Raw genomic sequence first — 141572 nt, forward strand, 5'->3', positions numbered from 1 at the left:
ACTTCCTAATTAGGAGGCAAAGGACCAGACCCTTACCTAGGGAGACACCCCTAAGTGTAAGATTCTCCGCCAGGATTTCCCAGTTAAAATAATTGGGGTACCTCTTACTACATAAGTAGAAAGTGGGAAAGGCGCTATAAATATATAGATTATTTAAAGGATTACGGAGGCTACTAAAAAACTAGTCCTAGGGATTACTATAACCAGAATCGCATAGCTATATAAAAAAGAGCGTATAATATATATAGGGGAGATACCGGGGCCTTAAAGGATTAAAACACGTAGTACCCTAATAATTAACCTACTAACCTAAGAAATGTAGGCTATAGTAGCCTATAAAGGAGTAGTTATAGATAGCCTCTAGTATAAAGCCCAACTATACCACTACGTGGTAGAAGTTTAACGATACTTTAGATACTAATAGTAGGGGTACACCTAAAGTGGATACGGGAAGGACGTAAGGTGCGGGATATGCGCTAATATATACAACACTAAGGACTACCATAAGGACAAGGAAGACAGATATATAAACTATGGAAAAGGACATAGAGTATAGTAGAAGACGGCGTATAAAACCTACTAGGTGTACCTAGAAGCTACTATAATAAGACGTATTAAACTATACTGGAATACAGCTACGGTATGGGGAAACGCTTATAAGGAGAAGGAGATAAGCAGGGCAAATAACATAAATAACGGAACCTAGTTAATCGCATAGCAAAAGAGATCTAGGTTACCTACCCTAATAGGAGTACCCTTTACCCAACTAGCAGCAAAACGGGCCATAGGACGCCTATAAAGCAGTACTAACGCTGCCAAAGACCCGTCCTAGCAGAGAATCCTAATTATAACGATCCTAAATAGGACGCCCCAGATATAAAGGGAAGGCGCTAGTAAGTTACTAGACCAATTACCACTATAAAATTAATAATAATAGTTTAATATAACTACGGACACTTAAACTATAAAGCTACGCGCCCTTTATTTAATAGTCTAGACCTAGAGGAATACCAGATAATTATAATATAGGAACTAGCATTTAATAAGCAAACCCAAAAAACGTACTAACTAAAAGGATACTACCTCCTATATAAACCAGACCCAGCTACCCGCATATGCTTCCTAATTAGCAAACATATTAATATATAGGCGTAGAGCTACCGCTCTATTAGCCCTAATATAGCTAAACTATAAATAGCTACAGAGAGGGGCTAAATTAGTATAATTAATGTCTACAACCTAAGTAATAATAGACCCCAGATAACTATGTAGGGCCTACTCTAATAAACCATTAACTTAGCAGAAGGCGAGATAATAGTCCTAGGGGACTTTAACACATACTATACGGCATAGGGAGGACTATAGGCTATAGTGGAAGCATAAGTGACTTACTTACTTAACGAACTAGCAATACAAGATATTATCTTAACTACCTTAACTGGTAAACCTATATAGAAAAGAGGAACCTAAAAGAGCACAATCGATCTTATATTTATACAAGAAGCGCTCGCAGATTAACTAGAATTCTACAGACCAGAAGATATATAGGCACTAACCGCAGACTATATACCCATACGGATAGCTCTTAACATCGCTATCCTAGCGCCATAAACTCACCAGAGATACACCATCAAAAAACTTAATTAGGAAAAATACTCCTAGAAAATTAATAATAGACTAGCAGTAACCCCTAAAGCAATGCTAGAGGACATCTAAAGGACTATAAGTAACTATCTAAAGAAATACTACCTAAAGGCTAGGCCTAATAAATATACTCAGCGTAAGTGGTTACTAGAGGCAGCATAGCTACTTATAGGCTTAAGGAGGGCAAGACAACAGTATAGCGCAATAGGCGAGGCCTACCACTAACAGAGCTACAAGGCCCTAAAGAATAGGCTTAAGAAGACAATGTGGAAGGAAAGTAAAAATAGCTGGCATTAATTCCTAGAGGAAATTACCTTAGATATTGCCAAACTATATAACTAAGGCCTTTAGCGCATATTAAAGTAAAGTAGGAGAGTAGTTAGTAAAACGCTAAAAGACCCCTACCTACCTATACTCTATAGGATAGAATAGGATTAATATATAAACGATAATAGGGAAAAAACGAAAATACTAGTAGAGAGGTTCTTCCCTAGCGTAGTTTAAGCGGACCTATAAAACACTAGTAGTTAAGAAGACCCTATACCTCTAGAGATAAGCTAGATAGTTATAATAAAGGAGATAAAGGACGCTATATAGAAGCTCCCTAATAGGAAAGTAATAGGACTAGATAGGATCCCAAATAAGGCAATTAAAGCTGCATTAAAAGCTTTAATAATACCACTAGCTAATATTGCAACTATCTACCTATACAAAGGCAAGCTACTAGAATGCTATAAAGCAATAACTATAGTTGTCCTATAAAAGGCAAATAAAAAGGACTACTCTCTACTAGGAAGCTACTAACTAACCGCCTTTAAAAACACGCTAGGAAAGCTCCTAGAAAAAATAGTCGTAAAGCGTATATAAAAAGCCGCAGAAGTATATAAGCTACTACTATAGACATAAATAGGCGCAAGGAAGAAGCAATTAACCCTATTAGCTATCTCCCTAATTACTTCTAGCGTCTAGGCAGCGTGGTAAGCTAAGCCAGGCTGTGTAGTATCTATACTAAGCCTAGATATAAGCGGAGCCTTTAACCACGTATTATATAAAAGGCTCCTATAGATCCTAAGAAAGAAGGGCCTCCTAGAATAAATAATTAAGTTTACCCAATCCTTCTTAATAGGGCGTAATACTAAAATAGTATTTAAGGGATATAAAAGTAAAACAATACTAATACGCACAGGAATTCTATAGGGATCACCCCTATCGCTAATCCTGTTCCTATTCTTTATATCTAAGCTACTAAAGACATTTAATAACAACTAGGAAATAGTAGCCCTAGGCTTTATAAATAATATAAACCTTATTATATAGGGAAACATAGTAGTAGAAAACTATACTAGGCTAAATCAGGCATATAATAGGTATATCGCATAGGCAAAACAACATAGTGCTAAATTTGCACTAGATAAATACTAGCTTATCTATTTTATAAGGAAAAGGAGGGTAAATAACGACCTAGCGTTAATGGTAAGTATTTAGGGATGCGAAGTAAAGCCGGAAGCTATACTTAAGGTCCTAGGGGTTTAAGTAGACACTAAACTAAACTAGAATGCATACATTATAAAGGCGACTACTAGGGGTACAGCAGCATTTATAGTAGTATCACGAATTACAGCCTTAACCTGGGGACCATTATTTAGACATACACAACTACTATACACGGTAGTAGTAAGACCAATAATGCTATATGGAGCCCAGATCTGGGGCCTTAAACTAAACGGCAAGCTAATAGCAAAAAGCTCCCTAGCGCCACTAGAAAAACTATAGAACTAATGCCTATGTAGAATTACAGGAGCCTATAAGCGGATACTACGTGCCGCAATAGAATGCAAAGTAGTAGTGCTACTACTTAATATCTATATAGACACAACTGCTATGTAAAGAGCAGCCACAGTATAAGAACACTTAGTAGAGAAAGATATATACTAAGTATTAGAACGTATACGCGAAGCAAGGCCTTACTAAAGAGGAGTAAGGTCCTACTAGAGGTATAACGCGCCCAAGTATATAAGCTAGGAGGCCCTACGCCTATAAGCAGTAGAAAGAGAATAAGAAATATAGGAGCTACTATAACACTAAGCAGAGACCCAGCGCCACGCCAGTAGAGCACCGCTACGGTAATAGAGGATAGGAGGCCACCAATATAGGTGGAGATCGACTATATATATCGCAAGATAGGTAGATATAGAGTAGAAGCAACGCTAGAAGAAGGCGGCGAAGACACAGAGAGCAGCCACGTGGAATACCCTATAGACGATACTAACTCTCCCCCTATATAAAGGACAGACGAAGGCAGAATATATGGCTGGCTTTCTACTATAGATAGAGGTAATAGGGCTAAACGCATAGCTAGTAAGCATCTATATCCTATAAACTACACTACACTATACATACGGATGGCCCACATAATTAGTACGCTATATGCTACTCTTTTATAACTACCATACAGCTAAAGACCAGCTATTCGCTAGGGCGGGTATAAATAATATTACCTAAATGCTCTTTACTAGTAGAGGCCTATATATAACGGCAAAATGGCTAATAAGCTAAGGAGTTCTTTAGCAATTCTAGATAGCATATAAGATCCAATAGGAGGACACCGGAGGATACACCCCCTTCTAGCCCCTTAGGGACTAGACACCCCCGCCTAGTTAAAGGCGATATATAGGCGAACTACCTAACCCTCCTACTATCCCCTAGATCTTCTAAGATACCCTAAAAGCATAGTACAAAAGGTAAACAAACTATAAAGATATATAGGCTAGGCGAAGGTAAAGCGCGTAAGACTAGCTAAAAGGATATACCTAGGTTTTCCCCTAATTAGGGATTTTTCCTATATAGAAGGTAGAAGCCTGTATAGACCTAGAATAGGGACCGAATTAGGTAATAAATAGAATTAATAATATATTATAGAACTCTTATATAAATTACTAGTAAAATCTATATTTTACCCTAAAATCTTAGGCAGAGCTATACTGGTATAAAAAATCTACTACTTATCCTCCTTTAAATCCTTAATACTACCGGAAATTTAAGTAACTCGCGAAGTCCTTTAGTTCTTAATATCTTAATATACCTATTTAGCAATCGCCTCTAGTACTCCCTTATTAATTATTATATTAACTAGCGTCTTACCTTCTTTATTTGGCTTCTACTCCCTAATAATCCTTAAGTCCTACCGCTTTTTATAAGTAACTTAGTAGGCAGTTTTAAGACTACTCTCCTACTCTAGGTCTTCTTGTACTAAGAGCTTCTACTAGTTAAAATACTCTTATAAATTAGCTACGCGATTTAGGCCTTGCGGATAAGGTAGAGGAGCTATAGGTAATAATCTTATAGTTAGGTCTTGCCCTAACGGGGGTATAGCTAAACGCCTATATTGCTTGCTAGTTAGATTAATATAGAATTAATTAATAACGCTAGGAGTATTTAATATAGGCAATTTAGTAAAGGCAAGTTAAGACTTCTTACTACCTCTCTTTTTCTAACCTTAAAGCTTTTTAAATAGCTTACTATAAGGTGTGCGAATAATAGCTAAACTATCCTTAATAGCCCGCGCCTACTCCTTAAGGTCCTCCTACGTTAGCTTATAATTAACTTAGTAATAAATTTAATACTAAAAAAAGCCTAGGTATTTCTTTTTATACTTTTACTCCTTATATAGCTCTAGCTTAAGCTTAGTAGTCTTTAGGCGGAAGTTTAGAGGATAAGTAATATTACTAACCTTATGCTGTTCGGATTGCGGTATACTTAAAGGCGTATCCTATAAGGAGATAGTGGCTGCTAGCTATAATAACTGCGCGGCTATTATAGAACGATTAGTAGAGCGAGCGGTAGATCTAGCTTAATTGTTTACCTTAATATATATAAAGCTAACTTTAACTAAAAGCTACTTAGTAGAGCCGTTAATATTCTGGTGCTTCTTTGCTAAGCTTATAAGTTTACTATTAATTAAGCTTTAGCTAGCTTCCTAACTAGGATTAATCTTAAATATTACTTAAGTCTTATTCTTCTCTATATATAAAACCGACGTATTATACGACTTTTATATAACGCGGCGGCTAGAAAGCTGCTGCTTAATAGCCTTATTAATTATAGGTAGTATATTACCACTATATACGAGCGAGAGGCTTAGGTAAGAGTTAGTAAAAGTATATATAACTATATTCTAAGTCCAGACGCCCTTTTTAAGCCTAGCTGATAATAAGAGACAATAGTCCTTAAAATCGGACTCTACACCTATATGTGGTGAGGCCTACGAACCTACTAGTCTTCGGACTCAGTAAAGCTAACGCAGAGACGTTACACAGCTGTGGGTAGGAGGTCGTGGTGGTAGTCGAAATGTTATAGGGGGTAGTGAAAAGTTTTTACATGGGATAGTGAGATCTCGAAAACCACTACTAACGGTACCCCCTTTATAGTAGATAACTGCTACACCCCTATTTAACCCTATGTAATCCTCGCGGATATAAGATAGAATTTAACGTCCCTTGACCCCTAATTGAAAGTATTAATGACCTTATATTAATGAACGAATGCGCGATAAATAAACGAACAAACAAGCAAATATACGGCCCCTTCTAACCCCTAAGGCGATCGCCCGCGGAGCATACAGTTACTCGCCGTTTTTTACTGCTATAATACTACCGTAGCCTAAATTGCGACCTACGGTTTTCCTTAGTCTCCTTTTAACGGAGTAGTAACCCTTAAAGAGGGCCTAGCTGGGGCCTAAGTATAAAAGATACCCAAATACAACATAATATATCCCGCTGTTAGTATTACAGTAGTTAAAACAGATAAATCCCCCTTACGCCTTTAATGGCTCTAGGGGGGGGGAGGCAAGGCGTATATAGTAATAGTTAATAAGAGATAGTATATAGGGGACGGTTAAGATATAGGAGAAACAATAAGTATACGGCAATCGATTGGCAAGGCCTAGCTAGGACGTAGTGAACCCTAGCTTTGGATAAGCTAGAGAAGAAAGTAGTAGTTCCTAAGGAGTTTGAACATCTAAGGAGGATAGGACGTAGCTATAGGCCCGCAGGGCCGCTGCTATGGACGGATATGGCAAATCGGGGTTTTTTATCCTACTGAGGTAGCTCATAGGGTTTTTCCTCCCCTAACCCAACTGTAGGGTTTTCTTCCTATAAATACACAAGTTTTCCCCTATAATAGAGTAGTCTACATAGGCTATAAGGATCCGTATTAGACGTTAATTAAAGAACTACTACTAATAAGAGACGATAGTTAAAGAAGATACCCCTACCGTTTGGCTTTACCTACTCTAATTTATGCTTAAATTAAAGCCTTAGTAGTAGCTCCTCCTCTTTACTTTCCGCCGTTAAATTTTTAGATATTAGCTTAAATACTTATAAAGGAAGTATAGGGGGTCTCCGTAATTAACGCGGGGTTTATATATAGTGGCTAATATTATCTAGATTAAGCTCTAGGTGGAGGTATAGTAACTAATAGTTTTATTACTAACTTAAAGGACGATAGAAATCTATATTTAAAAGCTATATAAGACGCGGTAGCTGCGGAGGAACCCTTATTATATTACAATCCTGCGATTAATAAAAGCGTTAAACCTCCTTATAATCTGCCTCCTCCGCTACCTTAGGATTATTTAATATTTCCTTAAGTTCGCTGTTAGTAAAAGCAGCTGCCTACCGTAATAGCCTATTAAACGCCGTTAGTAGAGAGAAGTTAAGCTACATGCTAATCTGGCTACTAAATGTAGGCGGCAGGGTTACGACCGTACTTATACTTAAGCTCTGTATAAGGGTAGGTGGCGACAGTCAAGGCCTTTAAAGGGGTGGACGAGAAGGACTTCCAACGGCGGCAGCGGTAGTACGTTTGGAGCTTATATTAACGAGAGGAAGGCTATATTACACTAAGATCTAGAGCAAATATCACGATATTGGTAAGGAAGAGAAGTTGCGAATAGCTTCAAAGTGCAAGGAGGCCCTCCTCCTAGCGGCCACTACATCTAATTCTGCTAGCTCTACATACTAATTTAGGCGAGTCTTAAACGAAATTAGATGCCATCGCTGCTACGCACACGGGGGGGGGGACACCGAACCTCCTGGTCTCTGTAACAGCTTTATATTTTAATAAAAATCTAATCGATTATAGAGGAGACTAGCCTAATTTGACTTATTGGCTTATTGGGTTAAATAAGTGTTGTTAAGGAGTCAAATATAATAATAATAATTCATTACTTAACGTCCGATTTAGATCCCTATTGGGCCCATACGGACTACTCCTTATTTACATATGGGGAGAAAACTCTATTTAAGAAAAATAAGAAAACCCCGTGATCCATCTCCCCGCCTTTTAGGACTTGCCTACTTAACGCCTATAAGTCGCCTATAGTGCTCTACTACCTTACTATTTAACCTCCTTAGGAACCACTGCTGCCGTAATAAGCCTACGGACGCGCTAGTATTATAAACTATTACTCTACTACTGTAGAGTTACTAGGGGGCACCTACTACTTGCCCCCTTGCCTTCTATTACCATTTTCCTTATAACCTGGAACTAATTTAGCATATTTTAACTAATAAGCCACTAGGTAACCGCCTTAAGGCCTTTTTATATTAAGAGCAGTATATTATAGTTTTTTGTGCCAGCTGCTAAAAGTATTATTTCTTAATTAGTGCGTAGGGGGCATAGCAGTATTACGTGTTTTAGTGTTTATCTTACCCAGCCATATTTATATCTTAGGCTACCTACTAGAACACCTACCTAGTAAAGCCAATCTTTTAGTCCTATTATTCCTATTCTTAAGAGTGTTACTATTATATTTTCTACCTTTATTAGGCCTTCTTAGAGCCCTTAGGTATTTACCCCCTATAGCGTTAACTATACTATAGCTTGGGTTCGTCTTGCCTAAGTTAGCCTCTATACCTTTAACTCCTATTTACCTCTCTAGCGTTGGTCCAACCAGTATTATATTGCGGTAGATAGTTTCCCGGCGTTCTTACGTATTCTACTTTAGCTCCTTTCTCTATCTTGCTATCTTTACTGACCTCTTGCGCGTCTCCCTTCCTCCTCTATATGGGCCTGGGCCCTAAAGCGGCACTATTTTTCTTCTGCTTTTTTTACCTATTTCTCTAATATCTCTTCCCTACTTTAGGGTTATTAGTTTATTCTCCTACGGGGCACCCTAGGGTCCCTCTATAGTTTACTTAGGCGTGTCTTAATATACTTTATAACATTAGAGTTGCGTTTATTTTGCGTCCTTTATATTGCAGCGGCTTTAATATATAACTGTAGGGGGGGAATATTAGATTCCTTCTCAAGCAGTGCTGTGGCCGTTCGCTTGTACCCGCCTGTGATACTCCGGAGGCAGGCTGTCTGGACCTTTTGAAGTGGTTTAAGGAGTGATTTAGGGGGGCCCTTCTCAGTTTCTCTAATGGCCCAAATACTGGATCTATATGTCATGGTTGGCCGGACGACTGCTGTATATAGTAGGCGTGACCTCTGGAAGCATGGACCCCATGTGGAATTGACAATCCTGGATAAAGCGATGAACTGTGCTTGGCCTTTACGGGCCGCTTGCGCCGCATGTGCGCTCCACCGGAGCTTAGGAGGAGTCAAATATACAGGTGAAAGTGTCTCTCATACAAAATTGCGAAAATTGAAGTCGAGCCTCGCACCATAGGCCCTCAGACGGCAGGATAAGCCTGCGTTACTAATCAAAAATCATAAAAAACGCAGTGCGCGGGCCAGCCGTCTGAGTCGCTTACTGAGATAACTTCCTTCATGCGTTCCTTTTTCTTCATTCTGTTCTTTTTTCTTCATTCTGTTCTTTTTTCTTCATTCTGTTCTTTTTTCTTCATTCTGTTCTTTTTCGATATCAAGTCACATGATCACCGAGCTGGCCATTGTGCGGTCATCCAGGCACCAAGCTCGTCGATGCAATATCCTTAGGGTTGCTGTGTGAAGTCGTCGTTGCTGTTCACTGAGACGGCTGAACTGGGTCCTTGCGAAAATTCGTGGAAAATCTGGCCTCGAGATGGTGAGGAAGAGGTCATTGGCTGTCCATCAGAAACCGGCATGATGCGGAATCCGCCTTGTCTTAGTGGTGTGATTTTCTAGGCAACAGCATCTATTTCTGGGGCGAAAGGAAGAATTACGGCTCAGCACTGACGCGGGGCGGGCCACCATGTGTGTATGAAAGCACCTGAAAACATGTACTCGACCTCACCATATTCACCTTATTGGCTCAATTCTCATGTCTTAAAGCTTTGACTGTCAGCTTGCTGCGCGTCGTATGTATGCCGAAAGCGAAGGAGCTGTGGCATTCTATAATTGGCTGGAGGGGGGTTTTACGGCTCAGCTTTCTCCACAATGATGCATTACAGTTCCTCAAAGGACTCTAGAAAACTCTGGGGAGAGTGTGAAAACATGTATCTCATTGGCTGACTCGGATGCGCTGCCCCAATTCCTCACTGCTGCGGCCATTTTGCCTCCGCCTCACTTCTGTTTGCCCTGCATGCATTTATTCTATCAAAGCGTTCGAAGAGTAAGGCTGTGCTCTCGTCTCTTCTCTTCTTACTGGCTGTAAGAGGGTGTTTACGGCTCAGCATGCGGATACTGGGGGGCAATGTACTTATATTGAAAATCGTCGAAAACCTGGGGACGGGTGTAGCATAAGGAATTTATTGGTTGAACAACAATACTGGAAGTTCTTTGTTGTTGGCGGAGGGCTCTCATTCTGAAGGAGTCGGGGTTTTCACTTCCTTCTTTCAGGATTTTTGGTTCATGTAATTTTCTTTTTTTCACGTCTTGTGCGAGAACTTCTCATTTACATCTTCCCTGAAAACTTTTCATGCAATAAGTCAGAGGCATCTCAAAGATGGGTGACGGCTCAGCACGAGGATGGGGGAGCACGAGGATGGAGGGACACGATTTCTCTCACCAACTTTTCGCGAGACTAGGTACGGGCTGGGCTGCCCGTTGAGGATGTTATTGGGATACGTCTGGTCGGCTGGTCAAGACAGCCGTTGCGGCTCATGTGATCCTTCGCTTCATTTTCCCCGCAGGACTCAAGGATAGAGTGAGCGCCCTTCACTTTCCGCCAGAGAGAGCATTTTGTACTTGTGATCGCCCGGTCGCCCCATTTGTAAGAGGTTCACAATGGGGTGACCGTGGGTCCCGGAGACCGTGCACCACTCGTCCTTGTATGTCTGATTGGTTGGTCTTGATAGCTGTTGCGGCTCATCAGACCCTTCGCAGCTGTTTTCTGCAGAACTCAGATAACGAGCAAGGGCTTTACACCCTGCCAGACGGCCATCTCTCAATTTTGAACACCTCCTGGACCTAAGGCGGGTTGATTAACTATGTGATGGCCTTAAGACCCAGCCCTAATCGACCGCCGCCTTGCTGCGGCCAACTGAAGTTCCATACTATTGGCTAGATAAGAGGGGGCTGAGCAATTTATTCACGCCGCAAACTATGGGAATCGTTTGCACCAGAAAGGTGTTATTGGCTCTGGATGATTCAGCTCGTAGACTAGTCCGGCCCCTTGCTCAACCCCGCTGTCGAATTCTCGAAATCTGTGTGTTGCACGAAGTTGTACACCTTGTTCTAAGATAGAAGTTCTACTGCACCGGTGAAAGTCTTTTTGCTGGAGGTAGTGAGCGTGAGCTGCTGAGCGAAAGCGATTCCTCGATTTCTCAGCAGACTTGACACGTAAACTCAATGGTCACAAGATCGTTTCGTCACCACTTTTCTATTATCAGCGAAGTGAAGCGGCCAAAAAGAAAAGCAGATGCTATTAGAATCAGCCTTGAAGATTTGAGGCCGGCGGTGATTTTGAGTGACTCTCCAGGCTTGAAGACAAACCAAGAAGACTAGGTTTTATCAGTCAAGACAGGAAAAGGACGATGCTTGTGTAGTAAGCTTACAGATTTACTGTCGATGAGTAAATTTTCCGAAGTTAGACCAATTGCCGCGTCAGTTGCGGTCCTAAATCATCTGCTTCACGACGTTTGGCCCTCGGTTGTTTCCAAAGAACCCAGGCTGTTATGACCGTGCCCGAAAAGCCAGCAGTGAAGACAATATAGACCCAGAAGTTGGAAGCTACGGTCAACTTGTTTTGATCTTGGGAGTAGACAAAGAAGTTTGAACCAAATAATGTCTGCGGCGAGGTTAGCTACAGGTTCATAACTTGTCATCGTTTTGACGTACCGCCATAAAGGTTGCGGGTAGGAATATGGCGGACACTAAAGCGATAATCTTCATAGACTTTGTGTCGCGTGTCGCCTGTTGGGTGAGCCTCTTGACAAGCTTATTCTCCTCGATTCCTTGCTCGGTAAGCTTCTGCATCTCGAAATTCATTATCTTTCCTGCTTCTGTCGCTCGAATCTCGAGAATGTTTTGCACCTAGTGATACTTTGTTAAACAGACCTAGTAGACTGAAAGAAGACTCACTAGCTGACCGATTCCAGTAGATCGCTCTAAAAGGTTGCTGATTCTGTCTGAGCTTGTCTGCTGGTCATATATGAATTTTTCGAGCTTATTGCTAATATGAGAAGAGCCAATAAGCAGACTCGCCGATTGCTGTCTCTGTAATTTCTCTAGTGAATCTCTCATCTGGTGACCAAGTCGAACGTTGAGACTGAGGATGTGCCGCAATCTTTGTAGTTTGTCTGTCAGTATTTGCAACTTCCGAATATCTGAGTAGTCCGCTTCTACATCTCCTTCGAACTGCGGGCCTTTGATATTGGTATAGAACCCTCTATCGACCTAATACACTTAGTATCTCTACGAAGCCGAGGCGTACACCGGTAGACTTACCAACAATGAGAAATCTTCTTCGAGATAAGACAAATAGTCCCTCCAGTCGTCAGATACGCACAATAGAATCACTGGATGCAGTTGGAATTGTTGCCCTGGTGCTGTATCGTTACTGTTCCCGAAAGCGCGTCGCAACCGATCTTGAAGTGGGGCGGGCGCCTGTAAGATCACCCAACTATTTGTCTGGCTTCCAGAAGAAAGTTGTTGATACACTCCTACTTCTCTGATTGAGAAAGGATCCTTAGGGGATCTTCGGCCGTGTCGGGACACATATTTTATGTTGTAACCAATGCCTACCGGATTAGATCATAATTCATGGATGACAAAAATGGGAGCATACTATAATCAAAGCCTGGGCTCATCAATCCAGGACCTTGCTGGTTGGAGTAATTGATAAAAAATCCGTTGAAGCTCTCTTCGACCGGGCGAACCTTCTCACAGAACAAGTAAACTATAGCGAGGAAATCCGGGTGCACCTCGAGGTAGGTACACAGTTTTCGGAAGTGCTCTTCGCATATCTGAAGACGGCTCCATGTATAGCTTTGATCGAGGAAACTACAAGGTATTCAGCTGCTGGTTGCTCGGCTAGACCACTGAGCCTACAATATCGATGTATCCTGCGAGCGCCGGAAAACTGCGCTCAAGTCCTCTGTCGTCTGTATCCGGACCAATTCAACCTCTCGCAAGCCGTCTAATCAGACATTAGCAGCCGTTGGGAGTCGGAAAAAGGAATAACAACCTTGCCCAGGAGTATTGAGCTCCAGAAATCTGAAGTTTGAGGCCTCCTTATCAACAAAGAGATCTTTCGCGAGCCGACTGATCCGATCGTCAACTCGTGAAGCATCAACATCGTGCGATGAAAGGTGAAGGTTCCGAGGATAATTTTCCCATCCCGCATATGAATCGATTTTGAAATCAGACATCTTTTCTCCTACAAACTGGCCTCACAATGAGGTCAAGCGCAATTAAGGACTTGCTATCGGGCATTTACCGGAATTGTGGGCATTTTGGGCAACGATGGGGCGCAGTTGCGAGTGTTCCACCTGCGCACGGTAATCTGCCTCGCTGGCGCCATGCGCACATGATACAGTTGACAATCAACAAGAAGTTTGGAATTCAAGAGGCTGTGTAGATACTTGGAGTTCGAATTTAGAAGATAGAAGAAATATAGTAGGCATCCATGGCGTCCCTATTTTGCCTCACTCGACAATCTATTCCTCCGCTGCAAGTCTCATCTAATGATCTGTGCTTTACGGAATTCAAATCGCTTGTCTGAACTGTCTCTGAATCTCCACAAGCTCATCCTATTGTTGTTAAAGTCCATCGATTAGCGATCCTGTTGTGTATATTCATCATCAGTATCTGGGTTGATGGACTTACCCGAGTCAATTCGCGTGGGACTTGGACTTTCCATTTCTCTCCTTCATCCGGCAGCTGTTTTTTGTGTCAATAACGGCCAAAAATGCTTCGTAATTCTGGCTGCTTACGACAATCTCAAAGTTTCCATCCTTGAACAATCTCTCAAGGTATGATTTCAAAATACCATGGTCTACAGTGTATCGACCTTCAATGACCTGGACAATCATTGTGCCTTGATCCGCCGAGGATTGATTGAAAGGTTGTTGTTGTGGCTATGTTGTTGGGTGGAAATAACCAAAGAGAGTCTGCGCAACTGGAGAGCTGGGATCGTCAGTTTCAAATTATGTATTCGACCAGCTGCGCCTCTTTGGGGCTGTGCTCAATCGTCTGGAGAGGCGTGCATCTTCGGATAAGTTTTCGAACTCCATTGGTGCGGCTCCTCTCCAAAGCTCTCATGCCACTTTATGAACGCTACAGAAGCTCAAGACACAAATGCGGCTGAAAGACTCCTCAAAATCCGTCAATCATGGAAGGACAACAACTCCAAGCAAACGATATCACGATACTTGACTACAACCCTGACTTCATGACAGATTTCGGCGATATTTCTTTCGATACTACCAGCAGTTCCCAAAAGCGTCCCTGGCCTTTCGGGATCGATGATCCGCAATCTTCAGCTGACAACCCTTCTTCGCCCTCGACTACAAAACCTGCTGAAGCATTGCACTTGCTAGGATCAGTAAGTCATCGTATTGCCACACTCTAACACCTGTGATTGCTCACTATCTCTCGATCGTCAATGTAAAAGCACAGCTGCGATCCTCGAACGACAGAGCTCCTCGCCCTGACCAATTCTACTCAACTGGTCATTATATCCTCTTCGATGTCTCGCTCGTGGGTGATTACTTCGAGCTGCTGTACTCAGGCCAGAAATTTGCACGCCTGAACAAAAACTTCTGCAGTGAAGTTCGGCGACTTACGCTTTTCGGTGTGAAATTCCAGGCTTATCTGTCCAAATCTGACTGGGAGTCTCTCTTTCCAATACAGAGCAATCATCGAACTGGTCCTGCGGTACCTTTCGACGTTGAGGTTAATGTGTATAGTTTTAAACATCATGCTGATCAAATTGGTGACATTCTGTCCCAGACCGGGGTCTTTCTACAGGATCCCGCCTATGGTTTAGACGAGGTGCCATATCATAATCCTCAGCTCCTTGAAATCCGAGGGGTCGAAGAAAGACAAGAGGCTTTGGGTACCGTTGCAGACGAGTCCGCGTTGAATCCAATCAGTTTTGGCTCGGCGATGGAGCAGGAAAAAACAGGCCCAGAGCGCCAAAGAAACACAACTGACCTAGTAGATTCTATCCTTGATTCTCTGTCACACAACAGCATTCTGCAAGAGATCAGCACTGATCAGAACCGCATCAAAGCTAAGCTTTTACCGTAGGCACACGGTATTCATGGGTGTCATTCTTGCACGCTAATAGCCTTTTCAGACATCAAATGAAAGCAATTGACTTCATTCGACAAAGGGAGTGTAGTGAAATGCCAGCTCTACTGAGTCTTTGGAAGGAGCACAAGGCTGTGGGCGAAGAGATCTGGTAATATATTCCTTGCTTGGTTTTGAAGACAACTGAGGGTAAATAGCTTTCGGCATGTCTTGACGGCAGCAAAACGACCCCGACGTGAGGAGGCCAAAGAGGCCAAAGGCGGTATTATTGCAGACGATATGGGACTAGGGAAGACACTGGTAGTCTTATCCGCCATTGCAAGCTCTATGAAGAATGCCACAGATTTCGTGTCCAATTATGCTAAAGACCTGCCAACTTCATCGAAGTGTCAGCATGCGTCTCGGGCAACCTTAATATTGGCGCCTTCTACCCGTAAATAACCACCCACAACCAGAAACATTACCTCCAATGGCGCTAATTGTATGCAGTTTTGATTGATAGCTGGATCACCGAAATCCGAACGTGAGTCATTCAACACCCAAAGATTGGATTTGTTGTACCAGATCAGTTAACAGATGCAGACACACATATACCGGTGGTATCACATTTCACAAGCATCTAGGTTCCGAGCGCCACAAAGAAAAAGAGATGAAGCGTCACTTTGAAAGTGACGTAGTATTCACCACATTCGCAACAATCGCACAGGACCTCATGCGCGGAACCTCTCCACTTGCGAATATTCATTATTTCCGCATTGTTCTTGACGAGGGTGAAAATTTTTCTTCACTCAATAGCCCTCCTATTATTAATGAAAACATGTAGCCCACGAAATCCGCAATCGTTCCACCAAGCAATTTCAAGCCGTTGATAGACTCACTGCACAACATCGTTGGTGCCTTACGGGAACCCCTATTCAAAACAGCCTTGAAGATCTGGGAGCTCTGATCTCATTTCTCAAGGTCCCAATTCTAGACAAGCCTCAGACATTCCGCACCTATATCATCGCCCCTACGACTTTGAAAACAAAATCAAGGTATCAAAATCTGCAGACGCTTCTTCAAACCGTTTGTCTCCGAAGAACAAAAGATATCTTAGGATTACCGAATACTGTTGCGGAAAAAAGGGTCCTACGGCTTTCAGACCGTGAGCGAGTCGAATACGATGAACTCTTCCTGCGTTTCAGGGAATATGTTCAAATGGCTGTCAGTGGTCGCAGGTCCAAAGTGTCCGCTACTGTTCTTCATTCGATCCACGAACTGAGATTATTCTGCAACAATGGACCAAGAAAGGCTGCCATGGGAATCCCGGAGTCTGACGATGAGTTATTCTCACTCCTCCAGCTGCGCGATATGAATCTTTGCGCCCACTGTTCTGTGCCCATCTTCTCTATCGATGAGGCTAGTGGGGGGATGTTCATGGCCAATTGTAAACACTTAGTTTGCCACGGCTGTCATTCCCAATGCTACACATCAAGAAAAGGTTGTCTGCTTTGTTACGGGGGTCATGCGCCAGTACGACCATCTGAGGATAGTATGTTAGCTTTGCATCTAGAAAGCACATACAGTGAGAAACCTGCTGCGGAGTTTCCAACGAAGCTTTTAGCACTTCGGAGAGACCTCCAGAATGATATGGAGAGTAAGTGGTAAGTGCACTGAATCCATCAGTTTTTCTTTTCTGTGGCTGACACAGTGGCAGTATTGTCTTTTCATCATGGAAGAAGACTTTAGACCTTGCAGCAGTCTTATTGAATTCCACCGGTCTACGCTACGACTTCATACATGGTGGTTTGGCTTTGAAAAAAAGACTCAAGGTGCTTGAGGAATTCCGGTCTCCGACAGGACCCAATATACTTCTCATGACGTTAGGCACAGGCGCAGTAGGGTAAGCGTTATGTTTTTCAATTTCCTCACAATTTTCAATGCTAAAGCTACACCATTACCAGTCTAAATCTCGCTGTCGCAACTCGTATATACATTCTCGAGCCACAATGGAATCCCTTTATCGAACTGCAGGCAATGGCCAGAGCGCAACGATTGGGCCAAACGAAGCAGGTTACTGCTGTCCGATACATCATGGAAAACACAATTGAATCTGTACTTCTTCTCCACTTCCTCCCCTGTTCACACACCTTGAGTCTAATGCAGCAGCAGAGTAATGTGCTAAACAAGCAAATGAAAAAAGCAGCTCTGGCCGGGGACGGCTTTGGGAGAGAGAAATTCCAGGAGTCGCTAGTAAGTTGGGAGCCCCGATCAGACTCCATGTTAACTCCCCTAATCAATCATTACAGCAATACTTTGGTTTTGGCACTCGGCCAGTCGATACTCTTGGGGAGATGATGGAAGTCTGAAGAAGTGCTTGTATCAATGGTTGCAAATAATAGTAGAAAAGTAATATATAGAATTGCTTGATAGACCCGCCAAACAGTTTTTCCAAAGTCAGATAATATGCAATTACTTCCCATTTGAAAATCGACGAGCTGCTCCAATGCATCATTGTCATTGAGACCCAGTACAACATGAACCGTGCATATGCGTAATTTCGAGCCTGGCGCGAAGCGAGTTGCTCGGACAGCCACCTTCGCGTCCCACCTCGGTTTTCAATTTAACAACAATCACCATCAATCACCTCATCAATAGCCTTGTCCTTGCCGGATATCTCTCATTTGCTTCGCACAGCCTGGATTCCGTTGTACAGAGCACTGCAGTCTGCGAAGCGCTTCGGCGATGAGCAAGGTCCCCACACGGGCGCATTCTGCAGAAAGCCTGATGCTGCTGCGCCGTGCACCATGGGAGCAGGAGCATGGAGCGATAAATTACCGCTCCGCCACGCGTCTTGATTTTCTGCTTAAACGGTATAGTTGCTGGAGGATTTGATTCGAGGCTGTGAAGAGGCCTCGTTCACTACCACGAGGCGATGATTGAATTGAGCAAGCATCTCCATCAAAATATCCGTTTGGCCACGTTCGTTCTTTGATCAAGACATCGGCGCAATGGAAACCGAAGTCACAGAAACACCACCCTGCAAGTTGGCCGAACGATATTTGGAGAACAATGAGATCGAACCTGTCAGCGACCTGCTCCCAAGAGCAAGTGCTCGTTGGTACATACCGAGGAGGTGCATCGAAGCTCTTTTTGCCGACAAAGTGGCTGGAATAAAGCTGGAAGCAATCTTTCTATGTCCTTGTCGTGGATGCGTACAAGATGGCGGCCCACTTAGTGATCGCTCAACACACTTCAACGAGCTCAGAGAAAAAGAACTGAGGACCGACTATGCAGCTATCTTTGCTTTACTCATCTATGTACAGCGACCAGCATTGATTCGTGTTTTTCAACAGCATGGGTTGAAACTGCACGGGACTGAATACTTGCAGGAGGGGGATTTTGATCGGCTGAAGGAAAAGATCCATGGTCGGTCACGAAAGGAGAACATTGCTGATCTTGCCTCACTCAAGAAGAGAGTGTTGAGAAATCAATATAGCTTTCTGGTGAGAACGCTGAAGCCATACTCTGACATCAAAGTAATACCCGCGAAAGAGCTACTCCCAATCAAGGAGAATGAAACACCCAAGGGAAAAGGCTCTTTTGCAGAAGTCCGCTGCTTTGAGTTTCAGGATGAAGATTATTGTTCTCAGGAGTTCGGCCAGGCAAGTCTTCCCATGATGTCAAAATACGAGAGACTGATAGTAAAGTTCTAGATTACTAAATTTGCACGCAAAATTTTCGAGAATGGCGAGGCTAGTTCATCAGCGAAAGAGTGGTACAACCTACAGGGTCTCTCAAAAGCGACCAACCATCAACACCTCATGCCTGCGTTAGGTGCGTATTGGCATGGAGACATATTTTTCATTCTTCAGGAGGAGGCGGATATGTCCCTCCACGACTATCTCAGCAAAGGACAGGGTGTCATTTACAAATCCAGCGATCTGTGGAGACAGGTGCAAGGTCTTGCGGAGGGCATAAACACACTGCATAATCTATACCAAGGAACCAAGATAGCTTACCACCAAGATCTAAAACCCGCAAACATTCTCATTGTCAGAGGGATTATGAAAATCGCGGACTTCGGATTGCTTGAGTTCAAACCAGTCTTACTGGACGAGACTGGGTCTACCGGCGTCGTCAGTTCCCACAACACTGGCTACTACACTCCTCCGCGGCAAGGCCAGTATACTCGAAAAGACGATATCTGGTCACTTGCATGCATAATCTCTGAGCTTGCTACTGCAGATATCCAAGGCCGAGACGAAATCCCCAAGTACAGAGAAGCTCGTACCGCGGATGGACGGCATGGGAGGGACACGCCCGCCTTTTTCCTCGGAACGCATGTCAAGAATCAAGTCCTTGACAGACACGGACGATTGCAGCGCATGATACAGACACAGGAGCCTACTGGTCAGGACGATATGACAAGCGTGTTTCAAAGGAAATTCTATACTGCTGCTTTCTTCGCTCTTTTAAACAGCATGTTCCGCCATGGCGATAGCTCCGGGAGCCTCTTAGCAGTGCCAGGTCAAGCGTTGATACCCGATGCGGGTAGAGTGGCAGAAGCACTGGAGGCTCTTCGGAAAGAGGCAATGCCCGTTCCTTCGCTCAACGTCCAAGGTGAAACTACCGGCTCGTCTTCACAAAGAGATGTGGGAAACACCGAGGGCCTGGTTATATCCATGGACAACATTTTGTCAAAATTTCAAAGCAGCCTGAGCCGAAAAGAGGAAGAAAGATTTGGACAGGTCAATCTTGCCAACATGAAACAATTTCTTATTAATCTACAAGCCAAGCAGCGCTCAGAGCGACGTCAACAAGGACTGAAGCGACTAGGCCCTTTTCTCGAGGCTTTTGAACAATTTGGGGAACTTCTTGGAAAGTTTTGTGTGCCTGACACGTTTATGGCGTTCATTTGGGTAGGAATTCGAACTCACTTAGGTCAAGGCTCATTGCTGATGTTTTCCTCAAGGGGCCTGTCAAATATATGCTTGAGGTTCGCTGATCATACATAATAGCAACACCGAGTACTGACTGTTTTACGCAGTTAACAAAGGACCACCAAGAAGCGCTCAACGAAATCGTTGATATGTACGAGAAGATTGGGCGACAACAGCCCCTTTATCCTCAATACGACGAGCTCCTTCGCACCCAACCAGATATAACGCAAATTGTCTCTGCTGGGTATTCCGACATCATTCAGGTGCACGCGCTTGCTCTGCAAATTTTCAAACAGCGTTGTGAGTTTTGCACCTTATAGGACGGTCAAATTTTGTACTGATAGGATGCAGGCTGGAAAGACATATTATCAACCTCCTGGCCGAGGCGCAAGTTTCAAATTTCTAGACACATCTCCAGCATGGCGTCTCGCCTCGATCTCATTGTACATGGAGGCAATTTCGAACAGATTCACACAGCTCAAAGCCAATCCACTCTCGAATACGAACCAAACCCTATCGAGATAGATGACGAGGACTTGAAGCGAAGGCAAACCGTCTACACCTGGCTGAAACCTATCGACATGGAGAATGAGCAATACCACTTAAAGAGCATTCGAAATCGGTGCTCTCCCGGCGCGATGCCAGGCCGCTGGCTTTTAGACCATATGACGTTCAAAGAGTGGTTCGACCCGCAGTTTACGACGCTACCCACTTTGCTGTGGCTCCATGGTCACCCTGGGGCTGGTAAGTGTATCCTTACAGACCACATAGTGTTAAGCGCTCCAGTATACTAAAAATCGCCACAGGGAAAAGTGTCCTTGCGTCCTTGGTAGTAGAGGAAGCCCAGAACCTGTCACCCACACCGATTGTTTTGTTTTTCTACTTCAAACAAGGTGATGATGATCGGGATACTTTCGCATCCATGGCTCGCACATTCCTGGCACAGCTTCTCAAACAAGACACCGGAATTCTTGATTACATGCACAACAGGTGTTGCAAAAGCGGAGAGCCTTTCCTGAATTCTCGATCGCTCATTGAAGAACTTCTGCCCTTTGCGCTGAGTAATTGCAATTCGGCTTATATCATTTTAGATGGATTAGATGAATGCGCCTCTAGAGACGAACGAAAGACCATCGTGGGATTTTTCCGCAAAATCATCGAAAACCATGATAGTGATCAGGATGCAGATCGCCTTCGTTGCATGTTCGTTAGTCGTAAAGACAGTGCACGGAAAGACTTCACCGGCCTGGCCGACATTGTCGTGGACTTGGAGAAGAACGAGGACGATATTGATGCTTTCTGCCAATTTCGGTCTCAAGAGCTGGGCGAGATTCTAAAAATTCCTGAGGATAAATTGAAAGAAATCGCGAGTGTCGTCTCTGCGTTTGCTCATGGTAAGCACGATTCGAAAGCCAGCGCCATTTTGGATGAAGAAAGCTGATGTTATTATGTCTCTACTAGGTATGTTCCTTGTCGCTGAACTCGTATGGATCAATTTGTGTGGCCAAACCTCGATTGACGGCTTGGAATTCGAATTGGCCTCGCTTCCCACAGACCTCGACAAGCTAGACGAAGCGTATGTGTCTTTAAGATCAATTTATTATTTTTGGCTCACCTTGTCCTAGGTATAAAAGGATCATGCGGACCATTTTGAACAAACCCGTCAAAGCACAACGTGAAGAAGCTAAAATGCTTTTGGGTTGGCTCATTTATGCCAAGCGACCGTTGAAGCTTCATGAGGTACAAACAATGAAGTCTATCAACTTAGCAAAAAGAGAAGTCGAGTTTGAAAGGCGGCACTTCCAAGTGAAGCCTGAAGAACTCTGTGAATCTTTGGTCAGCGTTCGACCTGATGGATCGGTTGAGTTGGTGCATTTAACTGCCAAGGTGTACGCTACCCTGGTCAGATAATGAGGTTTCGTAAAGACTAACTCGATAAACATAGCTACCTACTGAATAGTAAAGACCTCGATGGTACGGCAAAGGAATTAGGATTAGCAACTTTCTGCGTCGACTATCTTAATCTTCCAATTTTTAACAGCCCATTTTCAACCCACCCAGTCCTAGATGGAAGCTATGGATTTATGGAATACGCTGTTCTCAATTGGGTGCGTCACTTGGAAGCGGGGATGTCGTCCGAACCTGGCCCTGATAAATCGACGCGAGGTTTCCTTGAGTCTTTCGAGGGGCTTCTCGAAAGCCATTGGAGAACGCCAACCATTGAACCAAAGATCTCTAAGCGCACGCGAGACAGGTTGCAAATCTTTCAAACTTCACCACGGCACAAACATATCCAGCAAGCTGTCGCTTCAACGCAAGAGCAGATCAAACGCTTTGGGGACATGCGGCCCGGCGAATATGCTCTTGATCTGTCAGAAATTGTGGCTGGTGTCCGAGTTCAGATAGAATCCGTTGTTCTTAACGGCGCGGACCGGTCGACGGGCGAGAAGGTCGAATCATTGGACGACGAATTAGAACGAAAATACGGCACAAATCTTTTCAAGTGCCCAAGATTCAGCTGCAAGTACTTTACGCAAGGCTTCGCCTCTAAAGAGGAACGCGAAGGTCATGTTCAAAGACACGAAAGACCATTCCGGTGCACCGATATACACTGTACTGGCTTCATTGGCTTCGCAAAGGAAGAGCAGCTGACGAGGCACCTCAAAGAGACTCATCCCGATCCCACGAATCAGGACTCCTTCCCGACCGAGGATGAGATTACTGAAAGCCAGAGGGAATACGTGCCTGAGACAGCCGTCGAATTCGAAGAAACCCCACCTCCCATTGCCGAAGTCCCAGATGCAGACTCAGATGCCAACGCCGAATCAGAATCAGAATCAGAATCAGAGTCAGACAAAGTCACCCAGCCCGCACAGTCCTCCAGACCCGCGAAACGCACAAAGACGCAAACGGAATTCAAGTGCTCTCATTGTGACAAAACCTTCACCAAACGTTGGAACCGGGATTCACACTTGAAGACGCATGGGGTTGGCGAACCGTTGACTTGCCACATTTGTGGTACGCCTTGTGCCAGACAAAGTGATCTCACAAGACATATGAAAAAGCACGACAGAGTCAAAGCTTTCAGCTGCGGAGGAGTATTGAGGAATGGTCAACGCTGGGGATGTGGGCAGAGTTTCCTGAGAGCTGATATTTTGAGCAATCACCACAAATCGAAAAAGGGGAAGAAGTGTATTGCCCCTCGCGAGGAAGAAGAGCAGGCACAAGCTGCGGCGTATGAGATGCCGATTGTTTAGGCACTCATCAGCGCATCGAAGGACGTAACATTGTAGTGATGAGTCCCTCAGGCAGTCTTTTCCCAGAACTGAGTTTTCTACTCCTTAACACTTCTTCTAACTGCGGCTTCCACAAAGGCTCGGGGTTTGCAGGCCGCGTTGTCAGAAATGGCTCAACAATGCCTTTGCCATCAGCCGTCTCAAGCCTCTCTGATGTTGAGATAGCTAGAGCCTTGCAAAATCGTCCAACTGTATTAGCAAGCTGAGTGTGGCAATCAGAAGACAATGTATTCCAAGCCTGGTTCAGGGTCCTTCCTTTTATTGTTTTCAGAATGAGAAACGAGCGACTCCATTGAGTATCTACCCACGAGTAGATAACATTCGGTGTAGGGAGTGACGAGACTCTGTTGACGAAGCGAATTGTGTCGCTTTCCAATTGCATCTCGGGTCGCCACGCTTCGACTTTGATAAACATTCCTCCAATGTTCCAAACCGCCGCAGAGGTGCCTGCGTGATGAAAAAGACCGTTCTGCAAGTTCCCACATTGTCTTGGTGTGGTGGAAGTGCCGTCGGTTTCAGGTAAAGTTCGAAGACAATACAATTTTCCATCATCGTCTCTCCAGCTCTTTAAAGCATCCTTCGGCTCCTCAGAGACAACTTCACAGACTACTGCGTAGCCGAGCAACCAGCGGTCCTGACCTATTTGGACTATGGAGTCTTCAATAGGAGGGTTCATAAAACTTCAAGAAGTCAGCCTCAAATCTCAAGAGCGGATGCTCCATATTTCGCTTTGCTGGTTAGGAATGGAAAGTACATATTGTACGTGGCCGCGAAGTAGGAGCAATCTTCTAAGTCGTTTCTAATAAAAGGGCTAAAGCTTTTGTAGTTGTTCTTTGGTAAATGCTTCTCGTTTGAATCTAATGCTATAGTCTAGTTATGGGCGTGATCCGTAAAAGTGGATGGCGTTGTTCTAGCTGGCATTAGTAGTCTCTTAAAAAATCTTAAGATGCTAAGCACCACGGACTACCAGAATTTCGACAGAAGGAATAATTAGCTGCGCGATGTTGCGGATTACTCTAGTCTTGTTTCTACCTTTAATTAAGTCCAAAGTATCCTCGAAGACATCGTCTTCGAAGAGTGAATCTTTCGGTGGCGACTATAGCGACTTTAGAAGCTTTTGACAGAGCTCTTTGCTCTCAGCACTAATGCCTCGTTTATATTTCCCCATGAAGTTACCGCGTTTACTGAGTTGACTTTCGTAACGAGGATGTTGGTATAGAGCACTTTTCTATTCCCGTGGTAACTAGTCGTTCGGGACCAGTGCTCCTAACGACTCAATCCGACCCCCGATTGGGCCATTTCGAAGCGGATTGAGCCAATTTCGGGATTAAATTAAGGACAATGGTAGATCGACACCCCCTAATTGATATTCGCACACCCCCCAATTGATACTCGCACACCCCCCTTGATTTGGCTTAGCTCCCACCACATCTAGTTAGAACGTCACGTGTGTTTGGCTCGTATGCATCTGCACTGGTGCGCAACTGTCGCGCGCCCATACCCAAAACATTACCTCTTTACTATGGCTCTCAACCCAACCCCCCACAAGGTGTACGACTTCCCAGAGCTTGCAATCGATGATATTAACGAGTTTGCAAAAGGGCAAGGCTATGCGGTTACTAAATTCTGATCTAAAACCGATAAGCAGATACCACCTACGCGTGGTCGTGGGCGCGGGCGGGCGCGGGCGCGGGCGCGGGCGCGGGTGTGGGCGTATTCGCGGAGGCAGCTCAGACACCAAATAGAGGTAGCAGCACTCAAATTGGTTCAAGCCAGGCCTCACANGCCACTGCGCAATCTAATCNATCGACTCAGGAGCAAGTACGTAGTAGTATAGGTAGTGAGTACGGTGGTGAGTATGGTGGAAGTTAAGATACTACTGCAAGTGCATTGCTGAGTGTTGGCGGCAATATTCAACGGGCTTACAGAGGTCGGGGGACCTTGCCCTTCCAGCAGGACTTCGCTGAGGGGTCCTTTGGTGCATTCCGACTTTGATTTGAACTCTATTACTTGTTCTACAATTAAAATTAAGACTTGATTGAGGTGGCGCAGTCGTAAAAGTTACATTTTGAAAGTTTGATTTTCGCGACGAGATGCATACGAGCCAAACACACGTGACGTTCTAACTAGATGTGGTGGGAGCTAAGCCAAATCAAGGGGGGTGTGCGAGTATCAATTGGGGGGTGTGCGAATATCAATTAGGGGGTGTCGATCTACCATTGTCCTAAATTAAATTGATTGATTGCGATTGAACGGCTTAATTGGATTGGGAATTGCTGCAATCTTAGGCTCACATAAAGAAAGACAAATTTTAAAAAAAATTTAAGATTTTATTAAGCCGTCGTAGAGTTGTACGGCTACGAGTTGTTAACTTTATTAAGAAAAGTGAGTTTGCATTGAGCTGGTGTTTTGCATTGAGCTAGTCACGACCAAGAGCAGAGCTCTTGGTCGGTGCGACAAGTAGTAGGCGGTAAGTTAATTTTCCTAATTAGGAAGGTATAAATTTAGATATTAGCGACCTCTATAGGTCTAGCACTTATAGTTTAAGACCTTATAGTATGATTTTATAATAAACTGTCTCCGTTTTAATAACTATAACTACGACTATAGTTAAATCCCCTTTATACGATCTGGGGTATATAATAATAACCTCTACATTGCGATCTATACCCTTTAATTAAGCCTTTTTTGGTGTAATATTACGATAATCTAACTTTTAGCAATATTGTTAAGCACCTACTACTAATATTGGTATAACTAGTAAAGAATTTGTACGGAAGAGGGCCCTATTTAGCCCATAAGGTAGACATCCTAAGCCTTTTTAGTTATTAAGCTCCTTTTTTTCCCTACTTATTTACCTAATACCTAACTCTTAATATAATAATACTATTAGTATTACGATACGCTTAGCTCAATAAACGGTATCGTATTAAAGAGATTTTACTATACTACTACTACTAGCGTTTATAGATAGGTTAGGGATAGCTACTAGATAGTAGCTAATAGTAATAGGGATTCTATAAAGAGGTAACTCCTAATAGATAGATAATAGAGAGTAAAAAGATAGAAATAAATTACAAGTAGGATAGGGATAAGCGTTAGGATTTCTTCATTTCTACCATTTTTTTACTACCTAGTAGTTGCTAGTAACTTGGTACTTTACTAGAGAACTGTAAACCCCTAGTCTAGGGGTTTATAAACCACTAAGACGTAGCTACTAATACATGTTAAGCTGCCTAGGAAAGATTTATGTATATAGAACTATAGCGCCATAGCCTAGAGATTGTATGCACAGTATTATACGTAGTACAATACAACGGATATAAAAAAATAAAAATAAAAAAGTGCTTATACTCAAGGACGAACATATCGTGGCTGAGACGGCTACAACGAACTTTGTACTCTTGTATATACTGGTGGGTATTTATTTCGCGCCCTCTGAAAATTGCCTCCAATACTCTGGTTCGTAGCCATCTACATTTTGCGTGAATTTCCCTTCAGCCTTAACCCATCCCTTGATTCCACCCTCGAGTGTCAGGGATTGGATCGAATCGTCGCCTTTTTCGGTGATGTAGTCTGCGAACCAACCTGCACAGCGCGGCCCTCGTCCATTAGAGGCTCCTGACACCAATGTCTTCAGCACATGAGCGTGTTGTGAAGCTTTTCTTTTAGTTTTGACGTATTCCTGATGAGCAAAACGCGGATTCTCCTCGAAGAACTAGCATTCCTGCCCCGCCTCTTATCTATCCTAATGCAAACTTACCACAGTAGAAGGCTACCTTTTTCACCCCCGCTCTCTTGCAAAGATCGTATAATACTCCTTTGTTCACGTAGAAGCTATGCGCGGGCAGGTTGAGGCTGCCTTTGATGATGCCTCCCTCGTAATCCGTCCGCCGCACATCAACCAAGAGCAGCTCTGGAGAGAGCAAGTTGGAGAGCACTTCGTCGCGAGAGATGAGCGGGGCGGTGTGCTGCGGGGTGGGGAATGAAGCATGCCAAGGTGGTGGACTGGCAGCAGCAGAAGCGTCCTGGGCCATTTCGCGGGGCAGACAGATTGCCTTTAAATATATCAGGCCTGTTGTATTGCGGAAGCCTGAGGTTATACGAAGGGGTGATGTAGGGGCACAAGGGGCACAGGGGTAGGAGGAAAAGATGGATGCGAGGATGGGGTTCCTGCATACAGGTCGAACGAATCGGCAAAGACCGGCTCGTCTGTTTGACGCCACGATGACCGAACGCAGGGTAGGGAGGCGGTGCAGAGGAGGCGTGGGAGGCCACCTTTCATTCACCAGTCTGACACGATAATCGCATAAACGGACACTGTTCGTGATTACAATTACAATAGCAGGCTGATTCTTGCATACATTCAAATATGGCCGTCCGCTGCGACTAATATTTCACCCTCACTTTCGTCTTGGCGCAACTTGTTCTTTTCATTTACTATTCTTTAACGCGCCATCCATGTCCTCTGCGCTCTGTCATCCTTAATGAAATCTGGCTTGTTTGAAGCTGGCCTTTTTACCCGCCCTAGTACATAAACCATTCAACCGCTTTGTCTGTACGTGCAGTCTCGAGAGCCCCCAAACCATGAACTGCCTTGAACGGACCGTTTACTGACACTGGAAGCATCTCAAAGGTTACCCTGGACCTGCAACCATGCGAACAGCAACCCAAGCCTTCTACCTAGCAGTATTCTCACTGCTAGGTTCATCGCACGCTGCATCGTATGCCCGTGAAGCTACCAAATCCAAACCGTTACCTCCGAACGTTTGCGAAGTAAGCAATTCATCCGCGTGCGAAGCGCCCACGGAGCCACAGAATCCTAAACATACCATACAGTTTGAGCCTGGGGCGATAGTCTCCGATGCGTGTGCTTCATATTCTACTCTCGAAGGCCTTAACAATGCGATACATCCTTATCTCCACTCCATTACCCAGAACACCGACTTTTTCTCCCACTACCGCCTCAACCTGTACAATAAGAAATGTCCGTTTTGGTCAGATGAGAATGGCATGTGCGGCAACATTGCATGCGCCGTAAATACCCTGGATAACGAAGAGGATATACCCTTAGTGTGGCGGGCGCATGAACTAGGAAAACTAGAAGGACCCACCGCACAGCATCCCGGAAAGAAGTTACAAGAGGAAAGAAGGTCGCGGCCACTTCAGGGTGAACTGGGGGATGATGTGGGCGAGAGCTGTGTAGTTGAATACGACGACGAATGCGACCACCGGGATTACTGCGTCCCTGACGACGAGAGCGCCACGGCTAAGGGAGATTATGTTAGTCTTGTGGACAATCCCGAACGATTTACGGGATACACGGGAGTGGGATCGCAGCAGGTCTGGGAAGCCATTTATCGCGAAAATTGTTTCTCCAAGCCTTCGAAAAATGGTAAAAGCACTACAGGAAGTTCAACCCCTGGAGGCTTTGGTGGCCTGCAACAAAACCAAGCCGCTAATGAGCTCCGCAACGCCATGCGAGAACAAGGTCTCCAACAAGGCGTGAAATCCGCGATCGCCCAAGGTAGTGCTACTGCGCGAGTTGACCCAGTTGAGTTTGACGACGAGTGCCTCGAGAAGCGTGTCTTTTACCGCGTCATTAGCGGCATGCATGCCTCGATATCTACCCATCTCTGCTGGGATTACCTTAACCAGACCACTGGAGAATGGGCCCCAAATCTGTCCTGCTATGAAAATCGTCTTCACAAATTCCCGGACCGAATCTCGAATATTTACTTTAACTATGCTCTAATCATGCGCGCGGTTGGTAAGATAAAACAGCACATCAAGGATTACGAATTCTGCTCAGCCGACCCAGAGCAAGATATGCGCACTAAAAACATGGTATTGAGACTCGCCTCTGCCATTCCGTCTGGGCCAGAAATCTTCGATGAGAGCGTTATGTTTCGGGAACCCGGCAACGGCTTAACTCTTAAAGAGGACTTCCGCAACCGCTTCCGTAACGTTTCCAGGATCATGGATTGCGTAGGGTGTGATAAATGTCGACTTTGGGGGAAGCTGCAAACCGCAGGTTACGGTACAGCTCTCAAAGTTTTGTTTGAGTTCGACGAGAAGGACTCGAGCCGGGATCCACCTCTAAGAAGGACAGAGCTTGTGGCTCTTCTGAATACAATGGATCGCCTAAGTCACAGTCTGATCGCCATCAAGGAATTTAGGCGCATGATCGATGAGAGGGATGGCATGAAAAGCGCTAGTCCTGTCAAAGAAGCGGAAGCTGTCAAGACAAAGCTTCTCCTTGAAGAGGAAGAGGATGACGGGTACCCTGATTTTACGAGGTCAAACAGAGAAGGCTTGACAGTCATGGAGGAGTTCTGGGAAGAACTGAGTTTAGTCACCCAAGCATTCATTTACGTATTCAAAAGCTGGCTGGAATTTCCTGGCTTGTTGTAAGTCCCATATCCAAACCCAAAGCGTATTGGATGAATAGTGCTAATCTTGCGCTTTCTGCAGATTGAAAATCGTCATCGTCGAATCAAGCCGTCTCTGGGACTATTGGCTCGGGCTACCCATGCGGCCAAGGAGTTGGGAGATTCGATGGCCAAGGAAGGACGAGCTTTGATTGTTAAAAAAAATGAATGAATTGTATATTATCCTGACTGTTCTTTGCTCAGGGCATTCTGAGCTGCATAGCTGCCGGCGCACTTAGGGCTGTAGACTTAACATTTTCTGCAAGGAGGGAGTTCTGGTTAAGGCTGAGATAGGTTGGCGTTTTAGGAGCTTTGGCTTCCGTGGTCGAACTTATGATAGATATTTGCATCAACATACTGCAGAACGCAACTTGTACCTAGTCACGCAGAGCATTCACGGCTGACTTTCTAAGCAACTTGCTCACTTGCTGCTACGATGTACTGCGCTATAGATTAAATCTTCCACACAAATCCGATTTCTTGAAATACGATTCTTCCATTTTGGCATTGGCCAGGGTNCATGTCTTGCAAACGTACTGTAGCAAAGTAATTTCGTACTTACCCCGCTGTCGTCATCTCCCCAAAAGGATCACGATATCGCCGTTTGTGTTAGCAAGCAGCCAAGATTGCATAAATCAGCAATATCATCCCCAGGGTTTTGAGTTGCTTCAATTCTCCCATTTTAGGCCGACTTTTAGCCCTTCTCAAGCTTTATTAGACTACAATCACCAGCAATCATGGCTCTAGCACCTAAATTCGCCGGCCAAAAGCTCGCCGCCGCGAACGTCTCACCAAAAGCAGTGCACACTCTCGAGCTCTGTACGTACCTCCCTTGACCCAACTCGACCTCAATTGGCTGACGAAAGGGAATATAGACCTCGACTATGTCTGTCCCGTACGTTCTCTCGCCCTACCTCATCCCTACCCCGTCCCTACCAGGCCAAACCCAGCTAACCCCCCGACTCCAGTTCTCCAAGAAAATGTTCAACACCATCTTCACCACCCTCAAGCCGACCCTAACCTCCCCGCCCTACGCCGACCGCCTCGTGACCATCTTCCGGCAGCAGATCCAACCCTGGCACCCGTCATCGACGCTGGTGCACGAAGCCGGGGCCGCCGTGCTTCGGCTGGCGCCGGACAAGTTCCTGGACTTCAGCAGGGAGCTGTTCGAGCAGCAGACGGCGTACTTCGACGTCAACGTCGTCAACGAGACGCGCAACGCGACGTATGCGCGACTCGCCAAGCTCGCCGCCCGAGTCGGCGTCGACGAGAAGGCCGTCTTCCAGCTGCTGGTCATCTCGGATAAGCCGGGCCCGGACGGCGCCCTGAATACGGGGAACGAGGTTACGAATGATGTTAAGTTGATGGTTAAGGCGAATCGCCTCGTGGGCGTGCATGTTACGCCGACGGTGCTGTTTAATGGGATTATGGAGAATAGCATTAGTAGTAGCTGGACTAAAGAACAGTGGGAGGAGTGGTTGAGTAAGAATGTTGTTTGAATGGTAGGTTGTGGAATTGGCGGGGTGGAGGGGGGAAGGCTTTTGATTTGTGGGGATTGCATGAGAGGGGGATGTTGAAGAGATCCGGTGTTCGAGAGGATGCTGCAGTGATTGCAACATTAAAGGTCTGGAGATAAGAATAATGATATAAATTAGCATCGGATGCTCCTAAATGTTCTAGACAGAATGGAGATGTACTAGATCACTCTTTGAGAGAACACTACTTAGAATATAAAAATATAAATGAAACTCGGCTATTACCATGGCGGTTTTGCAGCATAGACACTGAAGGCTTTCATATCACAATTTGGACAATCATCTTTTCATTTAACATGCATAACAGTTATCAAAGACATCATTATATAAGGCCAAGCATCTCTCCATGCCTAAGCTCAATCACTCTAGAGACAACTTGAGAAGCCATGAAGTATTGGTATAGTAGGAAGAAAGAAAAGTCACTGCCCGCATAAGCTACACTATCCTTCCTCACAGACCCTACGCAGAAATGCTGGAGCAAAGATGAAATGGTTATGTCACAGTTCAAAAGTAAAAAGCCCATCAAATCCGCGATTCCCTTGTCCAGCCACCTCCTCTAACGCCCGAGCCAAGTCAGAGCAGAGCAGAACAGCAAGATTAGATGTACGAAGCGGCACGAAAGAGCAAAATCGAATAGTTATCGCTTACGAATCGGTCATCTCCTCGTCTTCTCCCTCCATCTCAACAGCCCTTGGTAGATCGACATCCTTCCTAAAGGCCTGCTTGCGCGCATCGACGTCGTCGCGGCTAACACCGCGCATCCAAGCGTTGTTCATAACTAACTTCTCCTGCGCAAGTCCGCTCCTTGCCTCCCATAAGGCCTCCATCTCCCTCCGTCCTTCTTCGCCGCCAATCCTTATTGCTTCGGACAGAACAGTATAATCGACTCCACCATCGCCTTTATTCTCAAACTCTATCCTATAATCCCTCGCACGAATGATAAATTGTAGCTTCTCCATGCTACGGAGAGTGTCGTAGAGTGCGCCGTACTCTTCGGACGACTCGTCAGGCTTGATTAAAGAGTGTTTGAGGTATGGCAGCTGGACCTTGTCGTTGGGAACGCCCTCGGTGGGATCAACTGACGAGTAAGATGCAAGGTAGTAGCGCCAACGCTTCGCACGGTCCAGAGCGGTGACATCAAAGGTCGGGTCGTCCTTTTTGAATATGGAGACGTAGGCTTCCATTTCCCGTGGACTCTGCAAGACAAAGTTCAAGTCAGTTCTGGCTCGGTTCGTCCTCGTGAGTAACTTGACTAGACTTACGAATGTGATGCGGTAGACATCTGCATCCTTAGAGTACTTCTCAACCTGCTTGCGGTAGTTGAGCTCATCTTGATGTGTTGTATCTTCACGCGCACGATCTTTCTTGAAAAGAACATAGATATCCCACGTCTTCTCTTTGCTGTCGCTGGTGAAGAGACCAAGAGTAAATCTGACAAGAGCACTGAGAAGCCTATCAAAAGAATACAACTGCCAGCCAGTCTGAAGGTAGAACCGTCGAAGAGTCTCTTCGATCTGATTCATGTCAATTTCACCCTTGATCTGATCTTCAAACATGTTAAGGATCTGCTGGTAGTAGTTCGCGTTCTCAGACACATCAGAGAAGAACTCGTTAGGAAGCTTGTCAATCATCTTTAAGTCAATAGCAGCCTTCCAGTGCATAGCTCGAGCAACTGTTTCATGAACCTCTCCTTCGTTCTGCTTAATATTGAGTAACCGTTCGTAGAGGATGACGAACATTCGGAAGAAGCAGTAGATCGGGAGGTTGCAGTACATGTTGAAGCTCTCGCGCTTGTATGGCTCATCGGGAGCCAGGTCCTTCATGTTTACTGAATTTATTCCGCTCGGATATTCAACCCATCTACGCGGGCCAGACTCTTCCCTCATCCCGTTACTGTTTGAGCTATCCGCACCACCAGCCATATCCTCATCGGCAGCAGAGGCCATATCAGGAGTGCTACCTCGGCTGCCAGATGCGATGCTGTCTTCTTTCTCCTTGCGATTCGGTTTACCGCTGCGGCCGCGATCGAGTACCCCACGCAGCAAGTTTGGCTTCTTGTTGGTTTTGTGAGATTTCTGTGAGAAGCCATCGTCAGGACTTGGAGCTTCGTCGTCAGCGTAGTCGTTGGCTGGTGAGCCCTGAGCTGAGGTTTGGATTCGCTGTTCGAATTTGACAGGGTCGATCCCGAAGAAGAGAGGAACGAATTCTTTGATGAATGAAATGACCTTTGAGTAGTCACCAGAGTGGCTGTGCTCGGCGTATATGAGAATGAGGCGGGAGGCATCGACCAAAACGTCTTCGTCTTTGAAGGAGTAGGCGAATTGGTAATTTGGAACCTGAACTTCTTGAACCTCTAGCTGGCGCCGCTGCTCTTCGTATTTGACTTGAATCTCGTTTTGAAGAGTTTTGAGCTGGAATTGCCGCTTGTCAGCTTGCTTGGCGCCAAGGCTCTGGTGGTCCAACGACTTCCAAAAGATCTTTTGGGTCTGCTCTCGCCAGACCTTCTCCCACTCTCGTTGAGCCGCCTTCCATTCCTCAAGTTTCTGCTTCATGCGGTTCAAGAGTATGGGGATGACGTTGTAAGGTTGAGCAAAGAGCTCAGAGATGACATCCTTGCCTTTCTCACGACCGTAGATTTTCATGATCACCCTTTTATAGATCGTCTCGCTCTGTCCACCCAAGCCAGCTGGCAAAACAAAGTTCAATCTCTCCTCCGGGGCAGTCTGAAGAATTTGCTGGGCGATTGGCTCAAGCTGTTGGATAGTTCGTAGGCAGGCTTCAATGTTGAAGTCATAGTCGTGGCGTTCCTCCTCAATACGATGGAGGCCTTCTTCATACTGGTTCTTGCGATGAGCGACAAAACCGGAGTCCTCAGAAGCCCAAGTGGGATGTGAAGCCCATTCATCATTTAGAACCGATTTACAAAGCTGATCACGACCACTGCATGGTCGTTCGCGTTCCTGCAAAGGCATTAGCTTGTAACCTGGCAAATTACTCATTTGATGTAGAAAGATACAATTCGCCGTGACAAGGAGAGGAAACTTACTCGCTTTGGTAGGAGTCGGTAGCTAGGACCCAAACCGCGGCAGTTTGACAATGACACCCTTCCGCTCACAGTTTTCGCCTTTGTTTGTGTCACATTGGTTTCTGGTTCGTATCCCAAGAAGTTCTTAAACCATGCAAATAACTCCAAGTTCCCACCGATGAAGCTCTGGGCGCGGGTGAGGAGCAAAGACTTGTCAATGAGATCTTGCGAAAAAAGGTTGCAGAGCTTGAGGAACTCGTTCATGTTGTTTTTATTCGCAATGAATTTCTTCGCTCGGTCGAAGAAAGCCAGTTCGTCTAGGGTGGCAACGGTGGTAGTGGTCGGAGGGATTGGCTCGGGTAGTGCGGGCGTCAGGGTGGGCGAGACAGCCGGACCATCTGGGACCATAGACTGCTTTGCATTGTGTGTTGTCTTAGTGCGCTTTGGTGAGTTTTGGTTAGCAGGCTGTTCGTTACTTAGAGTGGCGCTGCTAGTATCACTGCTCGCTCGTTTCCGAGCGCGGATGGGCCTAAGTGTAATGGGAGGTGTAGATAACGAAGATGAGTCGAGCAAATCAGGAAATTGGAACTGCTTGTGAGACTCTACAGTAGACTGATCCATGGGTATGAGAACGACAACAAGATAATAAGAAAAATTTGACAAATGACAATTGCGAACAAGAGACTCCGACCAACAGAATGCTCTTTCCAACGTATGTAATGGATGGTTTGAGTGGAAGAAAGAAGAGCAAGAGTTGAGGCAGCAGTAGGCAGTGTTGGTCCGTGCACCATTGAGGAACAACCGAAACTTTAACAATTGAACAAAGAATTGTAGTATATGAATAAAAACCCCCCCACGTACCTTTGCAAGGCTCCCTTGGCCATATCCAGCTCTCACATTGGTGCTCCCTGCATCGCCAACCATCGAGGTAGGCATAGCAGAGGAGCTGACCCCGGGGGCCTGTCTCTCTCCGCGCTTGCGCTTATTATCTCTGTTTGCAGTCGGGGTTGGTGCAAAATTTCCCATAGGAGGAAGTCGAGATGTATCTGTTCGAGGTGTTTGATGTTGGTGAGGTGGTGCAGGTTGATATGTTTGTTCACCACGGACGTTGCTGAGCATAACAGCGTCTTCAGCGGCGTGTCTTGCTGCTTGCTGCTGGGCAGCCCTGTGTTGCGCTGCAGACTCAGGGAGAAACTGTTTAAAATCCTCAAGTAGATCTGGTGCAGAGCTGAATAAACTTGTGACTTGCGCGTACACGTCCTGTATAGGCTTCGATTCTCTCTGATATGTTTGCAATATTTCAAGAAATTGCTTGTAAATGTCTGGCTGTGAGGCGAAGCGATTCTGATGTTATCAAATTGTTAGCTAGAACCGGCAGAGTTCTGCAATATTAAATACAAGCAAACAGGCCTACCTTTATTTTATTCACATAGCTAATGGCATGATTAAATTCTACAGGGCCTCTCTTTTCGCCGGTAGGACCGACGCCACCTGGTTGAGCCGTATGACTAACACCGTTCACGCCTTGGCCTGGAAGCGTTGTAGACGTATCTCCTGACGGCGACAAAATCGACCGGCCTGCAGCCGCTGATACTGCATTCTGAAGTTGCGAGACTCCCCTCTGTTCCTGCTGATGCGCCATCGCTGCTGCCGTTGAGACCACATCTTGTTGATTTCGCTGAGCAGTAGCTTCTGGAGATAGAGGTGCTTGGTTGTTTTGCCCTTGCTGGGTGCTAAATATTTGATGGGTAATATTGCAATTGCCCGGGCTAAACATAGCCTCTTGAGCTTCTTGGGCCCGTGCTTGCTGCCAGTTGCCACTCGTGGCACGGTATGCTGAATCATAATACGGGCTCTCATTAGGTCCGGTGCCGTTCCCATTGACTGCGGCACTCCGCGGTGCAGAAAGTGGTCGCGGTACTGGCATAGAGGAAACGGTTGTACCCATAGGAGTAGTGACTCTGATGGCGTTAGGATCTCCGCCGGTGCCGCATTCAATCTTGTATCCAGGAGGTAAGAATGTGTTGAAACCTTGGATAAGATTTGGATTGCCCGCGAAAAGTGTAGAAACTCTATCAATTACGCCCGGCGTGTCGATGCTGAAGGGAAAGCATAAGCAGGCTTTTCTGGAAAACAGAGGGCATAGTACTTACGCTCCACTCTTGAAGTCCTTCATAATATCTAGAAAGCGGTTATAGACATCCGGGTGCTCTGCAAATTGTACCTTAACCTGGTCGAGGTAGCTCAGAGCGTCCTGTTGTCGCGTTAGTCACTAAACACGATGATTTTGTATCGGATCTATTTTAGATCAATACTGGTTAATAGGGACTTACATTAAGGATGGGCTGCTGACCTTGGCCCATTCCCAAAGGTCCAGGCTGCATACCAGGGCCACCAAAAGGCATAAGCATAGACTGTTGCGTCGGAGGCTGCACTGAATGCTGCATTCGCGGTGTTGCGTCACCTTGCTGAACTGGCGCGCCTCCAAAAATATTGTTTAGATTACTAGGCGCGCCGAGGGATGCAGCGAGTACGTTCGGTCCACTCAATGGTCCAGAATTACCAAGGAGGCCATTGGGTCCGTGGATGGTCCTGACTGATGGCGCCACTGCAACAGGCTGATGGATCTGAATGGGCCCTGAGTGGTTTTCATGCGTAGCCTGCTCATGTTGCTGTCTTTCGCGATTTTCACGCTCTCGCTGTTCGGCATCACGTTTAGCCATTTCCTCTGCATGTGCCTCCATCATCTCTCTGTTTTCACGTTCGCGTTCTCGCATTTCCCTTTCTCGATCAATGTTTGGCTGAGCTTGCGCATGCATCTGGGGCTGTTGCAGTGTTTGAGATATGCCAGGTAACGAGTATCCGGGCCCTTGCATTACTACCTGATGGGTCTGCGGGCCTGGCGCAGAGTCTTGATTTGACGAAGTGGGTCGTTGCGCGGTTTGATTTGGAGACGCTTGGGTGGCTTGAGTAAAACCTGCGAGCACTGGTAAACTGTGTCCAGAAGACTGATTCGGAGAAAAGAAAGGGGCTATTTTCGTCTGATAGTCAGTTAACTGAAAACAAGTGGACTTATCATGTCTAAGACAGGGGGTAGAACGCATACCTGAAGGCGGGGGTAGAACGGGTCCAGTACTTTGAGCTGAAGGCGCTTGCGAAGGTTGCTGCTGGCTAGCATTGCTGGTACTATTCAAGAAAGAATCAGCTTTCAGAAAGCCTAAATCAAGGCCGGACAGTATGTCCACAGGAGTCTGCTCCACGACGATGTCTGTGGCGATAGGGAGAGTTGGCGAGAGAAGTCCTACCTAAATCCACCCAGCGGTCTCGGCGCTTGTCCCTGCCCTTGTTCATTTGTTTGTTGGCCAGTTGCAGATACTGCCGCCTGCGCCGGCGGCCAGTCGTCGCGAGGTGCAGAATTCATGTCCGGCGTTAGAGTTGCTCCTCGGTCTTAAGCAACAAGCAGTAGGGGCATCGAACGAATATCGAAATGACGAAAACTTGAGGCTGCGTCCTAGTTCATTAAGAGCCAAAGGTTGAGCGGTGCTATAGCGCAGAAGTATGAACTAGGTAATGGAAGAGCTTCCACACCACTGGAGCGGGAGGCAGTTCGGGTGATGGGCAGGCAACGCTTCGACGGATCGCGGTAGAGATGGATGAACGCCGGAAGTGAAATTTGAGCAATCGCTGCGGCAAGAATAAGATCGCAGAATTCAGGGAAGACAAGAGGGCTGCTCAGTAGGTATCGTGGTGAAGGTAAGTTAGCGATGAGGGATAGCTGCTGGCGCAAAAACGCGCGAACGCCGTGGATTACCAGCTCGCTCAGTCCGGTTAGACCCGGGGGCCGGTGGTAATTATTTTCCGGATGCCGCAGACTACGCAGACGGTCTCGCCGCACCCAGCAAATCTAAATTGTCATCCACACACCTACAACAAAGACCTTTTCTATTATTATCTTTATTCTAGGGGACTAAAGCAGGGTTTCTGCTATTATATTTATAACTTTTCTTAATTAATTTTAGTTGTGTTTAATGCTGTAGGCCTCATTGGCAATTTATGCCTTGCTGCCTTAACCGAACTCACAAACCTTACCCTGGTGCATGGAATCAAATCAGCGGACATACGTATATCCGCAAGCGGATATCACTAACCTTTTTAGTTAAAAAGTGCGATTCTATCCCCTAACCTGCCGGAATTCGTCCTACCGTTATCGATAAGAGCTAGCCAATCAGATCAACCTTATATAGCTACATGCGTTGTTTTCATTCTGATGTTCAAGCACGGACCAACTTCTGGTAGGGGATGGGACTTTCGCAGATTTTGTCAAGCGCGTCGTCCAGATTTGCATCCCTGTGTCCTACGGCTATCGATAAGAACTCGCCAATAGAATCGAATCAAGCCCCGTGATCAAAAATACGTACTTTTGGTCACGGGGCTTGTTTCGATTGCTTCTATTGGCGAGATTTTATCGATAACCGTAGTTACCAGGCGAAGGGATAGGAGCTGTATGCAATCTTTAACGGAATTATTAAAGCCACCCATGTAAGGTCCAGGGTTGCATTTTTGGCTCGCTCGTTGCGACGTTATAGCCAAGTCTGCTATCTTTAACGACTTTTTTTGGCGAATATAACAGATTTGGACCAAATATTTATTAATATATCGGGTCGTCTCTCTAATCGATGAACTTTTGGAGGCGTTTCTAGCTACCGTTATAGAACGATTCATTGATTTATATAGGGAAAAATCTTAAAACGCGTTGCTACGCTTCCAAAACTCCGCTCCTCCGAGCGAAATCAGGTAACAGGACCTGCTGAGTTTAAGGGTCACGGACCGAAAACGCCACTGCAGAATGTAACCAAGGTTCCTTTGTTCGCCGGATCTTAATAACCCGTCTGAAATTCAGATGTACCAGATAACATTAAGATGATAACGTTCACAGACATTAAATTCAAGCATTTCATCATAGCCAGGATGACTGGATCAGAGCACTCATCCTGCATTAATTGCATAGAAATCCCGACGTACAAAACAGCTGGAAATCAAAAACTCTAGATGGTTATGCAACTCTCTGTCCAACTGAATAGCGAGAATCTCCTAAATTCGACGCCTTGACAGAATGAAAGACTGCCTTAGCCTCGCAAACAGAATCAAAGCCAAATAAATGGCATTGTATAAGATTATATTCGACTCTAGAAAATCCACGAGAATGTCTCCTCGACGTCGAAAGAAACGGCGCAGCTGGACTCCAATGTTAGCTAGAACTCACGTCAAGTACTTTTAGCAGTGAGCTTACCGGATATCTGCAGATGAAGCTCCAATGAGCACATCGAAACGGCCTTCCTCAGCAATCCAAGCGGAACGTGGCTCTAGATTGGTGTCATAGTAGCCGACTGAGTACTTATCAAACACTAGCTCTACAATTTTAGTCTCGCCAGGCTGAAGGAAAACTTTTGCGAATCCTTGAAGTTCCTTCTCTGGTCGAGGGATTCTAGATTTCACATCCTTGATATAGGCTTGGATAGTTTCGTAGGCTGCCATTTGGCCATCGTTCGTAATTGGAACAGACACCGTCACGGAGCCATATTCACTGAGAATACCGCTGCAGATCACGGGCGTACCGTATGTGAAAGTGGTGTAGGAGAGACCATGGCCAAAAGGAAATAGTGGCGCAATTTTGGCTTTCTCATAGTGCCGATAGCCAATATAGATTCCTTCTCCATAGATGACCTTCAGATTCTCGCCAGGCCAGTTGTGATAAGCCGGGCTGTCTGCAAGTCTCCGAGGGAAAGTAGTTGGCAATTTGCCACTGGGACTTTGAAGACCAAATAGCACGTCTGACAGAGCGTTCCCGGCCTCTTGGCCTTGGTACCAAGCTTGGAGGATTGCAGGAACCTTGTCTGCCCATGGCATGGTTACAGGCGTCCCAGACTGATTGACAACGATTGTCCTGGGATTGGCTTGCAGAACCGCCTCGATGAGTCTGTCCTGGCTACCATCCTTTGGAAGATCCATGGTCTGACGATCATAGCCTTCTGACTCCCACTCCGCGTCCAATCCAACGAAAACGATAGCTACATCAGCCTCTGTTGCAGCATTAATGGCTTCTTGTAGGAGATCAACTTGGGATTCCTCCTCATAGCCAATACGGCAGCCGGCATAAGTATGGGTCTTACCCTCGAAGGAGAGCTTCGACAACGGTCGAAGTTCGCTAGTACTCTCAACAAGAATCTCAATAGGCTTTCCTGCCTCTAAGGATATTGATTTCACAACGTCTACTGAGTCCTTGAACATAGCTTCTCCTTCCTCAGTCCAGTTCCAGTTATCGATAAGTAGCTCCCCGTTAAGGAATAGGCGCCCGGGCCCAACGCTCGAGAAGCTGAACGTCTGAGTACCGGTCGTGACGGGCGTAATGACTGCCTTTACTCTGAAAGAGAAGTCTGGAAGAAGCTCCATTGGGGCCGAATCCCACAGATATAGATCCGTTGCTTGCTTGTGTTGCACGTATACAGGGTCGCCCTCGAATCTATCGCCTTTGTAGTATTCTAGTATCACTCCCTGATCACCGGATGGCGTTTTGCAGTAAGGAGATGCGAGAGGCAGCCGCTTAGAGGTGTCACAGCCTTGTGAGAATAACAACTCGGCTCCTGTTCGGGAACGGATTCCATCAAACGGGGTGGTTGTGTAGTAGGGATTGAGACTTGCACTCCCACCACCTCCGGCGATGGCGCGTTTAGCGTTTGGTCCTATTATGGCAATTTTATGGACATCCGCGATTGGGAGGGTGTTATTGCCATTCTTTAGTAAAGTCAGCCCTTCTATGCCCGCCTGACGGATTAGCTGGCTTGTTTCTGGGTTGTTATTTGACCGTTCAGCCGGTTCTGGTGGTCCATTCAAGCCTTTGGTTCGGTCAACGAGATATAGAACGTTGCCTGCCGCTCGTTCGATATCCTTTACTGAAAGCTCACCGTCCTCAATGGCCTTCAGGGCCTTTTCGCCTCGCCACAAGCTAGACGTAGGCATTTCCAGATCACAACCAACACGGATCGACTCAGCAACTGAGTTGGTTCCAGTCCAGTCCGACATCACCATCCTAAGTATGTTAGCTTAGTTATATCTACCGCCATCGCGCTTTTTTAACGCAGGAGCGAAGTATATGACTAGTAATGATTGAATTCTCCCAGCCAAGTAAAATACGTTGTACTCACCCATCGTATTCCCATTCATTCCGCAGAATTTCCTTCAGAGTGTGTTCGTTCATGTCCGCATGAACGCCATTAATAAGGTTGTATGAGCTCATCAAAGCCCAGGGCGGGCATTCCCTCATAGCAATTTCAAATGGCTTGAGGTAGATCTCACGAAGTGGCCTTTCCGCAATAATTGAATCGATCTTCATCCGGTGCGTTTCTTGCTCATTGCCGACGAAATGCTTAATCGTCGCAGCGACGTTTTTGCTCTGAACACCGCGGATGTAGGAAGCGGCAAGTTTTCCTGTAAGAAGCGGGTCTTCAGAGAATGACTCGAAGTTTCTTCCGCCGAGTGGAGATCGATGCATGCAAACGGTAGGAGCAAGGAGGACGTTAGCTCCTCGAGCTTTTGTCTCCTCACCGAGATGCCTTCCAATCTCCTCAATCAAGTCGACGTTCCAGGACGCTGCTAATGAGATTCCACAAGGAAACAACGCAGCCTGGAGGTTGGTTAGTATATCAGTCGATGTACACTAAAGGTTGACATACTAGAGTGCCATTCTTGAAGAACTCCCCTCTTGCCCCATTCGGTCCATCTGTAGTTTTGATAGAAGGAACACCTTTCTCTGGCAGCGCTTTGGTCCTCCAAAAGTCCGCCCCAGTTAGGAGGGAGATCTTAAAAAGTTAGTGTAATTCCTCTGTGCTTGCTATAGGGTAGTGAAAGTGCAAGTGCTAGACCAAGTTTAAAATTCGAAGTTCTGAAAATGTCCAAACAAACGAAACGTACGCAGAACGGCCGAGGAGGATTCGTATCGGCAAAGAAAAGGGACAATACAATTCATGTTGGAGTTCTACCAAAGGAACAGCAACATGCCCTTGAATGCCAAATTCATTGTCATCCACCATCCATCCAGCCGCCCGACGAGTATACACCGCTGGCGTCGATTGAGGCAAAGGAACGATGCGAAATTTTCACGTAATGGATGGTGTTCGAGAATATTATCGTAGCCCGTTGGGAAGTTTGAGGCTAATATGAATGTGAAATGTCAAAGCCGCAACCTACTTGTTCCTCCAAGGATAGCTTCGCCGCCAGCTCTCTCGCCGCATCGTCCGGCCTCTCCAACGTATATAGCTTCTTTCCCTTCATGATTTTGGTGTCGATAGGTTCTTCTGGGATGAGTGCAAGAGTTAGTGTGGGAGGCGTAAAGGCAGGATGATGTGCGGCGTGCTTTATAGCAACATCTGCAATCCCAGGGTCCTCTATCGAAGTAGGTACAAGGTTGCTATCTCCTATGGTCAAGAACGAAAGCTTTTAATCACTCAATCGGAGTGTCTGGACGAGATCCGAGCCTTTGCCACGCAGAACTTTGTCCGTGTGGAGGAGAAACTCATTCGAAAGTTAAGGAATATCACAACTCTGAGTAGGACGCTCGTAGACAAATGTACTAACAGCGTTGCCTGATTTGATAGTCGCGCGCAACGCTCCGGGTACTAAAGATGACAATGCCAAAACGTCGGAATGTATGAGGAACAAGCCTTGTATCTAGTGAGCTGGGGCCTCGATCTAGGATCGTCTGCCTGGCGCCATTGGCCGGTGGGACGGCACGGCTGAGGAGTTTTACGGATACATATCGATCTTCATTAGCCTCTCGCTGAGGCGGGATTTGTACCAATCTAGATGTATGAATTTCATTCTCTCAAAGTGTGGCAGCCTGTGTACAGGCGCCCGAGAGGCAGGGTCACAGAGCGCGTTCGCGCCATTATTGGTAAGGTGCCGTGCAAAGATCGTCCAAAGTTGCAGCGTCTGACTGCAATTGACAGCAATGCTGTGGTGGGACAGCCAGAACAGCATACGCCGCCGCCGTGGTTGGTTTTGATTCGATCATTCAAAAGGAAAGTTTGCCGGTGATAGCGGTCTTGTACTGCGTCGGAGGCGCAAGTCCGTGGTTCCCACAAGGGTCCTCCACGTTGGGGGTATTGGGGGAGGTCAATCACAGTGGAGCGAGCCCTGGAGACGAAGACGTAGCCGGATAAACCGTGGGAAAACCCCGGGATCGGAGGCACGGCACCACAGCGGGAATGACGGGCCTACAGACCGGATTGCGGGACGCGCCAAATGGTGCCAACTTTAACCCGAACGCTTGGTGAGCGCCAAGCCCCGCTCTTGATTGGTAGGTGTTGATTGAACTATGAAGGAAAAGAGACTATATATATACATGATGTAGGTGCAGGCAATAAAGAGTGTAGTAGGTCGACAGTAGGTAATATACATGGAGCAAAAAGGGAACAGGGACACGACGAGTGCAGCAGTTCATGTGAAGCACAGACGCCCCGTTGCAGCATAGCACGCCGAGTTCGCCAGCATCACTTGAACCTCGACAATGTCATGAGACTACCTAGCAAGACCATCCATACACTGCACCATATCACTAGCTCAACTACCTCAGAGTGCCTCTTACGCCATACGCCGCCCTTTGAATCCTTAACACACGTGCCCTTCATCCTCTGAACAACGCAATCGTCGGCCATAGCAAGTCCCTTGAACAAAGCAGCGTGATCATTTTAATCATCTTCTTACCCTCGCTACTGAAATAAATGCCTCTACCCCTCAAACACTGTGATGAAGAGCCAAAACGATACTCATACAATGAGGTACCGCCAGACACGGCAATCTAGTTATATCACCGCCGATTCACCATTCGTCATCGTTTGCAGGCCGTCGACCGTGCATCGCCGCCTGCCTTTGCCTCAATGCTTCCGCCAAGCCTCCTGCGATACTTCCACTGCTGTCTCTGGCACCCGCGTCACTGTTACTTGCTCCGCTTCCGGAGTACCCGCTATCTCGCGGCGCCGGCGATGGGGCAGGCTTCTTACTAGCTGGACGTTTCGCTGGCGGGGCAGGAGGATTAGGCTTGGCGCGGATGCCTCCTTGAGTTGTGCCGTTGCTTGGTATTCCGTTGGCAACAGGTGGGGTTGGCACAGCGCGAGGAGCTATGGGTGGTGCAGGAGGAGGCGCTGGCCTGTTAACAACCTCTTCCAGGTACGCGGATGGCGCCCAGCCCGATGCTGATTTGTCTAGACGGCTTGCCAGCCACCAGCCTGAGACGTCGTATTAGCATTGCGACACACTAAGGTAACTGCCAAGAACACTTACCATTTCCTTCTTTCTGTGTGACCAATATCACCTCATCCTTCTTGATACTGAGCTCTCCAGCAGATTGCCCTAGGAAGTCGTACAAAGCTCGATATGTCGGTTCCTTGGGGGCAGAGGGTGCTGCAGGTGGGGGTGGGGGAGGGCCACGCGCCGACAATGCTGATGATGACGATATATTACGAGCATGCCCTGCACCGTTTGACAAGGTAGCGACGGGTTGAGGGACTGGTCTCGGTTGCGTGGCGGTTTGTTGTCCACCTTGAGGTGTTTGCCTTGCTTGAGCCGGACGGTTGGAGAGTTTTGAGGGGCCACCGCCAGGCCCTCCAGGACGCAGTAGTTTTCCACTGGTAATTGGCTTGCCAGCTACCTGCTTCCCGCGAGGAGTGGGGCGAGACACAGAGTTTGGTGGTTCCCCTGGACCTGTATGTATAGTCCCGCTTTTGTATACATCGTCCCTGGGCACTGCAGTATCTTTGACCGTCTTGACCGCAGCAGGTTTCCCAGGTTTCTTGTTGAACTCAATACTGCCTTTCGTTAGACTCGTAAGAGATTGATTTAGTGCAGATACTCACGTGTTCCCGATCCTGAGATCCAGCGCGCCACGAGTTGCCGTCCTCAGCTGAGTAAAGAACTCGGTTTTAAAGACGCAATTCACCAAGGGGTCGGGTTCTTGAGGCGAGCCCACGCCGATCGCAAACCAATCATCCTTGAGCGTCGATGCGCTCACGAACTGAATTGCTCCCAGGGGTATAGTTCGCTCGGCTTGTATTGATATCTGCCGGTTGACGAGAACCTGTTTCACGAGATAGACATTCTTCCTTGTGAGTATTAGTATTCGAGGCTCCGGCTTGCTAGATCGGCCAAGTTTCGAGACTAGTAGCTCAGCCCTGCACGAGAATAGTACTTCTTCGTTCCCACCAATATTGATGGAATTCCTTATCACCTCTCCAGGACCGCCTCTATTTCCGACACCCAGATAGTCCCCTAGGAAGCGGCGCGAGCCGACTAAACTGAATCGCCGCCTTTCTTTGCGTCCCTGTAATATTTGGTGACCCTGGTCCCGGATTTGAATAAATTCTAGACCACCATTGACCCTTCTCCAGAAGCGTTGGATGCGAATGGCGCATTCTGTCCTGTACCGCAGGTAGTTTCTCCACGCGCGCTGGATTCTGATCGCCATATTATGCCAATAGCGATCACGCATGGTTTCCAGGGCAAACAGGGTTTCCGGGGTCTTGATGAAGACCTTAGTGACGCCCATTTGAAATTCCTCCGCAGGAATACTGGTATCCTTGAGAATTTGTCTTGTGCCGGTCTGGTAGTCACCTGTCCACGTATATTCTCCCGCGTAAGAAGTCTTCGGAGAAAGTAGGAAAAATCGCTCTACAAATTTCTCAAACGTTTGCCGAGAAGCAAAGCCTGCGCGACGAATGCGGACATTTTCTTGTAATCCCAGATACTTGATTTGATGGAGAACATTCGACGAATTGTATTCCGTGGGTGATTTATTCTCGTTAGGTTTGATGGTTCGAATATATGAGGGCGAAGCTTTCATGAGGGTAGCCACAAGATCATTAGCCGAGGCTTTGATCTTGTCTCCGGCAGTAGGCGGACGACGCTTGTTGTCTTGATCGACCTGGTGAGGGAACAGCACATGAACAAAGCTGTTCGAGCTCTGGGCGACGAGGTTAAGTAAATCCTTGAGCAATTGGTCTTTGTTCTTATCAGTCATTCCATCCACAGCATACGACACATCACCAGCATAGTGCTTGATGATAAATTGACCTTGTCTCGGTTGGAAATTTGGATTTGACGAAAGGGCATTTAGCCTTTGGACAAAGGTCTGATCTGCGGCGGTTGGGTCTGCATGCGCAGTTGCACAGGCATCATTCAGCGCAGCGAATACGCCCGGTGGTCGTCTCTCTTCTATCAATTCGCATACAACCTTGTTGTCAAAGTACTTGATTGGAGTCCATTGGATTTGCTCCCTGGCATATTCTTCCTGTTCCGTTCTCAGGGTTAGCTGGATGAAGATCTGTTGGAGTTTTTCGTTAACGTAATTAATGCAAAGCTGTTCGAAGCTATTCCGCTCGAAAATTTCGAATCCATAAATGTCTAGAATTCCGACCGAATGAGCCAGTGCTCCTCGAGCTTTCAGTGAGGCGTTGACTCGTTCCACAATCCAGTCGAACAAGTTGAAATAGATTGCTTTAGACAGAGCATCCCGCACGGCTGTAGCCTGCGCTGGGTTGAGTGGTACTTCGTACACAGATCCCCTTCGTCCACCACGGCTGGTCTCCACAATCCTTAACGTGAGTGCTTTGTTGACGTGCGCAGAGTCAACCTCCAGGAGGTACGCAACAAAATCGACAACTGACTGATCGACGATAGTCCCGTTTCCTGAATCGTCTTCAGTAAAGGCAACGTTGCCAAGCCACAGAATAGCAGCGAGCATCCGGAATATATTGTCCTGTTCTGATTGCGCTAAGCCAATGATCTTCATGGCATCTAGAGTCTCCTGGAAGTCAGAATGGTCATCAATTCCTAGTACATCGTAGCATTTTGACCGGCTGGTGTAAACATAAGATTGTGGTTGCTGAACTCCAAATATCTCTAAGCCGTCAGGTCAGCAAAGTAAAGGATAGAAAGTGATAGTCATGTATACCTCGATAGTGTGACGATGCAGCCTTGGTAAACTGGTAGAAAATATGAAAATTGCGCTCATTGGTAATCTGTCCAACAACCCGGGACTTTTCGAGAAGATAATTGTTAATATTTGCTCCTACAGGTTCTCCCTGCGCATTGAACTGAATCTCTAAGTACTTTCCAAACCTCGAGGAGTTGTTATTTCTTAATGTCTTCGCATTTCCAAAGGACTCGAGTAAAGGATTTGTGGCCAGCACCATGTCCTTAGTTTCCTGGATTGAAGAATTACTGCCTCCCGAAACATTCGCAATGTATTGCATTATACGCTTGGCTGCTTCTGTCTTGCCCGCACCAGACTCGCCGGATATGATGATACACTGGTTCTCCTTGTACCCGTTCATGTTATAGTAAGCGGACTCGGCGATGGCGTAAACGTGCGGAGGCATCTGATATTGTCAGCGATGAGGCATGTATAAAAGTTGATCGAGCAGACCTCTAGCCGGTTTTTGCCTTTATAGCTGTTCAGCACTTCATCTATATATATGCCCACTAGTCACGGTCAGCATGAACATATTGAAACGAAAAATACTCCACATACGGTCCCGGAATGGATTGACGGAAACTAGCACATGTCCAATGTATGTCTAAACCACGTCAATAAGTATTTCTTGACGCGCCGGATGCGCCAATAGCAGACGCTTTCTATCGTTGCGGGGGTCACGCACGTATATCTCCGCATTCTCGAACCTCTTCTTCAGATTGTCATTTATGGCCTCGTTCGAGATTTTGCTGATCAATGTGAGATCTGATACTCCCACCTCCTTCTTCTTTGTTGACTCAAACACGGCCTTCTTCGCGAACTGAGCCTTGCCCCCGCCGCCAGCGGCTGTTGGCTGTTTCGAACTGCTGGCATCCTTCTTACGCCCAGCACGCTTCGTGACCGCCTATGTGCCAGCATCGTATTAGCTTCCCTAATGTACAGGTAGGAAATAGAGTTCCATGATATTTTTGTACCATAATCGGTGCCCAAAAGCTCCCTCAAATCGTATAGTGGTTCCAAGTTCTCCGTTGTGTTGTAGATGGAGTGTCGCGTAGTTTGCAGGGTTGTAGAGAGGTAGGAGAGAACAAGAAGGTTGAGGAGAAGATGTGCAGGAAACAGCAGCGCTGTAAGAGCGGCGGAGAAGTTATGGGACGAAGCGTCGCAATCGCCTAGATGGCTTCAGGTTCAAAACGTCACACAGAAGTGAGCGGCGGCGGCCGATTCGGAAAACCAGGGCCCAAGCCACCACGGGACTCAGCCACGATGCAATTTGACTCAACCTCCACGACGCGCAACCATCTTATTACAGTCCGTAAGGCCGAAAGAATTCTAAGGATGAAAACTGTACAAGCTTACGACGCCTACTGATAAACTCCTACACGCCGTACATTTTTCTACATTCGTAGGCAGTGTATTTTACAAAGATCGAAGAGTGCAACTGAATAGTCCGAAGCACACTTTCAAAACCCAACAGTCAAAATACTATCTTAGCATTGGATCAATGCCATCCCAAGAGATTCCACTTCAATTTACTATCCAGGAAGTCGTTAAAGCTGCGAAGGTCGCAACATGAAGAACCCAAAGCGAATGCAGATACTACGCCGCCAACTCCCCCAAACGCCTTCGCTTATAATATTCAGAAACGCCAATAATAGACTCACGCTTTGACTGTATCACCACCAAAACGCCCAACAGTAACCCAATCCTGCTTCTTACCATCTTCCAGTTGAGGCCCTTCCCACTTCAAACTGTCTGGCTCCGAAAGACATCCCAAGCCTCCAGCAGTGACCCACTCATCCATGACGGATATAATGAACTCCAGCTTCTGCCTCAGTAAATTTGCTTCAGTCATTTTCCTAAATGCAACCGTGACTTCTGCTGATCCGTACAGAAGATTCTGGAGAGAACTCTTGAGGATTTCTCGGCCGCGAATATACTTGAATGGAAGATCACTATGTTCTACGAGATGCTCGGCAGCCTCCAAAGACAGACATGTGAACACGCAATATTCAGCGTCTGCCGAGAAAACCAACTTTGTATGGTCCGGGAAATTGAACTAAAAAGAATAGGATCAGCCTAAGTTCATATGGGAGGAATATGCGACTGGTAGTCTCACCTGGAAAGATCCATCCCCAAAGCCCCACACACCGACATTCCCTAATCGTTGATAAAACCTTACAAAGGAGGTTTGTGCAGGTTCCTTTTCAGCTGGAGTACGTCCTTCCACCTGTCCTAACTGCTGGCACATATATTTTCCAAATTTCATCCAAATAATACTCGTTGATCGTCTCCGTTCCTTATCTACCTCAATCCTTCGGAGCCCATCTCCAGCGCAATCCGCGTAGTATTCAAGCGGGATCTTTTCAACAAGTCTGGGATCTTTTGCAACCTCCTTCAAGAGAGTATAGCCGTCGCGAACGACTGCATGGGTGACTGGGTGCCGTGCCGTAGCGTTCACAATACAGCCGATGCTACCGTCTTCCAAAACATATCCTACACCGTGTTTTCTAGAGTAGTCTACCCATTTAGAAACGAAAGGAACTTGCTGTGGAGGTCCCGGTCGACGGCTAGCTGTAGGTCTATTGGCTAGTGCGCGTGCCACATTATCGCGGAACTTTGAAGCTCGTGCAAGCACTGACGCTGGGTCCGTGAATGGAATAATTGATTTGTGGGGCGCTGCAGGCTGCAGGTCAACCTGGGGCGATGACTGCACTTCAGGCGAAGAACGTGGTTTTGCATGGTCGCTAACGACAGCTTCTTGAATTTCGCGCACCTTTTCTTGCGGAAGCTTTTCACCCCCCTGGACTATTTCTTTCGTCGATACAGTTCTTTGCATAGTTCGGGTATACCGAGGACCACGTATAGGTGCTGTGCCAGCAGTCACTCGATCTGGATTTGATATTTTCCGGACTGGTCTCATGCGGGTGGGCTTCTCAATCACTCTCCTTACAGTCTCTGTTTCCTGGACAGGCTCAACGTTCTCTTTCAAAGGTTGGGTCTGTTCTTCTCTGACTGGAAGGCGACTGGGTGGCGCTTTTGTACGATCATTCCCTGTAGTTTCCACCAATGCATGACCTTCCGATGAGGATTCCTTCTCCTCCGCAATCTCACTTAAGCCGCCAGAAGCTGGTGCTGGCCATTGGGTACGTTCTGGGAATGGTCGATAGACTGTTTCCTTTGGAAATGGTATCACAGGTTGTTTGCCTAGGTCGATCTCTCTCTGGCAATCCTTGACTACTGATCTCACTTTTCTGCCCCCGAAAACTGTAAAAGTCTTGCCGGGCTCATATTCTCCCACTCCTGATGCCTTGCACAGCTTATACCAATCATCGGAATATCCTCGTTTAATCGTTGCAGCGGCTGGAGGGCGAATTTTCGACCATTTCGGAATTCGGGACGTGCAGGCTGGATCAAGTTGCAACGGTATGAAGGCTATCCTGAAAAATGCGTGGCTCACAATCTGGTCTGGGTTGGGACGGTCATCTTCATGAACAAGCAGGGATCCTACGAGGTCTCTCAAGTCTTCGGAAATGTCATTAGGAAATTTCGATAATTCCGGCCAAGAGTACTCCCGGTTCCTAAGCTTCTTGTAGATATCTTCTCTCTTAGGAGCATGGAAAGGTGCCCGTCCTACGGCAAGCGTGTACCTGAAATAATCAGTAAAAAGTAATCTTCGCCACATACTCTATTTCTTACATCATAATCCCAATGGCCCACAGGTCGACCTTCTCATTATGCCCTCGTCCGCTTTTCTCAAGAACCTCTGGGGCCAAGTAGTTGGGTGTTCCACACATTGTGGTCCGCCGACCTCCAAGGTCATTCTGCGAGATCAAAAGTGCTGCTAAGCCGAAGTCTCCTACTTTGATGTTCATGCCTTTATCCAAGAACAGGTTGCCCGTCTTTAAGTCTCTATGAACAATATTCCGATGATGTAAATATTTAATCGCTCCGCAGGTTTGGATCATAAAACGGCGTATCTCTGGCATAGTAAAATATTTTCGTTTTTTTATGGCATCCGCGAGAGAGCCATTTTCGCATAGCTCTAGCACAACATAGGTGCTCAATTCGAAGGAGAAGGCACGGTAGAACTCAACGATGTTGGGGTGGGATATCTTCGAGTGGATTTGAAGCTCAGTCACAAACTTTGCAGCATTAGCATTTAACAAACAACAACAAAGGTGCAGATAAACCAATCCCACCTTTTGTGCCAGTTTAGGAGGCTCCATCTTAGACTTGACAATCTTCAGAGCAATTATATCTCCGGTGGGTTTGTTCTGTTGGAGCAACTCTGCTCGGTGGCAGATGGCGAATCCGCCTTTCCCCAGTTGTGGTCCAGTGGCATACTGTGATCCTGATGGATCGCTCACCACCGCAGGTGGCGCATCAGCGTGGATAGACATTAGCTAGGTGGTGTTGGTGGTTTCGTCGCCGGGGTCGCGGAATTGAAGATGTTCGCTTGGTGCGGAACAACATAAACAAAGAGGTCGTTGCGAAGCAACCCCCTGCAGGTGCGGGCCGTTTAATGGTGCCCATCCCGCCATCCATGGAGCCGAACGCTAAGACCTATCTCGACGAGATATTCACTTAGTTATTAAAATTATTTGCACTCATCTAGATTGTGAATTCATAAAGTGAGCTTACAGCCCTCGAATAATTATATTGAAATGCCATTGCTTAGCAACAACTAAATCAATCAATCGGATCACGGAGGACTATCTCAGTTACCGACATAGTCCCGAAGGCAACCTCAACTTCAGCTTGACCATCTAAACTCCCACTTCGAGCAATTCTTCGTTGTTTTTCAAAGATTATCATGTCAGTATTATAGGAGACCCTCTCTTGTCGTCTTCACAAGATATGAGACGTAGCACATCCAATGCCTAGAGTTGCCCTCGCTTTTTTCATTTCCTCTCCCAAGCAGCTAAATCGCCATGTCTCTTACCCTTAAGATTACATCATTGGTCGTGCGGACCTTAGCCAAGCCTATAGCAGTAAGCAGTGCTGAATATCATTAGCATTGACTAATCGCTGCTAACCGTTACACAATAGAACACAATCAAAAGAAATGCTCATGAGCACGAACGGTTTCGGAAAGTCTGTGTCAGGTTTGCGCAGGGTCTTCACCGAATTGACATGCGCATGCGGCTCGGGCTATTACAAGATCCAGCAGTTATCGACCGGCAAATAGCAAAGGAGGTTGCGGAAGCAGAGGCAAGAAGGAAAAGGGCACAAGCACCGACAGTCAAAACAGAAGCCGAGACGAAGGCCGAGGAAGCTCTGACGGCCAAAGATAGAGAAGCAATTACAGCAAAGGCTAAAGCTGCTCATAAACCGCGAATACGGCCACTCACGGAAGCAAAGGCTATTGAGACGGGTGCAAATTTTATTTCCGAAACATTCCTATTCGCTGTGGGCATCAGCGTTATCATCTTTGAGCAATGGCGATCGAGGAGAAAGGAAAAGAATCGCCATGAGGATGTAACAGACAAATTGGAGATGCTCGAGACTAAACTCGGTGCCCTTGAAGCTGAATTAGCAGCGGAAAAGGGCAAGCAGACGTCAGAGCCCAGCATCAAACCCGAGGGTTCCAAAACAACAAAAGATCAAGACAGCAAAGCATCTTCCAATGCTTCTCCTAAAGAATCATTAGAAAAGCAAAAGTGAAACCGGTCATTGGCGTATTCTAAGCCAAAGAATCTTGATCGAGTCGAGACCATCCCTCGAGGTAGCTACGTCTCCCCAATGGCGGCTCAGGTCGGAGACATTTTACCCCCAATAGTTCACTCCACTTCGGTTGGAAATTAGTGGAGAAAAGTTTGATGTACAATACTGGATCGTGCATACCACTTCTCTGCGGAGAGTTCCTTGTAAGAATAGACTTGATTCCGGAACCTGTCCCAGTTGTTCTCTCCCCTCCGCCATGATGTGAGGAGTCGATCGGAGTTCAAGGAAAAACTAAATCTGTAGTAATATCTTTTAGGCATCGTAATTTTTTGTAGATGTCAAGCCATAAGGCTGGTCCAGACGTATTTTAGGACAATGATATAGAGGAGACTGTTCGCTTGGGTTGTTGATCAGTGCACGATTGTAGAGTACGTAGCACATTTCATCAAATTACCAGCTCATCGTTGATCCATTGGTCAATTCGTGTGCAGGATATTTCTAGCTGCTGTATACGATATTCTACAAGGAGTAATTTTTGCGCATTTTTCCTTTTGTTGACCACAGAAGCAGCCCACGACTACCAGTCTATCAAGAGCCTAATACCCCTTTTTTTAAAAAAAATAAAATAAAAGAATAAACCTCTAATTCTCCAACTATCCCAAGTGTCTTGTTAAGGAGAGGCCCTCAGAATTTTTATATTGAGAAATAGCGCACGGGGCGGACAGTCGCAGTTGTTTCCGTCGAGGAAGGAGCCACGATCTTCCACCGTCACTCACACTTCGTCTAGTGACATCTTCCAATATGCTTCATCAGAGCCGAGCCTCGCATTTCTCGCTACTAGCAGATTCGTCTAAATACTTCATTGAATTTGTTAGCGTTGATCTTGCACTACTCGCCAAACTTCTCCTGCTAGAGTCAGTACAGTCACTTTCTACACGCCTACGGAGTAGCGCCAACGCCATGTGGTGTTCCAAACTCAAACGTCGTCCGTCCCTAACGTCTGTTATTGAGTACATTAATAGCCCAGACGGGCTCGGTCTTATAGGTGATTGATATACTACCTTCATCTCGCTCCAAACGCCCCTCCTGTCACTTCATTCTCATCAGAATCGTTCCAAGTTCGAATTTGTCATACTTCCCGCTAATGTTCTAATAGAAACAAATCTTGGCGACCACGACCTCGCTGTCCCAATCCCCTACTGCCCTCGTTCAGACCCTGCCCCGCCAAATGGCCCCCAACAGCGCTGGCTTCGATGCGTTATTCTCACACCCTCAATGATCCAGCCAGCAGAAGCCCTTCAAGATACCGTCAAGCTACTGGAAAAATTTCGATATATCAGTGGTGGCGTTGACGTAGTGGTTCTGTTTTTCTTGTCCCCGGACGTCATCGAGCAACAAGAGGATAGTAAGGATGTGGCTTACCTTAGCACAAAACCTACTGAGGGTGACATGATGTTTCGTGGTATTCATGCTTTGAGCGTTTTAACTACGCATGTAAAGATGTCGCATGATGACGACCTCAATGTGCTTAACATTCAGCCGTTCGGGGCGAAAGAGGCATTACCCGGGATTTTAAGCAGTTGTACACGTGGAATACTGTCGGGTGATTCAAAGAAGCTAAGGAAACGGCAGAATAAAATGAAGATCTTGCCTACACCTCCCGATTCAATAGCACTGCCACCACCTCCTGGAACACTATTGCCGGTTCAGCAAGCGGGAAAGATGCCATTCCCTGCATCACAGGCAGCACCGCTCCCTCGCAATACGGCGCCAGAAATAGAGTCGGATATGCCACTAAAGCAGCAGGTAGCGACTGCTCCCACACAAGCAGTTATGCCAACCCACTCTCCACCCGGGCTACTCTCAGCACAAGTTAGGATAGGGCCACAGCCACCAAGTGCGATACCCAAACATATGACCCAGCGACCTCCACCACCGCCAATACTAAAGAATCTGCCGATGCCGAAATATAGCCCGTTACCTAAAGGGTGGCAGGACACGCTGCCAGCATTGCCAACTCGGCCTGGCAATCTCCCTACGTCTAGACTTACAGCACCTCCACTATCTCCTTCGCCTCCACCTCAGCAGGCATCTCCTCATATAGCCAGCGATGACCAAGATTTCAAGCAGCGCGGACCGGGAAAAGCGGTGGAAATAACAGTGAGAGAAATCCACCCAGGCCAGGCAACCCAGACCGAAATCGGCTCGGGTCACCCCAAACGGGGCTATGAAGCAAAGCCTGCCACAAAGCCTGCCAGCAATGCTTATGATCCGTACGGAACAAGTCCAGTGAGTGCAGTTATGGATCTCTTGCCATACTGCACCACGCGGACTAAGCTATTGGGCAGGGCAGAGGTTATCAGTTTCAGCGATGTTGCGGGCAGCTTCAGGGAGGTGGTGTTGCTGGCGCTAAGGGCTAGTGGTGCGGAGGATGAGGAGATGGGAGGGCTGGAAGGCGCGCTGGGGCCGGGTGGAGCAAAAGGTGTCAGGGAGTTCTGGCACAATGAGTGGGTTGTCGATTGAGGCTAGGATAGTGGTCAGTTCGTTGTTTTGCGGCATGATCTTTAGAAAGGGGTTGAAAAGAACTGCTTTCATGAGTTTCCTTACCATTAGCTGGCATCATGCGGGTATTACGGACGTCTCCATGGGATTTTGCAGCTGTCTATTGGCAGTAATAAAAGAGACAGGGAAAGCGCGAAAAGTTTACCTTGAGAGTTATTAATGGCTCAAAACAGCCAGCAGAAAGTACGGATGTTACGAGATAGAAAATCTTTCACGTATTCAAAGGGCAAAAGGCCCTATAGTCTTGCCATCCAAATTTATTCGTATCCCCATTACACAGGAACCAGATACAACTTAACTCCGGCCCCGGCCAGACTCCCAGCCTTTAAGATTCGTAAAACTAGACAAGATCCCCACTCAAACAATACAAATACAACACACCTAATTACACTCAATACTCCAGCGTGACGCTCTGGCCCTTGACCCTGCCGATCACGATTTCAGGCGCATACTTGGGGATGACCTCGTCGTCATGCAGCATCTCGAACTCCTCGGTGGCATCGCGGCCCATATGGCTGAAGAGGGCCTGGGGCCCGCCTGGGTGCTCGTCAACCCAGTTAGTCACGTTGAGCACGATGCCCTTAACGGCGATCCAGAGGTCGTCCTTCTTATTGTGCTTGGCCACCTCCTCGAGCGTGAACTCCTTGTCGGGGATCTTGAAGTCCTTGATGCTGGACGGCGCGGTGACTTCGCTAGGGCCCGCCAAGTCGCCATCTGAGCCCTTTATCACGGGCCCGGCGGACTGCTGTGATTGCTGCGAGCTTTTGGACTCGCTGGATGAGGTGCCCGACGCGCCGCTGCCCCATTCAACGGCTACCTTGCCAGGCTGCGATGGGTCGATGTGTAGGGAGATTTGACCGAGACGCTGAGCAGCGGAGCCGCCGCCACTTCTTAGCAGCTGCTGGAACAGGTATTTTGAGGCCGACTCGCCGGCGACACGGCCGTAAACAACGCAGCCCAGAAGCGAGGAACCACCGAGACGGTTGGCACCATGTACACCACCGGCCAACTCACCGCAGACGAAGAGGCCATCGAATGGCTTGCCATCGGAGTTGAGGCACTGGGCTTGATCGTTGATCTCAATACCACCCATGGTGAAGTGAAGCACGGGCTCCATCAACGCAACGTGGAAGGTGTCGTTGATATTGAAGGGCAGGTTGTGGAAGAACTTCTTGCCGAAAGGATCCTTCATCTTGCCGTCCGCAATAGCATTGTAGTCCTTGAATGTGGCCTGAAGAGCTTGCTCTCCGCAGCCGATCTCCTTGGCAAGTTCCTTACCCGTCATCTTCTTCATCAGGCCACGGCCGGAGTAGTGGCGGGTATGGAAGTCGAGGATGTTGGAAGCTTTCGAGTTAAGGATGAGTCGGATGGGCCAGAGACCCTTCTCCTTCTCTTCCCACATCTTACCAGATACGTAATCGCGGTGGCCGAGCTCGTCGCTGAAGCGTTGGCCCTTGCTATTAAGGAGAAGACCGCCTTCACCACGAAGAGCTGAGGAATGTTAGCTTCTTGTCTGTTTTGTGAACAGATAATATATTCTCTCACCCTCCGCAGCCAAGAACTTCGTCTTTGCGGTAGGATCCTTAGGATCCACCAAACCAGTTGGATGCACCTGCACCTTGTCCATATCGATACCATTCGCTCCAATCGCCATCAACATCTTGTGTCCGTCACCGGTAGCATGTGCACCGTTTGTGGTGGACAAGCCATATGTATCCGGTCGGTGCTTCTTCAGAAGTGAAGTCTCGGTGAAATCGGCGGCATAACCACCAGTTGCGAGCACAACCGGACCATTCACTGTCGTCTCCTCGCCATTGAACAGATATGTCACACCAGAAACGCTGTTACCGTCCTTGTTGATCTTGGTCACCTTGGCTTTCTTGACGAGCTGGACTCGTTCTGGCTCTTTCTCGGCCAGTTCCTCGAATCGCTGCATTAGGGCGTATGTGATAGCCATGCCGGGGAACTTAGCATCGTGGCCTCGGTGTGTTCGGGGGTGGGAGTGACCACTTTGAGAGAATTAGTACAACAACATTGTTGTAATGGCGGGAGACTGTGTACATACCCTAACCGCGAAACTAAGGTTAAATCTAGGTTGAAAACATCCTGTAACCACTCGACGGCAGCGGCTGACTTGTAGGTGAGAATCTTGATCAGATCCGGCCGCGCCTTATCTCGTGCAGACTTTAGAGTGTCATCGTAGAATTGCTTGACGCTGTCGGCGATTTTGTGATCCACTTGTGTACTTGTGAGAGCGCCGTTGATACCCGAGGTAGCCTTTGTGGAGTTGCCCCCCATGAAGTCTGAATGATGTTAGACCGGCAATTTGGGTATGCTATTTCCATAATGAAGCTTACTATTCTTATCAAGCAGTAATACATTTCCACCAGATAGGTAGATAGTATGAGCAGCGCTTAAGCCGGACACTATGTCTTGTAGTCAGCTGCCGTTGCATTCGAGGATAGTGGCGTGTAGCTTACATCCAGCACCTACAACAATGACTCTCTGAGGCATGACGGCTGTTCGATATGTCCGGTGACTGAATAGAGACAGCGAAGGTAGAGATGGGAAGAGGGAGAAGGTGAGAAAGAAAAGACGGGGTATGTGGAGGAATGCTAAGGAGTGGGTCTCTGAAGTGATGCGCCCAGATTGAGTTTTGCCTCGGCGCGGAGAAGAGAGCTCTAGCCGAATGCAGGTGCAGAGTTAAGATGGCCGTGGCGAATGACAAGCAACACGTTATTCAATGATTCTAACACTTCAGTCAAGTCTAGTTGGCTGCAGCAGGTAATTCTAAGTCGAGGTGCTTTTACTGCGGGAAATCTGGCGCAGCATGTGAAGACTACCCGCCGTCACGCGCCTATTATGGAGAAGCCGGACTGGAGAGTCCGGGGAAGGAACCTGGCCTGCTGAGCTTCTATGTAGCATGTGAAAGCATCATAACCACCACACACTCTTCACCGAACTATTGTTTATTTTTGCACCATTTGTTCCTCTAAATATTCAGTCGTTCAACATTCGGTGAAATAAACATTGCAATCCATCACTGAAATAGACGCACAACCCCTCAATGCGGCCGGCATTCGGGTCAGTGTTCGCCGAGGACGAAAGAAGCAAATCTCGCTGACGGCTGCCGTGAACGACGACAACATCTCTCTTCAATGCGAAGGACATCACCGAAAAGGAAAGGAAACAACACATCAAACCTTCTAGATAAAGACTTGTGGCTTCAGAATCTTGGGACAGCCAGTACAGACGTCTTGGAACGCCAGTCGGGGGTCCGTAACGCGCCTCAATCTGTACTAAGCACTAACATTTCACCATCTCAGTCTCGCCTCCTAGTGACCTTGGTACTACCTTTTTGAGGCATACAAGTTAGTCAGAAGTTGCAGTCCATCTGAGAAAGACGGCGTTTCAGAGTCTTGGGCCATAGCTCTCTGCAGCTGTCATTTGTCATCCATTAAAGTTTACAAGTTGGAAGCAAATATTCTACGACATAATCCACTAAGCCCACCACAGTGGCTTCAGGATTATGAATCAGGTTTGCTATTAACATAATGCGAGGAGCAGTTCGTTTAGTCGCTGTCGCGTACTACATACTTCATATAGGCCTCTAAAAGGCCTTTCTCAACAAACCTCACGCATAGCCGCCCCCTGCCGCGTTTATCCTTCCCTTTTCTTATTTTCCTTTTTCTTATTTACCGGCCTATCTAGGCCTATTCCTTAGTAAGTGCGAAGCCAGTTCTTAATACTCTTTAACCGTCCTTTATAACCGAGCCATTGAAATTCCGGTTTAGGTCAATCGCGCATCCTAGCTACTAGTCCCCCCGTTCCGAGATATATATATATCCTCGCTAGATAAGATCTCTTAGCCTTAGTATTTATATTTGGTAAAGTAGGTCTACCTATTTAGATTAAAGGGACCCTATTAGTCCTACTAATTCTATATAAAGAGAGGACCTTCTAATTATAGAGCCGGCTTTTATCCACCCTCTAACCCGTTAACTTAGGCATATAGGTTATCGGTAGGAGCCTACTAATTAGATTAATAGGATTTGGTGGCCGTATATAGAAATACTTAGTATTCGCACATAGGCCTTCATGTCTGTTTCCGCTCGCCGTCCTGCATGTCAGTGTTCATTTCCCGTATCTCCCTAGTTCCGTGGCATCCCCTCCTTAAATTTGTCGCAAGCCAGTAAATAGCAGAGCAACTTAGCCCTTAATTTAACTTCCTGTCACAGCCTCAAATCTGCAAAAAAAGACAGTAGAAGCCAAACCGTCAACAACCCACCCTTCTCCGCCGCAGCCTAATCCGCAAAAGACCGACAAGTCACCAAAAGACAGCTATTAATTAACCCCGCTACAGCCCTCAAAACATATGAACCTTCCTCGCCGAATGAAACATACTCGGCATCAAATCCTTATTATCATCCAAACACTGCAACGCAGCCTGCATATGCGACGGAATCCTCTTAAAAACCGCCGCACTCAAATTCTGATCCAACTGCTCCGCATGCATCTCATAGAATCTCTGAATCAGGCCCACCGTCACCGTCTCCAGTGCCGTTTCCCCCAGTTCCATAAAAGCGTTGAATCCGGATCCGCCTTCGGCTTCATCGTCGGAATCGCCGGGGCCGTTGGCGGGTTTGTCGGGGTCGGCGCTGGCATTGAAGGGACTGATGGGACTGCGGATTTGTTTGGCGATCATGCCGTCGAGGCTTTCACTGAGCTTGGCTTTGCGGGCGCCCAAGCTTTTGCTGTGCATGATGCGGAGGAGAATGCCGCACAGTTTGCGCTTCTTGCGCTCCATGTAGGTCTCCCAGTATGTGATGAGGCCAAACTCGGGAGAAGCATTGCGGAAGTCGATTTCATCGGTCGCGATACGGTGGCCGTAAAAGTCGCGTCCGGAGCCACCTAGTTCTAAGTTGCAGAGGAACCATTTGGCACTTTTCACCCCAGAGAAACGTGCTAGGACCCACTCACCGGCGACCACAGAGAGATTTTGCTCTTGGACGAACTTGATCATGTTGCTGACTTTGGCGCCTTCCTTCTTTAAATCAAAATCGTCGTCCTGCTGTTTCGTCTCGCCCGCTTTCTCGCCATCTGTTGCCGCCCCCGTAACCGAGAATCTGCTCATGAATCTGCTCTTGCCTTTATTCCTCTTTTTCTCTTCTTTCTCCTTCTCCTCTTCTCCTTCCTCTCCCCCAACTTGATTGTCTGCCTGGCCTTCCGATCCCTTACCCTCGTCTTCTTCATCGTCATCATCCCGCGCCTCACTTTTACCCTTAAAAATCTTGTGCTCAATACCCTGAACGACATCAAGTTCCTTCTGAAGAATATGTTTCTCACAAGAAAAATTCACCATAACCATCGCAAACCCCGTACTAATAGTACACCACCCAGAAATCTTCTGATGGGGACTAACCGCCATTTTGACCTGGCGCCGAAGCTTCTCAGGCTGCAGCATAGAGATGATGACGCGCTGGATGTCGAAGGAGCCCTCGATGCCGGAATTCTTGATGATAATTGGGTTCGGTGAGATCATGGTGTCGATTTCCTCGGGCTTGATGTATGGCTTGGAGAATTGGCGCTTGGGGATGGTGGAGAGGACTTTTTTGAGCTCGGAGGGTAGCTCGGGTTCGTTTTCGCCCTCGACTTGCTTTTTTGGTTCTTCCTCTTGTTTCTTTTCCTCCTCATTCTCATTCGCTTCTTCTCCTTCCTTCTTCTCCTCTTCCTTCTCCTCCTTCTTTTCCTCGTTATCCCCGATTCTCTTAATATAAGCCACTACGTCTTTATCTAATTGCTCCTCGTCAGTTTCGCAAGTCTCCGTTGACGATTTTGCGGAAGATGCTGAAGGGGATGCCACTTTTGGTGCGTTCGTTGCCGGGGCCGGGGCCGGGGCCGGGGCCGGGGCTGCAACCGAGGCTACAACCGGATCCGGACGTGGTGCAGGTGCCGAGTCTTTCTTTCCAAAAGATTTCATCGATGGGGCCTTGAAACCTCCGATACCTCGCTTCGGCGGAGCTGGGGCTGGTGCAGCGGGTGGCGGTGTCTCAGGCTCACTCTTCTTGCTGCCAAATTTGGGCACCTTGAACGATTTTGGAGCTTTCGGCATGGAAGGCATCCTCATCTGGGCTTGAAATGTGCCAAATGGAGAAGCGAGCGAAGAGGCATCTTCTTTGGGGGAAGCTTGGCCAAGGTTATCCGCGGCAGGAGCCGGGGAGTTGGGGAGAGAAGGGGAGCCGCTTTGTTCTACCGGCTTTGGCTTCGAGTCAAAATGAATCTCGACGTACTTGAGAATCTTCCCGATATTCGTGATATGCGGCCTCAGCTGTTCGAATGTACATTCCTTGACGACCTTGAGTATCTCTGTCACCCAGTGGATGGGGATATTCTCCCGTTCGGTGTCCTTTGCGAATTTAATCGCGTCGCGAAGCATGCCCGATATGTCCAGGAAATCTGTCATGGTCTCGTACCGTTTGATCTGGAGAATCCCCGCCAGTGTCTCCTTCTTCATCGTTCGGCTCTCGGCCTTGGCAAATTTGTACGCTTCTGGAGACGATGGGTACAGTGATCGTCCTCTGATGTGGCTGCCGTACTGGCTGCCGGTCCAATTGAAGACAGAAACGTCGTTTGAAGATATTACCACTTCATCTAGAAGCCTCGAAAGAGCCTTCGTCAGCCCCTCTGCGGGGAAAGTCGGGAACTTGACTCCGAGAATGCCCATCAGTGAGTATGCTCGATCCGTCATAACCGTAGCGTCTCTTGGACATGCCAGTGCCATGACTTTTTCGGTTGAAAAGCGACTCGTCATAAGTCCGCTCTGCCAAAGATTGAGACCCTCGATCTTTGAAAATTTGGCGACTTTCTTCCTGTCATCCAGGATGGGGATTTGTATCTCCCCAACCAGCTTCCTGAGCACGATGTTAATGGCATGTCTAATACTTTCCCGTTTCAAGTCGTCGAAGCTACTGCTTGTGGAATATCGAGACGGTTCAAGAGTACTCAACAACTTGACTAGCAGCTCTTTCACCTCCTCCTTGGGCTTCTCGGTGGCGGATATCAGGCCTTCGACGGCGATATAGACGCTTTGCACAATCCTGGATCTTGCAGTCTCCATGTTGATGCCCCTGGGAATTTGAAGATCCAGTGCTTCGAGAATGGTGATAAGTTTCCGTGCTATACTGAGCTCACCACCTGAGTACTGCTTTAAGCGTAAGCCAAGGTTTTCCTTTTTGGCATAGAGAAAGTGGGAGAACGAGGGTTAGAATATAGTGAACATTTTGCATGGAGCTCATCATACCTTAATGCCGCTATCTTCTAAGATTTTGGTCACTTCATCCTCATTTATCTTATCCAAGTTTGCCAGGTATGGATTGTGAGTATCGGCGCTCGTGTAGAGATCAATGAATGGGCACAAATAGTAATACGGCCCAAGATTCTCCACCGGTCTGTCCAACAGCTCCCACACAGCATTAACGTAGAAGGTTGTCTTGCTCATAACAAGCTCCTGCAGCGTCCACGCCCTCGTAGCCCATTCCGGCCTTTCCCTAGCGATTCCATCGAAGTTTTCGATGTTGCGTTGTGGAGGAGGGGTCGAGGGGGACTTCAGAATCTTCCAGTAGACCAGCCAGTCTTTCGGAACATTCCGCTTGGTGTCCAGATGGACCAAGCAGAATTCGGCGTTCTCGTACCACTCTCCCATCGCAGAGATGCTAGTGACATACTCACCGTTGTCAGTCCTATTGATGCAGCATGAATCGATCCACAGGTATCGCTTCTCAGCCCTAGGGAAGATCTTCCTGCCGAAAATCTCTTTGGCTCGCAGAATCGAATCCTCGATTTTGACTGCGGAATTTCTCCTCTGCAGGCAGTCTATCATTTTGTCGACTGCCTCGCGGATGTAGCTATGGTTTTTGAAAAAATCGATTTTCTTCTTTTCTTCAGTCTCTTTCTTCTTAGCTTCCTTCAGTATATTCTCGGCGGCCGTGACATCATCTTTAGGTGGCTTCTCAGTTGTGCCCTCCTTCGGCCCTTTGATCACTTTCTCAATCTCGTCATGTTCGAGACCGAGGTCACGTAGCACTTTCTTGAAGGCCTCGTCCTCCATTCTCTCATACTCACGGTCCGCAATCGCCCTTTCAAGCTTTCGCTTAGCATTTTGCAGTCCTCCATTGCCATCCTCTCCCTTCTCGACTATCTGCACATCAACACGCCTAGAGAGAAGCTCCTCTACGACGTCACATGGTTCTTCCAACCCGAGCTCCGCCAACACAGCGCTTGTGACCAGCTTCTTGATATTTTTCTCTTCCTTTTCAATGTCCAATTCACACTGGCGTTTGATGAGGTCCAGATCACTCTGCCCAGCTGGGACGGGCCCCGACATACCATCATCCTCGCTTCTGCTCTCAGAATCACTATCCACGCTGACGTCCTTCTTCGGATCATCATCTATGGTATCCTCATCATGAGGATCCTTCGGCGTGCGGCGGAAATCTTTGGTTTTGGCCTTCGTGAAGTAACTATATTCGATCTCGCGGCCCTTCCAACTATGCGAGAGGATGCAGTACTGGCCTTGAGTGCCAATAGTCGGGTATTCGACGAGGTTCATAGTGTCAAGGTCGAACATACGGACCGGGTACTGGCCTTGGACGCCGCCAGGTTTGCCAACCGACGATGAGTAGGTTGGATCTAGTAGCTCGATATCGTCGAGGCCAGAGAAATTGGACGATTCTTTGGCTTCCCGTCGCGCTGGATCGTAGAAAGTAGGCCTGAAGTCGGACATGAACAACAGATTCAACATCCGCCGCATCTTCTCTGGGTTCTCGCTAATGGCGATTTTGAAAGCCGCTGTGGACCTCGCCGCCAGGTCCGAGGCTTTCGCGTTGACATAGTCCATTGCCGCATTTGCAGTAATGCAGAGAGGTAAGGGAATTTGAGCTTTTCTCTAGTACTGAGCCCGTATTGAGAGATGTTGGATTTCAGGCAAAAATGCCAGACGTACTACCTGCGGTAATACGGCTAGTTTTTATGAGGCGGTGGACAATTTTCATGCTGACAGCGAACCGAGATAGAGCACACTTGCAATATTTAATCAACAGCCTTGTTCCCGCACCCTGGACGTCCTCCAGAGATTTGAAACAGGTTGTGCAGAGACGTTGACCGAAGTGGATTGCGCGCAGAACCGGCCTTGGCAAGCTATTGGTTGTGGCCCCTCATTTGTATTGTTGTTCAGGCAGCTTCAATAGACCGTTTTGTCGAGGAAATTAGGATCATCGAACCACCTGCCGCAAGCAGTTGGCGGCAGATTTAGCATACGACGCCGTCGTTAAAATTCGACAGGGGGCCCCTTCGTACGCCCCTCACGTGCTGTTGATTTTATTAAGGGGTCGTTCGGTTGCAAGTTCAGATCAGAATGAGGGCTTCAGAATGGAGTTGATCTGGAGCTCCAATCTGATTCTGAGGCGACCGTTCGGTTGAATTCCAGTCCAACTTGACTTCAGCCACAAATTTTTGATGTTCCACTGACCGCCCAAAAAACACGCTAAAAGTTACTAAAAATTTGGCAATTTTACCGTATATAGAATCTAAACCGAGGTCTTGGCATCAGTTCAAATCAGGAGCTTGAAGCTCCTCATTTGAATCTGAAGGCTTCAGATTGCACACGTCCGTGCAACCCGTAGAGCCACATACGCGTGTCAAATCGGGAAGGAACGCGTTCGTTCTGCCAGACTTTCAGTTCAGATTCAATCTGACGCTTTCACAACCGAACAACCCCTAAGTCTCCCTGTACAGAATGTATATCTACAGCTTTATAGGGGCTTTATATTAAAAATGGTAATATATAGTTAAAATCACGTGATTACGCCTTAAGCCCATGAATAGGCGGGTAGCCAGCCCTATCACGGGCACTAACACTTCAGTTACAAGGGGGCCTCCTGAGCGGGCCGCCGCGCCCACCCTGCAAGTTTGGTGGCAATATAGTAATATTCTAAGAAAATAGTGTGGATACTACTAAAATGTCACAAAACTTGCAGGGTGGGCGCGGCAGCCCGCTCAGGTGGCCCCCTTGTATACCCGTAAAATAGGTAGATTAGTGTACAGCCCATCCACCAAGGGGTTCAACTGACCCACCATCCGCCTGCTTGGCGGGAGTTGTGTAAGCCACCTTATTTTATTATGCAAGCCTCGTACAGGATGGGGACAGGGGGGAGACAGGGATCAAAACCTGCGCCATACCGACTGCTACACGTGGTTCAAGAGGTGGATTGCCAAAAAAACGGTCCAATAAAGCCTCCTACAGCCCATCGCCAAAAATGCCTGCATAAGGCTGAGCGTGAAGCAGTAGCGGAAGTCCATGTCATCGTCGCAGCCTACCGCCTTTGAAAGGGGAGCCCCCTCTCGTGGGTTCCAGCCTGTGTGGAGAGGGAGAGAACTGCTGCACAGGCCACCGAGGCGGGAACGGGTGCTGTCAAGCATTATTTTCTGCAGTAATTAGCGGTGAGCAAAGCTTTTGATCTGCAAACAAAACCGACTTTCAGCTCAGTTGGCCAACAGGGGTCCAGAAATTTTGAAGTGCTGAAATGCAAGGCTGGAAAATAGCCTGAACGTTGTCTTCATGGGAAAGGGGCGATTCATGTCCCTAGGATAAGGGCGGATTTCTGCTCTAAGTTTTAGGCCTCATTCAAATATACCGAAACTATCTTTACGCGTCCGGCCCATCGCCGAGAGACACTGTGCATTGAGTGTCACTGAGCCTTGAATCGTCATGGCATCTTATCATCGCGTGCTACGGGTTTTCCAAAGATCTATTCAGGACAAGTCCCTAGAGTGTGATTAGTGCGTACCTCATGCGCCCAGCCAGACCTTCGGTTTCATGCTTCCTATTACTCTTCTAATCGTTGCAATAGCAATATCCATCCATGGGAGGTTTTGATAAACGGGGAGAGATGGGGCGGCAAGATACGTCTCATCGGCTTTGTCGACGTCTTCTTTCTCATAAGTTATTCAGCGGAATCTCGCTTTGAGAAAGGAATAGTTATTTACAGTAAGCTCCCCTTTGCAGCCGCAAGTGTTTGCTGGTTCCTGTCATGCACACACGGGCGACGATGATGTTGATAAGATTACCGCTCGAACCAGAGGACGAGGAGGCCATCCGTGATATCCTCAGAGATGCCAAGGTCAAACCCTCGGACATAAACTTGGATGTCGTCAACACGAAAGAAAGGGAGAAAGACCTCAAATGTTAGTAAATTATGGTCCTATATCATTTTCCCCGGTTCTCTTTTAGCTGACAGTTTTCAAAGTACCTGAGAAATATTTCAGCTTCAAGAGCGATCCCATCGACTACACCATCAAGAGCCTCGGCCATGAGATTGGCCTGAAGACGGAATACCCAAAGACTTCCCTAATGAAGTACGAGATCAAAATGTTGAAGAGCAGAAACAAAGTTATGAAGAGTCAGTTCAACCAATACCTACTTCCACTACCACTGCAGCAGTTGCACCCCCGTAAGTTAACCGACTGACTGTAGGATATAGAGCACATCAGACGGGGCGTAACTCAACACTCCCTGACGGACCTAATGCACGACGCATTCCGTCTCGGAATTATCACACACGCGGAGATGACAGCGCAGATAATGGGGACCTTCTTCGTTGGCAACACCACCGATGACGTCATGCGTAAGTACATGGACGCTCTAGGAGCTGCTAGTGGGCCAGATGGCGGTGCATTGTCGAACGAGGTGTAAGTAAGAGATTCTGAAAACCAAGGCAATAAGAAGAGTCGGCTTTGATAAGCTCGCTAATAGTGAGCAATATCTGGGTAATCGTGTAGGTTAGAAACTAGTCATTATACACACATTTCCTTTAGTTACCTCATATTTACACTGCAAGAGAAATACGATCACGACGAGTATCCAGATCTGAACATGTCTGAAGAAAACAGCATGGCAACAAGGGCACCAGATACGAAAGGAACGGCCGGCATGAGTATATCTTAACCATACATGTAAAAGTGACCAAGTATCCCTGAACCCGCCATGTTGCGTACATCCGTTATCGATAAGGATTTAGCCAATCATATCAATAGGATTAAATTGCCGTGCTCAGGAATATGTTATCTCATAAATCCGACGCTTCGCAGAAGATTCAGGTGACCCGGGGCAACGCACGGGCTGCATACTAGCTCTTGCGAACTCCTAGACCAATCAGAACCGTGAACTAGTTTCAGCCCCCTGTCACCAGCAAATCTTCTGCGGAGTGTCTGAGAGTTTATGGACGTCGCTTTGGTGGTAACTGAATGTTTTAAAAATCAAATTTTGTGTATTTCTACGAGCCATGTCCCTACTATAATAGTTATTATATATTTTATTGATTTAATAGATTCTTTAGGTAATTATATCTCTATTTATATAAATTATCCCACTACTAGGAATAGTAAGGGGCGAGATATATCGTCACAAAACGCGAGTTGGATTTTAGACTAAAACTAACCGACTGCCTATGTCCAACTTCTTATATAATAAAGCTACGATATCGCCACAATATAAAGGCGATAGAGAAGACAAAGGGCTTTTAGCTCGCACTATTTTGGAGATAATTAGACGTAGAGAAGTATATAAGGTATGGTAGTAAGGCAAGATTGCGATAAAATCTAACCGACTACTGTGGTGTCAAGGGTAAGTTTTGTGCCAAGTCCCTTACAAATTATTAGAGTCTTGGCACAAAACTTACCCTTGATACCACAGTACCTATCCCTTAACCAGCTGAAATTCGTCCACGCTTTATCGATAAGAATCAGCCAATTAGATCAACACAATCGACTGTACGCGTTGTTTATAGACGCTAGCGGGTTAAGGGATATCTAACTTCTCGTAGAATAGAGCTATAATATTGCTATAATATAGAGGCGATAGAGAAGAAAAAGAGCTTTTAGCTCGTAGTATTTTAGAGATAATTAGACGTAGAGAAGTATATAAGGTATCCTTTAGCACAATGAAATTCGCCCTACGGTTATCGATAAGAGCCAGCTAATAGAATCAAGGCTCCTTGACCATACGCGTACTTTTAATTCTGGTGTTTACCTCTAGACTGAAGAGGATATATTTTTATTTTAAGAGTGGTAGTAAAAGATATTATAGTTTTATAGTAATAATAATAAGTTAAAGTATAGGTTTATAATTATTTAGGGCTCTATAAAGGAGGCTCTAATATAGGATTATTATACTAAGACCACCTAGATAAATACTAGGGAGCTAGTAATTGTATATAACTAGTATAGCCGTATTATTAAGCATCCCTTAATCGGTTAAGGCAATACTTTTAGAGAAAAATATCTCTTATTGTTATAATATAAGAAGACTGCTTTTATACGGGGAAAGGAGTAAATAGCAATTAATAAATGCTTTCGCGTAAAGGTACGAACGTCTACTATAACATCTATTATAATATTTACTAGAACATCTATAATATAAGTTACTATATTAGTTCCTAAAGCTAACAGTTATTAGAGGAAACGGCAATTGGATTTATAATGGCGGGAGTCCTCAAATGCTGGAGATGTCTTGGAACCTCATTGATACAAATATATACTACATTTCTATGTAGTTGTTACAAGCAACTCTTGGCACTTTGACAGCCTAACCTTCCGAAATCTCTGTTCCTACACGCCCATAACCTGGCTCACTTTCTCTAAAAACTTCTCCCTGCTAGTTGGTAGGTATGTTGGATTGGTCTGTAAACCCCTGGTCGCCGTGCCTACCCATTTATCCTCCCTCTTCTCTCCATCCTTTAGCCCTAGTTCACTGACCTCATACAGACCTCGACCGACCAATTCTCTGGCTTGTTTCTCTGCCGCTTCAAATGTGCTACCTCTGCTAGCCATCATGCCCAGCAGATTCTCTGGCACCGTTTCCAACTGAGACGGCACAAGCGCCTGCTTCCCCCTAGCCTCAGTCGGCACAAACACTACAATGCCCTTCTCCTGCCACTGTCGCCATTGCGGCGGTTTCACCAGCTTTCCAGCCTCCCTCTTGTCTTCAAGTATCCTCTTCGTAATCGCCTTCTCCTTTGCCGGCTGTCCCGCAATCAGCCGCCTCCCAGCTTCCATAAGCTCTGCCACTGCATCTCCTCCTGCGCCGTACATAGGCTCGTATGTCTTCTGTGCCCACTCATTGCTCTGCAGCCGCATCAACTGCAATACCATCCCATCACTCAGCTCCTCCGCCGGATCGTATTTCTCTACCTCCCTCCGACCACTTTGATTGTCTTTTTTGTCCTTGAACTCACGCCTCTTAGGCCCGCTACGCTGCCCGGTGCGAGGTCCACGATTACGAAAGGCAGTGGCGCCAGGAGGCCCACGGGCAGGGCTGGAGGCTCCACCACCGACACTGACACGGCTTATTCGGAGGTTGCTAGGTGCGCGGACAAATTTTGCGCCTTCAGGTAGGCCTCTGGAAGCTATGGGGCGATTGCCGGGCGCGGCAGGTCTTGGAGTAGAAGCAGCGGAGGTGGAGGCATTGTTTCCGGACCTGGGGATGACATTCTGCCCGCTTTTGAAGCGGCCTTCGCGGAGACCACCTCGGGCGGTAGGAGAGATGTAGGAGCCGGGTTGGCGAGGAGGTGGGCGTGGGGAGATGGAGGTTATTTTTTTGAAGGCGTCGGAGGCGCGAGCTGCGCGTGTGGTGCGGGGGGCTGGAGTGGATTAGATGGTTTTTCCCAGACAAGAGGAGAAATATAGAGGGTCGAGATAGCATCAGAGGCATGGAAAGTGTATGTACCTAGGTTGGGAGGGTTGCCGTTGCTTGGCTCTTGACTCCGTGCTAAGGAGAGACAGAAGGTTCTTCGAGAGGCATTGGCCATATTTGTAATGTCCTGAGCCAACGGCCGTCTGATAAAGCCCATTGATGGGCAGACATGCCGCTGGTACATGATTGAGAGAGCTAGTAGGACGTAGCCTCTCGGATGGGATGCGTGGAGATGAACTTTTCGGTGAGGTTCAGTTTTTAGCGGCGGAAATCGCCGAAGCTGTCAACACTGAGAATATTCACGATTGATACAACCCTTCACATTCTTAGCCCTGTGTTTGTTTAGATATCGTTGCTCCGTTTACCTGACTACTAACTACCTCAGACACTCCTCCTCTTACCTGTTTACTTCTTCCTCAGATTTTCAACCAGCACAGAATATCACGAACAGCCGCAAACTCGAACACATCCACACACACAGCATCTAAAAGCCTCGTTTCCTCCAGTTCACTAAAGCAAAATGCTACGTCGCCCGCCTACTCTCATAACACTTACTTCTGACGACATCGCTGCGTATGAGGCTAATCGCCAGCGGCGGCAGTGGGAACAAAGTCAAAATTCTCAGCTCTCCTCAATCTCCTCCAAGAACGCCAGCGGTGGGAAGGACAAAGATCCGAATGACGAATTGAGACCACTGCCACAGGAGAAAGCTAGGATTGCGAGGACAAGGGAAGAGAGAATTATGGGAAGCAGGAATTAAATGACCTTGACATGGACATACGTTATCCTTAATTTAGACTTGGGGAAATCCAAGTAATCAATAGTAAGGAAGCTGCTAGGAGCGTGATGTGCTGCTATATTTTGCACTGGGCTGCTTCCACCAGGAAGGCAAATGAAGCGTGGATAAACTTATTGAGAAGCTACCGAAAGTAAGTCCCTTAAAAGCCTCGCGCAGACGAAGGCTTTCTTCAGAATCACGTAATTAAAGCTAGTAATACACACCTGCTAACAACACATTCCTAGAATAACCTGACCAGAAGCCCGAATATCTTAGCGTTTCCGACTAAAAGAAAATTATGTGCTATGTACCATTCTTACAATGACTCGGGATCATGATTAACTAATCGAAGTTTTCAAAGAAAGCGCATGCCTTGCCATTATTTACTACCTATTTCTACTTAACTCTACGCAGATTTGAGCCTAAAGGATGGTCCAAGTAGGATAAGAGAAAAGGGAGAAAGGACCGCAAGATACAGACCTCGCCTAAGCAAAAGTATGCCCAAGCCGCTGCCAGAAAGGCTCGCAATACCAAATAGAGCAACGAATGAGTCAGTGCTGGTGAGTGCTGGTGATATCGTGTGGGCACCCTACACTACCCGGCAGATGAACAAAACGTACGGTAATGACTGAAAAGAACAGCATTAATCATAGAAGCATACGAGGAACGAAGCATGACGAGTACGCTCCTAGCTAATATTATTGATTTGACGCGTCTATCAATTTGCACATACGGAACGGATACAAATGTCTGCCAAGCCTCCTTCCTTTGCTAGTCAGAAATGGCCTGACTAAACTCATATGCACGGGCTTCGTTACCATGCCTTCCTCCTTTTATTACTCATATTTGTTACTGAAGTCAGCTCCTAGAAACAATGGCATTAAGCCCCAATCTAGTTGACTTGTTTTCAGGCCGCGGCTGCATTACAAAAGCACGGGGCGCATCAATTCATAAAAGGACGAGCAAACCCAGCGTCGTCTTACTGGTTTCAGAATATACCCGGCATTGTACAATTGCTTTTGGGACAAACGGTTCTTACCAACTTTTTCGTAATGTAATGGACTACAGGTAGAAATACTTTCAATTGATCCAATACCATACTTGTCCATTGCCGTCTAGCGTCCCATAACTAAAGCCGCCCACAGTTATTCCATTTCCACCTTAAATGTACATTAGCCAAAAAACATTCTCAGGTGTACAAAAATATGTCAATTAACCTTACCAGGAATCAGGCACTAGATTGGTTTGTGCTCCACTATTCATATCGATCTGGTAACCCGACAGTCCTGTAGTATTCATCACTTGTTGAATATTATATGTCGTATTCTGAAAAATAATGTGTCCGCTATGGCCACATCTTTGGAAGGCCGATAAGATGGCGGGAGCGTCGTCGGAGCCATTATTTGTTGCGGGTACTATGCAGACTTGGTTGTGATGCAAGTTGGGAATCTGGTTGGTATTTGCGGAAGCGACACGGAGAGTGAAGAGGAGAAAGAGTTCAAATATGAATGGACGACAGAAACCTCGAGCGAGGCTAGACAATGCCATGTTGCAGGTTCGCAGTCAGTAGAATCGATTTGTTGCATCTTAGTTCGCTCCTTCTCATTCGCTATATCTGATTCTTAGTCCCCCGGCAACATCTCACTTATTCGCCTCTTCTGCTTCATATTGGAGTGAAATTTGCCGCACAACTGTTTGGTTAGAGAAAATTGGGTCTTGTTGTTTGGCTATCTCGGAATAAGATTACAGCGAGGTCTCAGTGTGTTTCTTTGCCGTTTTTCCGCGGGCAGCTCTACCCTCTGTTACACTATTGTACGTGCGCCCTCAAGCATGAAAGGGAATCGTTGGACCTGCGTACGCTTCAAACGCAGAAATGGGGAACCTCTCCACCCGGGGTGCATTTTGCACGGCCCACTGTTATTTGCATATCCCTGTCCACTACGATAAGAAATATCGACTTGTTAACGTTAAAAAAAGTTAAGCCTGAGCCAAGAGATAGAAGTTAGGAGAAGAAGCTAGAGGATTTACGAGAATAAAGTGACGAAGGTAACTATAAAGCACTAGTGCCTCTAAGACCCTTTGTAAACTAGTTAAAAAAAAAAAAAATCTAAGTAGCTTTATTATGTAGAATTATATTGGGTAGTAGTCTAGGCGGCGTGTAAAATAGCTGATGAGAACCCAATAATAAATACCCTCCCAGTATGGCAGCCGAAAGCGACTCTAGATCCCGACTGCGAAATATCGGACTCGATGGCCCGGTAATCGGGTGGCAACCAGAGCAAGTTCTGTCCGTTCCACGTGACCCACGACCTGCTAATGCCCCATCCTTGGCGATCGCCTTTACCGCCTAGCTCTTGGGAGGATTCAGGTCTATCCACCTTTATACAACCAGTGTTTGTAAGAATGTTTAAGTTGCTACTATCAAACGACAATCTACTAATGGAAGCGTCGGTTGGAATTGTTTGGCGGCAAGAACTGGTTACAGTATCCCAGACCTTGACTGTGTGATCATGCGATGCTGATGCTAGCAGCTTCGAGTCGTGCGAGAATGCTACTGACATGACTGAATCGCTGTGGCTCTCGAGCGTCTGCTGGAGGGAGCCGGTTGCGGCGTCCCAGACCTTAACTGTATGATCGTACGGTGCTGATGCTAGTAGCTTCGAGTCGTGCGAGAATGCTACTGACATGACTGAATCGCTGTGGCTCTCGAGCGTCTGCTGGAGGGAGCCGGTTGCGGCGTCCCAGACCTTAACTGTATGATCGTACGGTGCTGATGCTAGTAGCTTCGAGTCGTGCGAGAAAATACGGCGTGTTCGGACGCCGAAACCATCCCGGTTCCCCACCACATATGCGACGATGTGATAGGGAAAGCCACGCCTGCCGAAGCCTCGTTGGTGACCTCTAGTGTTTTATAGATCGCTATAGCAAATGCACTTTGGAAGTACTGAACGTACATGTGCCTGCATGCATCAGATTGAGAATATATACCTTTCATGTTATCCCTCCTCTTAGCTTCAAAACCGCTTCAACAAAAGGGGTAATTGATATTCCGTACGAATGTAACTAGTCCTAGCCGGGGTCTGGTGTTGAAACGCCACCAACTCGTCGAAGATTGTTGGTCTTGAACGAAGATCACAAATATAAGAAATTTTTAATTTTCCGAATTATCTCAATTCGGCCTGATGGTCTGTATGTGTTACCTATTTGTTCTCACCAAAATTATAGTTAACTAATAGTGTAATAGAGTGGTATGATTGTTGCTTCGGGAGTTATGCGCCCTAGATGCTCAGCGTCTGTAATAGATCCCGGGTTAATCCCGGTCAGGCCCTTTTTTTGCTTCAGTGTTACGGACCTTATATCGGCAGTAGTACGACTACTAAGAAGAGACACGAAACGGGTTGGTTGAGACAGCACGGGGGGCGCTGGAACCGATCGAGCCATGGGACGAGGGGTAGCCAAGTCATATAACCAGTCACGTTACAAGTTCAGAACGTGGGATCTGTAAGATCTGTCGGAATATTACGTACTTAGATTAACCGACGTATCGATATACTTAGTATTTCTTAGGCGCAGTATTATGTATTTAAAGGACTATAGTCCCTACCTAGATAGCTCTCTTCTTTATAGTAAATCTTAGAATATAATTAGAGTTAATCTATTAGGCAACTACTCCACTAGTTATTATTACGTTATTAACTTCTTATTTACCTATATACCTAGCCTATTAATAAGTCTATCGTAGTTTCTACTATAAGGCTTTATTATATATTTACTACCTAGTTACGGTATTAATAAAGTTAAATAATATACTACTAAAAGCACTAGTTATAACGCTATTAATGGCAGTAACTACTTTAGGGATAAGTGGGGATACTAGTATATAGGATATAGATTTATAGCTAGTTATAGTAGGTTAGCTATAGAAGATAGTTAATTAATTAATAGATAATAACCGGATACTTAAGAAACAAATTAATAGCATTAGAGTAGTAAAGGTTAAGTTACTATTAGTTAAGCGATTCTTAGGGAAGAAATTAAAGCTTAAAGGGTTTTTAGTATAAATACGTTTTAAGGTAATATAGGAGGATATAAAGCTTACTATATTAATAGACTAAGTAGTCTATACAGGATTGTTTTTAACGGGAAAAGTACTTAAGTAATTTAAACTTTACCTTACTAAGATATAGGAGAACGGAAGCACAACTATAAACCTAGAAGTTAAATTTATATTCTTAAGCTAAGGAGGATTTACGGGATAACTTATATAGATATTTGGTAACCTAAAAGTAACTACTACGGTAGAAAAAAAGTTTTAAAACCTAGTATAATGGACCTTAATAATTAAGTATATAATATAGTTTTAAATGCTAGCTATATAGGTTAAATAGAATAATAGGGCGCTTATAGTATAGTATAAATAGGGACTTAAAGCAAAAGTCTAGGATGTAATTATCCTAATAGAAGATATAGATATACTTAAGAAACTAATAGATTAAGTAATTAAGATTAATAATAAGATATATTAACAAGAATAGGCTAAAAAAGGTTAAGATAAAGTTCTATAGTTATATAAGGCGTAGAGTACATATTAACTAAATTAGAAACTATAAAATGGCGAACTAGAGCTAATAGACCTAAGCAGTACTAAAGAGTATAGAAGTAAACGGCTATAGAAACCTAAAGGATAAGGACTAAGTAATTAAAGGTCTAAGGAGTAGAGGCTAAACTAGGGATCTTAGTAGCAGAAGACGTTTAGGCGAACTCTATAATAAGAAAAATGGTTTAAAGAGGGAGCTTATATAAATTATAGAAAATAGGGTTATTTTACCAGAGACTATAAAGATAGTTAGAGTAACTATATAGTAAAGGGAACTAGACTAGTAGACAATATATATATATATATATATAAAGGAATAATACTATGCTATAAGGAACCAAAGAGTATTTAATTAAAAGTTTTGCGTTTTATTATAATAACATATACCAAATTTATAAAGATACTATGTATAGCGTAAGCTATTAGCTATAAGAGCTAAAAATTATTAGAGTATAGAGGAACTAATAAACTATTTTATAAATTAGATATTAAGGACAATAAGTTTAATATAAGCGAAATATTTAGTAATAATAAGGCAATAAAGGCAGCTTACTAGAAGCATATAAACCTTAAAGATATTATAATAGAGGCAAAAGTTAAATCCACTATAAAGGACGGATTAGTAATAGGAATTAAAACTATATTAAATATAATATTTATTACCTTATAAGATATAAGAGAAGTAAAATAGTAAACTACTTTAGCACTTAATAAAGGTAAAGGGTAAAAGGCTTAAGGCTTTAAAGAAAGGATAAGAGTATAAGCTAGCTATTTATAAGGATAGATTAAGGCAAAAGACTAGAAAAACGAGACTTCCGCAATAAAGGGAAAGAGTTCCATAATAAGTAAATAAAGTATTTAGCCTTAGTGTTGGTTACATAAGGGAATATCACGTAGCTACGGTTCGTAGATAGTATAATGATTGTTCTTCTTTTGTTAATTAGGGGGGGGCGAGGAGCTTAAGGCTCCTCGCCACACTAGTGCCGCGGCGACACGTGACGGCAACTTGCCTATATTCCCAACACTGGCAACTCTTCTTTTGCGGTTGCCATCTATATATATATATAGCTCGACTAGCGTAACAAACATTAATTCTCCTTACTTACTATTGCTATTATAATATAAGTCTCGCTGTCCTAAAAGTTTGCCTCTTAGTACGTGGTGCTTTCTTACTTAGAAGTCGCAGGTAGATATCTTATTTAGAGGGCCGCTAAGGCGCTAGTAGTAAGCGAGCCAATAGCGATTTTTCTATCCCGGGGATGGAAAATCCTAATTGGCTAGGTTAAGTTAGGGTCTGCAGAATCTAACTAATTAGATAACTTTAACCGCCGGTTAAAGTTCCTAGATATCTTAAGACCTTACGTAACTAAGAAATTTCTAGGGACTCCCTTTTAACCTAACCTTTAACTTATATATATAGAGTATTTATATTAATAAACGTCTTTAGTGCCTTATTTAGGTTCGCCTTTATTATCGCATCTACTAGGTTATCTTAGCCATTAATCTATTAAATCTTAAAGAGTTTTTAATGCTCATAGGATTGCTAAAGTGCTATAATATTAATTATAAGGCGCTTTTCCTTTATAGTACTAAGCTTAACTAAACACTTATAGAGGGAATATAAGTTAGTGTATATAATTATAGGGATAATAGTAAGTTCGAGTTAATCTATAATTATCTTTAGGGTAGTTCTAATTGTAATTACTATATTAACTCCGCTAACCATTCTATATATCTCTAACGCTAAAATACTTTAGGTAACGCGCTTGCTTTTAGTTAAGCTCTAATAGATAAGATTACTATAGATTATAAAGTTATTCTCTCTAGTAAATTTATTCGCGATAATAATTTTATATCCTAACTAGGAGCTAAAATCTTTATTATTTATAAATAATCTATTAATAAATATAAAGAGCTTAGCGGTAGGAAGATTAATAGGCACATAGAGTAGTCCCCAATTAAGATGGTTTATTTACTAGGAAAAACATTTATTTAGGGCAAGAACGTCATCCTTAGTTAGTTCCTAGTATTAGGCGGCAATAGAGAGATTAAATAAAGCCTTAGGTTAATAGATAGAAGCAATATAAGCTCTATAAGCATGTTACTCCATATATCCTTACTTTAGAGAATTAATATTAATAACATTAATCTTCTTACCTTAACCCTTCTGGCGTAGAGTAATAGAATCCTTATTTAGGGAGAGGATGCATCTATTAAAGAGTAATAGTATTATTAAATTAAGCTTTTCCTTTGGCTTTGCTATAAGATTTGCCTTTACTAGCTTATCCTTTTTAAGAGCTAAGAATTGGTCGTCTCCTAAGATAATTATATTATTAGTTTATATACCGATGATTCCAAATAGGGTTCCCGTGGTTGTAATAAGGAAGTAGGGATTAAATATAAAAGTAGTTATTAAAAGCTTCTCTTTGTGGTGCTTGCTATAGGTAGCCCACTAATAAGTTCCTACCTCTGCAATTCTATATAATGGCTTAAGCATAACTATAATTGTATCTTCGGGATATTGGTGGCGAATTTACTCTAAAAGGTATGCTAATATTAAGCGCTAAAGGTTTATCTTTAATTAGGTATAGGCCTAGGTAATATCTTATAAATAAACCGCCATTCTATCCTTTATTAAGGAGGGAGCTAATATAATAATAACTCGTTAACTAGCTCGTTAAATTATAAGAGATTATATAAGGATTACCTCTTTACTATTATTGTTGTAACTTTAGATAATAAGCCTTAATTTCTTAAATGGGGCGTTAGTAGCTTTACCTTTAATCTCGTTAACTATTCTTAACTTAAAGATATAAACTTTATTAAACTTAGTAGGGTTATACTTCTTAAATTTAAAGACTCCTCTTATAATAAGACCGTTAATCTCCTACTTATTAGATGCTTAGAAAGGAGCTCCTAAAGTTATAATACAACCTTCCTTTTAAAGCTGTTTTGCGAGCTTAAAGTTAGCCTTCTCTTTAGCTATTATAAAGGCCATTAATAACTTAACTCTGCTCTTAATAGCGGTAATAAATTATTTTTTAAAATTAATAAGATATTGGCGATTTCGTAATCCCTTTAGGCGACCTCTACCGCGTCATAGTTATAGCGTATCTACTATAATTATCTCAGGATTATAGTCGCCTTCTAGAGCATATTAATTGTGGTTCTCCTTTAGGGTATCTTCTAAGGCATCCTATAAAGGCTCGGAATTATTATCTTTATAGTAAGGCTTAATAACAGTTAAATAGAATTAAGTGGGTCCGTAAGGTATTTAAATAGTATAAGTTTAACTATTAATTATAATAAGTTAATATAGGCCTAACTATTCTCCCTTTTTACGCTATACGCGTACCTTAGACTGGAGTGGCAGATTAAGTATAGTTAAGGTATTTAGGCTATTTTTTATTCCTAGTGCGTTGTTAACCTAGCGTATAGCGTAGAGGCGTTGGACCTCCTTTATTGCCTTATAAATAGCCTTAGCTTATTACATAACAGAGGGAAATAGTAGAGAGTTATTAGTTATTTAAGGGTAGGCGCTAAAGACTAGTAATATAAGTATAAGTCTATCTGGGCCAGCGGAATCGTTAATAGCTTTAATAGCCATTTGTAAGGTAAGTTCTTTACTAACGTCCTTTAGTTCTAAAGAGATAATCTTATATACGCAACGTAATAGTGTATAATATCGCTCTACTTTTCTAATGCTATTATATGCCTTAATAGGGACTTCCTTAACCTTAATTGCTATTGCCTTTATCTATTATTAAAACTCTATAGATAAGAAGTTCTTTTCTGCGTTATAGATAATTTAATTAGGGGGTCCTAAATAGATATTAATCTAGTATAACTAAAGGGTATCTTATGCGTTTCTGGCTAATATATCTTTTAAAAAACGCGCGGCTTAAAAAAAGGTTAAGAAGTTAATAACTTAGAGCACTGGCTTGCCGCTAAGATATATAACGTTAATAATAATACAGAAGTTAAAGTTATAGTTATCCTTAAGGGTGAACTTAAATCGGCCAGGGGACTTCTAGTTTATTTAGTAGTAATAGTAGTACTTTATAAGATGCTTAATTGCCTTAACCTTAACTTTATGGCCTACTTACTAAAGAACCCTAAGCAATTAATAAACGGATAGGTAGCTAAAACGACGGTGCAGTTGGCGTAATTCCAACTTAGTTAAGTAGCTCTAAGTAATACTCTTTTCTAGTTAATAAAGGAGTAACTAGGGGTGACCCTACTTGCGCATAATAGGCACCTAATTGTCTCCCTAAATAAGTATATTCTTAAGGTTATTAAGCCTAATACCTAACTTATTTATATCTTTAATGCAAAATAAAAACGGAGTGTTTATAGGAATAATGTGGAAAGTAATATATCCTAAGGGGGTTTAGACCCTAATTATGCCAAGAGAGATTATAGTACCTTTACTAAAGCGAATTGTATATTGGCCTGCCGTTAATTAGTCAATCTAAATAGAGCTATTAAGCTGCTAAAGAGCTCGAACTTAAGGTTCTCCTACTATAGATATTCCTGCGGCTCCTATATCCGGTATAATACTATAGAAGATATATGCCGAGTATCTGTCGTTAAAGGAAAACGTAGAACTCTCCCTTAGCTTATTAAAGATATCTAACTTCGTAATAAAGTAGAGCGTAGATTAGTTATTAAGAACAGCAACGGTTTATATACTATTTACCTTACCATACTTAGTAAAGTATTGGTTAGGTAAGTAGTCCTTAATTTCCATATCTATAAGAAGCTATTTAGTCTTATTAACCTCACCCTTAAGGTCTTCTACGCCTTTATATTAAACTAGGAAGCTTTAGAAGTAGGCTGTAGTAACCTTACAATTTTTAACGTTTCTTATACTCTAACGGAACTTATTATATACCTTTTTTCGCTTATTAAGGGAATATTTAGTTAACTAGTAATTTAGCTTCTTATAAATATAGCACTTCTTTTAGCAATTACTTTAAAATAAACCTCCACAAGGACCTCTATAATTACCTTATAGTTAACATTAATTATACCCTCTTCTATATTCCTTACCACGGCCACTATATATTTAATTAGTTTAGTTATAATCATGTTAATTAGGAATACTTAGTTAGGTAAGGTTTTTGGTATAGAACTATTAAGATTCTTATATTCGCATCGCAGTACCTATAGCAGAGCGTAGCTTAGTATATACTCCTTTAAACGTATCTATAGGTTTATATAGCGCTAAGTTGCACTTAGGAACGCTATAGCATACTAAGATAACCTAGTCCCTTAGGCTGTTCTTATTTTAGTAAGTTTTAGTAAGGCTATATTAGATTTTCTAGAGTTTATTAAAGAGTATTTAAAGGCACTCTAAATAAGTCTTTATTAGGTTAGAAGTAATAACTCTCTAAAATATAGTTTCCCGCCATTTAGATATATAAAGTTGGCGATTCTTATTAGTCTTAAAGTAAGCTCTAGTAAGTTAAAGCATTATATTAAAGCTATAGTTTTTACCCGTAATATGGTCGTAATAGAATATTACTACCCATCCTTTTAATATAATGGAGAAAGCGTAGTAGTACTAGTGGTATTAAATTCTAACCTTATTATAATAGTTATAGAAGACCTATAGTTTTGCTCTAAGTATATCGTATAGTTCTCCTCTAAACTTCTTTTCTTCGTCCAAATATACCTTTATTAGATTTGTAACTTCTTATAGTAGAGGCTTACCGGTTAGCTAGAGTAAAGGAGTTAGAGACGGTAAAGGTAAAGGAAGAGTACCTTTAGGTAGGAGAGTACCTTTAGGTAGAAGAGTAAAGTTCTAGGGGTTTTATTCCGAATTAAAGTTGCCTTTTAAAGAATATGGGTTGGTTTTAGGTTTTTATAGTTAACGTATAATCTTAGCTTCCGTCTATACTAGTTCTTCTATACTAGTAATAACAGCCTAAATATTACTAGTAATTGGGTTACCGTTCTTAGTAATATATACCCTATTCCTATAGAGGAAGTCTTAAAAATCCTAAACAATATTAACGTTGCTAAGTGCCTAGGTGTTAGCGGTCCATCCTATAAAATCCTCCCTAAAATATTCCTATAGCTGTAAATCGGCATAGTATTTACTTTAGTAGAATATAATACGGTATAGAAGAAAGCTATTAACTTGTTTTACGGTATAAGTTGTTATATTAAAGGTAAATTTATCCTAATTTTTGTTAATAAGTTTCGCGTATAAAGCTACCCCTAGTGGTAAGAAGTCTTTCTAGTCATTTAAAGTAGGCGTAGCCATATTTTTAGAGGAAGTGAAGTGTTATTAGTGTAGGGATTATTGTTTGGTACGCGTTCGTAATATATATTTGTTATTTAGTACGCGTTTGTCGTTTAGTACGCGTTCGGACGTGTATTTACGATTATAGGGCTTAGGGCTAGTTCTAGCCTTAAATCGCGAAGACTTGTAAAGCGTGTTGTTCTGCGTAATAGACGCAAGAATCCGTAATCTTAGAAAGGCTTAGGACTAGTTCTAGCCTTTAGATCCTTAGATTTATAGAAGAGTTTTATTTAAGGTTTAGGACTAGTTTTAACCTTAAAAGACAGCTTCCTCTAGCACGAGTAGCACTAGTATAGTGGCTTGTCTCTTCTTAGTAGAAACCTTGCTGTTTTATAATATAATAGTAAAGTTAACTACTAATTAGTGTTGGTTACATAAGGGAATATCACGTAGCTACGGTTCGTAGATAGTATGATAATTGTTCTTCTTTTGTTAATTAGGGGGGGCGAGGAGCTTAAGGCTCCTCGCCACACTAGTGCCGCGGCGACACGTGACGGCAACTTGCCGTACGTAATGGTAACTTGCCTATATTCCCAACACTTAGAGTTAAATCATTAATACTAAAATTATAAAGTTTATATATCTAAAGGATCTTATAGCTAAACGTAGACTAGGAGAAGACTAGAAAGAATTTAATAATTAAATTAAAGCGTAGTAGGAATAAAGAGGCTACTAAGTGTTAAGAATACTAGGTAAACTAAGGGTTAAAAACACTAGGTAAACTAAGGGTTAAAGTACCTATATAAAAATTTACTAATAGGCCTAGAGTAGGCACGCTAAGAGTAAAATGGCTTAAAAAACTAAAATAAGAAGAGGACCTAAGAGTTCTAACTAGATTTAAAAAACGGTATACTAAAGGTTACAATAATGCAGTAATAGCAAGATATTTCCTTATAAATAGATTGTGTACGCTTATAAAGCTATACTAAAAGTAGTATAGGCAGCGATATAATAATAAGTAGGAAGACTTTTATATATAGCTAGATAAGAAAGTCGTTTAAGACTAAGCAATTATAGAAAAACGCATAAGTTATATTAAAGAAGCATTAATTATAATGTTAAGAAATCTAGAAGAAAGATTAGGGGACTAGAAAAGTAAGAGGTAAATTATAATACCTATAAATAAGAAACTAGTGTTTAGATTAACTAGATAGAGGTTTAAACTTAAAAATAAGGACGAGTTAAGAGTTAACCTAAGACACCTAGCGTATTATATATTGGCGTAGATTATATATATAGATAATATATGCAATATACACAAGAACCTAAAAAAAAGAATTGGAAACACCCTACAGTGGGGTGTTATAAGTGTCTGTGCCCAGACCACACCAAATATGACTTTTTTTGCTAAATTACTATATAGCAACCACAAAATCAATTCTGGAGCTTTAAAATAGTTATAAGGCTTATTACTATATAAAATCTAGCTATTATACCTTTTTTTAAAAATCTTATATCTTATGGTCCTTTATTAAAATTCCCTATATTTTACCGATTTTTTACTATACTTACTATATTTAGCATATATTTTCTACTACTAGGGATTAAAAATATTTCTTAAAAATCCAATATTTTATAGAGATTTGCTTTTACTAAGACTCTGTATATTTAAATTTTTATTTAAAAAATATAAAAAATAATTGTATGGCTATAAAGTCGAAAAAGTAGGGAGAAAATGCAATTCCCTATACAAATTTTAAATTTTCAACTTTATAACGTTATAATAAACTTTTAAACTTTTAAAATAATATTCTAAATAAACCAAGTTATAATAAATATAAATCTTTATACGATGTTAAATTTTTTTAAAAAAAAATCAATATTTAGTAGTAGAAAATATATATTAAATATTATAGATCTTATTAGGGAATTAATAGGATTTCTAAAAGAGTTATAGGTTTTAAACTTTAAAAAAAAAGCTATAATGGCTAGATTTAATATATAATATAAACTTTAGATATTTTTTAAAGCTTTAAAATTAATTATAGGGTTGTTATATATAATAATAATAATAATAATAATTCATTGCTTAACGTCCGATTCGGATCCCTATTGGGCCCATGCGGACTACTCCTTATTTACATATGGGGAGAAAACTCTATTTAAGAAAAATGAGAAAACCCCGTGATCCATCTCCCCGCCTTTTGGGACTCGCCTGCTTAGCGCCTGCGAGTCGCCTATGGTGCTCTACTACCTTACTATTTGACCTCCTTAGGAACCACTGCTGCCGTAACAAGCCTACGGACGCGGGGTTGTTATATATAATTGTATAATTATAGCACCTAGTATACGAACGCGTATTTACGCGTTCGTGCACCAACTACCTACGTGCTGACTAATCAGGGGGGAGGCGCGTCAGTATATTACCTCAGCGAGCTTAGACGTGAATTTGATTGGAGCGGATGTTCCTTCGGCCCGTCAGCAAGCTGACGAACATCCACCAAAATCACGTCTGAGAGCCTTTGGCGAGTTTTATTAAAAGCGTAAGTAAAAATCTTGGTTTTAGCAACTTTATAAGGGGATTTCCTCTATAGTATAATAAAATTAAGTCTTTTAAAACTCGTCAATAAATTTTTAGGGGGCTACTTTATATATAAAATGCCTTTAAATTATATTGTCCCCTCCTAAATCTAAGATTAATTTTGTTAAAGTTAAAATTTCTATTATTAAAAGCGTAAGCACTTTTATATACAGGCCTATATTGGCCCACATAAAGGTATAAAAAGCGTAAACTCTTACTAATCTATAGAGCTAGATCTCCTAAGTAATTTGATATAATTTTTACCTTAAGAGACGTTATAGGGATCTTAATTAATTTCGTTGAAAATTATAAGTTTTCCTATATAAAAAACGCTTGTGCTTCTATATAAATCTTGCTAAAGTCCCTTAGACCAAGAAATCGATTAAATATCTAAAGGAGATCAACGCGCCAGCGTAATCGATTTCTTAGTATAAGTCTATTAAGGTAAGTCAGTATATAGACCACGTAGTCTACCTCAATAGAATCGACAGTTACCACTATCCCAAAGAGCATACGATACTATACGTATTTCGTGCCCTGGGATATGACTTAATTATATTATTAAATTAATACAAATACTGATTAGTGAGCGCGTACAGATTAGCAATCACTCGACACCTCCCCCTAAGCGATACTCGACAGCGACTACCTGTTTAGACTCCTAGTACGACCTACTAGAAGGTTAGAAGTTAGGGATTACGGGCTATCACCAACTCTGTATACTTATTTAAGTCTTAATACGGTTTACTAAAAGTTTATAAACGCAAATATAGACCTTTATAAAACCCTTTATCCTCCCGCAAACTACTACAGACCTACTAATTACCTTTACGGACCGTTATAAGACCTTACGGAAAACCCCTACCCTCCTATAAACCGTTATGGACCTATTAACCGCCTTTACAGACCACTACAAGACCTTTTCCACCCGCTATGTATTACACTATACAGTATAGCAGACACAAGTAAGTAGATTAATAAAGGTTAAGAGAAATAGAGCTAAGGAGTTAACCTTACGTCTATAACTAACGTTAATAACTACATTAAATATAAAATCCTTAAATACGGATATTTTAAGCTTATAAATAACGACCTATAGGAGCAATATAAGGAAGACTTTACGGACTTTATAGAAGATATTTTTAAGGCTTACAACCCTACTACCATCCGTAACCTATAAACCCTTTTATGTTACTAAGGCGTATAGGTTAAAAGGGACAAACGAGTCACTGTTATACGGTCTCTATACAACACACTATATAAGGAGGATTAAACGGAATGGACTAAAGAGTAGATCTTAGATTACATCAAAACTAGCAACCTCTTTGCCTCCTTTAAACTTAATAGAATCTCTAGCCTTATAGCTAACCCATTTAACTAAATTCGTTCCATAAACCTAAATAGTATTAGAATTAATCTTACTGGCCAAAGTATACCTAATACTTAAGTTACGGACCATAATACCACCGTAACCCAAATTATAAACCGTAATACCCCCGTAACCCAAATTACGGACTATAATACCCCTATAAACCAAAATACGGACTAAACCCCTTCTATTACTTAAGTTATAAATCCATAAACTACCTAAGTAAAGACCTATAGTAAGGAGCTAGCTAACCTAGCTAAGCTCTACACCGACAAATCCAAGTATAGCGGTAAAAACGATAACTTTAACTTTAAACTAACTAACTTTACAGACCTCTGCTAGAAGGCTAATATTCCTAAATAGGAATTTAGCCAAGCCTACTCTACTATACTGCACGGCCTAGCACTTAATTACTACTATACCAACCTCAAGAGCAACCCCCTTAGTATTTCCTTTAATAAGCTATATAAAGCTATACGCAACTACTTTAAAGGACTGGAATATAAGCGTAATATCCTTACCCAATAGAATGCAACTAAGTTACGGACCGTAATAGACAAGAATACTAAAAAATCGACTATAAAGTGCCTGCAAATCCTTATTAAAGACCTCCGCCACCTATAATATGGTTTTAATATTAAGCTTTAAACAGACGACTTCCTACACAATAAACTTATTACAGCTTGCCAGGAAATAAAACCTTATAAATACGCCTATTATAAGCCCGCAGACACTATAGCTGGCCTTATTAACAATTTATGGTCCTCTATTATAACGTATAAAGCCTTAAACCCACTAGGTAGTACTTAAGCCTTTATTACGGACCTACAAAATCTATAAACTAACTTAGATGCCTACTTTACGGACCGCTACTACCGCTAGCAGTACCCGCATCGACCAAGTTCTACCTATAACCCCCGCAGTAACCCCTATATAAAACTATACCCCTATAAACAAACTAGCCAGAAGTGCTTTATATATAGTAAAAAAGGATACTAGTCTATAAGGTATACCTAGGAAGAATATAATAAGTCTAAGAAGAGATTTAATAATTAGATTAACTAGTTTATCTTAGACTATAAAGGAAAGAAAGTAGAGAAGTCTCTTAACAAGTTAATAGAAGCCCTTCTATTCACTTGCTCGTAGGGATAGAGATATATTCTAAATAGTGTATTGTATTGGGGGGTGTAGGCCCGAGGAGAGGGTAATCATCTCAGCCTGCTGTATTGCATAGTAGGTTCCCTACTATCTCAAGCAGTGGTAGATAATTATATACTTATTGCCCCCCTCAGGCCTACCGCAAGCCTAAGAGGCTGCAAAATCTATCTATAGGGTGGAGGGTGGGAAAGCGAAAAGCCGAAAGGCTGATTGTAATAGATATTAATATTACTGTTCGGAGGGAAGGCGTGACTTCGCTTTAAATAGATATTTTTATCTATTTACTTACTCGTAAGGATAGAGATATATTCTAAATAGTGTATTATATTAGGGGGTGTAGGCCTAAGAAGAGGGTAATTATCTTAGCCTGCTATATTACATAGTAGGTTTCCTACTATCTTAAGCAGTGGTAGATAATTATATACTTATTGCCCCAAACAACGCGTACCGTTAGAAGCTAGCGGTATGAGGCCTGCCCCACAACTAATATAGAAGTAGGAATATATCTCGTCTTTTTTACGCCCGTAGGGTATTGTTAAAAGACTATTTAGGTAACCTAGAACCTAGGTAATATTAAAGGCTATTAACAACAAACCTAGTGGTATAAGGCCTGCGCCTAATAACTAATATAGAAGTAGGAATATATATCGTCTCTTTACGCCTATAGAGTATCATTAAAAACCGTTCGGGTAGGTAATATCAAAGGCTATTAACGACGACGATAACGTAGTAAGGAGGAAGCTGGAAAGCGTTAATTTAAAACCTGTTGAAAAAACCCTGTGGGAAAAATTGTCAGGAAAGACTACTTATTAATAGCTGTTGTGGAAAGACGCGACGCGAAACTTCGCGATCCTCTAAGGGGTAAGACGTTTTATCGCAACAATAACACAACGCCGTACGGCATAGCATTATTAAGGCTATAAGACGAATAAACAACAAAATCTCTATTAAATAAGCCTTATTTTAAAGCGAAAAGCCAAAAGGCTAATTGTAATAGATATTAATGTTACTGTTCGGAGGGAAGGCATGACTTCGCTTTAAATAGATATTTTTATATAATTAACTTTAACTTAAATATTTAGGAATAGGAGACCTTAGAGACGTTCTTAACTACTTTTAGACCTTTTATAGATGGCTAAGCCTTTAATATTACGACCGTATTAGCCAACCGCTCCTTTATACACTTAATTACACTTAAAAACTAGCCCATAAGTATATATGTTAAACCTATTATAGACATTACGGACCATAAACAGGACCTATTTGTATATATTACTACTAAACGCTATACCCCTAAAGAAGTCTACGGCGTTATAATTAATATAGGTGCCTTTAAAAAGTCTACTATAGGTTACGGACAATACCTTATATATAAGACCACTGTAAATAACAATACGGATATTAATACTACGCAAACTAGGGCCATAAACATCTAATTCAGCATTAGCTTAACTATATTAATTAGATTAGTTATAGTTAAGACCCTAATTAGCCTAGTTAACTTCTACGTAATAAAAGCGGATACCCCTTTTCTACTCTGTCTTATAGATATAGATAGGCTATAGGTCTATTATAATAATGTTACAGACACCGTAATTAGCCCCGAAACTGCCCTAGGAAGTAAGTATATTACTCTACTAATTATATAACAATTCGGACACCCGTTCCTTATATAAGGAGAGACTTTATAGACCTATATTTAGGAATCTTTTAACTATAACCTATACTACCTTACTAGTACTAAAATCCACTGCCTATACCGCTACTTCGGCTACCTGTTAGCCAAAAAGCTATATAAAGTCCTTAAATGCTCTAGATACAACGACGTTAATAAAAAGGCAATCAACCACCTAACTAAATACTGCTCTTTTTACCAGAAATACGGACATTCCCTAGGCCAATTTAAGTTTACCCTTTATAAGGACCTTAACTTTAATCACTTAGTATACGTGGACATTATATATATTAACGGCAGTCTACTAGTATTATATATAATTAACAAGGTAACCCACTATTAAGCCGCCCGTTAGTTATAAAATATATCTATAAAATATACTTAGGATATTTTACGGACCTACTAAATTAACACATACCTTAAACCTCCTAAGTATATTACCCACAACGCCAGTAGAAACTTTATTAGTAAGGAATTCTAACAGTACGCTATAGCTATGGCTATTTTAATAAAAGCCGTTCTAGTTAAGGCGTACTAGTCTATTAGGCTTATTAAGTAAGCTTACCTAGCTCTATAAAGAGCTTACTAGATTATTATAGACAAATATAAGAATATTTAAAAAGAACTGGCTTTACAGATAGCCGTAAAAGCCGTTAATAATACCGCTGGCCCTAACGGACTAGTACCCACCCTTTTAGTTTATAAAGCCTACCTAAGGATAAGCAACCTAGGCCCTCTTACCCCATCTATTACGGAACAAGCAGCTATAATACGGAAGGCGATGGCCGAGATAGTTAAGCTATAGGCTAAACAAACTATTAATAACGCCCTATACTACCGCAACGGACCTAATATAACCTTAGTATATAACCTCCCGCTTAACTCTAAAGTCCTTATATAGCGTAAAAGCGGTAGCTAGAATAGACCCTATTGTCTACTAGCCGTAGAAAACGAGACGTACTGCGTATAGCTTTCTAGTGGGCCAACTAGCTTTAGAAGCACGTCCGTAAAACCCTACTTTAGGCCTAAAACCACCTATAACGTTAAGCTAGACAAACTAAAAGCAACCGCTAAACCAGACGAACTAGAAGCGACTGCTAAATTAAATAAACTGGAAGCACCCTTACCTACCCTAAAAGTCCCCTAGAAACCCACTAAACCTACTAAACCTACCGTAAAGCGTGGTCGAGAACGCCCCTAAAAGCACCCCGTAACTAAGAACCCTATAATAAAGAATTACCTAACCTCCGCAGGAATATCCACAAGGCAACCTCCGCCTATAGATATATTAGTTCTAGTATAGGAAACCCCGTTTACGGACTTATAACGTAAAGAGATTAACGGACTACTTAAAAAGGGTATCTTTGCGGTTATAACGAAGAGAGACGTTCCATAAGGCGTCCGTATATTTAACTTACACTTCGTTAATAAAATTAAGCACCCTAGTACTAATAAAGCTTTTAAAAAATTAAGGCTTATTATATAAGCCTATAACGACTAGGAAAAGGACCTCGTCCTTATATAATTGCCTATAATTTAACGGGTTAGTTAACGGATTATACTTATACTTACGCCTAGACTATAGCAAACCAAACCCATAGCCCTTTACTTATAAGACATCTCGTAAGCCTACGTGCAGTCTAATACCTACCTAAGTAGGGACATCTTTATATAACTACCCTATAAGCTTAACCTATAACCAGAAATAATTTTACGGGTCGTAAAACCACTTTACGGAGTACCAGAAGCTGGAAACCACTGGTTTAAGACATATTACCAGCATCACGTTAGTAAACTTAAAATGGAACAGTTGACCTATAACCCCTACCTCCTATACACCCCATTAAATGGCCTTAGTATTATTGGACTTTAAATAGACAATACCCTCTTCCTAGTAGACTAAGGGATCGTTCGGTTGCAACTTCATATTGAATATGGAGGCTCCATATTTAACCGATATGGAGCTCAAATATGAATATGAGGTTGTCGTTCGGTAAATATGACGACTTTTGAATATGGAGCTCCTCCATATCGGTAAGCGCGTCAAATTTGCAAGCTATACCGTATACAGTAGTTGAAATGAGGTTCTTGGCACCGTTTCAATAAGGAGCCTCGAGCTCCTGCCCCATATTCCATATTGATTCTGGAGCTCTCGCATATGCCAAAGTAACGACTTCTTATAATATGGCGACTCCGCACGCCCCAATCGCGATACTGCTGTCGCATTTGCAAGCCTTATATAATATCATTATCTTAACCTTCGTAATCGCGATAAGCTTGTTTCCGGCGGGCGTCGCGGTAACTCTACTGCGGCTCGTACGGGAGGTTGGCGCAGGTGTAGAAAAGGTTAACCGGCGAGAGGGTATTGGCCGTGGAGGAGGCTCCATTGCTACACCAAAGCAGGGAGTCACGATAGAGGCCTGGTGGCAGAGGGTCACTTAAATCGCCCACTAAAATCAATAACCCATTGTGCGGAGTCAAATATGGAGTCTCATCTAGAGGCTTACCGAACGATCGACTCATTTACTGATTCAATTAAGTCACGGTGGTAGCCGCCACTAATTACAAAACGAGCGACACTAAAAGACGCACAGATCGAACAGATTATGATGTGGACCTCATTTGCAACCGAACGATCCCTAAACCTTTGCGGATACTAAAGAAACTAAACTATAAAAGGCCAAGTTCTTAGTAAAGCTATAAGAGTAGTTAACTAAGTAAAATCTAATTAAGTTTAATAAAGGCCTAATTATATAAAAGGGCAACCTAATTAAGCTAACTTAGAAACGCTAAGCTTAAAACCTAAAGCCTATTATAGTAAAGCCTATAGACCTTACTAGTTTCCGCGGAGAGACTTATAAGACTATAAATATAAAGGACCAATACGCTGTATAGCGTGTAAAAGGCGCCTATATTACTATAGTCTGTTTACCTAAATCTATATTACGGCTTATATAAATGCTTTTAAACCAAAGCTTATAGAATGCTGTATTACGAAGATACTAAGCTAAAGAGAAGGAAAAGGGGTCGCTAGGACCGATGTAAACAAATATATAGGGTGAGCCGCTAAGGCGCTAGCTTTAGGCGGGCTAATTATAGGTTAGCAGAATATGGCAGAATTTAGCAGGTAACGTGCGATAGCGCCGTTATATCACCCTCCTCTTTAAAAGAAAAGCCTGCCCTTAGGCTTAGTTAGAAATAGGGTAGTACTAGGCTTATAAATATAGAATTATAAAATATAAGATAAGGAGATAAAGGGGATGTAAGTACGTCTAGACTAAGTATAAAGGCAATTGTGGGCTAAGTGGAAGCACTAGGCTAGAAAGAGTAGCCGCTAAAAGTCTTAGTATAAATCCGACTAATTAGACAACTTTGACCGGCGGTTAAAGTTCCTTAATATCTAAAATTTTACGGTACTGGCAGAAAACGGCAGAATATAGCAGAATTTGGTAGATAGCTGTATTAGGGCTTTAGGGCGTTTTTATCCCTATATTCTTCCGGTAACTTATTATCTTTATTATACTAGCATTCTATCCATTTGTTTAGGTACTTTAGGGGTTTAGGCGTATTAGGGTATTAGTTATAGAATTCTTTAAGCTTCTAGGGGCAGCCTATAAAGTTCTACGTAGGGTACTAGGTTGGGTTAGGATTGTAGCCCTTCCATTAGATATAGTATTTTAGCGTTCCCCGTACTGTCTTATAGGCTAGTATTTTATTAACCTCCTATTCGTTATTACCGTTTACTTAAACTAGTAAGGAAGGCTTATTTTTTTATCTAGGTAATAGGTTATTTGCAGCTTTCCGTAACTTATCTGGCGAGAAAATAGGGTAAACCCTAATTAAATCTGGGAGCTTTATCTTATATAAGTTGCCTATCTTTTTAAGAACCTTATACGGTCCTACTATTTAGTAGTCTAGCTTATAGCTAGGTCGTTTAGTCTTCTAATTCCTTATTATAACCTATACTATATTGCTAGGGGCAAAATTAGGCTCTTAACGGTGTTTATTCGCCTGCTGTTCTATTAACCTCTAAGCTTTTTTTAGGTTCTTATAGGCTACCGTTTAGGCTTCCTCTAATTATTTGGCGTACTATTAGGCCTTAGTATAGGATAGCTTCTTTTATATAGTCTAGGGTTCTTCTAGCCTTTTCTAGTTAAAGCTTATATAGGGTAAGTATTCTATTTCTAGCTAAATTGGGGCAAACTATATAGAGTTATAGGGTAGGGTTACTTGCGCGTAGTCTATTAAGGGTAGTAGTTTAGACTAGTTGTCCTAGAAATAGTTAATAAAGGGCCTAAGCCTCTAGTCTAGGTANTAATTTANNATCTCTNTCTAACTGTCTATNTAGGGGTAATAAGCTATAGAAAGCTTTAGCTTAATACCTAGGATCTAGGTAAAATTATTCTAGAAGGCTAATATAAATTATAGCCTATAATTAGATATAATAGTATCTAGTAGTCTATAGATTTAGTAGACGTAATAAATATATAGCCGGGCTGCCTCTTTAGTATCGATGTTTTTATAACAGGGAATTAAGAACGGGCGTTTACTAAAGTAGTTAACTATAACTATAACCATATCGTATCCGTTACGGTCCCTAGGTAGTTTATAAAAGTCTATAAAGATATACTGCTAAGGGCGCTCTAGTATTAGGAGTGGCTTAAGTAGTCCTAGGGTCTTATCCCGTAGGATTATAGCTCTTTAGTAGTCTTCGCAGTTCCGTATATATTAATTAATATCTATAACTATTCTTAGCTAGTAGTAGCGGCAGTTAATAATTTTACGGGTCTTGTTCTTGCTAGGGTATACCGTAGAGACTTAGCAATAAGCTTCGCGGATTAGTTTAGTCCGTAGATTGTTAACGTTAGGGACTATAAGCCGCTCCTAGTATAGGAGCAATCCTTCCTCCGTCTTAAAATTGGGGGGTTTTTTTATAGCTTATTCGCGAAGGGCCCTTAGGGCATTAGCCGTGCGGTTTATAGTTAGGAGGCGGTTAATTAGCCCTATTAGCTTATCTAAGAACTCCTCTATTAGTGCTAGCTTGTTTTACTAAGAGTCTAGCTCCTTAAAGATCTATGGGTTAAGCTGTTCTAAATAGAGGAGGGCGCGCGTCCGATATTAGGTCTTTAGCTTATCCTAAGGTCCTATATCTTATTCTCTTTAGATTAGGGTATTAGCCTTAAAGTTTTACTTACCTAAATAATATATAATCGTAAAGAAGAATTAGGAAAGTATTTTAGCCTAATAGGCTTATTGTTTAGTAAGCTGCTTTATAGTTATAAAGTACTCTAGGACTTTATAATCTATATATATCTTAATCCGGGAGTTTATACCTTTAAGCTCTACACGCTATTAGGAGAGTAATTAAATAATAGCTAGCATTTCTTTATTATGTACTTTATAGTTACACTTAGCTAGGTTTATTATCTTTAAAAAGAAAGCTATAGGGTACTATTCGCTGTCTAAATATAACTATAATAGGATTCCTGCTATAACCCTATTAGAGGCATCTGTTTTTAGCATTAATTTAAGGTCTGGGTTATAGTAATAAAGGATTAAGGAAGAGATAAGCTAATCCTTTATCTCTTTAAAGGCTTCTATATAGCTATTATTAAAGATAAAAGGCGTATCCTTCCTAGTTAGTTATATAAGAGGTTTTGCTATAATTCCGTAGTTATAGATAAACTATTAGTAGAAGTTATAAAAGCTAAGGAAGGATTAGATTCCTTTTACTGTATAAAGGGGCTTTTAGTTACGGATTGCCTTTACCTTTTTAGGGTTAACCTTAATTCCTTCTATAGTTAAGATAAACCTAAGGTATTTTATATATTTTACCCTAAACTTGCATTTATAACGGAACCTTATAGCAGGAACTACGATGGGCTCGTTAATAGGCTAAGTGTGTAGGAAATGTAAAGATAGTAGTTAATAAAGTAATAACAACTAGTGGAGTGGTTACCCAATAGATTAACTCTAATTGTATTCTAAGAATTACTATAAGGAAGGAACTATCTAGGTAGGGACTAAGGGTCCTTAAATACACAACCATACTCCTATAAAATCCTTCTTATACGTAATATATGTATACTCTATCTACTCTGTTATAGATTATATAGATTATACAGATTATATAGATTACCCCACGTGACCTTAGTTACTATTCCTTGTTATATAGCTCCACCGGCTCTATCCTAGACCGTGCCTAAATTAACTAACTAGCTTCTTCCGACTCTTCCCTAAGTAGTCGTAATATTATACTTAAAGCGTCCATAATACCATCTCCCTCCTCTCTATCTTCATCCTTAAAGATCCTAAATATCTCTAAGTTATTTACTAGAGGTATAATATCCGTCTAATTAATTTGGTTAATATTATTGCTTATTATACCTAAAGCAATTTCTTCTTCCTTAACTGTTTGTTATACTCACACTATCGCTGCAATATTATCTCTTAGTGAGATTATACTATCTCTATATTTTTACTGTTTAAAAGAGGGGTTAGTTTATATTACGTTGGCGAACCCATCTTCGCAATAACCATCCTCTTGCTTAGAGTGCACTAAAGTAAATATTCGTTTGTCCTATAACGTTCGCTCTATCTCTAATGCTAAATATATACAACCTATTACTCTTAATAGTCGTCTGGTTCCCTAATTAATTTATCTTAAGGTCTTATATTTAATCTACTACTACACGGCTAGATAATAAACTATCTATTACTCTTTCTAAATTACGCCGTTCTTGGGACGCTAAACGTAAGGCTACTAATGCTTAGCAACGGGCCCTTAAGTCTTATCTTGCGGCATCTGCTTAGTTAATCCGTCTTAAGAAGGTATATAAGAAGGTTCGTTCTAAGGAGTAGAAACTTATAGAATAAGGTTTATAGGAACTTAGTAATAAAAGAATAGACTCTCTTCTAATAGAGAAGGAAATAGATCTAAGTAGCTTAGTAACTGCTCTTCTTAGGTCCCCCTTAGGTAACTCATTCTTTAGCGATTCTTCTTTATTAATACTACCTAACCTAATCTCTTCCAATACTTCTATACCTTTCCTATAGCATTCTTTAGATTCTCTAGTGGCTTTTAGGTAGTCTTAGTGTAGCCTATCTACTTAACCTTATACCATATTTTATTATTAATATCCTCGTAACTAATAATCTTCGAAACTTACTATTCGTCCTCTTCCTATCCTCTATACGTGTCTGCTTTATAAACTAATAGCTTAATATTTCCATATACTGGCTCTAGCATTACAATATGCTATATAGGGTAGATCTTTATTTTAGCTAGTAGGTTTAACTTAAATATAACTAGTGAAATCCTCTACGTAATTTTAAAAGGTCCTAGTCTAATATGGTTTAACTTCTTACTTAGTTGTTAACTCTTAAAAATTTTGTATAGTAGCTATACTTTACCTCCCTCCTTAAGATCTAGTCCCTTAGATCTTTTAGCATTATAGTACTTTTTTATTTTCTCTTATACTTCTTTTACTAATTCTATAAGGTCTACATAAAGATTTATTAATGTCTTTATTCTTTCCTTAGCTGTGTTACTTGTTTTCTTTACTTACTATAGTAATAACAATGTTCTTAGCTTATATCCGTAATTTGCCTTAAATAGTAATATGCCTATTTCTTCTTAAGGTGTTATATTATATGCAAACTATATAACTAGTAATAGTAATACCCAATTATTCTATGCATAATTAATATAATGCCTTAGATACTGCTCTAGTATTTAGTTTAATCTTTCTATTTAACCGTCTGTCTGCGGATAATATGCGGTAGAAGTTACTGCTTAAACTCCTTACTCCGCTAAGAATACCTCCTAAAATACTGCTACGAATCTTAGATCTCTATCCAATATAATTTTACTTAATACTTTATATCTTACGAACACTTCCTTAATATAGATTCTAGCGATATCTTCCGCTAAGATTTCTTCCGTGCACGCTATAAAGTATCCCCACTTTATAAGCTTATCTACTATTACTAAGATCGCGTTATAATCTTGTCCAGTAATAGGATTTCTTAATTTTAGCAACTTAATAATAAAGTCCTATAATATAACCTCCTATAGTCTCTCTGGTATTTTAATAGGTTATAGCCCTCCATACGGCTTATGCCTTATTAGTTTATTCCTTTAGCAATCTAAATACTCTTTAGTAACCCTTCTGGCTATTCTTTAGATTCCGTTAATAATATACTCCTCCTAGAGTCTTAATACTAAGCCTATAGCTCCATTGTGTCCTTAAGTTAATCCCTTATAGAAGTCCTCTACGAACTGCTCTACTATGCTTCTTGGGATATACTTCGCTTCTTAATTCTCGTATATATCTATCTATGGATCTTTTAGCTGTGCTTTTAGAATTCTTTATACCTAAAAGCTTTCTAGTGTCTTATAGACTCTTTCTAACTTATTATTTCCCTAAGTTACTGCAATTTTCGGATAATTGTATCTAATTAATCCGTCTATATCTTTTCGTAGTAAAGCCCCTAATAGCTTTTTATTGTTTTATAGTTCAGCCTTATAACTTAGAGCATCTGCTTACGTGTTATCTATACCCTTAGTATACTAAATCTTAAAATAGTATTCTATAAGCATCTCTACCTATTTAACCTATCTTTAGTTAAGTTCCTTTATTATTAGGAATCCTATTAGGTTCTTATAATCCGTCTTAACTATAAATAGTTTCTCTATACCTTATAAAAATACTCTCTATTCCTTTAATACTATAACTATACCTAATAACTCCTTGTTATAGATATTATAGTTTAACTCTAGTAGTATTATCTTCTAACTATAGTATGCCACTAGGTGCCATTTATCTTAATATTTTTGTATAAAGTATGCCCCTAGTATAAAGTCTAATGTATTTATTTCTATAACCGTTTCTAGTCCTAGTTAATAAATCTTAAGAACTGGCTCCTGGGTAAACAACTCTTTAATCCTCTTAAATAGCTTCTATTATTCCTCTCCCTATGCCTATAATTCTTCTTTCTTTATTAATCGCGTAAATAGTTTAATGTCCTTTAACTACTGCGCTATAAACCTTCTATAGTAATTATAAAACCCTAGGAACGATTTTAACTGCGTAACGTTCTCTAGTTCTTACCAATTTACTATAGCCTTAATCTTCTTTAGATCTATACTAAGTTAGCCTAGTTTAATAATAAATTTGACGAAATCGGTCTTCCTGGTAAAGAACTCGCATTTCTTAATTACTACTAGCATTTATTCTTCTTATAGTCTCTTTAAAACCCATTTAACGTGTTCCCCGTGTTCTTCCTTAGTTATTAAGTAGATAATAATGTTATTAAGGTATACTATAATAAATTCATCTAAATATTCTCCTAATATATTGTTAATACGCTTCTAGAACGTTACTAGTGCGTTTATAAGCCCGAATTGTATAACTAATAGTTTATATAGTCCTTCCTTTAACCTAAAGGCTGCCTTCTATTTATCGCCTTCCTTAATTCTAATCTAATGGTACGCCTATCTTAGATCTATCTTTATAAAGATTTACGCATTACCTATCCTATCTTAGATTTCGCTAATTAAGGGTAAAGAATACCTATCCTTTCTAGTAATGCTGTTTAACTATCTATAGTTAATACACAGCCTTAGTTTACCATTTTTCTTTAGTACGAATAGTACTGGATATTCCGCTAATAACTATAATGGTCTAATATATCCCTTTTATAAGTTTTCTTAGACAAACTCTTTTAATACTCTACCTTCTTCTTCGGTAAGCTTATAGATTGGAAAGAACTTTAGACTTATTCCTAGTTCTAATTCTATCTTATAGTCCCATACTATATACTCTAACAGCTTTTCACTTTTAGGTAACCATAGTTTCTTGCCATACTTATAGTATCTCTTTGGTATATAGCTTAGCCCTTTTTCCGTTTCTTTATAGGTCGCTCCTACTTAGTACTATACTAGCTTAGCTTATTATTATATCTTACGGCGTTAAGTATCTCTAATATTAACCTGACCTGTAATCTAATTAATCCTTAGATTATATTCCTGTAACTAAGGTATGCCTAATACTACCTTATTATTCCCTAATGGTAATATATTAAAAGACATCTCAATTTATCTTCCCTTAATGGTTAACTAAATAGGTCCTGTTTTAAGATTAATAATACCTCCTCCGTAGGCTATCGGATCTCTTAAAATTGTCACTAATAGGTAAGAACGTTCCTTCTATCTATATAGTAACCCCATTCTTTTAACTGCTATTAGCAAGATATAGTTCCTTATTGCTCCACTATCTATCAGTGCCTTAAACTGTTAATCTTACTATTTAACTTATAAATTTAGGTGTTGTCCTTAAATTCCTTTAAGGGTCTAAGGCTCTACTACTAGCTCCCTCTAGTCCCATAGGCCTCTACTTTTCCTAACTATTAGCTACTTAATCCTATCGCACTTAGCTCACTCTTTAGCCAATACCTAGTTCGCTTTTTATCTTTAATATACTATAGACACGTGTTCTCTAGGCATTCCCACCACTATTATCCGTCTAAGTATTCTTCTAAGAAATCTTCCTGGCTAAAGTATTAAATCTCCTTCCTCTTAGACTTCTGCTAGATGCTATCTATATATATATTTGGCATTCCTATACTGTCGCTTATCTGTTATCTAGTATATCCTTATAGGGTATTTCTAATTCTTTTCTTTTGGATTCTTATGCATTTTGTATATATCGTCTACGCATACAATCCATGATAGCGTATAATATGCTAGGTGCTTTAGGTTAACTCTTAACTCGTTTTCGTCTTTAAGTTTAAACCTTTATTAAGCTAATCTAAATATCGCGACTTTATTCGCAGGTATTAAGATGCGCTTCTCGCTTCTCTAGTCCTCTAATTATTCCTTTAGATCCTTTAACGTTATAATTAAGGCTCCTTTAATATACGTTATAGCCTTTTCTATAATCGGGTGGTCCTAGATAACTCTTTTATCCAACCACATATAGAAATCTTCCTACTTATCGTTATGCCTTTGCCTATACCACTTTTAGTACAGCTGCTAAAGTGTATACGGCTTATCCGTAAGGAAGTATCTTCTTATTACTATATCGTAATAGCCCTTTATATGTCGTTCTTCAAACCTAGTAGGAATTCCTAAATCCTCTTTATCTTCCAGTTTGGTAAGCCACTTAACTCTTAGTGTGCCTACTCTAGGCCTATTAGTAATTCTTCGTACTAGTGCTCTATCCTTTATACGTCCCAATATGCTAGATCTCTTATCTAGTTTCTGTTCTTGCTACGCAATAATTCTTTACCTAAACTCTTTTATAGTTTCTTTTGGTTTACATCTCGCGCTCTAATCCTTAAAGTTCTCTTACTTCTTAATCTCGGTATTAACTTTTTAATCTTTAGGCCAAACACTGTGTTCCCCTAGTAAGTCTTCTAGGTCTATATATCTGTCTCCTAGTCTAATCGCTGTTTGCGCTATAGATTCTCTAATCTATAAAGAAGTTCCTTACCTCTTACTTATAGGTGTCTTAATTTATACTCCGAATTCTTAACCCTTTAAATTTTTTAATCCTAAGCTTACTTCTAACTTAAGCTTAGCTCCTGCCTTAGTCTAACTAGGCTTACTTAGTGTTCTCATCTCGTCTTAAGAGTCTTAAATCTCACTTATCTCGTCTTAAGAATCTTATACCTTTAGGAAACTTCGTCCTAAGCTTATTCGTATATTACTAAACTGAGCCATTGCTCTGCTCTATCGGTTATCATCTATTATAGGTCCTTAAGCTTGCCTTATCTCGTCTTAAGAATCTTAAGCCTTTGGCCTTTTACCTTTATTAAGTGCTAAAGTGGTTTACTATCCTACTTCTCTTACGTCTTATAAAGCAATAGACATCGTGTCTAGTGGGGTCTTAATCCCTACTAATGTTCCCTATTCTATAGTGGAATTATCCTCTACCTCTAGTATAATATCTCCAATGGCTATATATTCCTAGTAAACCGCTCTTATTACCTTATTATTATAAAATATTTCGCCTATGTTAAAGTTATTGTCCTTAATGTCCGATCTGCAAACTGGTTTATTGGTTCCTCTGTATCCTATAGGTGCTAGCTCCTATAGCTAATAGCTTACCCCATACTTAGCGTCTTTATAAATTTGGTATACGTTATTATAACAAAACGCAAAACTTCTAATTAAACACTCTTTTATTCCTTATAGTACACTATTATCCCTCTATACGTATGTATCTTCTACTATTAGTCTGGTTCCCTTTATTATATAGTAACTCTAACTATCTTTACAATCCCTCGCAAAGTAACCCTATTTTCCACAATTTATGTAAGCTCCGTCTCTAAACTATTAACTTTATTATAGAGTCCGCCTAAACGTCTTCTACTGCTAAGATCCCTGGTTTGGCCTCTGCTCCTTAGTCCTATAATCACTAGATTCTTAGCCTCTAGGTTTCTACGGTTTCTTACTCCATCTCTTATAAGCTTCTTTAGTACTACTTAGGTCTATTAGCTCTACGCTATACTATAGTTTCTAACTTAGCTTTAGTTGTTACGTACTCTGCGTCTTATATAACTATAGAACTCTATCCTAACCTCTTTTAGTCTGTTCCCTTTAGTAGATCCTATTATTAATCTTTATTGCTTAATCTATTAGTTCCCTTAAGGTATCCGCATCTTCCATTAGAATAATTATATCCTAGACTTTAGCCTTAAGTCCCTATTTATACTGTGCTATAAGCGCCCTATTATTCCACTTAACTTATATTGCCAATGTTTAAAACTACGTTATATACTTAATTGCTAAGGTTCGCTACGTAATGTCTTAGAGTTTTCTTTCCGCCATAGTTACTGCCTCTAGGTCTCCGAATATTTATATAAGTCGCTCTACGAATCCGTTCTAGCTTAAAAACATAAACCGTACCTCTTAGTTCGTAGTTGTTATTCCGTTTGCTTATATTTCTATAAGGTAAGGCTTAAACTATTTAAGTGCTCTTCCTATTAAGAATAATCCTGCATACACTATTTAATCTATAGGTGTCGCCAGCTTTGCTCCCTCTTACGCAACTTTAAAATGCATTTGCGTAAGGAATCCTTTAAGCTTTAATCTCTCTCCTAAGAATCTTTTAATCGATGGTAACTTAACCTTTACTGCGCCTATTCCGTTAACCCTTTATTTAAGTACTATATTATTTTCTATTAACTAGTTAACTATTTCTTATAATTGTTCTACCGTTACAGGTTGTTACAAGTCAGTGTCCGCCATATTAGTGTCACCCCCTAACCTTAATATAGTTGCCGCCGTCGATGGCGTTGTGGTGGCTGCTTTTGGTGGCATGTTATTTAACTTCTATATTTAATACCGTAACCAGGTAGTAATTATGTAACGGAACCTTATAGCAGGAACTATAATAGGCTTATTAATAGGCTAGGTGTATAGGAAATATAAAGACAGTAGTTAATAAAGTAATAATAACTGGTAGAGTGGTTGCCTAATAGATTAACTCTAATTATATTCTAAGAATTACTATAAGGAAGGAACTATCTAGGTAGGGACTAAGGGTCCTTAAATACACAACCGTACTCCTATAAAATCCTTCTTATACGTAATATACGTGTGCTCTATCTACTCTGTCACGGATTATATAAATTATACAGATTATACAGATCACCCCACGTGACCTTAGTTACCATTCCTTGTCACATAGCTCCACCGACTCTATCCTAGACCGTGCCTGAATTAACCAACTAGCTTCTTCCGACTCTTCCCCAAGTAGTTATAACATTGTACTTAAAGCGTCCGTAACAGCATTTCTTAATATTAACTTATAAGCTTATATTTTATAGTTTCTCTAGGACCTTCTTAATATAAACTTAATACTTAAGTTTGTCGTCTAAGTATATAAGGATGTCGTCTAGGTATACCGTGCAGAATTTATTAAGGTAATTAAAAAGAACGTCATTTATATACCTTTGGTACGTAGCCAGTCCGTTAGTTAGTCTAAAAGGAAGAACTTTATATTTATAGGAACTATAATAGGTACAGAACGTTGTTAAATTTTTGGATATAGGGTTTATCCTAATTTAGTAGAAAGCTTAGCGGATATTAAGTTTGGTAAAGTTTTTACCTAGCTTAGATGTATAAGGGTCTCATTAATTAAAGGAATAGAATACTAGTCCTTTTAAGTAATAGCGTTTAGCTTTTAATAGTCGATATAAAAACAAAGGCCTCTATTAGGCTTTTTTATAAATAGAATAGGGGAAGTAAAAGGGGCTTAACTTGGCTTGATAAACCCTTTATCTAGGTTGTTAATTAAGTACTACTTTATTGCTTTTAGCTTATCTATTAATTAATAGTAGAGGGGGCTATAGCCTAGCGAGTTATTGGCTTCTAATTAAATCTTATAATTGTATATTTAGTAGGGGGGTAACTTATCTAAGGCCGCCTTTAAGAATATATCCTTATAGTCTATATAAATGGTAAAAAGGAGGCGTTTAACTAGTTCCTCGTCGGTTTCCTTAGTTAGCCTTTCCTCTCTATTATTAATAATTTAGTTAATCTTATATAGGCTTATTATAAAGACCTTATTGTCCTTCTGGTATATATTAAAGTAAAACGCTATAGCGCTAATTGTGGCGATATCTATAGTAGGGGGGTTGCCTAACAATAGGGGCGTATGTGACTTTAGGGACTTTTAGGATACTGGCGTTATCGTTACTCCTTTTAGCTCCTATTATATCTTTTAGAGGTTATCCCTTATATCCTATTAATACGTTCTTTTCTATACTGGTTAAATTTATGCAATTTAGACGTTATCTATATTACTATCTGTCCCGCTTTTATATATAGAGTCCTCTTTAAATGTAGCGCTTTAGGAGAGTATCTTTATTAGTACGGAGTTCTTTCTAGCTTCGCGGCGGGCGTTTTCTTAGGTAAAAGCTAGGTTATAGGCCTGGATATCCTACTAGTAGGTAGGGTTAGCCCTTATAGCTAGTGTTTTGTAGTTAGTTTAAATCTCCCTAACAAAGGAGGGCAACCTTAGTCTATCCTCCGGCTAGATAAACCGTCTTTATTATATATTTAGCCAAATATTAAAATAGGACATCTATTTTTATCTAAGGATTATATTATAGGACCCTAGGTCTAGGATGTAAAAGGGGATACCGTATTAGCGTTGTCTGTTAAGAGCGATATATAACTTTAAGACGTAGGTAATAGGCCGACTGGCTTGGCCGTTGTAGCCTTTTACCTAGATAGGCTTCTTTAGTTAAATGGCTTCTGTATTTAGAAACTTAGCAACATTATTTATATAGGCAGTATTAATAAGGGCGGTTATATTAACTCTATATTTATTTTAAGATACTATATATAGAAATATAAAATGCTTTCCACCTATTAACTAACTAAGATTAATCTCTTTAAGATTAATAGGGTACCCTAGGGGGNAGTCTTTCCCTAGGGTTCTTTTTTTCCTAACTTATTAGACATTTCTCCTTCCTTTATCTCCTTAATATCGCCTATATCCTTTAGCTCCAGGCAGGACAAGGTAAAGTAACCCTACTTATTGTAGTTAAAGCACGTAGCCGAGGCAGGGTTAATTAGAGTATTACGGCGAATACTAGTTAATAGCGTAGTACGTAACTAGTCGGGCAAGGCTCGCCAGTACGTAGTTATAACCGCCTTTAATATAAGAGTAGTCGTAACTTATCTTCCTGCTCTAGCTCCTATAGGTATAGCTAGCAGGTTCCGATTGTTACGGAGTTACTTCTACTAATTAGGGTGGGTGTTAATCCGCTTTAGTTCTAAGTCCAATAATAGGCAATAAGCTGTAAGTTTTTTTATAGGTTAGTAGGTTATCTAAGGTTATAGCAATCTTTTCTTATAGCTAGATTGTTAGCTTATTATATAGGTCTAATTAGTAGTTCTTAAGGGGAACCTGGCCTTTTCCTGTAAGGTATAGGAATTAAGTCTAAAATTTAGTAAAGGGTTAGTTCAGTTTTATTATTAGGCGATTATAGTTATAATAGGCATCCTGTACTTTATTTGGGATAATATAAATAACCGCTAGGTGCTGTATTATCTTATTAATAGATATAAATTAAACAGGGGAGTCATCCTTAAACTTGGCTTGAAGGTGCCGTTAGGCGTCCCCAGTAGTTTAACTAAAGAGGTAGAGCATTTTAGCTTCTTTAAAAAGGAAATAGTTATAGTTAACGCGGAGCTTTCCTTGTACTTAAATCCTCTAATTCTTAAAGGTAGAGTCTATCCCGTTAGATAGTGGTAAAGGGTTAAGGAGCTTAATAGACTTTAATTACTTCGTTATTATATCCGTACTCCTTAGTATATTACATTTAGTGGAGTAAATAGGTCGGCTAAGGCTTTAAAAAGGGGAAGCTAGGCTATTTTATAGGGCCGTAAGGCTTTCTAGGATCTCTTATAGGGTCTCTTATATATTTCTCGCTTTAAGACGATTAGCTTCCTGGCTGGCTACAAGGGCGCAAATCTGCTCGCGTACGTCTATAATGTTATTATTGTCTTCGATTTCTAATCCCAATTAGATCTTAAGTTCCTCTTAAGTAGAGGCAGCTCTCTTAAATAAGCTTGCTTTAGGTGCCATCGTTAGCTTCCTAAAGTTTATCAGTATTATACGCTTTAGTTTTAATTCTAGGGGTACAGGTCTAGTCCTGTTTAGCTTATAAGGTGGGATATTATCTAGGCCTTTCCAGGTAATGTAGAGTTATTTAGTGTCTAAGTATAGCGCGTTAATGCGTCGTTGCAGACGAAGTTACTTTAGGGTAAGATATTATTAAGGCCTTCCTAGGCAATATAGGGAGAGCTTAGTATAATGTTACGGCTTGTATAAATGCTTCTAAACTAAAGCTTGTAGAATACTGTATTACGAAAATACTAAGCTAAAGAGAAGGAAAAGGGGTTACTAGGACTGATGTAAACAAATATATAGGGTAAGCCGCTAAGGCGCTAGCTTTGGGCGGGCCAATCGCAGGTTAGCAGAATATGGCAGAATTTAGCAGGTAACGTGCGATAGCGCCGTTACAATCTACCTATAATTTATCCTTTACGGCCCAGGTAACAGACCTATAAGAGGAAAATGTTAAACAGCTTAATAAGCGCATTTAGTGGCAAATTAACAATACAGTAAGGGGACTTACTTTTGTACCACTAAACCTAAATTCCCTTAACTTACTAGTATTTACAAACGCCTCCTTTGCTAATAATAAAGACCTATTATCACAAATTGGCTTTGTAATTGTACTTACGGACCGTAATTAGAACGCAAATATACTATACTAGTCTTTAATTAAGTGCAAATAAGTAACCTACAGTATACTAGCTTCTAAACTATATACACTAGCTTATAGATTTAATATAGCAGCCGCAATTAAATTAACGGTCTAGAAGATTCTATAACTAGAGCAGTTACCCCTAGTTTTATACACCAATTTAAAGTCCCTCTATAACTACCTAGTTAAACTAGGTACGATATAAAAAAAGAGGCTTATAGTCGACCTAATATACTTACATTAGGCCTATAAACGACGTAAGATTATAAAGGTCAAATAGATTAGTAGCGGAGATAACCTAGCGGACGCTATAACTAAGGCAAAGCTATACTAAGCTCTTAAAACCCTAATTAACACAAATAAGCTTAACCTAAGGGTTATAGAATGGGTGGAACGAGACTAATAGAGCACTTATAGTTTATTTACGGCCTGTTAGAAGGCCGTATGGTTTATTTTATAAACCGTAAGTAGGACTTACGGCCAGCTTAGAGTACCGTTTAGAAGGCAGCCCGGAAGGCACCTTAGGAGGGATTTCCTATATATTTCCTTACGTATTTTATAGTTCTATTAAGGTAATTATAAAGGCTGTATATAAGTAGTTTTATTTTTTAAGTATCGCTAGTGTATAATTATAGCACCTAGTATACGAACGCGTATTTACGTGTTTGTGCACTAACTACCTACGTAGCATCAGGAAATTTTTTTTGGGGCTGGTTGTTGCGGTTTGCGGCAAATTACGGCAAATTACGGCAAACTGTACGATCGCGGTGGTCGTATATGGTCGTTAGCAATTTGCGCGTTTTACAACAAAATTACAGCATCTAATAGCAAATTGCGGCAAATTATAGCAAAACGCTCAACTTCCAAACTAATGCTAGCATTTTGCTACCCTATAAATAAATAGCGCGCAAACTATATAAACTGTACAAACTATACGAATTATACAAACTGTACGAACTATACGAATTGTACAAACTATACAAACTATACAAACTATACAAACTGTATAAACTATACAAATTATACAAACTATACAAACTGTACAAACTATACAAACTGTACGAACTATACGAATTGTACAAACTATATAAACTGTACAAATTATACAAACTGTACAAACTATACAAATTATACAAACTATACGAACTGTATAAACTATACAAACTATACAAACTGTATAAATTATATATATTTCTCTAAATTATAATATACTGCCATAGATTGCCATAGATTGCCACAATATGCCTTTAAAAATATATTTATATTATAATTACTATATAAAATAGCTACTCCTCTAAACCTATTATAGACTACAAAGCATTTACCTTGCCTAGCCCCTCCTCTACCCTCGTTCTAAAGATATCTAGATCCTTATTATCAAATAGTACAAACTTAACCCCCTTTCTAATAGTATACTAAAGACTTACATTAGGTTCAGCCCCAAGCGTCTTTCTAAATAGCTCAACTGCAACTATTAACTGTTTATAATTCCAGCGATATAGTATATTAATGGTACGTTTCCGATTCCGCAATTTTATACCTTTAAAGACAAGCTTATAGGTATTATTTCCAAAATTATTACCGGCGCCACTATCCTTATCTATATCTTCTCCACTATTTACACCAGTATTATTGCCTATATCCACTCCATTATATTCGTTACCCCCCTTTCTTATACTATTCCAATCATCCATATTTCCACCTAGAGCTATATCCGTTCCATTATCCGCATCACCATCTTTATCTATATTAACTCCACTATATTCGTCACGATACTTATTTATATCAGTCCCGCTATCTATGCCGCTATTAGGGTCGCTAACATCATCAGGCCTACCGCCTTAGTAATTAGTACTATGGTCGGTCTAATTAGGCAATATATTGTGGGATGTGTTAGGCTGAGTAACAGTACTAGAAGGGTAGGAGGTATCTAAGTTTAAGGAAAGGGATGCGTTAAGTACCTAGATATAAGTATTAGTCCAGAACTATTATTATAAGTAGTTACATACCGGTGGAAGTATATTAAAGCGCTGCTTATTAAATCCTACGTTATAGTCGGAGTCCAGGTCAGAAAGATCATCAAGACTATATTTAAATGGATTTAGAATTGCTTGTGTAGCAGGGTCATTATATATAGTTACTTAAAGTCTTTTTAAGATGCCCTGTCGCAAAAGCCCTAAAATCTAGTTCTAGCGCTCTATTAACTAATCTACCTATATAGCCTTTATTCGTTCCCATGTGGCTAATATTAGAGTTAGTTATAGTATAGCCTAGGTAGTTAGAATAAGGGTAGAGAAAGAATAAATTACTATTAAAATTGGCACCTACTTCAAACTTTTATTAGGTAAAACTACTACTTTTCCATTCATCAATAACGTGGCGGATTATTATACAAATTAGTATAACAGCCCCGGAGCTAATTAGGCGTAGAAAGTGCTGCGTATCTATACCAAACCCAAATCGCCACTTTCCTTTAAAGAATAACTCAGACAGACCGGCTATAATAACCGGTGCTACAAAGCGGGATTGCTCGCCCTATAAATAGTAAGAAGGGTACTAAGGTAGTATAGCTATACGTACTGTCTTAGAGTATTAAAAGTCATCTATATAGAGTAGCTCTTCTACTTTAGTAATTGTTTCCTGCTAAAAGAGCTTTCTAAATAAGTACTCAGCTTTTACGCAATTTTATATGCGTTTTAACAGGTAAGACCGGAACTGGCTAATACTATTATATATCTATTTTATATTAGTATATATAGAAGCAATAAGAGGTAGCTTACCATACGATATATTAATGGTAATAGTTTTTATATAGCCTGGCTAGAACCGTCGCCTTTAGAAACCCCATTGTACTCCACTGCTTTATCCTATACTAAGTCTATTATCTTTTCTAGAGTCTTTATATTCCCTTCTAGCTATAGTGTAAGAGAAAGACTACTAGAAGCCTTGCCTAATATCACAAACATTAGAAAGAAGCGTACAGCAGCTTTTAATATTAGTTTATCCATAGGTTTTAATTTAGGTTTACTACTATGACTTATTTCTTGCTATCTTCCAACTGTACTATATCGAGACTTCCGCGGTTTATTACTGCGTATAGGCGCCGTATAAAACGACTCGGCTATAGAGTTATCTTTAGCACTAGAGATAAGCTCTTTAGTAGAGGGACGGTAGAATTAGAGCCGCTTATTGGGGCGATTTAGGACTTATAACCGCTGTTAAAGCGTTAGCGGGTGTAAAGGAATAGAGTCTATATAATAGATACCATAGTTAAATTCTATGTGTGTAGATCTAGAGATTCTTCGTCTAAACTCTACTGGAGTTTTTAATAATGCGCTCTTCCCTAGGGCATTAGGCCTCTATCTTCTTTAGAATCGCTATTTATATCTAACTAACATTTTAGGATGCCATCCCTGGATACTCTATCGCTATGTATAGCCGTCTGCTAAAGTTAGCTGCATGCTACCGTGTATGTACTATTTATAGTACTTTAGCTTAACTGCCGTTCGCGTATACGTTTCTAGATTCTTCTTACACTGGTATTACTATTTCTTTTGCCTTTACCTTGGTGGTAGGTATATATTAGTATTTTAAGTAGTTATATAGAGGGTAGTCTATACCTTATTCTTTTTGGAAGCTGTAGTTATATTTATTTAAGATAGTAGAGGTTAGTAAACCTTCGGCATAACTAATGTAGGAGAAGTTAAAGAAGTTAACAAAGATATAAAGATAAAGTATAACACTTTTAGATTATATATTTACCGGTATAGATATAGTTAATGAAATAGAGGAGTAAAGGGGCAGATTTTAATGTTCTGCTAGGGAGCTTAGGCCTATTACTAGCCTATTTAGGGCAAATTACGGCAGATTGCCGTAATATTAAGAATTCCTACTAATAAGTAAGCACTAGAGCTAATCTTTATAGGTAAAAGCGTTATAACTACCTGCAAAAAATATAAGAATTTAACTAATTTATATAGATATAGCTAATCTTTTTTGGCGGTTTAGTAGGTTAACACTACCTAAGCAGTAAGTACTTAACGGTTGTCCTTATTCTCCTTCCTTATTAAGACGTACTCCGGAGCTCCCCTTTATACCCAGTTAGCCTATAGATACACCTAAGACGCAGAGTTAGTTTAATCGCGCTATTTCCGCCTTTTTCCACCTAGAATCTCCCTCAAAGCGTATTAGCTTAGGCGACAAGCTAATAAAGTCGTTTTGTATTCAAAACTTAAGAAGAGCCTTCACAGAGGAGCAATATAAGGCTATTCTATATATTAAGAAGCGACGGTTATAAAGATTAGCTATTAATTTAGCCCTAAGTGTTAATAGAGTTAATATACTCGATTATAAACAAATAGAAGAAGCTTAAACTATAAAGATAGAGATTATTACGAAAATAAAGCCTATTAAAGAAAAATATACGGCAAATCGGAAGAGAAAGCTAGAAGAGGGGGGGCTATTATACTACTCTACCAATACAAAATCCGCAAAAATACGTTTAGCCAGCCAGCCTCTTACTCTAACAAGCCCCTCTACTACTTAATTTACCCATATATTGGACACGCCGCCTCTACCTTCAAGCCAACCAACGGCTTTCTCAACTTCTCTTTGTCTTGCCTTATCTTATAGCCAATTTACCCAGATTCCTAGGGATTAAATATGCCGGATTCCCTATTAATTACGTTAGCTATTTTCGTTTTCATTCTAAGACCTCCCATGATTTAATTAGAAGCTCAGTTTTAGATTTTTATTTCTTTACAAACTCATCTACGCGTATACTATTAATCCAAAAAAATTATCATTGTAGAATTAATTATATATATCCTAATCTATATATAAGTTTATCCAGAACGTTCTTCTTTTATTTAGCGAAGTTAGTATTAGTTATATAGGTCTCTTAATATAGGAAATGTCGTATATTCGGTAGCCGTCTAGGTTTTATCTATTTTGTACTATATTTATAGGAAATCGTTCCACTTTAATTATCCTATTAAAAGGATCCACCTTGCCTCTATTATATAGACGGAATAGCTTAAAAAGTACTCTATAGTATACTCAGTATCTACCATTCTCATCTATACGCTCCAAGTCCTATACTAATACCAGTAATTCTAGATAGGCAGCCCGCGTTCCCTTTATTCTATCTAGTATATTCTTATATTCTTATATAAGAACTTAGTCCCTTTATAGGGTAGTAGTCCATATCTAAACTAGGTTATAGCGTGCCCGTACTTTATATAGTCAATTAAGATTATAGAAGTCTTTACTACGTTAAATATGGTATATTATAAAGTAATAAATACCAATAGGTAAATCTTATATTTAGGCTGCATCTCTTTTAAGGCGCTTAACGTCCAAATCCGTTGCTTATATACTATTAACTCGCTTATAACATTCCCGCATAAATAAAGCTAGTTTTATAATAAATTTATTAATACCTAGCCTAGTCTAAATTTTGCTAGCTCTGCGCTATAAGTTTAGGTTTATTCCGTATATTAAAAACATTTAGTTAGTAAACTAGCAGCAATCCTATCTATATAGCTCGTCTGTTAGCTTAACCATGCCTAATAATAATACAATATATAAATCTTCCATAGTATTAGCTACTGGTATTAGCCTTATATTTTCCCATAGCTCCATCTCTTACATTACTATAGTATTTATTAATTCCGTATTAAGATAAATTATTTACTCCTTATACCCTTTACGCTTATTTAATCTTTAATAGAAATTCTTCTAAGGAATATATACCCTTTCGCCATGCTCTATTATAGTTTCTATTAGGGCACCAAATATATAAATTATCTCCGGATAATGGGAAATTGTATAAAGTTTAGGTATATTAAAATTGGGTAGGTTTTTATCATCAGGTCAGTACGGTAAAAACGCCTCTTTAGTCTTATCTATTTAATATAATATAGCTTTAAGATATTTAATCGTATCTTTATTATATAATTTATATTTGGCTAATAATATAAAGTTAACTATAGCACGAATAAACAGCATTACCCCTTTATTCCCATATAGCAACGGTGCCACAATTGGTACAATCTAACAAAGAAGGGACTTATATATCTTTCCAGTCCATTAGCTTAACTCTACAAAGTTATCCCACCTAATTATACCCTAAAAGGGTTTAACCTCAGCAAATCATGTAGTTAGAAGACGTTCTACCCTATCCTCGGCAGATAATAGGGTTTTTACACCACTCTAATTAGTTATCAGAACCTTCCCTTTCCCTTTCTTAATATTAAGTAGTAGTGCCTAAAGCCAGCTTATTAAATGCTCCGTGACGCCTTTATATAGCTAGTGTAGTAAATTAGGGGCCATCATAGCGTGTATATCCGCTATATAATAGGACTAGGCAAAATTTTAAATTGGCCTAATATACTCAGGGTCGCTGCAATCTAGCTACAAGTTTTGCTATCATTTAAGTTGCTTAATAGTCGATTTATACGTCCGTCGCGGCCATTTGCTAGACATAGTGCTTAGTAAGTTACCTCATTTATGAGGCGGTACATAACACATTATATAGTATTGCCCTAATTTCACTCCTATTAACACAACCTACTCCTTATAGTCTACTATAAACCTAGTAAGTATGGGGTAGCATTGCCTAATAAACCCATCCACGTATTGTATTAGCATACTATGCCTAGCAGCGCGTTTAAGGGCTAGCTTTTATATTAACTTAAGTACCTATACACTACTAAGGTAAATACTTACGTTTAAACATAATACTTATTACTTAATAGTATGCATCTAGCTTGTTCATCCGGTTATTTAGTAAGTCCGTAGGTATATAACCTAGAAGAAGCATTACTGGCCTACTAGCTATACGTTAAGTCTTTAACAGAATATTAAGTATTGTAATATAAACCAAATGCGCCTTTTTATCTCCGGATAGTGTAGTTAGCTTAGTTTAGTCGCTATTAGGTATCACTATAATAGCCATCACACCATCAGGTAATTAATCTTAGATCTCCCACTAATGGTTGGCCGTATATACCTCGTTATACACTCTATTACCCTTTATATTAAATTAACAAATAGGAGAATAAACTATATTATCTTTAAATGGGAAATAACCAATTAGGAAGGCCACCACGCTAAGTATATCATAGTAGTATATCTTTAGGTTTTTGCCGTATATATTAAGTTCTATAATTCGCCAGCTCTTATTACTTACACCTTTAGAAATAGAATATAGTTTTATCTTAACTTCTTTTACATTTCGGTATAATATATATTCATCCCTTATATTTTCAATACGGGGGTCTTATAGCTACACGTCTATTTCCTTTGCTAATGTGCTATTACATACCCACTAGGCAACTTGCGCCCATTTTATAGAGCTTATAAAAGGATAGAACATGTTATTACCTTTATTTATTCTATCCGCTAGCTGGCTAGGCCTTAGTAGGTAGTTACAATCTACGGCAAACTACTAATTAGAGTTCCCCTCCGGGTAGCTAAGTAGGGTTCCTATATCGCGGCCAGTCACTTCATAATAAGTTTGGGTATAATAAATATTTAAGGTAGAGAGGCTTATTACCGCGTAACCGTGCGTTTTGGTACTAGTTAGTTATTCTACCGGTACTATATAGCTTAGCTCCTCTACCAATATCAAGCTAGTATTTCCTATAATAGTTAGTAAAGTATTATTAACAGCGGTGTTAGTTGCTATAAGGTTGTATACCTATTATTCTACAGTAAATTTATCGTCTTTATAGGTATCCGCTTAAGCCTAAATTGTAAAATAGACATTATCCGGTTAGTTAAGAGAGTCTATACCTACAGCCCTACAGTACGGCCTATATCGCGCCAATCTACCTATAGTAAAAATCGTGTGCTTGCATTTAGGGCACTGGCGATTTATTAAGCCTATTATAATAGCAATAAATACAGCTCCTTATATTGTTATTAAGATTAAACAGGTGGGTTTATGCCTAAAAAGGACAATATATTATATAACTAATCCAATAGCCGCAATCTGTGGCGATTTACTAGCTATCCTAATAACTAACTATAACGGCTTACTCCTTTTAAATTGTAAGTTAAATATACTAAATAGCATATTATCCTAAGCGCTAATAATATATAAAGCAGTATTATATTCTATAGTACCTATTATAATTAATTTACAACCGCCAAACATTTATAAACCTTTAATCCCGCGTCCCTTACTAATACTATACGCACCTAGTATGGCAATAATATAATTAAATAGTATATATACTATAGAGGAGGCATAATATAAGTCTACTAGTAAAACTCCTAGGAAGGATAAGCAGATTATATCCGGGTTTAGTATCAGTAGCGCTTATTTATATAAGATTAAAGGGGCAGTTAAGAACATTGTAAATAAGAGCAATACAATATCTATACGCTTCCGAGACTAAATAAATTATGCTATTTAAAGTAAGATTATAGCCAAAATCATTAACTAAATCCCAGAGTCTAGTAATACTCCAGTTAGGTGGACTAAGGAAGTAGCCTAACATCTCCTCACTCGTATGTAGTTAAATATACGTAAGAAAGCTGGCCGGACCAGTGCTAAATTAGGACTTTAGCATAGAGCTACAAATTCTACTATAGGGTACCCTTATACAAAGCCTCAGGACATACATTAATCTCTTTTACCAAAACATGTTAACAAATATAACGTTTGGGGTCTTATAATCTATATATATTAAGATCTAGAGAATATACCACGGTCTATAATTTATATAGACTTAGGTGCTAGTCTACTTCAAACTAACTCAGTAAAAGGGTAGATAAGTCTTCTAGATTTCCCCAAATTTCTTAATATTGCCTAGGACGCTAGAGTTAACCTAGAGACGGAGGAGTTATAGGCAGATATACTAACAATTATACCAGTTCGGAATATAGGACTATTAAAGTATATAATATAACAAACGCTTAAAGCCTCTAAGGATATAATTGTTTTCATAGTTGCGAATATACACGGTATATAGTAGCAGTCCTTATAGCTTTAAATCTAATACTGTTTAGAGTCTCAATTATTTACTAGGAGCCCTACTTAAAGGGGTATATTAAAGCGGTCTCAATTAAGCTAAAATATTAATCCTAGGCAGGCAAAACGTCCTAGGCGTATCAACCCTCGTTCTTAGGTTATATATTCTAATATACTTCTAACTCCGCCTATTATGCTAGTTATTTATAAAGAATATTTTCTATAACCAGAGGAAGCGTATTTAGTGGCAATCTACTATAGCAAATTGCCCTTTAACGTACGCGTTACATTCCGTTAGTAAGAGCATTTACCTTAGGCTTATCTACTTTACTTTATACTCTTTACCTCTACTACCTTAACCAACTCTCGCACGGCACCTCTATGCGACATCAATCAGTCAATCAATTAGTTTAACCGCCAATTGCTACTTTAAGCTGCGACTTACTCCCTAAAACTACAGCAATCTGCCTAGCAGATTAACTCTTATAATTGGTTTATCTCACTTACCTACTTTAGACTTACACTTTTACCAAACACTAACTAGATTCTTCTACTTTTATATAGTAACGCTCTACTCCTTCTTTATTCTATCTTAGTATCTTTATATATTATAATAAAGAACTCAGGATATCACAAAGGGATAGGATATTAATGCTCGTCGCCTTAAGGAAATCAAAAGATATAATCCTAGATAACATATAAAAGGCTAGGCTTAAAAAATCCACGTTTTATACTACTAAAGATAAAGTGCCGCGCGATTAGTTTATTTAGAAGATTCTTAGCAACTTACCTAAGAAGGAATATGCTTTAAACAGCTAGTCTAAATAGGCTATTGTTCCTTTTATATTATCCTAAAGAACCAATGCCACTAAATAGTAAAATAATATAAAGTCGGAACCTAAAAGTTAGAGTTAAACCCAATTTAAACCTATAATAACGCTGGTATATACATTTACTTCCAAGCCAATCTCCAAATTATACGGTTTTATATCACTAAACAAGCCGTTCTCACTCAAAAATATAACCTTCTAGTTTTAAAAAATAAACCTAATTACCTAAAGCATAGTAGAGCTTTATAAAGTCTATAAATTTTAGAAGGCAATATAGAAATACTAATAGTTAAAGAAATTAGTTTCTCGCTATTTTAAGAGGTTGTAGTATTAGTAGGTTTTATCTCAAATAAGGATGAAATTACCTAGCTTAACGTGGTCACTAATGAGGAGGTTTATATCACCTGGCGAGGGCCACTATAAGCCATATTTTAGTAGTGTATGCTATATAACAGGAGTAGAGTGAAATTTCTACTTAAAAGTATGGATTATAAGTCCCTTTAATAATATCTAGCTAGCTATATACTAATAATTACAGCCAAGCATTTAATTATAAAAGCACCGTACTAATTACCAAATAAGTGGGGCACAAACCCTCCTAGAATTGCCGATACTCTAACCTACTAGTATTCGCGTACTAAGGCCGCACTTAAGAAACGGCAGAAGATTACGCCTAAGCCGATCCGCAAGCACTTAGATGTTAAGTTTATTAATAAAGACAGCAAGAATAAGAGCGATGCTTTATCTATCTTATTAATATATAGCGGCATTCCAAGTCTATTAAGTCCAAAGAAACGTAATTACAAAAGGGAGCAACCTACTAGAGGCATTTATGGGCAAACTGCGGCAAACTACGGCAAGCTACGGCAAGCTGCTAGGAATAGCCGCAATAATTTAGTTATTTAGCCTATAGATAATCCCAACGATACAGAGTACGGTAAGGACAATCGCGATACTCCTAAGAGTAAAACTGCTTTATATCCCTAATTAGCTTAGACTCTATACAATAATTAAACTCTATACCTGTAAAAGCTTTCCTTAGTAAAACTATAGAAACTAATACAATTAAAGATACCTTAGGTAAAAATACGCTTAAGGATAATATAACCTAAGCTAAGGAGATATAGGCTACAATGCCTATTACGTAAAGGTATAAGTATATAGTTATGTAGAGTACATCTTAAATTAGACTAACATTAGCTCTTTTTAGATTTCGAGAGGCCGCTATAGCTAAAGCAGGAGGCAAGGTTTAACGAATAGAGTGGTAGATATATAAACGTTTGGCTAAGCTATGTAGAGTTCCTAAAAAGGCCATCTTAGTAAAGAACCCGGTCCCCGTTCCTAGTAAATAGGGTCTAAATCTGAGGTTTAAATCATTCCTATACTAGCTATATAGCGCATCTAAGATATTCTACTAGGAGCGCACCAACTAAATGGTGAAATTTTTGCTAATAGTGTAGGAACCAGAAAAATCGTAACCGCGTACTTAACTATTATCCTTAGTTACCACTCTACCATAAACCTAGACAAAGTAGCTACTAATTAAGCGGCTAGGAATGCGAATTAGCATCTATAGAAGAATAACTAGGCTAAAGACGCTAAGTATCCTAGCTAGGACAAGATGCCTTTTCTATACTTATATATAAACCAAAACGCCATATCTATAATGTGAAGACAGTATGGTGTAAATCTAGTTATTATAATTCCAAATATAATTATTGGCTAGAGAGACAATTATATCTTATTATTTAAGGACTCTACGCTTATAATAAAAGAGTAGACGCTACTACGGTTTATAATGTCCTATAAGACAGAAGGTATATATAAAGGAATGGCGCGACTAAACCCTTAGAAATGGCTTTAAATGGGGACTTTAGGGGACTAGTCAGATTATAATACAATAAATAATAGTCGGACTCTTATAGGTAAAAAGAAAATGCCCTGCTTATAGTTCTCTAATAGCCCCCTATAAAGGTACATAGACTATTATAACTACGCTCTTTAGCAGAATCTTATAGGATAAGTTTTATAATAAAAAAAAATCAAGAAATTTATATTAACTAATTCCTTCGCTCTTAAAAAAAAATAGGGGTACCTCTATACCTAAGATTCTTTGCCTAGGCTCTAGCATAGCAATGGAGAATAGTGTTATAGATATGTGCTGATTTATTATAAGCGCCCTTAAAGATACAGATTAGGTAACCATTTAAGCTGACCCTAGTATTCTTAGAAAATGCACATCCGCGGAAGTCAATAAAATAGCTAAACTATAGACCTAATTTTTAAAGCAGGGAAGGAGTAACCCTAAAAGTGCCTCGTAGTCTACGACATATAAAGAATTAGTTAAGGTCGGTGGCCTAATTCTTATAAATTTTCTTATTCGCCGTAACCGGGATACTATTGGCTTTAATAACTAAAAACTAAAAGTTATCCCAGGCGAGCTCCAAATTTAATATATAAAGTGTAATTATAAAACTAAAGAACTTAAATTTCTACATAGCATAGAAGGTGCAATAGTGTTAGAAATAGAAGAGGCATTTTAGTAGAAAATGGTCAAATGGAAAGAAGATAGTTCTTCTACTAGGAAAAAACTAGTACAAATAGCCAGCAGCTCCTTAAGCAGCTACTTTACGTGCCGTAATACAGTAATAACGCCTAGGTTACTTTTATAGAAGGATAGATTTAACAAGGATCTTTTAGATAATAAAAAAAAATAAACGTCCAGTCTAATACCACACCAACACAGTTAAAAATCCTATTAGAAGTATCTTGGATTAAAATAAGGAGGAAATTCTTTATAATAACGCGAAGTTTTAAGACGCTTTTAGCTATCTATAAAGAAGTTATAGCAGCTATAGCAGCGCTATATGTCGAAGGCTATCGTAGCAAATTTATTATTAGTACTAATTTTTTAATTATTAGGGCGGTATATATAGCAGTAAGTGGTAAAATACTCTATCTTTTTACCTCTTAATAGCAGCATACTTAACTAGAACTCTAAGCTAACACTTATTTTAGGCCTTAGTTGCTAAATATAGTAAGGATGCCGTTATATGCCTCCCTAGAGGAACACTACTAAAGTAAAAAGACCACATAATCTATAACTTGTAGAAGCAGCTAAGCGGGCTATAAATTCTCTTATTATTTCTAACGGCTATTATAGAGGGTATTACTATTAACGGCTTTCTATATTAAAAGTGGAATTCTAGATAAGCTTAAGTTTAAGAAAAACGCTGCCAATAAGAGACTAGACGTAGACATAAATAAGCCGGAAAATTTAAAGAAGTAGCTAATGTAAATGTTATAGATTATAGTAGCGATAAAGTTTTAATCCTTTTAGCGCGGAATTGGGCAATATGCTAGGTAGTTTGCCGTAAATTCTTCTCTAGCGGAAGAAGTATAACAGACTATTATTTTCAGAATTAGGCAATATAGTGGGCAGTATTCCGCAGTCTCACGGTTAGTGAAAGACAAATACTAGATTGTTTTTTTTTATAGAATTAAGCAATGTACTTGGTAATATGCCGCAGTCTTACGGCTAATAGAAGGCATATACTAAGTTTTTTTTTGTGGAACTAGGCGATATGTCGGCAATATGCCGCAATTCTTTTATTAATAAGAAAAGGTACTATCTTGCTATTTAAGGAGGGCAATGCGCGAGTGATATATCGCAGTGCTCTATTAATAAAAGAAGCCGCTAGCTTATGACGCGGGAACCAGGCAATATATAAGCCAATATTCGGAATACTCTGCTCGTAAGAGGAGCCTACTAGCTTGCGATATAGGAACCAGGCAACGCACGATCGGATATATCGCAATGCTTTACTAATAAGAGACACCTACTAGCTTGCTATTTAAGGACCCAAGTAATGCGCCAGGCGATATATTGTGGTGTTCTATTAATGTAGTAAGTCTACTAGCTTGCGACACAGGAACCGGACAATATGCGAGCTAATATATTGGAATACTCTGCTAATAAGCAACGCCTGCCAGCTTGCAATTTAAAGAATTAGGCAATGTGCCTAGCAATATACGGCAACTTTATACTCAATAATAGAAGTCTGCTAGCTTACCGCTTAAAGAACTAGGCGGTATGCCAGGCAATATACGGTAATTTCGCGCTTAGTAATAGAAGTCTGCTGGCTTGCCGCTTAAAGAACTAGGCAATGTGCCAGGCAATATACGGCAATTTCTTGCTTACTAATAGAAGTTTGCTAGCCTGCCGCTTAAGGAACTAGGCGTATGCTAGACAATATACGGCAATTTCGCGCTTAGTGATTAAAGTCTACTAGCTTGCTCTTTAAGGCAGTAATCTTATTAAATTAGAGCTCCTGGCCGGAGTTATAATTAATATAGACTTTAGATCTAACTATTTAATTAGTAGAGCGGAGTAAATGTAAAGTTAATATAGCTCTTAGAGCTCTAGATCTATACCTAATTCAAAATACGGCTGAGGAAGAATAGATTCCTTATAACTCCGTGCTCAATATAAGGCCAATTAGTAACTCCTAGAGCTCTGTTACTGACTCGGTGCCTGTTAAGGGGCGCATTAGCCATAAAATCTAAAACCCCCGCTTATTCTGCTGCTGTTCTCTTTATACCGGTATACGGCTCGTTCCAGATTACAGTAGTTAAAATAAGGTTCTTAGCACCATTTTAATATATAGCTTTAAGCTCCTGTTCTATATTCCATTTCAATCTAGAGCTCTTATATACGCGCTAAAGTAACGACTTCTTGTAATATAGCGACTCTATATACCTCGATTACAATACTGCAGTCACATTTGCATGCCTTATATAATGTTATTATCTTAACCTTTATAATCGCGATAAGCTTATTTTTAGGGGGTGCTTATACGGGAGGTAGGTAAAGATATAGGAAACGCCGATCGCAGAGAGGACGTTAGCCGAGGAGGAGGCTCCATTACTATACCAAAGTAGGGAGTCGTAATAGAGGCCTGGTGGCAGAGAGGGGCTTATTTAAATCGCTTACCGATGTTAGTTAATCACGCATTAATATACAAAGTTAAATCTAGAGCCTCATTCTAGAGCCTTACTAAATAATTAACTCTATTACAGATTTAAATAAGCTATAATAGCCGCCACTAATTACAAAACAGGTGACACTAAAAGGCGTATAAATTAAACAGTTATAATAGAGGCGATTTGCAACTAAATAGTCCCTTTAGGTTTAAATGAGGAGCTTTAAGCTCTATATCCCTTTGTCTAGTAAAAGAGACTTTTCGTATTAGGCGCTTTAGGCGCTCCTACCTAGGTTAGTATACTACGGGCACCCTAGCTAGCGTGATTTTATTAGCAAGCCTTACTAAAACGCATCAATATTGCGATGCCGATAAAATGCTGCAGAAGGCCACTACCTATATATATATAGATATATTTAAGGAAGTTGGGCAAAAAGTCGTAATATATAATATTATAACTGTAGGTTTCTGCCCTTCCTCTATTAACTAGCTGCCGATTATATAGGAAAATCCTCTATTAGAGTCCTCGCCTGAATTACTACTACCTATCCGCTTTATACGCGTTCTTAACGTTAATAAGAATAAGCTTTCTTCTTAGATCTTACTACTAAACACTATCTATCTATTTATTACCTACTCTCTATATCAGAACCAATTTCCCCTTAACTTAACCTATTTTCAAAGTGAACGTCGCAATAGTATATATACTAGTGAGTAGTTATAGATATCTTACGCTAATCGGTTATTATAGATAAATAAAAACCCTAGGTATGCAGCCACCCTAGCTAAGCGCACTAAGCGTCCCTACGTTAAAAAGGCGTCACTAAAGAACGGAGATGGGACCACTAAGCCAGGTCTAAAGCCGCGAAAGAAGAAGGCGGCGGATAGTTACTAGAAGGAAATTAGAGGATTTCTAATTAAGTAGGAGAAGAATAGTAAGGTAGCTAAAGCTATAAAGATAGCCCAGCCACCTATTAAGAAGCCTCCGCTAACCTATTCTATCCTATTAGTCGCTAGAAATGCCGCCATATATAGTCTAGAGAGAACCAAGTTAAATAAAAACAGCGCCGCGGAGATAGCTATTATGGAAACTAGAAGACTACAAAAGAGGGACCTCTCTAATGTTATAAGTTAGACAATCAGTAGCATAAAGGAGGGGTGGGATGCTTTACAGACTGCGTCAGCTACTAATTACTAGAATATTAAGAGTTTAAAGACGGAAATTAAGGAACTTTAAAAAGCTAAGAAGGCTTAAAATATATCTATCGCCAATCCAATCCAGGACGCCTAAGTAATAAAGCAGGACCATCTCCAAGGTTACAAAACTATATTCGCAACTAACCGAAGCGCATAATAATATAAATTAGAGAAAGGTAATGTTTTAAGAGCTTTTAGTAAAGGATTAGCTTAAGGTTATAAGGGAGGATATACTATATGCTAAATAAGGTATATTAAGTGCTATAAGTGGTTAAATAGTTTAACCAGCGGCTGTTTAATATAGAGGATCGATTAAGGGCGGTAGAGGGCTTAAAGGAGGCTACAGTAAAGGCTCAATTAGCTATACCTAGTCTCCTATTATAAAATAATCAAAAACAATACGTGCATTTTATACTTAGCTAAGTTATTACCTTTTTATATTAGTAGTCTAGGTAGGATTTATAAAGTTTAATAAACTAATAAGTTGGTTTAGTTCTTAAATCCTAAAGATTATAACTATATAAGACTTATACTACCTAAGGCAATCTACTATAAAATGCTACTAGACTTGGCATTCTACGTATTTACTAGAACTTCTTAATTCACCTTACCATTAATAAGCATTAGATGGCGGCAATCTTCCTAACTTTACTATCACTTTACCTTACACTCTTCACCTTTATTACCTCAACTAACTCTCATACGGCACCTCTACGCGGCATCAATTAGTCAATTAATTAGTTTAACCACTAATTACTACTTTAAGCTATAACTCACTCCCCAAAACTGCGGCAATCTACCCGGTTAATTAACTCTTATAATTAGTTCGTCTTCCCTACCTACTTTGGACTTACACCTTTACTAAACACTAACTAGATTCTTCCGCTCTTATATAGTAATGCTCTACTCCTTTATTCCATCTTAGCATCTTTATACGTTACTATAAAGGACTTAGATATCACAAAGGGATAGAATATTAATACTTATCGCCTTAAGGAAATTAAGAATATACTCTTAGATAGTATAATAAAGGCTAGGCTTAATAAAGTTATATTTTATACTACCGGAGATAAACTACTACGCGACAAGTTTATTTAAAAGATTCTTAGCAGCTTACCTAAGGTAGAAGGTGTTTTAGACAGCTAATCTAAAGATACCATTATTGCTTTAATAATATCCTAGAGAACCAATACCATAAAACGGCAAAAAAAGGCAAAGTCTAAACCTAGAAGTTAGACTCCCACCCAATTGGAACCCATAGTAACGCTAGTACCTACATTTGCTCCCAAGCAAATCTCGGAATCACTAGGTCCTACACTATTAGGCAAGCCGCTTTTGCTTGAAAATATAACCTTTTAATTTCAATAGATTAACTTAACCGCCTAAGATACTATAGAGCTTTATATAATCTATAATATTATAGAAGCCAATACAGAAACTCCTATAGTTAAAGAAATCCGTTTCTCGCTATTTTAAGAGGTTGCAGCATCAGTAGGCTTTAACTCAAATAAAGGTCAAATTATATAGGTCGACATTAAATCTAAAGAGGAAGCTCGCATTACCCGGCAAGGAGCATTATAAGCCGCATTCTAGCGATATATACTATACTATAGAAGTAAAGTGGAATTTCTACTTAAGAGTACCGATTGTAAGTTCTATTAACAACATCTAGCTATCTATATACTAACAATTATAGCTAAGCATTCAATTACAAAAATACTATACTAAACACCGCGCAAGCAGAGCACAAACCCTCCCAGCATCGCCAATACACCAATTCGCCAGTCTTTATACGGCAAGCCTATATATAAGAAATAGTGGAAGACTGCGTCTAAGCAGACCTATAAGCACTTAGAGTACTTAGATAATAAGTTCATTAATAAAGACGCTAAAAGTAAGAGCAATATTTTATTAACCTTATTAGCGTACAGCAGCATTCCAAGTCTATTAGGTTGGAAGAAACGTAGTTATAAAAGGGAGTAACCTACTAGAGCATTTAAAGGCAAATTACGGTAAGCTACTAAGGACGGCTGCGGTAGTCTAGCTATCTAGCCTATAGGGGGTCCTAATAGTACAAAGGAGAATAAAGACAATCACAATGCTCTTTAAAGCGCAACCGCTCTAGATCCCAAACTAGCCCAACTACGGAGTGTAATCGTAGACAATTTAGTCAGTAATACTATATAGGTTTCTATAGAAGACAACAACCTAGAAGAAGAGGCCCTTAAAGATATAATAAACAAAGCTAATAGGGAGGCAGAGGCTACTAATTATATTAAGGAAAGGTATAGATATATAAGCATATGGAGTACATCTTAAATTAGACTAATATTAACTTTTTTTAGATTTCAAGAAGCCGCTATAGCAAAAGTAGGCGGTAAGGTTAAAAGAATAGAGTAGTAGATATATAAACGCTCAGCTAAGCTATAGGGGGTTTCTAAAGGGGCCCTCCTAGGAAATAATATAGTCCCTATTCCCCGCAAATAGGGTCTAAATCCGAAGTTTAGGGCGTTCCTATACTAGCTATATAGTGCATTTAAGATGTTCTACTAGGAATGTATAGAGCTAAATAGTGGGGTTTTCACAGACGGTATAGGGACCGGCAAGACGGTAACCGCATACTTAACTATTATCCTTAATTACCACTATGCTATAAACCTAGACAAAGTGGCTACTAATTAAGCGGCTAGAAATGCTACTTAATATCTACTAGAGGGCCACTAGACTAGTAACGCTAAGTATCCTAGCTAGGATAAAATACCTCTACTATGCTTATGCGTAAATTACAACCCTATATCTAAGATATGCAAACAGTATAGTGCCAGCCTAGTTATTATAGTTTTACATATTATTACTGCCTAGAGAGATAATTATAACTTATTATTTAAAGACTTACTACTTATAACGCAAGCGCAGGCACCGCTAAGAGTTGCAATATGCCATTTAATAGTGGATATTTCTCTGGGCATAGAGCGACTGACTTGGGACAAGTGGCTAGAAATAGGAATATTGGGAAACTAGACCGCCTATAATGCTTTAAATGCTAGTTAGACTCTTATAGATAAAGCAAAGACTCCTTACTTATAGTTCTCCGACAGCGTCCTACTACCTAAAAAGGGCAATCCTTTAGTTAATACCCCAGCTGCCTTAGTAATAAGATTTATTATAATTATAACATCTAAATGCCTAAAACAGCGTGTTATCAACAACTTCACAATTACTAAACGTGTCTATCGCTTCTTATTTAGCGGTAAGCGGGAAGATAAAGGTTAGCAGTCGGTTAAGACCACGTTTTTTAGTAGGATTTTATAGGATAAGTTTTATAATAAGAAAAATAAAGAGACTATAGTTAACCAATTTCTTCGTTTCTATAAAAGTACTATACCGAAATACCTTAGATTCTTTGCCTGGGCTATATCAGGGACTCTAATAGAGAATGGTATCATAGATATGTGTTAGTATATTATAAGTAGCCTTATAAATCTAAATTAGGCAAACGCTAAAGACAATAGCATTCTTAAAAAATACACGCCTGTTAAAGTCGAAAAAATAGCAAAGCTATAGAGTTATTTTTTAAAACAAGAAAAGAGCAACCCTAAAGGGGTCTTACAGTCTACGGTATATAAAGAATCGGTTTAGGTTAATAGAGAAATACTTATATACTTTAAAATTCGCCGTACCTTAAATACTATCGGCTTTAATGGAAAAAAATTGAAAGTTGTTCCGGGCGAGCTCCGTATTCACCACCTAAACTGTAAGTATAGAACTAAAGAAATTAAATTACTACAGGCTATAGAAGGTATAATGGCGTCAGAAATAGAAGAAGTATTTTTATAGAAAATGGTCAAATGGAAAGAAGATAGTTCTCCTAAGGGGAAACAACCAGTACGTATGGCTAGCAGCTTCTTAAGCACCTACTTTATGTGCTATATTACAGCAACAACGCCTAGGTTACTTTTATAGAGGGATAGATATAATAAGGATCTGGCAGATATTAATAAAATTAATATATAAGCAAAATTTCACGCAAAATTAATTAAATCTCCTATTAGAAGCATCTTAGATAAGAATAAGGAGGAAATTCTTCGCGGCAACGCAAAGTTTAAGGCGCTTTTAGTTATCTATAAAGAAGTTATATGATTAAAAAACGTCGGGGGGTATTATAGCAAGGTTATTATTAGCACTGATTTCCTAACTATTAGGGCGGTATATATGGCAGTAAGTAATAAAACACTCTATATTTACCTCTTAATAGTAGCTTACTTAACTAGAACTCTAAGCTAACACTTGTTTTAGGCCTTGGTTGCTAAATATAGCGAGGATGCTATTGCATACCTCCCTAGAGGAACACCACTAAAGCAAAAGAACAGCATAATTAATGACTTATAAAGGCAGCTAAGCGGGCCGTGGATTCTTTTTTCATCCCTAAAGGCTATTACAGAGGGTATTACCCTTAATAAGGTATACTTTATTGTGCTTATAGAGCTTAATCCGTCCTTTAGTAAACAGCAACAGTTTATATACCGCATCTACCAAATTGGCCAAGAAAATCCTCTTATAACAGCATATATTCTATATAACACAGCTTCCTATATCGAGATTAGAATTCTAAATAAGCATAAGTTTAAGAAGACCGCCGCGGATAAGATACTAGACGTAGACATAAATAAGCTAGGGAGTTTGAAGGAGCAGCCAGTAGAAGTGCTCTAGATTATAGTAGCGAGGTATTTTTAAGATTTCTAGCGCAGAATTAGGCAATATACTAGGCAATTTACCGCAAAGTCTTGTCTAGTGGAAGAAGTATACTAAGCTGTTATTTTGAGAATTAGGCAATATAGTGGGCAATGTGCCGCAGTATTATGGCTAATAGAAGGAATATGCTAGTGTTTTTTTAGTAGAATTGCAGTAAGCAATATTCTTAGCAATGTACTACAGTCTCACGGTTAATGGAAGGCATATACTGGACTTTTTTTTATAGAATAGGGCAGTGTGTCGGCAATATACCGCAATTATTCCATTAATAAGAGAAGTTTACTATCTTACTATTTAAAGAACCGGGTAATGCGCAAGCTAATATATTATAGTGCTCTATTAATAAGCGACGCCTACTAGCTTACGATACAGGAACCGGGCAATAAGCAACTAGATATATCGCAGTGCTCTATTAATAAGCAACACCTACTAACTTAATATAATAAGTCTGCTAGCTTGTAATGGAGGAACCAGGCAATATGCGAACTAATATATTGGAATGCTCTACTAATGGGCGACGCCTGCTAGCTTGCAATTTAAAGAATTAGGCAATATACCTAGTAATATACGGTAATTTTATGCTTAGTAATGGAAGTCCGCTAGCTTACCGCTTAAGGAACTAGGCAATATACTAGGTAATATACGGCAATTTCGCGCTTAGTAATAGAAGTCTACTAGCTTACCGCTTAAGGAACTGGGCAATATGCTAGGCAATATACGGCAATCTCTTACTTAGTAATAGAAGTCTACTAGCTTGCCGCTTAAGGAACTAGGCGATATGCTAGGCAATATATAGCAATTTCGTGCTTAATAACAAAGTCTGCTAACTTACCGCTTAAAGAACTAGGCAGTGTGCCTAGCAATATACGGCAATTTCGTATTTAATAAGAGAGGTCTACTGGCCTAACCCTACAGTCACACTTCCTATACATTAGTTATTAACCTAAGTTTATAAGTAGTCTCTAGATTTTTAAACTTTGTTAAGGATTCTAATTAGCTTAAAAAAACTTGCGTATGGTAAGTTATAGTAGAATCTATATAACGAACCTAAAAATATTTTAATATTACACCGTTCCTTTTTATTAATATTTCTATTAACACTATTATATACGTCATAAACATGGCAGAACCTACTATAATTAAATGCAGTAAGTGTTATATATATAAGCCCCGCCTTAATGTTATTAAAGACAGCCCTTTAAAGAAGCTTTTAAAGCTCTGCTAGTTATGTCGGTTAAAGGCGCGTTTTCCCTATATATTATTCTACTTCTGCTTACTTTTCTAGGCCTCCAAATATAATTTAAATAAGCGGAAAGCTTAGGCGGAGCTAGGTTCTATTACTAAAACTCGTCCTATAAAGCGCTAGCGAAACGCTCCACCTAAAACCAATACCAAGAATGCCTTCTTACCTCGCGGCCAGAATAGTCAAGATACCCCTGAAATAGCTCGGCGGTGGAAGGTAATTAGGGCAATACAACAGGGGCACCGTATTCTTAATTGGCAGGATAAAGCTTACTCGCCGACTCCTCCGCTATATATAGATAAAGCTCTATATAGTAGAAGGGGCATTTAAGAGAGCCTAGATGCGTCCTTGCCAGAACTAGCTCTAATACCTACTCTAGCGCCAATACCTACTCTAGTACTAGTACCACCTTTTTCGCGGCAAGCTCCGGCACTGGCTACACTACGCCTTGTTTTAGCTGTCAATTAGGAACGAATTAAGAAGTTTAGAAGTACGCTATAGGCTAAATATATAGAGACATGCAGTCGTTGTAAGGAGTGGTGGTTTTAAATGGGCCTAGCTACGGAGGGTAACAGTATAGGTATATATAAAGCCTATATTAAGGACGCCAAAGCCTCAAGGATCCAGTACTTCCCTCTCTATTTGGTGAAAGCAATGAGCTCAATCTAGGGCCTGTTCCTAGCTTCTTACCTATACTTACCGCGGTAGAGGAGCTTCTAATAGCGCGCGTACACGTTTATCTGCAAGTCGTGCGTATATAAGGCTAGCAACATCGCTATACTAGGTATGTCTCTGCTTTAGTTAAAATACACCAAAGACTTAGAGACAACTACTACGGTTACCTACTAAACTTAGTATACTAATTGTGAGGCCTACTTTGGTAGAGGGTAGTAAATACCTAAGTTGGCGGTTCTATAAGCAGTATACCGTAAGGCGCTCTACTATAGAGTAGTGGCTTTGCTTTCTAAAAATTAATCATCCGGATTATCGCGACGTTAAAATATATAGTAGCTGGCTTACCAACTTACCTAAAAATAGCTCTATATTGGATCAGCTTCCCTATTTTAACGACTTAGAGTCTAACTCTAGTAACCTAAGGGCTTATCTTCCTCCTAGATCGTAAGCTACTTTGGCTCCCACGGGCAATCCTACTTATACTATTAATCCTTAGCCTGTTAGGCTTAGCAATAGTATATTAGATGGCGAATTTAATAACAATGTACTAGATATTTTAGTTCCTAATCTAGTGCCTAATTTTAATAAGTTGGACCTTTTAAGTCGCGAAGTTTATTATTAGCAATACTTACAGGCGGGCTTAGAGGTTCCTACTATACGGCAGACACCTCTTAGAGCAATCAGCTAATTACATTATATAAGGTACCTTTCCTACTTTATTTCCTTATAGTAGGGCCGATTTTAATATGCTATAAAGCCGTACAGTTACCCTAGCTGCGTACGCCAAGCATATACTCAAGTATAAGGATAGACAATTTGGCCGCCACTCTTTATTTTACTACTATGTGTTTAATCGGATTATAAAAGAGTAAGGCTTTAGCGCTACCCGCTTTCTTTATAACTAATCTATTAAAAATAATCTATCTTTAGATAAGCTCAGCAATCCGTACCAGAAAATCGCGTTATGTGATAACGTCTAGGAACGCGAATTAATACCCACCCTTATACCTATACCACTATTAAATATTCTAGATCTCGCACTTAGAGCTTTTTATAATAGGTGCTCCTAAAAGATCTACCAATTTAAGTCTTTAAAATTAAACGTTATTGACGTTCTATATAGGGGCTGTTAATTAAACTCCTAAGACAGGATTTTTAAGCTTAATACTACGCGAGTATCACCACTTTCTTGTAACGGCCGAGCAATCCCAAAGTCCTTTTATTCCTCTCCTCCCTCCCAAGCTTGGTACCAAGCCTTATTACATCGTCGCCAAGCCATTACGTCGTCACCGAGCCATTACATTATCGCTGAGCCATTGCATCGTCGCTAGGCAATTGCGCTATCGCCAAGCCTCCTGATTGTCGTCCTCAACCAAATCAACCACCCCGTTCTCACAGCTTCAAAAAATCATAGCTCTATAACGACGTATCGCACGACGTCTGTTCTTGCATTAAAAATCGTTTCCAATCAAGCTCTACAATATTAAAAAAGGTCGATTTTAGTTCCTACGTAATTCGCACTCATTAGCCTTTATATCGTCTAAGCCGGGTAATCAACGACGTGGCCAGGACGACGCGTTAGAGACGTTGCTACTATACCTACACTACCTCCCCTAGAACACCCCCCCTAGAGGGGAGGCTCTAAGGGGAGGTCTCGGCGTCTATATATATTTTCTTCCTACGTGCGTATCGTATTAAATTAGGGTAGGGTACTTGCTTTAATTCTATTGCCTTTAATACCACTACGCTACGGGAACTTAGTTATTAGGTAACCAAATTTTTTTAATATATAATGCTTCTAATTAAAATCACAATTAACTACTCCATCAGATCTTAAGCAGAGGTCTTTGTATCAAAGCTCTGCAGTCCAACTATACACTAAATTCGTGACTAATATAATCTTTAATTGCGAACTATAAAAGCTATTAAAAGCGTTTAACCCAAAAGCCTCTGTATCAAAAGCCTCTACTATTAAGATTTTTTTTTAAGCACGTTGTAGCAGCTAAAAATTAGGGTCTGCTTAACTGGCGATTTTGGCAATTTATGGTAATTTGTGGCAATTTGCAGCAATTTGTATAGGCTACTTATACATTTGTAGCAAATTGCTGCAAATCGCCGCAAATTGCCAAAATCGCGACTTACGCTGGTTTTGCAGACCCCGATTTTCGCTTGCGACAACGTGCCCAAAAAAAAATTTCCTAATGCTACTAACTAATTAGGGGGGAGGCGCGTTAGTATATAGACTACGTAGTCTACCTTAATAGAATTGACAGTTACTACTATCCTAAAGAGCATACAATACTATACGTATTTCGTGCCCTAAGATATAACTTAATTGTATTATTAAATTAATACAAACAATAATTTAATAGGGTAGGTTATCTTGAAAATTCGCTTAGTATAGACATTTATAACACCCCACTGTATAAGGATATATTAGGTATTAAATAAGCAATAATACAAAAATGCTAAATATATATAGATAGTATTTAGTAAAAGTTTAGGGGTTAGAAGACTTAATACTTTAACTAAAAAGATTTCTTATATAAGAATGCTTAGATAAATAATAGTAGTAGAAATGCCTAGATAATATATATTTATAATATATTAAGAATAAAAAGCGAACTAGGTATTAGCTAAAAAGCAAGCTAAGTATATAAAGATTAAGTAGCTAGTAGTTAGGAAAAGTAGAGGCCTATAAAACTAAAGGGAGCTAGTAATAGAGCCTTAGACCCTTAAAGGAATTTAAGGATAATATCTAAATTTACGAGTTAACTAGCGAGATTAAAAGTTTAAAGTATTAATAGATAGTAGATATTACGGAGTGAGTATAAGCGACGATAATATATAGCAAGGTAGATATTATTAAGCTATGTATATAAACTGTGTAAAGAGGTTAAGACGTTGTGTAAGGAAAAAAGGCAGGAAAACGGGAAGAGAGGGCATATATTGTTAACTCGGTTGCTTAGTTAATACGTATATAGGCAGAATAGGGTTTAGGTTGTGGTCCTAGCAGAACTTAGCAGAATTTAGTAGAACTTGGCAGAATATAGCAGAATGCTATAAATTGCCGTTAGATTGCTATTAGATTGCCATTAAATTGCCATTTTATAGTTAGTCTCTAATTGCTAAGTTGGTAGAAATAGGTGGATGTGTGCAAGGTATTACGGGGGTATCCTATAACAGTACCCCCCCTTTAAACTTAAGCTTCTACGAGATAGGGCTATAGTAGTTTTAGGTAGAGTTTATAAAAGTCTTCTATAGCTTATATAAGTCCTATAGAGTTAATAGGTTCCTATAAGGACTTAGTAAAGCCTTTCTATTTTATAAGATATATATATTAGCGTTTCCGTTTATTATACTTAATATTATTAATTCTTTTAACAAAGTATTTATTCTTACTATCTACTTTAACTAGTAGGGGAGGGTTTTATATCTATCTAGGCAGGGCGTTTAATATAGGGGCAGTAGGGCGGAGGACCGACGTATAAAATACGGGGTAGATTTTAACCGTATTAGGGAGCTTTAGTTAGTAGGCGTAAGGAAAGATAACCTTTTTAATCTTATAAGGGCTAGCATTTTTCTAATTAAGTTTCTTAGTAGGTCGTTTTGTGTTTAGATTTCTTATATCTAGCCAGATAAAATTACTAATTTAGTAGGCCGGTGCTAGGGTTTATTTCTTATTTACTACGGCTTTATAGACAGATTAAGCCCATATTATCTTATTAGTAAGGAACTGTTATAGTTCCTCCATCTTCTCTACGAATTTATTTGCCTCTATAACTTATAAGGTATAATAAGCGGGGTAAGGAATATTACTAAAGGGTTTAAAACCTATTTATAGGTACTAGCCGTAATTAGCTAGGAATGGGGAAACTTTTATAGTTTCCGAGACGGAGTTATTTACGGTAAACTTAGCAAATATAAGCTAGTTAATCTAGTTATCCTATAAATATAACGTGTATATCCGAATATACTATTCTATTATAGCATTTACGCGTTCCGTTTAGCTATCCGTTTCTAGGTAATATATAGTAGATAATAGTGCTTTAATACGGAGTTAAGTAGTTAGTTCTTTCTAGAATGCTAAGATAAACTAGCTGCCTTTATTAGAGATAATTATTTTAGGGAGTCTATAGAGTTTCTATACATAATCTAGAAATAGTTAGGCAATAGCAGGTGTTAATATATTAGGGTAGGCAATTAAGTGTCTTATTTTAGATAGTTGGTTTACAACTACTATAATATTTATACAGCCTTTACTCTTAGGAAGGTTAATAATAAAGTTAATTAAGATATCCTTCTATCTTCGGTCTGGAATAGGTAGTGGCTTTAAAAGACCGTTATACGTCTTATATAAAGCTTTAACTCGTCGGCAGGTATAGTAGCTAAAGACGTACCTTTGTGTCGTGTTATATATGTTTGGCTAATAATACTCCTATTGGAGTAGTTCTAGGGTCTTTCCTCGGCCTGGGTAGCCGGCGATAGGTAGATCGTATACGTGTTTAAGGAGTTTAAGCTTAAGCTTATTGTAATTAGGGATAACTAGATAGTTTTAGTAGTATAAGCGGTTTCTACGGACTTTATATTTACTTAGAGAAATCTTTTTAGAGCGTCTAATGCTATCTTATATTAGCTTAAGCGTCTCTTAAATAAACTCGTTATTTAGGTATTTATTAACTATAATCTATTTAATTAATCAATTAGTTATTTTAAGGACGTATACTATAAGATCTTTAGTAGGAGGGTTAAATAGTTTAGGGCGAAGTAGGGTCTGATTTTAGTAAGAGCGCGCTTCTTCTAGGGCTGGCGCGTCTTATAAGCGTTAGGTTAGGGCATTGGGCTTCTAGCCTTAGACGCCTAGGCGGTATATAATTAAGAATTGGAAATAAGATAAATATTCTAACTAGCGGGCCTAATAATAACTTAGCTATTTCGTGGTTATAAAGTACTATAAGTTCTTATAGTCGCTAAGAACCTTAATTAGAAATCTAGCGCCTTCTAGTTTAGGTCGCCATTGTTTAAAATATCTAATAATAGCTAACAATTCCTTATCGTAGATCTTATAGTTATATTTAGCTAGGCTTAGTCGTTTTAAAAAGTATGCTATAGGGTATAATACTCTATCCTTATTATATTAAGACAGGATGCCTCTAGTAATATAGTTAGATAAGTCGGCTTCTATAACACTTATTTAGTTTGGGTTAAAGTATTAGAGCACAGGCGCAGTAGTAAATATAACCTTTAGGTAGGCAAAGGCCTTCTTACATTCCTTATCAAAGATAAAGACTTTATTTTTTTGGGTTAGAGCTATAAGGGGTAAAACCAGGGCGGAGAAGTTATTAATAAACCGTTGGTAGAAATTAGCAAATCCTATAAAGGCTCTTACGTCCTTAACGTTCTCGGGTTTTTACCAGTTTATAATTACTTTAACTTTCTTTAGGTCTATTTATATACTATTTATAGAAATAAGGAGTCTAAAATATAGGACTTCTATTTTATAGAACTCGCATTTATCTATATCTAATTATAGACTAGCTCCGTGCAGGGCTTATAGAACAAGGTCAATATATTTCCAATATTTAGTTAGGTTATTACTATATATTAGGATATCGTCGATATAAGTAGTACAGAAGATGTCTAGGTAGGGGCGTAGGGTATCGTTTATATAGTGTTAAAACGAGCTTAGAGCGTTTACGAGGCCGAATGGCGTTACTAAGTATTTAAATAGTCTATAACGAGTACAAAATGCAGTAAGCTATTTATCTCCTTTTGCTATATAGAGGTGGTTAAATATAGAGATAATATTAAGCTTTATATAGTAGCAAGCCTTACTTAGTTAGTTTAGTGTCTCCTATATTAACAGGATCGGATATCGGTTCTTAATAGTAATGGCGTTAAGAGCTTAGTAGTCTACACAGAAGCGTAAACCACCGCTAGGTTTCTTAACAAAAATTACTAGTACGGCTATAGGCGATAAGCTTGCTCTAATAAATCCTTTGCTTAGGTTCTTATCTAAATACTTTTATAGTACTTAGAGTTTATTTTAGGACATCCTATATAGGGGTCTAAATCTAGGCTGCTTTCCTTCTTTAAGTACAATCTTATAGTTATACAATTGGTGTTCCAGTAGCTTATCGGCTTCCCTCTATAAGAATGCTTCTAGGCGGTTATAGTACTCTACTGGTACCTTTATAGCAGGGTTAGTGTACTTCTTTAGTGCTAAGGCCTTCTTAATATTAGCTATAGTAATAGCGAAGATTGTATGTTTAGGTTTCTTAGTAAGTTGCGCTAACGGGGTAGCTCTAATTATGCGGATATCTAGGGTACCGAGCTTGTTCGGCTCGTCTATAGTTTCTTGTTTAGGTTTAGGTTTAGTATTAGGTACGGAGTTAGTGTTAAATTTAGGTTCAGGTTCTTTAAGTATTTTTTTTATTGTAGGATACTAGTCCTTTTAGTAGTTTTATATGCTAAGCTTAAGTTTCTGCTTAGTTCGGAGTAGTATAGTGCTTAGTAATAACTTATGGAGCTTAGTGGAATTTTCGGATCCTTAGTGGGTGTTAATAGAATTCTTATACTAGTGGAATCTGGTGGATTCCTTAGGCGTAGAGTGAATATTAGTGGAAATCTTACGTTAGTGGAATCTAGTAGATTCCTTGGGTATAGGGTGGACAGTTATAAAAATTTTAGGCTAGTAGATTCTGGTGGATTTTTTAGATTTCGGTTCTAGATTTAAGTAGCGAGTTATAAAGCACTTCTGCTTATAACGGGAGGCGGTAAATAAAAGCTTAAGGTTGTTTTAATTAATAGTTACCTTATATAGCTTTATCTAGGGTTGTCTAAGGATTACTAAGTAATCTAGGGTGGTAACGAAAAGCTTAATTAGTTCTTCGTGGTTTAGGTATTAGAGTCTTAGGGTTACTACATAGGTAATACAGCCTAAGATGGTGCGTTTACCGTTAAATCCAAACACGTTAATATGCCGGTTAAGGGGGGTTAGGGTAAAACTATTATCTTATATAAAGATCTTGTTAATAAATCCTATGCTGCTAGCTCCTATGTTAATTAGGATTTAAGCGTTAGCCTATTAACCATTCTGCCAAAGACAGTAGTTAATAGTTATACTATAGTCCTAAGAGTCGGAGTTTGTGACGTTAAATGCGTTTAACAAGATTCTATGGCAGAGCCGTCCTAAAGAGCGACTTAGCTCTAGAACCTTCCTTTTAAAGGCGATTAGGGTGGGGTTCTTATAGGACGTCGGCTATAGCTTTGTTTTTATAAATAGTGCTTATTAGATATAGGGCTGGAACTAGGTAGAGATTGGGGTTAGTAGTTAGAAGATTAATATAGTGAACAGCTGCTAGTGTTAGCTGTTTATAATTCGTGTTTAGGTATAGGGATAAAGTAGTGGTTAAAGAGGTAAGAGCTACTTCTACATTTAAAGTAGAGGCCTAGCTTAATGCGTCGTTCTTATTTAGAGGACCCTAGTAGGGCGTACCCTAGGGTCCTAGTGTTAATATCTATAGCGTTGGGGTGCTTAGGCTGAAATAATAACTTAGTAGACGTTTATGGGGTTGCCGTATTATATTATAGAGCGGGCTTTGGTGTTAGGCATAGTATATTATTATATCATTTATTAATAACGTTTATGTAGGCATTAAGGGCTCCTAGTAGGTCTACGCCTATTAGGAAAGTTTTTAGTTTAGGGCTTAGGGATTTAATAAGGCTGTTAATTAGTACGGAGTCGTTCTAGCCTATTTCCTTTACGTAACGGTTAAATTCAAAAAAGTATACTAGGAAACTTTTCGCTCCTTAAGTCATATAGTTTATCTTTCTTTAAGTAGTAGCTTAGCGGTTTAGGTTACTATATATAGCTTTAAAAAGTATAACTAGGCTTTATACTAAGTTTAGCTAAAGCAGTTTAATAAGGTTAGCTGCATCTCCTCCTAGTTAACTTAGGGCGTAACAGAGTTAGTTAGCTTTAGTTAGGTAACGGTCAGCGTTACTAGTTAGCTTATTTTTAAGCTAGCTTAAAAATAATTAGAGCTTTTATTATTTACTAGTAAATACTAGGGGATCTAGTAGTTGTTTAGATTATTTTAGTATAGTAGTCGGCTTAAGGTAAGTGGTTACTGTAGGTTCGGGGCTCGTATTCCGCGTGTTTATCTCTAAAGATAGCGTTTAGTCTTAAGGTTCTAGCGTGGGCCTCTTAAGGGCGCGGACTTCTTCTTGGAGGTCCTTAATTAATTACTAGTATCGTGCTTCTTATTTAGCTTATTATTAATTTAAAGTAGCTTAGTTCTATTTAAGGGCGTCTATAAAAGACTTCTATATCCCTACTAATTGTTTTTAGAGTGCGGTTATAATACCGGCGGCCGTTATAGGGGCTTCGGGTTCGTTCTGCATATTAATAGTAGTGTAGGTAGTTAACGTAATATAGTGTCACGGAGTAAGTATAAGCGACGATAATATATAGCAAGGTAGATATTATTAAGCTATATATATAAACTATATAAGGAGGTTAAGACGTTATATAAGGAAAGAAGGTAGGAAAACGGGAAGAGAGGGTATATATTGTTAACTTAGTTGCTTAGTTAATACGTACATAGGTAGAATAGGGTTTAGGTTATAGTCCTGGCAGAACTTGGCAGAATTTGGTAGAACTTGGCAGAATATAGCAGAATGCCGTAGATTGCCGTCAGATTGCTATTAGATTGCTATTAGATTGCCATTTCACAGTTAGTCTCTAATTGCTAAGTTGGTGGAAATAGGTAGACGTGTGTAAGGTGTTACGGGGGTGTCCCGTGATAGTAGAGCGATAAGAAACTATATATTACTAGTAGTAGTTAAGCGTATAGGATTACCTTATAGATGGAAGAAGCATCTATACCTATTAGTTATAATTTTAGAAGATCTAATAGCTTATAGAGAAGGTATTATTAATCTTAAAATAGGACCTATTTAGATAACCACTAAAGGGAGATAAATTAAGATATCTTTTAATATCCTACTATTAGGATAGGGTAAGGCAGTACTAGAAATACTTTAGTTATAGGAACATAATTTAAAGATTAATTGGGTTATAGGTTAGATTAATATTAGAGATACTTAATAACGTAAGAGGCGTATAGTAACTAAGTTAGTATAGTACTAAGTTAGAGCGATATACAAGGAAACCGAAAAAGGGTTGTCCGATATACTAAAGAGATACTATAAGTATAGTAAAAAACTATAGAGCCTAGAAAGTTAGAAGCTATTAAAGTATATAGTATAGAACTATAAAATAGAATTAGAGCTACAAATAAGCCTAAAGTTCTTTTTAATTTATAAGCTAACTAAAGAAGAGTTAAGAGTATTTAAAGAGTTTATTTAGGAGAACCTATAAAAGGGATATATTAGACTATTATAGTCATTAGTAGGATACCTAGTACTATTTATACTAAAGAAGAACAATAAACTTAGGCTATGTATTAACTATAGATAGTTAAATAGCATTACTAGGAAGGATAGATATCTTTTATCCTTAATTAGCAAAATTTAGGATTAAATAGGTAACGCGTAAATCTTTATAAAGATAGATCTAAGGTAGGCGTACTATTAGATTAGAATTAAGGAAGGCGATAAATAGAAGGCAGCCTTTAGGTTAAAGGAAGGACTATATAAGCTATTAGTTATATAATTTAGACTTATAAATATACTAGTAATATTCTAAAAGCGGATTAATAGCGTGTTAGGAGAATACCTTAATAAATTTATTATAGTATACTTTAATAATATTATTATCTACTTAATAACTAAGGAAGTACACGGAGAATATATTAAATAGGTCTTAAAGAGACTATAAAAAGAATAGATGCTAGTAGCAATTAAAAAATACGAGTTCTTTATAAAAAAGATAGATTTTATTAGATTTATTATTAAACTAGGTTATATTAGTATAAACCTAAAGAAAGTTAAAGCTATAGTAAGTTAGCAAGAACTAGAAAATATAATATAGTTAAAATTATTTTTAGGGGTTTATAACTACTATAAGAGGTTTATAGTATAATAGTTAAAGAATATTAAACTCTTTACTAGGCTTATAAAGAAAGAGGAACTATAAGTTTAGGAAAATTAATAAAGAAAGCTATTTAAAGAACTTAAGGAGTTATTTACCTAGAAACTAATTCTTAAAATTTATTAACTAAGACTAGAGACGGTTATAAAAACGGACGTATTAGACTTTATACTAGGAGTATACTTACTATAAAAGTACGTAAATATATAGTATCTAGTAGCATACTATAGTTAGAAGATAATACTACTAAAACTAAACTATAATATTTATAATAAGGAGTTATTAAGTATAATTATAATACTTAAGAAATAGAGAGTATTCTTATAAGGTATAGAAAAACTATTTATAGTTAAGATAGATTATAAGAACTTAATAGGGGTTTTAATAATAAAAGAACTTAATTAGAGATAAGTTAGATAGGTGGAATACTTATAGAATACTATTTTAAGATTTAGTATATTAAGGGCACTAAAAATACAAGAGTAGATATATTAAGTAGAAAAGCTAAACTATAAAATAATAAGAAGCTAATAGGGGTAATACTACGTAAAGATAGTAATGGATTAATTAGATATAATTATCCTAAGATTATAAAGTATAAGCTACTAAAAAGTAATTAGATAAAAAGAACTTAAGAAGTATAATTTAAGGACCTAGAAACGGACTAGTATAAGTAAAAAACAAATATATATATATATATCCTAAAAGGAATAATTAAAGATTTTATTAAAGATTTTTATAGGGGAATAATATAAGGATATAACGGAACTATAGGCTTAATATTAAGACTTTAAGAGGAATATATTATTTATAAAATCTAGGGCTTAGCGAGAAAAGTTATAAAGGAATATTTAGACTAATAAAGAAATAAGCTAATAAGGTATAAGCTATATAAAAAGCTATAGCCTATTAAAGTACTAGAACGACTATAGAAAATTATATTATAGGACTTTATTATAAAGTTACTAAAGTTAAAGAATCCTATTACCGGATAGGAGTACAACATAATCCTTATAATAATAGATAAGTTAACTAAATAGAGCTACTTTATAGCATGCATAGAAGAAATCTTAGCAGAAGATATTACTAAAATCTATATTAAAGAAGTATTTATAAAATATAGAGCACTAAGTAAGATTATATTAGATAGAGATCTAAAATTTATAGTAATATTTTAGGAAGTATTCTTAGCGGAATAAGGAGTTAGAGCAGTAACTTCTACTATATATTATCTATAAATAGATAGGTAGATAAAAAGATTAAATTAGATACTAGAGCAGTACCTAAGGCATTATATTAATTATATATAAAAATAATTGGGTATTGTTACTACTAGTTATATAGTTTATATATAATATAACACTATAGGAAGGTATAGAGATATTACTATTTTAGGTAAATTACGGGTATAAATCTAAAATATTGTTATTGCTATAATAAGCAAAGAAGATAAGTAGTATAGTAAAAGAAAAAATAAAGACTCTAATAAATCTATATAAGAACCTCTACCTTATAGCAAAAATAGTATAAGAAAAGATAAAAAGGTACTATAATGCTAAGAGATCTAAGGGACTAGATCTTAGGAGGGGGATAAAGTGTGGCTATTATATAAAAATTTTATAAGCCAACGACTAAGTAAAAAGTTAGATTACATTAGACTAGGACTATTTAGAATTATAGCTAAAATTTTAGAAGTTACGTATAGACTTAACTTACTAGCAAAAATAAGGATTTACCCTATATAGCACATTATAATACTAAAGCCAGCGTATAGAGACGTAGAGCTATTAGTTTATAAGATAGACATATATAAAGAATAAAAAGAAGATAAATAGTAAGTTTTAAAGATTATTAGTTATAAGGATATCGATAATAGAACATAGTATAAAGTAAAGTAGATAGGCTATAATAAGACTACCTAAAAGCCACTATAAAATCTAAAAAACGCTATAGAAAAGGTATAGAAGTATTAGAAGAAAATAGGTTAAGTAATATTTAAAAAGGAGCTAAAGGTAAAAGGATTAGTTAAGGGTAATAAATAAGCCAGATTATTTAAGGGATCTACTACTAGCATATTAACTATTCCCGCCTTATCTTAATTAGAATCCTTTTTAGCCTCCTTAGCCTTAAGCTTATAAAGATCTTACTCTATAAAACGGAATTCCTTAAAGCGTACCTTTTTACGAACCTTTTTAAGACGGAGTAGCTAAATAGATATAGCTAGGTAAGCCTTAGTGGCCTATTACTAAACCTCTATAACCTTTTACTCTACCTTATAAAAATAATAAAGTTTATCTAAGGCTAGTAAAAGCTTTTTATTAAGCTTTATAGCAGCAAACTAAATATAGGACCCTATAATAGATTAGATAAGAAAGTAGAAGACTTTAAAGATTAATAAAATGTATATACTTAGTGTTAGAAACAGATTAAATATTATAGAACGATTGTATATTCGCTTATATATACTTAATATAGGAAGAAGGTTAGCAACTAAATAGAGCCGCGATTGTAATATATACTAACTTCTTCTCCTTATAACGAGAATAAGGAGACATAATTTTACCTAGTAAAAAAATTATTAAAACTATATAAGTATAATGCTTAAATATAAAGAATTTAATAAGAGGTATTAGGAATAATAAAGGTTACTAAATTAAAGATAGAAATGCTACACCTCTAATAAACAACTT

The 141572-nt window shown here is 40.6% G+C and overlaps 19 protein-coding genes across 19 annotated transcripts; 8 read left to right on the forward strand and 11 right to left on the reverse strand.

The window, feature by feature from the left end:
• Positions 1–11596: 11596 nt before the first annotated feature.
• Positions 11597–13379, reverse strand: K441DRAFT_678047 (uncharacterized protein; the record flags this gene model as incomplete). The annotated part of the gene is made up of 7 exons (XM_067651130.1): positions 11597–11797; positions 11848–12042; positions 12091–12405; positions 12457–12749; positions 12797–13011; positions 13060–13147; positions 13196–13379. The coding sequence occupies 7 exons, from the start codon at positions 13377–13379 to the stop codon at positions 11597–11599; spliced, it is 1491 nt and encodes a 496-aa protein (XP_067503270.1).
• Positions 13380–14571: 1192 nt separating this feature from the next.
• Positions 14572–17601, forward strand: K441DRAFT_564766 (uncharacterized protein; the record flags this gene model as incomplete). The annotated part of the gene is made up of 8 exons (XM_067643669.1): positions 14572–15257; positions 15311–15415; positions 15453–15697; positions 15810–16034; positions 16088–16907; positions 16961–17146; positions 17208–17358; positions 17416–17601. Coding segments are annotated over 8 exons (2604 nt in total), but the record flags the coding sequence as incomplete, so codon positions are not given.
• Positions 17602–19928: 2327 nt separating this feature from the next.
• On the forward strand, positions 19929–23443 carry K441DRAFT_564769 (uncharacterized protein; the record flags this gene model as incomplete). Its single annotated transcript, XM_067643670.1, has 9 exons — positions 19929–20165; positions 20219–20242; positions 20294–20486; positions 20538–20740; positions 20780–20930; positions 20993–21580; positions 21648–21762; positions 21812–22075; positions 22132–23443. 9 exons carry the CDS (start codon positions 19929–19931, stop codon positions 23441–23443), a joined length of 3087 nt encoding a protein of 1028 aa, XP_067503272.1.
• A 7-nt stretch (positions 23444–23450) lies between these two features.
• On the reverse strand, positions 23451–24158 carry K441DRAFT_564564 (uncharacterized protein; the record flags this gene model as incomplete). The annotated part of the gene is made up of 1 exon (XM_067643656.1): positions 23451–24158. The coding sequence occupies one exon, from the start codon at positions 24156–24158 to the stop codon at positions 23451–23453; it is 708 nt and encodes a 235-aa protein (XP_067503273.1).
• Positions 24159–26635: 2477 nt separating this feature from the next.
• On the reverse strand, positions 26636–27519 carry K441DRAFT_612586 (Rhodanese-like protein; the record flags this gene model as incomplete). Its single annotated transcript, XM_067645620.1, has 2 exons — positions 26636–27103; positions 27246–27519. 2 exons carry the CDS (start codon positions 27517–27519, stop codon positions 26907–26909), a joined length of 471 nt encoding a protein of 156 aa, XP_067503274.1. The 3' UTR covers positions 26636–26906.
• A 619-nt stretch (positions 27520–28138) lies between these two features.
• On the forward strand, positions 28139–30065 carry K441DRAFT_564206 (endoplasmic oxidoreductin; the record flags this gene model as incomplete). The annotated part of the gene is made up of 3 exons (XM_067643639.1): positions 28139–28258; positions 28322–29892; positions 29957–30065. The coding sequence occupies 3 exons, from the start codon at positions 28139–28141 to the stop codon at positions 30063–30065; spliced, it is 1800 nt and encodes a 599-aa protein (XP_067503275.1).
• Positions 30066–30883: 818 nt separating this feature from the next.
• K441DRAFT_661152 (uncharacterized protein) lies at positions 30884–31668 on the forward strand. Its single transcript, XM_067648837.1, has one exon. The coding sequence runs from the start codon at positions 30894–30896 to the stop codon at positions 31410–31412; it is 519 nt and encodes a 172-aa protein (XP_067503276.1). The 5' UTR covers positions 30884–30893; the 3' UTR covers positions 31413–31668.
• An 80-nt stretch (positions 31669–31748) lies between these two features.
• Positions 31749–38237, reverse strand: K441DRAFT_661153 (uncharacterized protein). Its single transcript, XM_067648838.1, has 9 exons — positions 37779–38237; positions 37580–37659; positions 36807–37504; positions 36627–36727; positions 35888–36572; positions 35335–35817; positions 34495–34914; positions 32711–34408; positions 31749–32644 (listed from the first exon to the last, which is right to left on the reverse strand). Exons 1-9 carry the CDS (start codon positions 37892–37894, stop codon positions 32093–32095), a joined length of 4833 nt encoding a protein of 1610 aa, XP_067503277.1. The 5' UTR covers positions 37895–38237; the 3' UTR covers positions 31749–32092.
• Positions 38238–39659: 1422 nt separating this feature from the next.
• Positions 39660–42801, reverse strand: K441DRAFT_678054 (glycoside hydrolase family 3 protein; the record flags this gene model as incomplete). The annotated part of the gene is made up of 5 exons (XM_067651131.1): positions 39660–39708; positions 39764–41560; positions 41676–42154; positions 42204–42329; positions 42718–42801. 5 exons carry the CDS (start codon positions 42799–42801, stop codon positions 39660–39662), a joined length of 2535 nt encoding a protein of 844 aa, XP_067503278.1.
• Positions 42802–44346: 1545 nt separating this feature from the next.
• Positions 44347–51894, reverse strand: K441DRAFT_564635 (uncharacterized protein; the record flags this gene model as incomplete). Its single annotated transcript, XM_067643661.1, has 11 exons — positions 44347–44753; positions 44809–45332; positions 45381–47421; positions 47474–47900; positions 47948–48003; positions 48053–48098; positions 48180–48398; positions 49188–49550; positions 49611–51141; positions 51191–51636; positions 51694–51894. The coding sequence occupies 11 exons, from the start codon at positions 51892–51894 to the stop codon at positions 44347–44349; spliced, it is 6261 nt and encodes a 2086-aa protein (XP_067503279.1).
• Positions 51895–52425: 531 nt separating this feature from the next.
• K441DRAFT_564197 (uncharacterized protein) lies at positions 52426–53158 on the forward strand (the record flags this gene model as incomplete). The annotated part of the gene is made up of 2 exons (XM_067643638.1): positions 52426–52485; positions 52544–53158. The coding sequence occupies 2 exons, from the start codon at positions 52426–52428 to the stop codon at positions 53156–53158; spliced, it is 675 nt and encodes a 224-aa protein (XP_067503280.1).
• Positions 53159–53945: 787 nt separating this feature from the next.
• Positions 53946–55717, forward strand: K441DRAFT_697016 (uncharacterized protein). The gene is made up of 2 exons (XM_067652942.1): positions 53946–54203; positions 54315–55717. The coding sequence occupies exons 1-2, from the start codon at positions 53960–53962 to the stop codon at positions 55679–55681; spliced, it is 1611 nt and encodes a 536-aa protein (XP_067503281.1). The 5' UTR covers positions 53946–53959; the 3' UTR covers positions 55682–55717.
• A 42-nt stretch (positions 55718–55759) lies between these two features.
• Positions 55760–58515, reverse strand: K441DRAFT_637909 (Flavocytochrome c). The gene is made up of 5 exons (XM_067646523.1): positions 58201–58515; positions 58078–58146; positions 57786–58023; positions 57266–57729; positions 55760–57211 (listed from the first exon to the last, which is right to left on the reverse strand). Exons 1-5 carry the CDS (start codon positions 58232–58234, stop codon positions 56112–56114), a joined length of 1905 nt encoding a protein of 634 aa, XP_067503282.1. The 5' UTR covers positions 58235–58515; the 3' UTR covers positions 55760–56111.
• A 1571-nt stretch (positions 58516–60086) lies between these two features.
• On the reverse strand, positions 60087–64550 carry K441DRAFT_468343 (uncharacterized protein; the record flags this gene model as incomplete). Its single annotated transcript, XM_067641839.1, has 6 exons — positions 60087–60328; positions 60443–60764; positions 60840–61372; positions 61661–62921; positions 63021–64076; positions 64143–64550. Coding segments are annotated over 6 exons (3822 nt in total), but the record flags the coding sequence as incomplete, so codon positions are not given.
• A 1627-nt stretch (positions 64551–66177) lies between these two features.
• Positions 66178–67569, forward strand: K441DRAFT_661164 (uncharacterized protein). The gene is made up of 6 exons (XM_067648839.1): positions 66178–66217; positions 66275–66556; positions 66628–66764; positions 66857–66961; positions 67024–67176; positions 67258–67569. The coding sequence occupies exons 2-6, from the start codon at positions 66486–66488 to the stop codon at positions 67467–67469; spliced, it is 678 nt and encodes a 225-aa protein (XP_067503284.1). The 5' UTR covers positions 66178–66217; positions 66275–66485; the 3' UTR covers positions 67470–67569.
• Positions 67570–69272: 1703 nt separating this feature from the next.
• K441DRAFT_697020 (uncharacterized protein) lies at positions 69273–70639 on the reverse strand. Its single transcript, XM_067652943.1, has 2 exons — positions 70500–70639; positions 69273–70413 (listed from the first exon to the last, which is right to left on the reverse strand). Exons 1-2 carry the CDS (start codon positions 70621–70623, stop codon positions 69383–69385), a joined length of 1155 nt encoding a protein of 384 aa, XP_067503285.1. The 5' UTR covers positions 70624–70639; the 3' UTR covers positions 69273–69382.
• A 71-nt stretch (positions 70640–70710) lies between these two features.
• Positions 70711–71719, forward strand: K441DRAFT_136299 (uncharacterized protein). Its single transcript, XM_067640100.1, has 2 exons — positions 70711–71395; positions 71490–71719. The coding sequence occupies exon 1, from the start codon at positions 70987–70989 to the stop codon at positions 71224–71226; it is 240 nt and encodes a 79-aa protein (XP_067503286.1). The 5' UTR covers positions 70711–70986; the 3' UTR covers positions 71227–71395; positions 71490–71719.
• Positions 71720–72418: 699 nt separating this feature from the next.
• On the reverse strand, positions 72419–72896 carry K441DRAFT_661169 (glycoside hydrolase family 28 protein). Its single transcript, XM_067648840.1, has one exon. The coding sequence runs from the start codon at positions 72790–72792 to the stop codon at positions 72463–72465; it is 330 nt and encodes a 109-aa protein (XP_067503287.1). The 5' UTR covers positions 72793–72896; the 3' UTR covers positions 72419–72462.
• Positions 72897–73391: 495 nt separating this feature from the next.
• On the reverse strand, positions 73392–74045 carry K441DRAFT_564256 (WD40 repeat-like protein; the record flags this gene model as incomplete). The annotated part of the gene is made up of 1 exon (XM_067643642.1): positions 73392–74045. A coding segment is annotated over one exon (654 nt), but the record flags the coding sequence as incomplete, so codon positions are not given.
• Between the last annotated feature and the right edge of the window lie 67527 nt (positions 74046–141572).

This window comes from Cenococcum geophilum (assembly GCF_001692895.1).
Source record: "Cenococcum geophilum 1.58 unplaced genomic scaffold K441scaffold_25, whole genome shotgun sequence".
In the NCBI taxonomy this organism is placed as follows: Eukaryota; Fungi; Ascomycota; class Dothideomycetes; order Gloniales; family Gloniaceae; genus Cenococcum; species Cenococcum geophilum.

Excerpts from the sequence above, each read along its gene's own strand:
- K441DRAFT_661169 (XM_067648840.1), bottom strand. The coding sequence starts at position 72,792 with ATGGCATTGTCTAGCCTCGCTCGAGGTTTCTGTCGTCCATTCATATTT.
- K441DRAFT_637909 (XM_067646523.1), bottom strand. The coding sequence starts at position 58,234 with ATGCCTCAGAGAGTCATTGTTGTAGGTGCTGGAT. Across the intron at positions 58,024-58,077 it reads ATTACTGCTTGATAAGAATA|ACTTCATGGGGGGCAACTCC; the intron begins GTAAGCTTCATT and ends AACATCATTCAG. Across the intron at positions 57,212-57,265 it reads GAAGTTCTTGGCTGCGGAGG|CTCTTCGTGGTGAAGGCGGT; the intron begins GTGAGAGAATAT and ends AACATTCCTCAG.
- K441DRAFT_661164 (XM_067648839.1), top strand. The coding sequence starts at position 66,486 with ATGGCATCTTATCATCGCGTGCTACGGGTTTTCCAAAGATCTATTCAG. Across the intron at positions 66,962-67,023 it reads AAGGGAGAAAGACCTCAAAT|TACCTGAGAAATATTTCAGC; the intron begins GTTAGTAAATTA and ends CAGTTTTCAAAG. Across the intron at positions 67,177-67,257 it reads CAGAAACAAAGTTATGAAGA|AGCACATCAGACGGGGCGTA; the intron begins GTCAGTTCAACC and ends TGTAGGATATAG.
- K441DRAFT_697020 (XM_067652943.1), bottom strand. The coding sequence starts at position 70,623 with ATGGGCTTTATCAGACGGCCGTTGGCTCAGGACATTACAAATATGGCC. Across the intron at positions 70,414-70,499 it reads CGGCAACCCTCCCAACCTAG|CCCCCCGCACCACACGCGCA; the intron begins GTACATACACTT and ends AATCCACTCCAG.
- K441DRAFT_661152 (XM_067648837.1), top strand. The coding sequence starts at position 30,894 with ATGTTCAACACCATCTTCACCACCCTCAAGCCGACCCTAACCTCCCCG.
- K441DRAFT_697016 (XM_067652942.1), top strand. The coding sequence starts at position 53,960 with ATGCTTCATCAGAGCCGAGCCTCGCATTTCTCGCTACTAGCAGATTCG. Across the intron at positions 54,204-54,314 it reads AGACGGGCTCGGTCTTATAG|AAACAAATCTTGGCGACCAC; the intron begins GTGATTGATATA and ends ATGTTCTAATAG.
- K441DRAFT_136299 (XM_067640100.1), top strand. The coding sequence starts at position 70,987 with ATGCTACGTCGCCCGCCTACTCTCATAACACTTACTTCTGACGACATC.
- K441DRAFT_661153 (XM_067648838.1), bottom strand. The coding sequence starts at position 37,894 with ATGAATTCTGCACCTCGCGACGACTGGCCGCCGGCGCAGGCGGCAGTA. Across the intron at positions 36,573-36,626 it reads AAGGACTTCAAGAGTGGAGC|CATCGACACGCCGGGCGTAA; the intron begins GTAAGTACTATG and ends CTTTCCCTTCAG. Across the intron at positions 32,645-32,710 it reads ATGTCTACCGCATCACATTC|AGTCCACGGGAAATGGAAGC; the intron begins GTAAGTCTAGTC and ends TTTGTCTTGCAG.